Below are 125,365 nucleotides of genomic sequence, written 5' to 3' on the forward strand. Positions count from 1 at the left end.
CAGACGAATCATGTTGCAGAGTGGTGCTTTTTTGTGTTGGGGGAAAGATTCCTCGTACCTGTTTAATTCAACAATGTGCATAATGCTATGGCTTAGCAGCCTGCCCTTTCGAAGACATTTCTTCGGTCAGGAGATATTTACAGGTGCCGGAGAGGAAAAAGGTAATCCCCCTGATGTCAGATTCTGAAGATGACAAAAGAAAATCCTTTTCCAGAGATGTTGTTGCTTTCACAAGGAGTGTTTTAAATGCTGCGTAGGTGCACCCTGAAGCACTGCAATTCAGAAGGCGAGCTGCATCAAAATTGCCTGAAAATAATTACACAGATTATATATGACCTTCTATGAAGCAGTAGGAGAAGATGCACAAATCCAGAGAAACACATCTCTCCAAAGTGGATTCACATTTCTCTCTTCGCCTCCAACCCGATCAATTTTAGAGCTTCTACCTTTCAGAATGTTCTCTTCAGAACAGGTCTGCATATCTACTATGCCTGTGGGGTTTTTAAATGTACAAATGAAAAAAGTATGAAATTTATTTATTCTAATGCATCTGCTTGTGGTGAAAACTGATATTTAGGTCAGTTACTTTGGATCCTTTGGTACATTTAATGCAAAATGTTTATCTAAAAGGTTTTTCAATGTAACAAATGTAGCTCTTTAATATATTGTTCCCTGCAAAAGGGTTTATACCATTTTAGCTTTTGTGCATTTTGTCAAGCTACAAATGTATTTTAAGTTTTAGATCAACACAAAGTAGTGCATAAATTAGTGGAAGGAAAATGGTTTTCCATGGTTGTCCATTTTTACAATAAATATAAATGTGAAAAGATTGACATGGATATGTGTTCAACCCCTTTAATCTGATATCCATGAATTAAATCTAGTGCAAGCAACTGTCTCATATGTGAAAAGCTATGTCTGATCTTTCTTTTGATCACCTGTATGGATTGGCTTGTGCATGAATTTTGCTTTATAAACCAATTTGCCTAGCTTTACCTTCTTTGTGCATCTAGGGAATAAAGCATTTATACAAACTCTTTTATACAAACACCTCAGTCAAAGTCAGATTGGATGGAAAGCATCTGAGAACATTCATTGAATTTAGGTTTGGGCTTTGACTGGGCCACTAATATATGTGCTGTCTATGTTTTCAACTAAACTCTTTCATTGTTGCTCTGTATGTTTGTTATCCTGCAGGTAGGGTTCCCCGCCACCATTTTCTCAAGTCGTTTGCAGGTTTTCTTCTAGGATTACTCTGGCTTTAGTCCCAGTCATCTTCAGCAATGACTGGCTTCCCTATTCCTACTGAAGAAAAGCGTCCCCACAGCCTGATGCTGCCACCCTCAAGTTTCATTATGGGGATCGTGTGTTTAGGGTGATGAGCATTGTTAGTTTTTTCACTAAACATGGCAATATTGATGTAGGCTGAAATGCTCAATTTTGGTCTCAACTCGTCAGAGCATCTTCTGCCAGATGTTTGTTGTGCTCACTGCATGGCTTGTGGCAAACTACAGTAGGGACCTTTTAAGGATTCACATAAATAATGGCTGTATTCTTGCCATTCTTCCATAAAGGCCAGCTTTGTGGAGTGCGCAGCTATTTGTTCCCCTGTCAACATTTTTATCTATCTGAGCTGTGGACGTCTGCTGCTCCTCCTAAGTTACCATGAACCTCCTGGCTGATTCTCTGATAACCACTCTCCTTGCCAGGCCTGTCAGTGTAGATGGATGACAATGTTTGGTAGGTTTGTAGTGGAAAAGTGCTCAATGAGATGCTGTAATCCTAGGATATGGTTTTATCCTGCTGTAAAACTACTCCAAAAGTTTATCCTTGACCTTCTTGTTGTTTTTCTTGGCCTTCATGATGGTGTTTCTTCATTAATGTACTGTTACACACCTCTCTGCCTTTCACAGAGCAACTGCATTTATAGTAATACAGGGATTTGATTTTAAATGTGAAAATAATTGTATTTGAAGGAATATGCATACATTGTATTGCTCACAGACCAATGCCAGTTAGGAGCAGCGTTTTATTTTATATTAGAACAGTTCATTACCTTCCTGGACTTGTAATGGAGCTAATAAAAACTGAATAAAAGACACAACTTTCTACATGAGAAGAGACAAATGATTTGCATGCAGAGCTGCTCTCACATCTACGTATACATATTAGCCAATAATTCAGTTCCTGCAGGGAGATGAACGTGGGTTTGAGAACATTTAAATTCAACATGTAGACACCTGCAGGAAGACTACAGTATGAGTTATACTTAGGAGTGCACTGATAATATCCTAGTGATAGTTTATCATATTGTTATATTTTTACTACTTTATAACTTACATTAATGCTTAAATAATCAAGCGAAGATGTTACAAAACATTGACTGTAAAGAGCAACCTGCAAAAGAAAGCAAAGAGTCAAGACTTTCAGTCCAAGTCTAGTTTCAGTATCCCGAGATTTGCCTGTGAAACTATGGTCTCATTCGTTCTGGTTGTTAGCTGGTTTTGTGGGGATGTTTACATGAAAACATGAGGCTGAGTGCCTCTGGGCCATCACAATACATGCTAGAGAGTCTCAAGGAGGTGCTGTGGTCTTATCATTGTGAACACATTCTCACGCTTAACGACACCCGTTGTCTGCTGATAATAAATGAGAGCTGAGCGGATTCTCACTAGATTTCTTTCTTCTGATGCATGTACATCAAATCACAGTAGCAACATAACTTTTATGACCTAATTAGTTTAATCTATGATTTTCTCAGTAGTATTTAATAGTTTCTGTAAATTATAGTTGATTAAGTCCAACATAGAAGCCTTTGTTTTTAATTCACATGCACAGTCATGGCTGTAGTAAACCTACGGTTGAGCTCTACACGATGTCATTCTCAGTTGTGGAGACACTGATACCGTTGTTTTTTAATACATTTATTATTGATTTTTGTTATTGTAGATATGTATTTGGGTTGTTTGGTTGTTTGTTATCCTGTTTTATTTTAGCTGGACCTTTAGGGTGAAATAAATAAATAAATAAATATATATAAATGTTTACTACAGCTCATTGCTCAAGATTATGTTTGTTTGATTCAGTAAATTATATGACTATGACTATGACTAAGTATAAAAGCTGAAAATTTAACAACTTTCTCACACTAATAATATCTTATTACATTTTATGTTGGGGGGCTTATGAAAGCTTGAAACTAACCAGTCCCATTTAGACTTTTTATCACTTTCACAGATTTAAATCTCTTTTTTTCTATGTTTATAACAAAAAATTCACTTTAACTCTGTTTTGATTCTATCACGACAGCATGGCTTAATATTTACCATCCTTGTCCTTATCAGCAATGCTTAGGCTTTCACATTCCTTTGAGTCTTTTTCTATTTTCTGGTATGTCACCACCACAAACCTCAGTGTATTTTATTAGGTAATAGTATTTTACTGAGATTTTATGTGATGGATCAACACAGAGTTTGGCAGAATTTCGAAGTGGAAGTAAAATTATAGATGATACAAATTTTCAACTCTAAAAAGTGTGCGATATATTAGCATTTAGTTGCTCTAAGTCAATAAACTGTAAAACCACAAGTGTTGTAGCACAGGTTTTCCTTCTGAATCACCTTGTATTCAACTCCATCCATCCTCCCATCATGTCTAACCAGCTTCTCTGTTCCCTCTGAATCCCCACAGCGTGATGCTGCCACCACCATGCTCAACCACGGTGTTCAGGTTGATGTGCAATGTTAGTTTCTTGCCCAAATATTGCATGTAGGTCAAATATCTTCAATAATAAGTCAATTTTATTTAGGGGTATCGGATTAAAGAGGCTGAATACATATCTATGCCACATTTCAGGTTTTTAATTGCGAAACATTTTCTTTCCACTACACAATGCAAAACCCCAATAACATACTCTGATGTTATAATGTGGCATGTTTAAAAAAATAATTAAATAGTTTTTCTAGGTACTGTATGTGAAGTCCCTGGAACCAGAGCTCAATGAAGAGATAATAAATCCCAGCTACTTTGGAAACGGCTGGAATTACTCAGGAAAATGAATTTCCTGGAGAATGGGCAGCTAAAAGTCAGACCCTGAAACAAGCTGAGCCGTCTGCAAACAGTCTGCATCAACAATGAGCAGGTGAAAACCTCCAAGGGTCCTCTGAAGTTATATCTAGTTATGCTCAATGCTTAACTTCTGCTCTCTTTGGCAGTTTAATATATGGGAAAGACCTTAGGGATGTTTCTTTATCTTTTTTATCTGAAAATAGGAACTGAAAAAAGAAAGTAAATACAATTTTAAATCAGTTTACTCATTACTTGATATTACTGTGTAATCTCTTCTTAGCATTCCATTCACTTGGCTGACATTGCAGAGTCCTCTGGAAATAAAGCAAACTCCATCCAGCAAGTATGCATTAGCAACATTTGATTTAAAATTCAGATTCTTTAAATATTTATTAATGTTGTTTCCCATTTTTCAGCGGATCACACGGGCTTTGGCTTTTCAGTCTTGTGTTTTGTGTTATATACCTCGCTGTTGTGCCGAGCTCCTTTGATCAGGTCTTGTGAGGATGGGGCGCTTCAAATAACTTGTTCAAAGCCAACGCTGGTTAAAGCCGCCTGAGTTTATTTAAAAATCAATCCACCCTTTGCTGGGTTTTCTGAGGAAATGGATTTAATTAGAGAGTTATAAAAAGCAAGATAAAAGACAGGGCTTTCCAGCTTGGTACAGCTTGCATTCAAAGGAGCTAAAACAGCTGTCTGTTCTTTGTTTAAGTCTCTGTGCATGCTCTTGACTGAAAGACAATACTTAAAAAAACAGCTAGAAATGACAGAATTTAATTATTAACCCATGCAGTATTGGCGATTGCCCATTTAGCTAACAAAAGTATGGACTTCTAATTATTGAAATTGGTCTTGTGAGACCAAAGCCGATGCATCAGATCTGCAATCTTATGACCCGCCTGCCTGTTGGTCAGAGACCACATAGTTTGATGAAGTGGATCTGGATTACAATTAGTTCAGGATTGTGTTATATAAAAATCATATTCAGTGATACCTGATTTATCTCTCCAATGAGATCTCAGAGGAGAATGAATGTGGATCTGAATCCATGTGTGAGCTTTTCATAAGAAGGTTCCCACATGCGTTTCTTATATGTAAAAGTATGATGGTTTGCAGTATGAACATGCGAAGCCTGGGGCTTATGCCCGATTGGGCTAATATGGAAATACAGTGCCTTGTGTAAGTATTCGGCCCCCTTGAATCTTTCAACCATTTGCCACATTTCAGGCTTCAAACATAAAGATATAAAATTCAAATTTTTTGTGAAGAATCAACAAGTGGGACACAATCGTGAAGTGGAATGAAAATAATTGGATGTGTCAAACTTTTTTAACAAATAAAAAACTGAAAAGTGGGGCGTGCAATATTATTCGGCCCCTTTACTTTCAGTGCAGCAAACTCACTCCAGAAGTTCAGTGAGGAGCTCTGAATGATCCAATGTTGTCCCAAATGACTGATGATGATAAATAGAATGCACCTGTGTGTAATCAAGTCTCTATAAATGCACCTGCTCTGTGATAGTCTCAGGGTTCTGTTCAAAGCGCAGAGACCATCATGAAGACCAAGGAACACACCAGGCAGGTCTGAGATACTGTTGTGGAGAAGTTTAAAGCCGGATTTGGATACAAAAAGATTTCCCAAGCTTTAAACATCACAAGGACCACTGTGCAAGCAATCATATTGAAATGGAAGGAGTATCAGACCACTGCAAATCTACCAAGACCCGGCCGTCCCTCTAATCTTTCATCTCGAACAAGGAGAAGACTGATCAGAAATGCAGCCAAGAGGCCCATGATCGCTCTGGAGGAACTGCAGAGATCTACAGGTGAGGTCGGAGAGTCTGTCCATAGGACAACAATCAGTCGTACACTGCACAAATCTGGCCTTTATGGAAGAGTGGCAAGAAGAAAGCCATTTCTCAAAGATATCCATAAAAAGTCTCGTATAAAGTTTGCCACAAGCCACCTGGGAGACACACCAAACATGTGGAAGAAGGTGCCCTGGTCAGATGAAACCAAAATCAAACTGTTTGGCCACATTGCAAAACGATATGTTTGGTGTAAAAGCAACACAACTCATCACCCTGAACACACCATCCCCACTGTCAAACATGGTGGTGGCAGCATCATGGTTTGAGCCTGCTTTTCTTCAGGAGGGACAGGGAAGATGGTCAAAATTGATGGGAAGATGGATGGGGCCAAATACAGGACCATTCTGGAAGAAAACCTGTTGGAGTCTGCAAGAAACCTGAGACTGGGACGGAGATTTATCTTCCAACAAGACAATGATCCAAAACATAAAGCCAAATGTACAATGGAATGGTTCACAAATAAACGTATCCAGGTGTTGGAATGGCCAAGTCAAAGTCCAGACCTGAATCCAGTCGAGAATCTGTGGAAAGAGCTGAAGACTGCTGTTCACGAACGCTCTCCATCCAACCTCACTGAGCTCGAGCTGTTTTGCAAAGAAGAATGGGCAAGAATTTCAGTCTCTCGATGTGCAAAACTGATAGAGACATACCCCAAGAGACTTGCAGCTGTAATTGTAGCAAAGGGTGGTGCTACAAAGTATTAACGCAAGGGGGCCGAATAATATTGCATGCCCCACTTTTCAGTTTTTTATTTGTTAAACAAGTTTGACATATCCAATAAATTTGATTTATATCTTTATGTTTGAAGCCTGAAATGTTGCAAAAGGCTGAAAAGTTCAACGGGGCCAAATACTTTCGCGAGGCACTTTATGAGGTGAAACTAGATGCAAATGTGCTATATTCATCCCATAATAAATGAAGCACTCTCAGGTCAGGAGACCGACTCTCATATCAGCTTTTCACAACCACGTCTTGCATAATAGAGAAGCGAAGATGAATGCAAAAATATGAATTTTGGAATAAGGTCACTTGCTAAGAAAAGTAATTTCATTAATTAAACAAAGTAAAATTAAATTGCCACATACATTTGTTTCATGCATTCTGTGTAGAAACTGCAATTTTTTCTTGTGCTTGCTGAGTACTAACAGGAGAAAACGATGCATTTGACTTAATATTTAATCTTCACATGCTTTCAGTCTTGCTGAGAGTTTGAAAGGATAATCCTGCACACATGAGATCATTAAATATCGATACAGACTTTAGGAAGATAGCACAAATTGGTCTATATAAAATGCTGATGTTTTAAGTTTATGTAAAAGGACTTACAAAAATACATTTGCTAACTACAATTGGGTTGCTTTTATAAGTCCCTCATAAATAATCAAGATCTATTGTTATTAATGAGCTACCATACTGATTTAAATGACTAGTTATTTGAATCAAATAAAGGTGTAGGAATGAGTCACATATGTGTTTCAGACCAGAGCTTTAACGCATTTCTGAAATGGGGGATTCAATGATTTGGGTACTTAGCCCTTGCACAACGTCCAGAACCCCCTTTGGAGGAAAGTAGACTCTAAGGTTTGAATGGGAGTAAATGCATCGTCTAGGGTTTCTGCAATAACAGCATAAAAACAACAAACAAATGTGCTTTGTGAGCTTTGGCTGAATGTGGTGGCAGACAAGTTAAACAACACTGGCTCTATCTGAGGATTTTATGTGGCATTAGATGCAAAAACATTATAAATGGTCCTCTACTGCAATGGTGAAGAATCCTTTAACTTGTTAACAGGCCACCACCTGCAGGCAGGTTAAATGGCCAGCAGATGGGATGAGGTGCATTATTTTGACATCAGAGTGTCACAATTTATGTTTAACATATTATTTTTTTACCCTACTGAGCCAAAATGGCTGCCAGCTTCTCTTCTTTCGATTGACACCTCTTTCAAAGATTCTGTCCACCTAGGGTCTCTCCAAACCCAATCACACCAGTGGTAATTGTAAGTGATATTTGAGATATTGATAGAGAAAACACCTGGACATATCCACAGAAAAACCTCTCCAGAATGTTACTTTTGTGTGTGTGTGTGTTATTGTTATCATATTTGGACTTGCAGTAGGTAACATTTGTATTTACAGCTTAATTTAACTTATAAGTCCCTGTCTTTAGCCATACATGGTTACAGGAAAAGAAACCAAAAAAGAAAATCCAGGCGAGTTTAAAAATTTGACATTGATATGTGTACCAACTTCAAAAGTAGTAGTAGAAGTAGTTACTGTTGCAATATGTTTGACTGCTCGGATTAAAAATTCAGTGTTTTACCTTTACAATGAGACGAGGCTTTTGCAAGTGCTCCAACTGGCTAAAGAAGAGCATCTAAATACATTTTCTTTTGGGTGTGCATTTTACAGACGTTTTTAGACATTCTGAGGTGAAACCATGTTAACAGGTAAAAAAAAAATCCTGAATCTGGATCGTCATCCAGATTACCACCAGGATTTAATGGATTCTTCCTTGGGCTAAGACATGCCTCTGTTAAAAAACAAACAAAAAACAAGAGAATAAGAATAAGAATTGGACAGCTTAATGACACATGACATTTTTCAGTAGCTCTGACCTTTTTTGAACATCCTGTGACCAAGTCTCAGTAGCTACCAGCACCTCAGCATGAGTTCACTCCAAGCACAACAACAGGTGAAAGTTCTGTTACAGGCACTGCAGAAAGCCACTCGGGCTGAGAAAAGCTGACATGAAAATTTATAGCAAAAGATTGAAGTAGTTACTACTAAGATACAGAAGTCAAACTGTGATGAAATGCTGTGATGTCTTCTTTGTGCCTGAAGGTAATTAAATCCTTTACACCAGTTATCTTCTGTGTGGGTCACTGCATGTGATTAAGTTTCAATTGTACTTATTTTACTCAGCACAGCAGGATATACTGCATTAGATCTTTTTACAAAGGCAGCGCCTGTCAGGAAGAACAGAAGAAGCTGGAGAAGTAAAAAGACATTTTTAATGAGGTGCTGAACTCCTTAGTCAGGAAGATTTATATTTTTTGAACCTGAACGTAGAATAGGGTAGAGTAGCCAAACATTGTCCTCAGGTAGGAATAGCACTACTTTAGGAGTAAAAGGGAGTCACCCAAAATAATTACTCAAGTGAAATAGAAACTGAAACTGTATTTGGTAGAAAGGCTACACATTCAGTAAAGCAACTCAAGGTTGGTAGAGTAGCCAGAAATTGTTCTCAAGTAAAGGAAAAAACAGTATGGTGCAATACAACTGCTCCTAGAAGTGTTTGTTTTTAAGTTATTCAGGTAAATCTAACTTAGTAAATGTAACTAGTTACTACCCAGCTCTGGGTGAACCTACATAATTTACATGTTTATGAATATTTCCATAATGTTATCTGAACTGGGTAAGTGATTAGGGTTAATTAATTTAACCAGATCAAAGACATGTAAATAGATATTTCAACATATTTACCGTGCCTGCCACATTTACTGGAGCCTATGTGCAAAAAGACTAATGACATTCTTGCATTATTGCTGAACGCAAATCTCACACTGAAATAAGAAAAAAAAACGTTCCTTTTGTACTAGTTTGTTTGACCGTTTGTGCCATCATTTTTTTTTTTTGTATACCGTTTATATATTGATTTGGTTATATGTTTTAGATCACTTCCCTGCTAAAAGTTCCAATGGGAACCTATTTTCAGTTTTTTGGCATCAGCCACTATATTTTTATTTAAAATGTTCTGGTATTTCAGAGTCCATGATTTCATGCACTTTTACAAGGTTGAAATTTATTGCATAAAACTATGAGAATTTCTAAATAGCAAAAACTTCCAAACCTTAAATGTGTCCTTCTTCTCTCTAGGTATGCAATTGTACAGTTGGATCATATTGGATGGGTATAATTTCAAAGGTCTGCATCAGTTTTAATGAACAATTACAATTCAACAAGATTCCCAGGGCCTTTGAAATTAAAATAGGCCCATATCATGACAGATCCTCCTCCGTGTTTAACAGTGGGAGTGAGACCCTTCTGGAGAGATTCAAAGGACACAGTTCCCGTTAACGTTTTGGATACTTTGTGTCTCCAAGATGTAGCGTTTTGCTCAAAGTATGCTTTAAAAGTTTGCTACTTTGCTTACCATTTTCCTAACTGTGCTTGGTGGAAAACGTTACCTATATCCTTTTACCTCATAACTCTACCTAGGAATTATTTGTTGCCATTTCAGCTGTTTTAAACATTTCAGTTATCGCTCTCTCTGTAGATGTGGAATTTATGCAATTTTAGGTATTCTGCAATACTTGAAGGACATATTCTCTTGACTTTCTCATTCTGAAGATTGGCAAGGAGAAATGTGTCTGTCATATTTATACTGGAAGGATACAGTAATTAACGACTACTAAATTCCTAGACACTCTGAGCAACTTAAAAAATTAAAGCATAAATTAAAAATGATGTTGATGACATTTTTGTGTAAGAATTTTTTAGGATTGCCAATAATTGTGACACTAGTGATTTTGTTAAATAACATTTCTTAACACAGCATTATATAATTTTGTTTTAAGGCTTTGTACACATTCTGACTGGTGTGATAATTTGTTTCAAAGGGCGCTATTATTAAAGAAAATTATGTAGAATTTCTGATAAAACAAGAGGAGCCCAATGTGACTGAATTAACCCTTTAAACAGAACCAGGTCTGAGTTTTTTTGCGCTTGTGGTCACTTGTGGTCATAAATATTTGAAAATAAACACTCTTAACTCCTAATAATATTTCTATCTTTACTATACTCACCCTCATTCAACTGTTGGCATCAACTTTATTTCTAAATATATGTTCTAGTGTATAAACAGATGTCTCTTTAACATTTGCCTCTCAGGTTTCAACTACACTTTATTGCTGCAGGAAAATAGCTTCAGTTTGTGGTAAACTATTAAACTTAACATCCATTAACAGCAAGCCCCCTAACAGCCTATTTGCTTGGAGAGCTTGAGAGGCCATTTACAAGAACGAATTACATGGCATGGTGAACGACCTCCGTCCTCCTTGCCTATAATAAGATAATGCATGAAGGCAATACCACGTCTTTCCTCGTGTGCTGTTAGGTAAAGATTTAGGAGCTGGGGAATGAGATTTAGAACATTTCTGAAAGAATATGATAAATGAAGATGTATTTAAAAGCACGTGATCCTCCCTGCCCCACACTCACCTTCAACTATATATTGATTAGATGTGCAAGCAGCCATACGTGCAAGTCTGAGGGATAAACCTGTGTCTTCACAGTCGGGTGAAAAATGTTTGAAGGTTGATAAAAGGCTCTGCTCGAATGTTTTATAGAGTATTAAGTGTTTCATGATAATGACCTCACGTTTCTAAAAGCAGAAGTGTTGTGACTTTTCTCACCCACTTTGTGGAAAGCTTTTAATGAGTCTAACAACCTCTTTTCTTGTTGTAACCTTAGCTAAAAGGTTAGTGTGACTAAAGAAATGTCAATGATGAAGGAAAAAACATGCACTGCAGCAGATAAAACATTTATTTTCTTTTTGTAGGTGTGCTTTTTGATATGTTAGAGTTTGGGGATTTTCTTTTAAATTGTTTTCAGCTTAAGTACCTTGCCTTTGTCTCAACCAATTAGTGTGTTACCTTTGTACAAAACGCCATCCATATACCCCAAATTTGAGATTCCTCCCTACTACATCTTTGAAATCAAAAGAGGTAGTGCTTAAAATATTTAACTACAGAATACGGCATTCCTTCAAGGAGCTGCACCACCTTCAATTTTCACAGATTCCGTTCACGTAAACCAGTGGGGTCACATCTAAGTTGCTTCTGATGCAACATAAGAAGCTGCTGTGTATTCTCAGTGTATAAGTCGTCAATGGTTGGATAGTTACAACCTAAACAATTCTTTTTGTGTCTCTGCTCTGTTCTCTCAAACCCCCAATCGGTCATGACAGATGGCGTTCACACTGAGCCAGGTTCTGCTGGAGGTTTCTTCTTGATAAAAGGGAGTTTTCTTCTCCACTGTCGCTACATACAGGGGTTGGACAATGAAACTGAAACACCTGGTTTTAGACCACAATAATTCATTAGTATGGTGTAGGGCCTCCTTTTGCGGCCAATACAGCGTCAATTCGTCTTGGGAATGACATATACAAGTCCTGCACAGTGGTTAGAGGGATTTTAAGCCATTCTTCTTGCAGGATAGTGGCCAGGTCACTACGTGATACTGGTGGAGGAAAACGTTTCCTGACTCGCTCCTCCAAAACACCCCAAAGTGGCTCAATAATATTTAGATCTGGTGACTGTGCAGGCCATGGGAGATGTTCAACTTCACTTTCATGTTCATCAAACCAATCTTTCACCAGTCTTGCTGTGTGTATTGGTGCATTGTCATCCTGATACATGGCACCACCTTCAGGATACAATGTTTGAACCATTGGATGCACATGGTCCTCAAGAATGGTTCGGTAGTCCTTGGCAGTGATGCCCCCATCTAGCACAAGTATTGGGCCAAGGGAATGCCATGATATGGCAGCCCAAACCATCACTGATCCACCCCATGCTTCACTCTGGGCATGCAACAGTCTGGGTGGTACGCTTCTTTGGGGCTTCTCCACACCGTAACTCTCCCGGATGTGGGGAAAACAGTAAAGGTGGACTCATCAGAGAACAATACATGTTTCACATTGTCCACAGCTCAAGATATGCACTCCTTGCACCATTGAAACCAACGTTTGGCATTGGCATGAGTGACCAAAGGTTTGGCTATAGCAGCCCGGCCGTGTATATTGACCCTGAGGAGCTCCCAACGGACAGTTCTGGTGGAAACAGGAGAGTTGAGGTGCACATTTAATTCTGCCGTGATTTGGGCAGCCGTGGTTTAATGTTTTTTGGATACAATCCGGGTTAGCACCTGAACATCCCTTTCAGACCGCTTCCTCTTGCGTCCACAGTTAATCCTGTTGGATGTGGTTCGTCCTTCTTGGTGGTATGCTGACATCACCCTGGATACCATGGCTCTTGATACATCACAAAGACTTGCTGTCTTGGTCACAGATGCACCAGCAAGACGTGCACCAACAATTTGTCCTCTTTTCAACTCTGGTATGTCACCTATAATGTTGTGTGCATTTCAGTATTTTGAGCAAAACTGTGCTCTTACCCTGCTAATTGAACCTTCACACTCTGCTCTTACTGGTGCAATGTGCAATCAATGAAGACTGGCTACCAGACTGGTCCAATTTAGCCATGAAACCTCCCACACTAAAATGACAGGTGTTTCAGTTTCATTGTCCAACCCCTGTACATGCATGCTTAGTATAAGAGATTGCTGCAAAGTCAATGCAAGCAACTGCCCACTGTTGCTACATGCTCACCAGGAGGAGTGAATGCTGCAAGTCACTGACTCGAAGCAATCTGCTGGGTTTCCTTAGACAGAAAAACCTTTTTAACCACTTTGATTAATAAACTGAAAGTGTCTGCACTGTTTGATAAGTAGAATCAATTGGAATGTAAGTACCTGACTTGTAATCTGTATGATTCGATTGAACTGACTTTGTAAAGTGCCTTGAGACGACATGTGTTGGGAATTTGGCACTATATAAATAAACTGAATTCAACTGAAATAATTGGAATTTATGCAAAATAGTTCCAACAACTAATGTCAGTCTCTTCAAACATTTTGGTCAGCTTAACTGAATCAAATGTCATCAGCGTAGACTGATAATCTGCAAAGCACAAACTGTGACTCAGTAACTTTATTTCCAGTCCTTACCACCACATTTGAATAACATTATGCAAATTTCATAGCAGTAGTGGTAACTGGCTGTGAGGTATCCATTTGGTCAGTAAGTTGCAACGTCTTTACCACAGAAGTTTTTGCCCTCGTGCAAAATACCTGTGACAGCTTGACTTAGCTAGAGAAAACATTGTGTATTTTGCAGTATCACATACATAGAAAGATACTTTTTCCACTGGTTGGTCAGAGGTGTAATATCACGACAGGAACTTCCACCCTATGCTGCTTTGGTCCATTTTGTAATAGGTGGCCAAATGTAAGGCTCCAATAATCCTGGGGCAGGCACAGCAATTCTAAAAGCCGAGACAGAATTTCAGTTTTATCTAGGTATGACTCAACTAGAAATTTAAATTTAAAGAAAAGATGCTTATTAGAATGTTTTGAAAGCCTAATAGGTTTTAAGTTCATGTTTTCAAGTACCACAAATCTGACAGTTTAATATGTTAAAACTGGATTTTTTTTTTACTTTGTTGAAATTTTATTTCTATGATTTTAAAATATTACGATGCTGCAAATGTTATCCTTATATCATTTGAAGGTAAGCCAGGAGTGTGTGACAGACATTTAGAAAGGAGCACTTTAAAGAAAGAAAAAAACATAGGAATATCGACATGTGCCCTTTTCCCTCCTAAATTCATGCCAAGAAAATCTAAATATGTTTATGCATATGAGACAGTGTGGCCATGGAGGGCAGTAAAGTCATCAGGGTGGCTATTGCTCCCTTACCCTCTTGGTGGCGCCACTGGTGGGTCGTAACACAAATCTCACCAAGGCAGAAAATAGGGGGTCTTAAGCTTAGTTTTTGGGTGTTTCATGAAAAGCTCTGAAGTCTGCTCTAAAGAGTAGATCAGATTCATAAAATGACAACAGTGACTTTCTTTGCTGTAAAATCAATATAAAATGATACAAAAACTCAAAAATAAGTTTTTAAGAATACTCAGGCCATCAAAAATATAAAAAACTGCCAGGCCCATGTACAAAGTTCAAGGAAATATCAAAAACAGTGGAATCTTATATAGCAGTCGTACCATTGCAAAACACTGGGCCAAAACAAGTAAAAACATTAATGCACTTTTTTTTCCACCTTAAAATTTGTATAATTTATTTGCAAGCAGCTGGCTGTTTGTATCTGTGAACTGTGCAAAGCAAATCAGGCTTATAGCTAAAAAATATAACTATAGCCAAATGTCTGGCATAACAAAGGCATTTCATTTCACTGGTGATTTGTCATCTTGCAGAGAGGAAGCAATATATTTATATAAATAAAGGGAAGACTTTGCCAATCCTAATGTTGTGTGATAAATTTAATACATACTTTAATACATTATAATGAGCAGCTGTCAGACATAATCATGTCTCCAGTATTAAAATGTGAATACAGAAAATGCCTGAAAACCTTACAGATGACCTTTTAGTTTTCACTGTTATTCAGTCATTAGCAAACACTAAAAGGCAGCACGCCAGCCAGAAAACATTCCTCCATACTAATCATTGTCATTTATCCATTAGAGGCACACTTGTTCACTTACAGATAACACAGCCTTGGGGTTTGGAGAAGCACAAACAGATTAAATGTCCCACCTAAAGGGAAGCAGGAGCTGTAAGGAATGTGGAAAAGACTCACTTTCCTCAAACCAGATGCTCAATTCCTGAGAGAGTTCTAATAAATGTGAATTAGGATTCAGACCATCCAGCCCACTTCCTCTGCCTTTAACCTTCAGATTGCAATTCAAACAAACATAAAAAAAGACATACATCAAATGTCTCAGGTTTTCTTTTTGCATTTAGGGGGACACGTAAGAGCAACGTTTAATTTTCAGAAGTACCAGCATCCAGAGACAGATATGATTCATGTCTTATTAGAGTTATAAATTGTCCGGCACACCTTAGTGTGATAGAGACTCCAGGACCAGAGTGTGTGTACACTGATTGTATATACAAATACAGCATAAGGCAAAAAACAGACAAAGAAATAAGAAAGAAGGAGATATTTAAACACATCCAGGAGAGGTCAGTTTCAAGACTCAGCCATTTTCAATGCCCACACACACACACCCACATACTGAACATCATTAAAAACAAAAGGGCAACACATGCAGCAATCAGTGATAATGTTGAGTGAGCCAGATCTGTTGTTGTAAGGCTGCACTGCAAGAACCTCCTAAGAGCTCCATTTTCATGCAGTTCTTCAGCAATGTAGGGTTTGATTGCAGCTGTCTGTTTCTGTTCGATCCTTTTAGTTCCTGTGTTTGAACACTACAACTCTTTATTCAACAGAAGGTCTAAATAGATGAACACAATAAGGATGTATTCATTTTTAGCAGGCATTCAGTAAATTGAAAATGTTTTCATACATTTTTACAACCACAGGATAGACCAAATCCATTTTGTAATTAATAGAAAAACGGCACGAGGTTTTCAAATCTTCACCAATAAAAATCAGAAAAAAAGCTAAAAATTTGTATTTAGACCCCTTTACAATAACACCCCTAAATAAAATTCAGGGTAACCAATTCCTCCCAGAAGTAATCTAATCAGTAAAAAACACTGACCGATGTGTTGTTTGATCTCAGTATTAATACAGCTGTTCTGTGTAGGCCTCAGGGATATTTTAGGAGAACATTAATGACCAAAAAGCAACCTTAAACACTATAACCAAGCAGCATCATACTGTGGGGATTATTTTTTTCAGCAAGAATAATGCTGGTCAGAGTGGATAGAAGATGGATGGAGCTAAAACAGGGCAATACTGGCAAAAAACCTGCTACAGGCTGCAAAAAACTCAGACTGGGTTGCAGACTCACCTTCCCTAGGCAACAATCCCATACATACAGCCAGAGCTACAATGGACTGGCTTAAATCAAAGCAAATTCTTCTTTTAGAAGATTGGAATATGTTTAATCGAGAATTTGTGCCAGGTCTTGAAAACAAATGTTCATAGACACTTCCAGTCAGGCTGAGCTGAAACTATTTCGCAAAGGATGGGCAAAAGTATCAGTCTCTAGATGTGCAACTGCGCCAGAGACAAATCACAAAAGACTTGTACAAAATGCACATTACACTTTTTAGATTTTTAACTGTAAAATAATTAGAACAGAATGTATTCTATTTTATTCACTTCGCAACGATGCTCTTTTGCATTTTGTATATCACATAATGCCAATAAAATACATTTAATTTTTATCAAAATGTAAAACAGTTTGAAGACTTTTGCAAAGGTACTGTAAACTGATTCATGGCGGCCATCTTGAGGGCCCTAGAGAATTGAAAAAGTTTGGAAATTAAGAAAAGATGCTAGGAAAACACTGCAATGTTTATCCGTATTTATTTATTTATTTAAAATACAACCAAAAGGATTATAGGTAAATTAGTTACTTTTTTGTATTTTCTTGTTGAACCATTTATTGTAATCTGACACCAAGCTGACTGTCAGTTAAAGATGAAATTTGCAGATTTTTGAGCGTCTTTGGGAGATCACAGGTCACCTCCTCCTCAAAGAGAACATTTTGGCGATGGTTGGTGAGCCACTTCATCAGGTACTCCATTTTACCATTACATTCCCAGGGGTTCCCTGTCAGGATTATCTGCAAAGAGGGATTTATCCCATCCAGAAGGCCTGTGGGGAGGTGGCGAAGCCGATTCTGATTTAGCAGCAGAAGCTCAAGGTGTTGGAGTCTATGGAGGAGGTTCGCTGGCAGATCCTGGAGCTGATTCTCCTGCAGGTACAAGTATTTTAGTTTGAGATTGTGAGCAAATATTTGAGGTCTTAGGGTAATTAATTTGTTCCCAGCCAGATTTAATGTCTCCAGTTGATGAAGGCTCCTGAACAGGTCAGCTTGTAGCTCTTGCAGATTGTTACTGTCCAAGTCTAGTGTCTGCAGAAGGGGCAGCTTGTGAAGCAGATCAGCTGAAATGCGGGTTAGACGGTTACCAGAAAAATCCAGATAGAGGAGACTGCTGTTGTTAGAAAACCAGGCTGGGTCTGCTTCCTTTAGCTGGTTATTTTTCACCACCAGGCTACGAAGTGAGCTGTGACTGAAGAGGTTTGCAGGCAGTTCAACTAGCTTGTTTCCTGTGAGATCCAAAGTGTCCAAGTGAGGTACGAAGACCAGCATGTCTGAGGAAAGGTTTGCAAGATTGGTGTGATACAGCTGCAGGTTGTTTAGGAACTGCACAGCATTCAGATCACCGGCAGTAATATTGCCAAGGTTTGTGTTTTGGATGGACAATGAGGTGGTGTTGGACGGTAAACCACTTCTGGGGAAAACTGTGAGGCCACCTTTGCTGCACACCACCTCCACAGATGAAGGCTCAAAAGAGCAGCAGCACCGATCTGGACATGATTGTGCACTTCTTCTTTTGTAGTCAAGTTCAGCTAGTGCAACAAAAGTGACAAGAAGCAACAACTTCATCTTTGCAGTAAAACACTGAAGAAAAAAAAATCACTTTAAGTATAAAGCAACATATTACGATAAAAATGGTTCTTTGTAATGTATTCCTACCTGAAAAGAGCAGCAGGAACCCTTCTGCTTTGAACTCTGTACTGTTTTCCACACAAGGCTGAGCATATTTCAACAAATCAGGATGAAATGTTGCAAAAAGGACAAACAGAATAGAGCAAACAAGGTGGTTACCATTTTCCTGTACTTTGTAACGGTAAAAACATTGCTACGCAATCAATATGTTCTGCTTTCTATATTGGAAAAACCTTCTATGCATGTGTTAATGCACAACATTTCTTTAAGCATCCATAAAACTGAAAACAAAAACCATCAACTCACCCAAGGAAGTGATTCACAAATATGTTTATTATAAAAGGGATATGTAGGGAGAGGTGATGATGACAACATGACACTTAAAGCCTTACTACTATTTTTATATGTAATCCAAGGTTAAAATTCAACAACAACAAGGCCAAATCGGTAGTATTCTCACATGTATATGTTGACATGTTAAATGTTTAAGTGAAGAACATCTGCATTAAATTTCAGAACTACAGTCAAGCCCCTATCATTGATATGAACCATTTTAATGTTATAATTGTTGAAAAGATTAAAAGAAAGAATATCTCATAAAATAAGGTTTCATGTAGGACCAATTGACACCTAGCTATGGCAGAATGGAAATAATTGCTCCAAATCTTGATAAAAAAAAAAGGAACATAACTTCAGTAAAACTACAGCAAACTCTGCTTAATGTTTCCTAAATCTTCATTGCAAATTTCAGACTAATCCAGTAAAGCTTTACTTAGCAGAAGAACATAAACAATTATCTGGAGAAGAGGTTTTACACTAAAATAATGCTTGTAAATGATCAATAAGGTGAACCGAGGAACATAACTGTCATACAAATAATTCGATTTTTCATTTTTTCATACCAGTGACACATCAGTGGTGGCTATGCATAACACAGCTAGTGTTTCTTAGTAGTTAAAATGTTATATGTTGTATAATACACATGCACATATGTATCTCAGAAATATTACTTTGAATAACATAATTATGCCTTTGAAACCTAAACGTAGGACTTTGAAACTTACAATCATGAAATCAAATGTGTATTTTTTTTCCCAAGTGGCAGAAATAGGCTTAGTTTCCCTTTGACAAAAACTGACTTTACAAATTATATTAAAATGACTGCCAGCCTGCAGTCTTCAGTGAAATCAGCACCAAAACACCTCTGCTCTATCTTTTAAATGACTGATGAAAAGTGGCTTTCTTGGATATATACGTATAACTTTATCAAGGTTAGTCTTAGCTTGGCATATCCACACATACATGCATGCATACATGCAGGCATATAATGCATACATTTATGTCAAACTGTGACAAACCTTCGTAAGATTGTTGATCCTCTATCATCACATCTAAATGTTCAGAATACATGATTGTAGTAACCAAAAAGGAGTAAACAGAGATTCCCAAACCTTTAGTTTGTATCATATTTAATCAGGTACTTATTAATATAGAAATATGCTTAAAGGGTAGTTAGAGTAAGGTTTTACTGAAATGGAGCAGATTACTTTTCATGTCCAGATTATGTGGTCCCACTGGCTGAAGCCAACAGCGAGTCTGAGAGGAAACAAGACCAAACCAGAGTTCTTCTGTGTTTAAAGAAGCCCATCTCAAAATTGTAGTAGAAATTTTAATTTAGCAGCCTTTAAATAATTAGGTTTGCATTTTACAGTAATTTACACTGAATCCAATGGTTGTTTACACAGGAAAAGTGTTAGAGGTAGTGTGGCACTAATGATTGTCCTGTGTAGAAACATATACTATGAACAAACATGTAAAGTGTTCCCTGTCAGAGTAACCATCTAAAAATTTAGCTAGAGTGTAAAAATCAGGAAAAACGTGTTCACTTAAACAACTGTAAAGGTTTTGCTTTTTACACTTGTATACTTTTGTATTACACAGTTTAACTGGAAATGCTTTACATATTGCATTGTCATACATGTTTCCTACAGAAAGACCATGAGTGGAGCACAGCCTACCTAACAATTGATTTATTTGTATATAGCCAACCAATCAAACATGATGGTGTATAGGTTCAACTACTGCAGGCGAAAAATTAACAGTTTGTAAAGTTTAATAGGACCTCAGGACCTTACAAATCCTGAATTACCCCTTTCAAACATTTAATGACAGCCAGCATCAGAAAGGTTGAGACCCGATGTTCAGATCGTTTTCTGTGAGGGAAATTACTGAGCGCCCTGCGAGAGACTCAGGCAATGCACAGGTGATGTTGTCTGCCAACAAAACCTTCTTCTTTTTCTTCTGAAGCCACCTCCACAGGTACTCTACTTCCCTGTCACAAAGCAGGGGGTTTACAGTCAGGTCCAGTCCATCATCCTCAAGGGAGCTTAGTGGGTCGAGCAAACCTTTAGGGATGTGGCTGAGCTGGTTGTTGTCCAGACTGAGATGTGTGAGTCTGGTAAGTCCCTGGAAAAGGTTCTGTGGGAGTTTGGTGAGCTTGTTTCGAGTAAGAAACAGAGATGTGAGGTTATGTGTGTACTGGAAAACAGATTCATTCAAAGTGTCAAGCTTGTTGTCTTGCAGGTTTAGCCTTTCTAGTTTGGTCAGAGGGTCTAGAGAGTTCACCGATATCTTCTCCAGTCCGTTGTTGGACAAGTCAAGATTCTCTAGTTGAGGAAGCCTCTGAAACAAACCTACTGAGATCTCTGTCAGATGATTTCCAGACAAGTCCAACCAGGTCAAGCTGCTGTTTTTAGGAAACCACTTTGCATCTGCTCGCTTAATTTGATTGTTCTTCAGAACCAAGTTTTGAAGTGGGGCATCGCTGAAGGCATCTACAGGCAGATCACTCAGCTTGTTTCCAGTCAGATCCAATGTATGCAGCTGAGGAACGCCTCTGAGGAGATGAGAAGAAAGGCTCTCAAGGTGATTCCCATACATATGGAGCTCTTGCAGAAATGGTGTTGCTTTGAGATGGTGTTCTGAGATGGAGGTGATGTTTGTGAGCTGAATTGTCAGCATGGTGGTGTTCTCCGCAAGACCCTCTGTTGGGTACTCTGTCAGGGGAACCTCATTACAAACTACCTCCATTCTTCTGGGGGAGCATTTGCACAAAGCCGGACAGGAAACAATGCTGTGGCAGAAGAATGCCAGAAGGAGAAAAACGGCAACACAACAGAACTTCATTGCTAAAATAAAGCAGAATGAGAACACAGAGGTTTATATATCTAAAGTATTGCAAAATGACTTATTACAAACAAAATTGGAAACAAATCTGTTTCAGTTTTACCAAGTATTGCTCAGACACATAAAAAAGACCTACCGCTGTGTTCCAGTTAAGGATCAACCAAACTGATCCGTATGTCTGTTCCAGTAACGGTCACTTGCAAATTACTGTCATTTAAGGGGATAAATCTTGTGATCTAATCATTACTTATTGTGTAAATAACGACCCGTCCCTGGACACTCACTTTTCAAGGACATGCAGTTGCAACAGACTGACTCGAGCCTGCAGGGAAAGTCCAAAACCTTGAATCTAAGTTCTACTGAAAAGTACAAAATTTGAGTTTTATTGATGCCCGCAAATAATGATATGGCTGCTGTAAACAAATAGATAAAACCTCTATTTACTGCACGTATTTAAATGTTCCCAGTTTAGAGATCTGGATGATTTGATCAGAACTGGGGGAAAATGCAGGCTAGAAACTAACTCATAAACAAATTGCTTGCTCTGCAAATAGAAGTATTCACACCTAAACAGCAGAAATACATGCACAGTTGAAAAACAGTGACAGCACAAACAAAACTCAAGTACCAGACAGAATCGTGCAACATTTCCACAGAACAAAAACAAACCTGCACTGTACTTTTTCATGTTTTGTTTTTCTGAAATGTCATTTTGTTTTTTCCTATGTTATGAAATTCTATTTTCATTTTCTTAAAATAAAATTATATCTTTGAAATTTCAGTTTTTTCCTTTGTTAAAATTTGTGAAACCATCTTTTTACGTCATCTATTTTGAAAAATGAATTTGAAGAAACCTGTTGTTCTTTTGAATAGCTTTGCAATCGAAATTTATTGGCACCGCCAAGTAATTCCCTTAAAATAAAAGTAACAAAAGCTTTCTTGAAAATTATTTCAGTAAATGAGAGCCTACGATCTTTTACTTAGTTATCTACCAACCCCTTTATCCTGAAGTATAAACATGACAGAAGTGAGGCTGGACAAGGCTAAATGAAGTATAGTAAGAGAGTTAAAATATCTCCAAATCTCACTGTTGGAGAATATCAAAATATTTCAGAATATCAACAAGTCTCCATAATAACTATTAGATGCTAAGTACATTCCCACAGTTTGATTGGAAAGCATACAGGGAAAAAGCCTTTTCCATCCATCATAAACAAACATACAGGTCCTTCTCAAAATATTAGCATATTGTGATAAAGCTAATTATTTTCCATAATGTAATGATGAAAATTTAACATTCATATATTTTAGATTCATTGCACACTAACTGAAATATTTCAGGTCTTTTATTGTCTTAAAACGGATGATTTTGGCATACAGCTCATGAAAACCCAAAATTCCTATTTCACAAAATTAGCATATCATTAAAAGGGTCTCTAAACGAGCTATGAACCTAATCATCTGAATCAACGAGTTAACTCTAAACACCTGCAAAAGATTCCTGAGGCCTTTAAAACTCCCAGCCTGGTTCATCACTCAAAACCCCAATCATGGGTAAGACTGCCGACCTGACTGCTGTCCAGAAGGCCACTATTGACACCCTCAAGCAAGAGGGTAAGACACAGAAACAAATTTCTGAACGAATAGGCTGTTCCCAGAGTGCTGTATCAAGGCACCTCAGTGGGAAGTCTGTGGGAAGGAAAAAGTGTGGCAGAAAACGCTGCACAACGAGAAGAGGTGACCAGACCCTGAGGAAGATTGTGGAGATGGGCCGATTCCAGACCTTGGGGGACCTGCGGAAGCAGTGGACTGAGTCTGGAGTAGAAACATCCAGAGCCACCGTGCACAGGCGTGTGCAGGAAATGGGCTACAGGTGCCGCATTCCCCAGGTCAAGCCACTTTTGAACCAGAAACAGCAGCAGAAGCGCCTAACTTGGGCTACAGAGAAGCAGCACTGGACTGTTGCTCAGTGGTCCAAAGTACTTTTTTCGGATGAAAGCAAATTCTGCATGTCATTCGGAAATCAAGGTGCCAGAGTCTGGAGGAAGACTGGGTAGAAGGAAATGCCAAAATGCCAGAAGTCCAGTGTCAAGTACCCACAGTCAGTGATGGTCTGGGGTGCCGTGTCAGCTGCTGGTGTTGGTCCACTGTGTTTTATCAAGGGCAGGGTCAATGCAGCTAGCTATCAGGAGATTTTGGAGCACTTCATGCTTCCATCTGCTGAAAAGCTTTATGGAGATGAAGATTTCATTTTTCAGCACGACCTGACACCTGCTCACAGTGCCAAAACCACTGGTAAATGGTTTACTGACCATGGTATCACTGTGCTCAATTGGCCTGCCAACTCTCCTGACCTGAACCCCATAGAGAATCTGTGGGATATTGTGAAGAGATCGTTGAGAGACTCAAGACCCAACACTCTGGATGAGCTAAAGGCCGCTATCGAAGCATCCTGGGCCTCCATAAGACCTCAGCAGTGCCACAGGCTGATTGCCTCCATGCCACGCCGCATTGAAGCAGTCATTTCTGCCAAAGGATTCCCGACCAAGTATTGAGTGCATAACTGTACATGATTATTTGAAGGTTGACGTTTTTTGTATTAAAAACACTTTTCTTTTATTGGTCGGATGAAATATGCTAATTTTGTGAGATAGGAATTTTGGGTTTTCATGAGCTGTATGCCAAAATCATCCGTTTTAAGACAATACAAAACCTGAAATATTTCAGTTAGTGTGCAATGAATCTAAAATATATGAATGTTAAATTTTCATCATTACATTATGGAAAATAATGAGCTTTGTCACAATATGCTAATATTTTGAGAAGGACCTGTATTGAGCCTGTTGAATCCTACTGGGCCTTTAATTGGAACCTAATGCCTTGGTCAGATGAGACTAATATTTATCTTTTATCCAAACAACAAGAACAACAAAAAAACACTCCATTTGGGTCTGGAGTGAAACACAGGCTGAAAATGTGGATAAGCGCCTCAAGGCCACTTTCCAATATATTGCATAATCTGTGTTACTATGGGCCCTGGGGCCTTTTTCATGGCAAAGTACTCAATGCAAGCATTCCTTGAAATACCAAGTAATTTAAGCAAAAATGACAATTTCTGCCAGAAAGCTGAAAACTGGCCATAACTGGGTCTTTTGGCAGAATAATGATCCTAAAATGTGGTCAAATCAAAACAGAAATGATTAATCAGAATCAAAGTCCAGCTTCTAAATTCCAAGAAATAAATCCTAGAGAAAACCTGTTGGAAGACAGCATGAGGGAAACAACTTAAAGCATTTTGACACAGGACTCTGGACGATATACAGAGACTGTGTAAAGAGAAATGGCCAAAGGTCACTTTGTCTATTGTAACATATTGTGAAATGTAATAGGAGAAGAATAACTGGTATCATAATGGGACAAGGTGGATGTACAAAGTATTGTAAAGTGGCAGGGCCCAAAACGTCCAACAGTTGTGACTTTGGTAAAACAATGATTTCTTAAAGTGGTTTTTTTTTGCCTTTTGAATAAGTGCTCAAATTAAGGGCTGTATCTTTCTAAAATAAAACAGTAATTAATTTTAATTATTTTATATGCAGTACAAAAACCATATCACAAACTTTTTCTGCAGCTTTTCACATTTTCTGCACATCCATTTTACTTTATACTTTTAAGTGCAACATCTGTCCAACATAATTGTTGTTCGGCTTTTAGATGAGACATTTGAAATAATAATGGCTTAAAGATTTGTAGTGCTAATGGGAAAACAGTTCACTTGTTGCTCGGTTAGGCAATCATGTCCCGCTCTGCAGGTTTCAGGCAAAAACGTGTCCTGCTACTAGTAAGGATGCACCGATAAGAAATGCAGAACTCAGCTCAGCTGAATACAGAAAACTGTTCTAAAAATGTAAATTAAGATAATTCACGATGAAGGCACAGAAGACAGGTCGAGCAGGTTTCATCTGCTGGTAAATTATCCGAAATATGGAGTCACACTAATATTGGATTAAAACCTGTGATATGGGATAGGACTTTAGCTTCTGCACAGCATGATGAACCATTACATTATGGATAGTGGGAGCCAGTTGACTTTAGGGTGTTCTGAAAGATTTATTTCAGACCAGCCCACTCAGTCCTCATGCACTTGGGAGATACAGATAGTATTCTAGTAAATTTTAAAATTCAAACATTCGCTCTAAAATACACTGCCTTCAGACTGTCAGGAAACATCAGAGCAGAGTTGATACAACATTTTATCCATCAGTAATACCAATTAGTGGTCTCATTTGTTTGTTTTTGCTTTTGGAGTAATTGGATGTAAAGCACAAGAGGTACTGTACAAAATGTCTTGACATAATAAGAAAAACCTTCTTGCAGTCTTTTAAAGTATCTACAGTAGATGAACACAAATGCCATGTCTTTACAAAATCTAAAAATGTATTCAGTAAAAAACTGACACAAAAAACCAAAAAGATGCATCATCCTTCAGATGATCATCAACTGTCTGCCAAGTTATCAGCTAATGGCTCTTTGGAGTGACCTTGTTGGTGCTAACATAAAGTTTTTCTGTCTGTGAAAGCTCAATATTTTATTTTTATAGATTCAGCTACAGAAAATAAAGCAGGCTGGTAACAACGTGTCTAAAGAACCAGTTTAAACTGATAATAATTAAATAATTCTGACGAAATATTTAAACGCTCTTCTTATCAGAAATGTTAGAGCTCATTTAAACTGGCATGAGCCCCAGTGTTTTTAACAAAGTCTACCATGTTAGCCCTTCCTTGTCCCTTCCAAAACCAGTTTTCATGTGTGCTTGGGATCATTGTCCTGTCAGAACATCCCTGTCTAAGTTAAAACCATCTATGCTGAACTGCCACCTGCTGAGGAAAAGATATTGGTTAGAATGATCAGGACCCAAGGAACCATGAGGCACATCATGAAGGCATCGGAACACCAGTGTCAGTTCTTTTAGTTTTTAAATAAAAAAAGCACATTGTGTTGGTCTCTGCATAAAATGTGCTATATAAGTAACCTTTGTCTCAACGCAGTGAGGCCAGTTTAGCATCAGCGTGAAGAAGCCCCTGCTCCAAACCTGACACATTCAAGACTGATTAAAATTTGGGTCCTCCCACATGGATAATCTAAATGACCCTGGGGAAATCTCTGTCCTACTGTCAAGCATGGTGATGGCATAATCATGCTGAGGGTCCAATTTAAATGAGTGTTCAAATATAAAAACATAATTTCTCATGAAAGATGTTGATGGCAACCTGATAAGAAGCATTTATAAATATGTCAGGATGTAAACACAATTTTTACCCTGTGTGGATTAGGGAAAATCACAATACTTTCTAACTTGTGCATCCAGTTCTTGTTCAAAAATCATTGAAGTTGTTTGTTGTATAATCTTTCCTCTCTAGAAAATAAACATAGCAAATGAGTCTTTAAAATTAAAAAACTCCATATTTTTCTGCTAGTTGTTTATCTTTACTGGCTCTTTATCTCTTGCAGTCCCCATGAGAGCCTCGAATGTGAGTAAGCAGACTTTGAAGTAGGATATGAATACACAAAATGCATCACTGTAATGTTTTGTATGTTTTTTTTAATGTCCCAAATAATGAACTGCAAGAAGAAATACATTTCACATTATCCTGTAATGCTGTGATGGCTATATTTATAGTGACAAAACTAGTCCAAAACATCAAGGCTCAAAAAGGGTAAACTCTCTCTCTCTAAAACTCTATTCACACATTTACAGGACACCCTGTATAATGTGGCGATATAATACGCATAAAAATATAATATCAGCTGTGCTTTTAGTGTTCACAACGAAGTGGACCGTTTCACAAATGATTCTGAATGAGTCCAATCCTGAATATAAAAAGTCTCATTATGAAGATATGGTTGAGTTTCCTCTTGTGAAAAATGACAAAAACCATCTCAGTTCTCATGACAACAGCCAGTTTTTCAGAATCTCTGTCATGTATTTTGCTTTTCTTTTTCCTTTTTTTTGTGCTTTTTACGTGCAGGCAACTGGGTCCAGACAATCCACTTGGATGAAAACACAGCCGGGGTTAACTGGAAAAGAGAGAGAAGGGAAAAAAAAAAAAGAATGATGTGAGAAAAACTTGGGATGCAACTAGCAGAGTGGCAAGAAATCAAAGGCAACGCCCACACAAAATCCACACATACTAAAACAAGGAAGCTACTCTGCATTCAAACACATCAAGGCTGAAAAATGCACAAAAAAGCAGACAAATCCAGGGATAAGCTCTGTCTGCATGTTTGCAAGAGGCCATGTCTTATCATGGGGCTTATATCCTTTGGTGAAGACCTGAAACATGCAGAAAGAAACTGCCTACAAGGTTTGTAAAAACTCTCTAAAATCAACATTATACATTCTAGTGCTTGTTTTGCCTTCAATTCTTTAATTTGGGAATCACACAAAAACATGCTCCAGGCATACGCCTCCTCCACAATATTCACACGGTTCTCATGCAGAGGTGGAGTTACCCTATGAGTCTCCTCTTTCAGAAGAAAATATCATCACCATCATCATCATTCGACCAACTCCAGTCTTTCAGGTCAAAATCAAGCGGACTGAAACAAGGAAGTTCAAGGAATGACATCAAATCTGTTGATGGCAACACCTGCCACAGTCACCAGGGGGCAGTGTGGAGTAAGGACTAGCTCCTGGGTTGCTATGCATATACATGCTGCCCTGAATGAGGAAAGGGGTAATTGGCACTGCAGTACAGCCACAAAACATGCAGTTAAGGCTCACCGACCCCCCTCCTACTTACAGTGTCCAAGTGTAAGAAATTTTAGAAATGTAGGGTCAGAGGTGAAGAGTTCAGGGGTCAGTGGAGGATGATACGGAGCATAGGGCCAGGACTGCAGGATAAAAGCCAGTTAGGGTGTAGCTGAGACTATCAAGCGTCATTACAGTGACAAACAAATGTGATTAGTGACTACTCAATTAGGCTTTGCATGTGAAAATTACTCAGGGAGTCTGCTGAAAGCAAAAACACTCATTACCAAAAGCAACTTTTTATGATACAATAAAAGTAAGAAAAAAACCCAAGCTGCCACATTATTATTATACAAAAGGAATATTTGGGGATACAACTATATTTGCAAACGAAGATATCCATTGTTCTTACTAAGTGAGGAATTTAATTTGAGTATTTTGGATATTTGGACAACAAGTGTGGAAAATATTTGTATTTCTACACTGGCTTCACTATCTCATTGTCTCATTTTTGTTTTGCTAAAGCTGAGTCCCGAAAAGCATGGCATTTTTACATGAAAAATGTGTAGGAACCCTGAACATCCATTGACAGAGATCAAATTACAACCAGGTGGTTTCTATTTATTAGAAATTATTGACTGATACAAATACTTATGAGAAAGCCATAGAGTAATTGAATCAGTTAAACGCTAATACAGCACACATTTTCCTGTGCCCCTCACCTGGACTTCTCTGACGACTGCTGCAGTCTGGTGGACTGGATCTTGATGGCACGACGGTGGGACAGGCGAGGAGAGGTCCTGGGGGAAGGCAGTGGAGACACACGTGGAGAAGAATGTGGTGGAGAGTCGTTGGGGCTGTTTGGTGCTACAGGTGGAGGACTTAGTGTTGGGTTTTTTCTCGGGATACGCTTGAGGAGGTGACTGACCCAACGCTGCTGTTCTGTCTGGGAGCCGGTCAGCAGGAGCAGCTCTTTGGCGGTGGACATATCGTAGTTCACTGGGGAAGATTCACGATAAAAAAGATTAGAATCAGGATTAAGATGAGAGCTTTTCATTGTTTTTCATCAAAAGTCTGTTTAGTCTAAGATTTGAAGTAAATAAAATAAAAATAACGCAACTATGAAATGAAACAACTAAGTTGTACAACATTTGATTAGTTTTGGGATTGTATTCCCCCATCATTCCAAATATAAACTCACATTCAAGTATGCCTTCAGTCATCACCTAAATAAAGTCCACCTGTCTCTAATCTAAATACAGCTGTTAGGCTGTGAAGGCTTAAGAGACTTCTTAGAGAACATCATTAAACAAACAACCTCATGATGACCAAGGAACACAGCAGATAGGTCAGGGAGACAGTTATGGAGAGATTTAAAGCAGGGTTACATTATAAAGCAATATTCCAAGCTCATAATATCTCATGGAGCACTTGTCTGTCCACCATCTGAAAATGGGAAGAATAGGAGACAACTGCAAACCTACCAAGACATGGCTGTCCACCTAGGTCAGCAACCGTTATAACCCTAAGAGCTATTTTTTGCCTTCTTCCCAGCTAAGCCAAATATGTTTAGAGCCACAAAAGCAACATGACTCTTTGAAAACAAAATAGCCTTTTTTATTTGAAACCTACTACAACAAATATGTTTAGATTCAGAGGGCTAGAGAAAGTTTGGAAAAGCTGCAGAAAGGCCCAGGTCAGTTGAGAGACTTTCAATATGACAATTATTAAACTCTACAAATCTGGCTGTTATGGAAGAGCGTTTAGAAAAAAATCCATTGTTGAATGAAAGCTAAAAGAAATCCTGTTTTCAGTCACTTCAAGTCATACAGGGGACAACAAACATGTGAAAGTAAGCACTACGGTCAGAGTAAACCAAAACGGGACTTTTTTGGCCTGTTTGCAAAGTGCTGTGTGAGAAACCTGCTGTTGAACATCACCCAATCACTAGAGTCCATCCACCAGTTTATATGATGGCTTACTTTATACTTTGTGTTGGAGAAGTTGTATTGTGTAAAAATGTAAAAAAGTTGTAGGGGGATACCTAGTTTTGTAAGCCGCTGTAGCGTGCCATAAGTGAATAAATGAGAAGACTTGCCTTTATTTATTATATAAAAATAATAATAGTTAGAGCCCTACGGCTCTAATCGAATTCAGCTTCAGCTTTCTAAAGAAAATATGTAAGAACAGGTTTCCTCTTCCAATTTTGCTGCATTTCTTGTTCAGAACACAAACACCTACTATTTTAACGAGCTCCAAAAGAACTTGTTAAAAGAAAAGGATCATACCTTTGCAGGGTGCAATAATTTCCTCTTTCTTGTCCAGGTGGTCTTTGTGGTACTTGGTATGGCAGCAGCGGCATTCAAGGGCCGTCGGAGGCTTGAAGACATTCCACAGGGGCCGCGTGCAGACCTCACAGCTGGAGGGGAAGTGGTACAGGGTGATGATGAGCTCGTGGCCCTTGTGGCTGATGTAAGAGGGGCGTTCGTTGGGCGCGGACTCCACCACGGCCTCCTGGTCACGTTTGCTCTCGCCCTCATTGGCATACAAGATCTGAAGGAAAAGGGGAAAGCTATGAAATGTGGTGCAATAAAGGATTTACTTGGTGAGGATATTATGCACAAGCATAGAAAGTTAAGGAATCAGAATAGGTCATTACCTGGAATATTCTAGGGATTTCTTTGACATCTGCTCGGTAACAATCAGTTTGAGTGATGGGTCGGACATGGAACAGCTTTCTAAATGGGGATAACATTTGAACAGTTTAAGAAAAAATTGTCTGTCTTAATAATCTGGCATTTAGCCAACAAAAATTGTTTTGGGAGCCCTAACTGACCCAAAATAGGTACAGTTTAGTCTGATTTAATGTCAGAGTGAAGAAAAAAAATTTCAATCAACTTGTTAATGAGCACTTTCATACAGTTCGCCCAGGTCTGCTCAATGTTTTGTTACAACGTTACACACTTTTGTGTGTGTTGGTCTTTCCCCAAGTAATCACAAGTCACAATTTCTACAGCTATGTGAAAAATTAGGACCACCCCCTATGCATTCTATCAATGTATATGATTAGATTCTGATGTCTAATCCTTAATTATAATTGTGTGAAAAAAAACATTTAATTATAAGTGAACCCCTAACATTAACCCTGCTTTACTCAGTAAACAAAAGATATCAACCAAAGTTTGTATTCTAACTAAAAGCAGAAGTAAGGACACCATACCGCCTAATAGATAGTTTCACTACTAAGAGCTGCAATGATTTCAGTGAGGCACTGCTTGTAGCCATCTACCTTTATTGGTGGTGATAATTTCTGCATCATCTTCTTGCAGGGTTCAGTTCTGCTTCAGCTTTAATTTTGTTTACATATTGTCTTACATTTTCCCTAAGCGCTCTCTGATACAAGGTAGATTTGATGGTAGACTCGATGATAGGGAGCTGGCAAGGTCCTGGTGCAGCTATGCCTTTCCAAATCATGACACTTCCACCTCCATGCTTCACATTTGGAGCAGGTATTTTTTCCTTGAATGCTGTATTCGGTTTATGCCAAACTTGTCCTCTGTTCTGGTGTGCAAATTTTGACACACCTGTCCAAAGAACATAATTCCAGAAGTCCTTGTTTTAGTCTCTCTGTCTAACGTTAACATGCCCTTCATGTTTCTCTTAGAGTGAAAAGGTTTCTTCCTTGCATACCTTCCATGAAGGTTAAACTTGTCCAGTCTCTAATCTATGAGAATGAACTTTCACATCAACAACTGATGGAGCCTACTCTTCTTTTAGAGTCTTGCGGTGTGCTTTCCGGGTGAGCTTGCTTGGAGAGCCAAACCTGGTTATGATGGCAGCTGTTTTGATCGTCTTCCATAAGTAGACTATTTTCCGTACATTGTAATGCCAGATTTTAAGTTCTTTTGAGACCTCTTTGAATCCCCTAATGGACTCATGAGATGCTGCAATCTTCTCTTTCAAGGCCTCCAATCGCTCAATGAATCTCACCATTGGTGTCCTGACTTTAACAGTCAGGAGCACACCAAACTCATTGTCTGAGGAATAAACAGGGCAAACCTTGTCAAAAATGCTGACTGAAGAGATTCTAATCATGTGCACATGATGCCTAGTTTTACAATTTTTTTTAAATAATTTTTTTTGCGGCAATAGTGGCCTTTAGGTTTTTGACAGTATTTAGGCAGGAAATGAGGACGGAGAGAGAGGGGAAGACATGTAGCAAATATTGTGGGGGCCGGGACTCGAACCTGGGACAGCCGCATCAAGGTCTGAATCCTCTGTATATGGGTCGTCTGCTTAACCCCCTACACCAGCGCTGCACTCTGGTTTAACAATTGTAAGCAGTTATGAATGTGGGGGTATCCCAATTTTAAGGTTATCATTTTTTTCTAATGCATTTCAAAAGATTTAAAAGGTTAGTTTTCATAGTTTATATTACTTGAATTTCTCAGTATTGGTAAATTTTATATTAAAAATCAATATGTTAAAAAGACAAACAGCCTGCCAGAGTGTGTGCTAGTTTTTTTATGATTTTGTCCAGTGTTTTACTGCCTTTCCTAAGTGTGAGTTAGATGTTTAGCTTTCAAAAACTCACTCGATGTCCAGGGTCATGAACGGGTTGGCTTGTTCTCTGTCCATCTCACTGTTGTAAAACAGGATTTTCTTACTGCTTACAACCACGTACTGCAAAGGAAAAGGAAACGAGGATCAAAGCAGGTAAAACAAGGATGTGACTCTGCAGATAACTAAGAAAACACAACTCTTAGAACCAAGAAACACTGTTAGACTTACTTTTTTGTCCCAGCCAAATCGCTTTGTGTTCTTGGAAGGAAGTGAGATCCAGCCTTCCAGTCTGGGATCTAGTGAGCAGAGAGAGAAAAAAACAGGAAGATGCTGGCATTAGAAGGAGGGCAGCCTTTAATCTTATGAATCACTTAAAAGGACACCTTCACATTTTCAAGCGTTTGTGGCATGTTCTTCAAGCAAGGCTCTTGTCACTCTGGGAGGAAATGATTCATTGCTAAAACAAAGGATCAGGAGACAGGAAATCCTGCTTGATAAGTAGAGACAGCAACATTTACAAAGAAATTTATGTACAAAGCAGTGACAGGATTTTAGCAGAGAAACAGGAGATTAAACTATGAGTCTAGAAAAATCTCAAAATTAATTCAAATCTGTCTTTGTCTTCTATAGCAGAATACATTTCAGCACAGCTCAGCAATACCATGCTGTGAGTTTTAACGCGTACAGTAAACATTTAAAGTCAAAAGAGGGAGAGGATTAGCTGCATTAATGGAGGACTAAGCCAGAAGAAAAAAAAATAGCTAAAAATATATTGGCTTGCAGTTCAAACTTCCACGACATGCAGGGTCACCTCCAGGTTCAAGCTCAGAGGACTGCGGATAGGTCAGAGCCAGAGGGCGCTGGCTCTGCTCCTCAGGCTGGTCGTCTTCTTCCTCATCCTCAGACTCTGAGTCAAACAGAGCCCTCGCTGAGCGAAGGTTGGGCCGAGTATCAATGCGGAAAGATTTCTGCGTGCGCTTGTAGGTGAAGGACATTGACTCAGAGGTGCGAGAGTGAGTAATGCGCACTGAACAGGAGCGTGAAAGCAAGGTTGTGGTGAAGAAAAAGAGAAGTATTAAGAAAGAAGTGGAAATAAATAATAAAAAGAAGAGGAATCCATGCAACAGTGTTTTTAAGTGTTCAATAATAGCCTAAAATCTGAAAGATGTTGTGAGGAGCTGAGTTCAAGGGCCTACCTGGGAATCCATCAGCAATTTCCAAATCGTTGGCACTGTTGATGCTGGTGGTGTCCAGGGAGTGAACACTAAGGGAGGTGAGCTGACACCGAAGCTGCTCGATGTCGCTGTCTTTACTGTCAAGAGCCATCTGCAGCTCCTGACGCAGGTGATTCTCCTCAACCATCATCTGCACACACAAAAACACAAAATACCTTCCAATGAATACATTTTTCAAGACAGGTAATAAGTTTACATACAGTGTATTTTCCCCTTTAAAATGTAAGTTTTTAAGTAACTATTAAGACTAACCCAGGCCTGTCTAAAAAAAACAATTGTCCTCAGAACCTAATAAATGTTCTGGGCCACCCTTGGTAGCAAAAGCTGCAAAAACTGTCAACAGGACATTCCAAAAGCCTTCGTTTGATTTTGTTTGAGCGATTCAGAGGTGGACTTGTTGTTGCTCTGGTGACATCATCCTGCTGCATAACCCACGTGCTCTGTTAGAAAGTACAATTCACGGAACCATGTATTATGGCAGGCTGTTCAGGTCCAAAGCAGTTGCAGTCTCAGACCATCATAGTACCACCACCATGTTTGGACTGTGAGCCAAACATGCTCTTCCTCTGAATGTTAGTTTTATGCCAGACGTAGCTCTTTGTACACCCTCAAAAAAAGCTACACTTTAGTGTTATCAGTCCACAGAATGTTTTCAAATGTTTTGGGGATCATCATGATTTCTTTTTGACAAATATAAGATGGGCATTTGTGTTCTCTTTGGTCAGCCGTAGATTTCCCTTTAGAACTCTCCCAGTAATGCTATTTTTGTTCAGTCTTTTTCTTATTGTTGAATCACTAAGACTGCAATGCGTTCGATGTTGTTCTGGGTTTATTTTAGACCTGCTGTATGAGTCATCCATGCGCTCTTGAAATAACTCTTTGTGAGCTTTCTCTAAAGAAATTCATGACGCGATGCATTGTAAGAATTTTTTGCCTGCTTCATGTTATTAGATAGGCTCTATTTAAATGATTTCTTAATTTCACAGATCTGGCAGTAATTAGGCCTGGGTGTGGTTAATAAGGAGCGTGATAACATTTTTCTCATGAGGTCAGGCGAGTTTCGAAAGCTAATTTTTTTAATAAATAAAGTCATTGTTTGAAAACTACTTTTTTTTTGTATTTACTCATATATTTCCTGATATAAAATGATCTAAAACATTTAAGTGTGACAAAAAATGCAAAAACAGGCACAGTAATTTTGGGTTAGATATTGTTGACTTTGTCTATCTTTTTCAGGGTAAGCTGATAAATAAAATAAGTAACTTCAGAATTTCTTTAAAAACAAGAACTGGGTGAGGAAGGTTGAATTTATTTTCTCTAAGCCACACAGGTTCAAATGTTAACAGCATACAGGCTCAGACCTATTCATATACCCCCGATATTCAGAGGGGCTGCAAACATTTTGTAGCCAATGTTTTGCCATAATTCAGAATAGACCTAAGCTATTTCTTATCTGAATTTATAAAATTCATTTAAATTGGTTGGTTTTATGGCACAAAAGCAGCTTTCAGACATTCCCCACACATTTTCAACAAGTCAGCATCTGGGCCATACAGTTGCTCAATTTTATGTTTGGATGTTTAGATGTGTGACTGGGATCATTATCCTGATGAAACACTTAATTGCATCCAGGTTTTAGCCATTTAGCTGTTGATTTGAGGTGAAAGTGAAAAATTTAGAGGAAGTCGTCCTTCAATATCTCGTCCTCTATGAGCAAAGCAACTGACACTGATGGCAAAAGAGTGCCTTACCATGATGATGCCATCACTATACTTGACAGTTATTAGTGTTTTTATGTTTGGAAGGTTACCTTAACTCATCCAAAACAATTTTCTTGTCATTATGGCCAATTAGAAAAAATCTTTCTATTCTCACCATAAAGCCTTTATTCAAAAGTCAGTTTGCCCTTTTTATTCTTTTCAATTTCCTTTTTGCTTGTATGTGTACATTTCAAAGCAGAACTTCTTTCTTGCTGCTAACCTCTCAATCCATGGTGATGTAGAAAACAATTGTTTCATTATTTTAAAATCTTGGTGGTTCCAGGGTTGTTATGGGACATCCAAACCAATCTCCTTTCATCTAACGGAGAATTTGGGTCAGATGGTTGAAACTTGGACACAGTTGGGTGTTTCAAAAAGGTAATGATTCCAAACACACATTAAAACTGGTATTGAATTGGTAAATAGACAACCATTAGGCTTCGTGAATACCAAAAAGCTCAACCCTATTTAAATGTTATGGGCTGACCAACTCTGAGCCAGGAAATCAACCATTCTAAGCAGGGACGTGCACAGATAGACACGAGGTGGTGCTAGAGCACCTGCCCTTTTATCCTATGGACAAAATGTGCCCTCCTGAAATCTTTTTTTTTTTTTTTACAGTGTATAGTGTGGGGCCCAAGGTAAAATTTCTGAATTTAAAGACCTATAATACCAGTGCCCCACGTTTTGAAATTTTGATTGACAACTACCCCCCTTCCAACCAACACACATATGTGTCCCACTTCGTGTGTCTCTCAACGGAGACGGGCTGCGAGCAGAGCAGAGAGGTGGACCTGCACTGGTCCAGCTTACCTCTTCTCTCCTCCCCTCCGCCGTCAGATAGAGCTCTGCCCTGCCGGCTAACCATCCAGGAAACAAACAAAACGAATATACTTGCTTCCAAAACTTCAGATGAAAAAGTTAATACTTCACTTGCCACCATTTCATCTAAACAGAACAGGCCAATGAATGGCATACCTTTACCTGCTATGTCTTCTATGGCCGCCACCAGGCGCCAGGAGAATGTTAATAATTTAACTCTTAGATTAAATTAGAAGAAAAAAATCAATTCAAATCTATCTCATAGATGTCGATATTACATTTGCTATTATGGTCCATGATGACTTCTGTTTGACTCATGTCACGGTGGCGCAGTTGGTAGCACTGTTGCCTTGCAGCAAGAAGGTCCTGGGTTCGATTCCCGGCCTGGGGTCTTTCTGCATGGAGTTTGCATGTTCTCCCCGTGCATGCGTGGGTTCTCACCGGGTACTCCGGCTTCCTCCCACAGTCCAAAGACATGCCTGTTAGGTTAATTGGTCACTCTAAAATTGACCTTAGGTGTGTGAACGAGTGTGTGCATGGTTGTTTGTGTGTTGCCCTGCGATGGACTGGCGACCTGTCCAGGGTGTACCCCGCCTCTCGCCCATAGACTGCTGGAGATAGGCACCAGCTCCCCCGCGACCCACTATGGAATAAGCGGTAGAAAATGACTGACTGACGGCCAAATGAGCTGGTTAACATTACAATTCATACACTACTAAAATACCTTTAATAAAGTTCAGTAAATGTGGGGCATGTAGGCTAAGTTGTATTTTCTACTTCTGTGTGTGTAAAAATGATGATGTGATCAGAGTATTTTATTTTCTAAATAGCAGACCTCTTACAGTTCTCAGGACTTGTAATCTCATTAATTTTTATTCTCTAAGAATAATTTCTGTCATATATTACACTGGCTACATGCGGAAGTATAGATGATTCTTCTCAGAATCAGAATCAGAATCAGAAAAGCTTTATTGCCAAGTACGTTTTTGGACATACAAGGAATTTGTTTTGGCATAGTCGGTGCAATACAGTACAAATTAAACAGTATAAACATATCTACAATATAATATAAATATATGTGCACAGTTTTAAGTGTGTGAGAGTAAATGTAGAGCAGTATTGGGTGCGAGAGCAGTACAACAGTGCAGGTGATCATTGTGCAAGTAAAGCAGGAGTCCAAGCTGAGCGTTAATGTAACGCATAGAGTTGCAGGTTACAGGTGTCCTGTCAGCAAAAAAGGGGAGGTGTGGGGGAAAGGGAGAGTTCTTATGATCATATTCACTGATGTTGGTTTCATTTTGACAATAAAGATTTTATAACTCATTTTCTGGGTATAGTTGATTTACACTGTAGAATGGTCACTGGTTACTCACATTTCTGAAGGTAACTCATTTAGTGTGACCTACCTGGTAAATTTGACAGTGTAACCTGCTTTGCTACAACATAAGGTTATTTGGTGCAGAAGAAATTTTGTGATAAAAGTACAGAATGATATAATCAAGACAAACACGTTGTGCTCAGTGTGTAAAAAGAAAAAAAATGAAGGATAACGTAAGTTTCAAGTTTGACTCAGGAAGTTGTGAATCAGTAATCTAACTTTAAATCAGTCTATGATAATTTTATTGCCTTATTAATCTTAAGAATTTTGTCAAATGCATTCTTATTTTGAGTTTTTTTTCCTGGGTGGTCATTTCCCTACATCCCACAGGACAGTTTGTTTTGCGGGTACTTAGTAATACATACAAATTATGTTCATGCTGTGCCTGTAATAAATCTCACACTACAAAGGCAACCGACAGCTCCATGTGCCGCACAAGGTGCCCTTTTTTTCCACTTGAGCACCTGCCCCCCAAAATGTCTGTGCACGCCACTGATTCTAAGTAAGTTCTACAATTTCTGATGAGAAGAATGGTCAAACATTCATCTACAATTACGTAAGGACCTAGCTGATGGCTACAAAAAGTGTGAGGTTTCTCTGCAACTTGCCAAGGAACATTTAACCAAATATCAGCAGGGATTTATGTAGATATTTGAGCATGAATATACACATTTTGAGAAAGTCCACTTCTAGTTTTGATGAATCACTCAAGCTGCATTGTAAATATATCCCAGAAAAAAACTGTTGAAATGCATGACCAAAAGCTCAAAATTAATGTAAGCCATGTCTATGATGTGTGTTTTTAAGCTTCTGATGTAACCTGTACATATAATCACGGGTCATGCAAACCTAATTTATGCTTCTCGTCTGTATTACATACTATGCTTGCAAACAAAGTAATGTCAGTCTACATCCTGTTATGCAGAAAGAATCTGGGCAGTAAAAAGAAAATGCATCTCTTTTCAGTGTGTCAAAACAGCAGATGTTTTCTGGTAACAAGTATATATTCTGGGTATATTTTGGGCATCGTGGGTGCACTGACCGCCTGCATGTCATCCAGTTCCTTCTGGTATTTGATGATGATGCTGTTAAGGTTTTGCCTCTCTGCTTTCAGCTCCAGCTGCAGCTTCCTGTTCTCCTTCTCCTTCTTGTGCACCTCGGAGTCGACACCCCGGACGACCCCTCGCCCCATCTCCTTCTTCTTGTTCATCACCTCGGCCAGCTTGTTTATAGCCTGGGAGCAAAAACAAGCTACAATAAAACAAAGCTCTTTTTTATGGTAAATATAAACTCGGGAAATAAGCGGGGTGGCTTGCAGGAATCGATGCTGCTGTGAGAAAAGGCATTTTTATGCTTCTTTACAGATGTCCAGAGTTCAATACAAGCCTGTAGCGATGAGATATTCTTGACAAAAGATGGCATAACATAGATGTTATCTGTTTTTAAGTCAAAAGTAGAGAAAGTATGCAGAACTTTTCAGACTTGTGTAGGTGAACTCACCTGAATCTTCAAAGTCTTTTCAGTTTGTACTTGCTTTTCATACAATGCTTGTAGACTTTTCATCTCCTTCTCTAGCTCTTTGACTTTTTGGAGTTCTACAAAAGGCAACATATGTATCATTTTAATAGTTATAAACATGCATTTTTATTCATTACCTACAAAGTACCTTTAAAACTAGAGATACACTGAAAAATCCGCTGGTGGCCAAATTAGGGGGGGGGGGGGGGGGGGGGGGGGGGGGGGGTTATGTTCTTGGCCTGCCCTAAACATGGAATGGCCAGTCGGAAACTTTAAAACCAACCTTTTCCGATCACTGATCGCACCATACCTTGGCGCTGCATGCTATATTAGAACATTTTAAAAGGTCTATTTAAGGGGAGTTCACACCAGGATTGTCAAGGGGATTCAGTTCAACTGTACAAGAAAGGCCCAAAAATTTCACACCTTAATTTGGTTTGTCTTACTGTCACACTGGACCCAACTGCCTTTACTGACAGCACAGTTATAGTTGCTGCTCATAGGGGTGCGGTCACATAATAGCTGCACAGTATTAGCAGCAAGTGTGTATGGCAAGCTGTTTTGAACATTTAATCAAAACCTCTCCCAAGATAATAAATGTTAAAACCTCTTGTCACAAGTGGAGTATCAAGCCATCAGCCTGCTGCATTGTAAATGAAACAAATTAAGCAATACAGAAAAATAAAAGGGGATACAGAAACTGCGACATGTTTCTATGGTTACACGGATGCAGAGCGAGGATTTAAACAAGGTTCACTTCGTTTTGGTTCACTTCGTCTCTTTGAATTGCTGGATAGCCCGTTTACTTTCCCACTACAAGCAAACAGCACCAGGGTTACTTCCAAGTGAACCAAGATCCATGTATTCAGGCATGCCAGAGTTTGATTGTTTGGTCTTTACCAAAGTTCAGATCAGTTTTTACACCTGCTCAAACAAAGTGGACTGAACTCTGGTTCGGTTCAATAGGACCAAACAGCTTTGGTATAAACGCACCCTTACCCGACAGGATATAAACCCACTAAGATTGACGTTTATCATTATAATAAAAGACTAAAGTCAGCCTAAATTGTCGATTTTTTTTAAATCATGTTTTGCAGGTGTTCTCTTTTGTCATCTGTAGTCTCAATGAAAAATAATTAATCATCAATCATAACAGAAAAGCCTCTGAAGGCTCCCATATAGTTTTCATAAATCAATGAATGATGTAACGATCTAATGTACAACAGTAAACCAGCTTTTTTCTCTCTGATAAGATTCATGCAACTGTTATTTTGAACAGATCTGCCCATTACTTTTTCTTGTGTGCAAAACAAAAATGAAGAAAGAAAAGTCATGGAACTGAAATCTGTCTTGACACAATTAGTTTTATTTTATTAATAATAGATACATCGGTCCCATAACCTGGAGGACTTTACTGTATTTGTAGATTTGCAGAATAATCTGGGCTGTTTTTGAGAAACTGTTAACTTTACCATGTCAGCTCTATTTTACCATGGTTTTGCTTAGACAGTTAAACATTCAGTTAATATAGAAAGTACAAAGAAGTATTATGTTGTTATTTGTAGTTTTAAAATAGAAATGTTAACTGATCAGTGCCCGTCTATTTAAAATCTATACTCTGTTGTTTCCGTGAGTGTAACCTGAAACAAACATTGCTGGCTATTTTTGACCCCATGTAATTACACCAAGACATCTTTTAAACATGTTTTCAGGGATCAGCTGAAATTGTAATTTCTGTCGACGTCTGTTCTCCATCTGGTGCTCATTAAACACATCGCGAGTCTCACCTTGCTGCAGCTCTTTCAGCTGGTTGTTGAGCTCTTCTTTCTCACTGGCCAGGTTGGCAACGTCCACTGTCAGTGTGCGGTTGGACTCCTCCAGCTGTGAAGGAAGACAGGGCAGAAGTGAGCTCATGTCAGCCACAGATAACTAATTTGCAGAAGTTATTTTAAAACAGAAGCCATGCTATGTCTTATAGGAAGCAGCAGGTGTGAAGTTGAAAAATACATCGTGGTGCTCGCGGTTGATCATATTGTCTGAAAAAGTTAAGATTGGAGCCCCAGACTAAATATTTTTTATGACCATCTTAATTCACAATGTGTAAGTGCAACTATTTAGCATCTTTTCCTTTCATGCCATCACTTTTTTACTTTCAGTACTTTGTAGTTATTTGCAAATAAATGTAGGATTTTGCATGTAAACAAGAGACGTGAGGCATGAATGCAAACATTAGTCAGATACAAACCTCTTTTATCTGAGGGTTGCAGATACCAGAGTGTTAAACTGAAAATGTAAATGTTTTTGGTCAAAAACAGAATGTAACTAAATAAAAACAATGCCTTTGTGTATAAATCTTTCAAAAATCTTCAAACTAAATAATCTCTAACAAAAATTTTGAAAAAAAAACATGAAACCCCCGTAGGTGGCAATAAGGTTGACTTTAATAGAATCAAAATAAAAAGGTGCATCTAGACAATGATTCTCCAAAACCTGCCATAACTTTTTTGTTGTATATCTTTTGAGAAACTGTTTAAATTAAATAATTTACTAGCTTCTTTTACAAATTCAACCAGGTAAAAAACAACTCCTGTATTTTAAATTGTGCATAAATAAAAAAATGAATGTAAGCAGGATCCCTACCAGAGTTTAGCACAAACCAATGAACTATAACCAGTCGTTGCAAGGAACAAATCAGCTTTGTGCACACTTTGTGCACACAAACAATAACACTATTTTTGATTCCACTTTGCTGTCAATGAAGAAATTTAAAATATCAATATATAAAAGGGAAATAACAATAAAAGCTTATTTTTTGTAAATATGCATATATAGTGTTTGTACAAAAAGAGTAAGACAAGGTTGAATTAGTGCAAATTTGCCTGTTGTCGATCTGGGCACGCTGACTGTTAAATGTTCATCAGAGAGACAACCTGAAAAAAGTAGCTGTCTCTGTTGTGGCTGCTTTTTGGAAATAGTGCTCTGTAGGGGTGACCTGGAGGTAAAAGTTTCAAGTCTAAAGGCTGTGCCTTTTATTTCTAATTTCGACACCCTCAACTTTAGGACTGTATAATCTGTCTTTCTCTGCTATGTTTTCTGTGATCCAAATTTACATTTCTTCAAATGCAATGCAGTTTGTCTTTTATTTTGTTCAATTAGTCTACCTGATTATGGCCAAACTGCACGCCATGTGAACACATCTCACCGAGCCGATGGTGGCCTCCTTATCACTGAGCTCCTGTTTGTGTCTCGCCATCATGTCCTTTATCTCCAGCTCCTTAATGATCTTCTCCTTCTCCAGAAGCGAGTACTGCTCTTCGGCGATAGAGCGAGCCAGTTCCTCAGAATCCGCTTTGGTTAAACTGCTTTCCAGCTGCGCTGCCAGAGAATCCCTGAGCAGCAGGGAGAAAAAGATGAATCCTTACTAAGCTGCTGGAGCTGAACAGAACTGAATCCTTGACATTATTATGCCAGTTAGAAATCCTCTGCCTCTAGCGTGTCTGAACATAATTAATCAATGACATTTCTGTCATTGACATTATCTGAAGAATGCAGAGCTAGCTTCTTTAACAATAACGTTTTTACATTTGGGACAACAGCATTCATAATTGTGTAAAAGTCACGATTAGCTTCTTGGCTGCAGGAATAATTCACATGAGAGCAATAACACTAGTATGGAAAGTCTGTTCTATTCTTAAAAGCTTAGATAATATAAATTTTGTAGTTTTGAGCTATAAGAAGTAACCACAACACTTACAGTGCAAGACAAATATTCAGGCCCCCTGAAACCTTTCACAATTTGTCACATTGCAACCACAAGTGAAGTGGTGGGAAAGTTAAACATTAGTTTTTAAAAATGTTTAAAACTGTTTACATAAAAATATACTAATCTGAAAAGCATGGCATCCAGACTGCATGAACTCAACTACCTGTGAATCAATACTTTGTACAACCTCCTTTCAATGCAATCAGAGCTGCAAGCCCCTTTGGGGTATGTCTCTACCAGCTTTGCACACTTGAAGTACAATAGATTGGAAAGTTATGTTTATCGCAATATCACTGTAAGCAAAATGCATATCACAAGCACCTCTTTAGACTGCAATAAATGATAACTAATCATTTAAGCAGCATAAAAATATCTCAGAAGATAAAGACATGGAGAGGTTGTAAATCATTAGGAAAGGACAGCTAAGTTGTTTCATTGCCCAAACAGCTGATGTTGTCCATAAGGATTTTTTTCAATTAAACCTTGTAGCTGAGATGTAAATAATACATTTTGTTTTTTACCCAGTAGCTGGGTAAACAACTCATTATTATGTTTGCTTTGAAACCAGAAATATATTATTACTGTTAAATTATTTATTTATAAAAAGTCAGTTCTCTAAATTCTTCCAGCTTCTTTTTGCAAAACCTGAGCTCAGTCAGATTGGATGGAGAGCATCTCTGAACATCCATTTTGTTTTAATACAGGATTTTCCTTTATTTAGCTCCATCCATCTTATTTGATAAAAGGAGCTTATCCATTCCTCCAGTGGAAAAGCATCTCCACAGCATGATCCCAGTACCACCTAGTTTCACAGCCTGAATCAGTAAGTTCAGGGTGATTTGGAGGGCTACTTTTACTCCACACACAGATATCTGCATGTAAAGCATCTGACCAGAGGACCTTCCACATGTTTGCTGTTTTCCATACATGGCCTTTTGGCCAACAACTTTAAAATAAACTTATTATGGCTTTCTTTCAACAATGTCTTTCTTTGTGCCACTTTTCCATAAAGGCCGGCCTTGTAAAGTGCCCCCCCCTCACAGATCTCAGGAGCCCGCCAGAGTTACCACTGACGCTTTGACTACAATTCTGGGTTATGCTGTCCTTGGCCATGTCTTGGTAGGTTTGCAGTTGTAAAATGGTGTTTCCATTTCAACATGAAATATTGAGATGCTAAAAGCTTGGGATATTACATGAGAACCTAACGCTGCTGTACAATTCTCCACAACTTAGTCCCTGAGAGTCTTGGGTTGTTCCTCGCTATGCATGATGCTGTTTGTTCACTTATATTCTCTAACAAACCTCTGGTGCATTCACAGAACAACTGTAGTTCTACTAAAACCAAAAGACACTCTAGTGAACCGTATTTACTAATTAAGTGATTTCTAAAGGAAACTGCTTGCACAGGATTTTATTTAGGAGTATCACATTAATGTCAGATGTTTTATAAGATGTTGTTGTTCTTAAAAGATAAAAACACAATATAATTTTCTTACCTATTCACACTTATAGACCACTTTGTTTTGGTATGTCACATAAATCCCAATAAAATACATTGACGTTTGTGTCTGCTAAGTGATAAAATCTGACACATTTGCAGGGGACTGTTATTATTAGTTATTTGTTGTTGTTGTTTTTCATCCTCTTTCCAGACATCTCAATGTGTCTCGCTGAATACCATAATTTCTTTCTGTTGGAACAGCTGGATTATTATGTAAATGTTGCAAGCAGCCGAATCTTGAGAGCCACAATTACCTTTCCTCCTGGTATTCTGCCAGTCGCTCCTGTGCCTCTTTTAACATCTTATTCTTCTCATCAGTTTCAACCTTCAGCTCCTGGATCTGTGTCTTGTAAAGGGTCTTTGGGAAAAACCAAACGAGTTACAGTTTTTACCTTGCACATTAGTGTTTAATGATGCAGATTTATAATATTTTTCACTAGGCGGAACACTCATGCTGTCAGAGCTGTTGCTGACTGTAAAATCTCCCTACTGTTTGACAGATGCACTAAAAATGGGAGAGTTACTGTGAAATACTGCTCTGCCTCCAGCTGGTCCATCAGTTCCTTCAGCTGGCCATCAGCCTCTTGCTTTTCCCTGAAATGGAACCAAAAATCTGTCAATCACAGCTGAAGGCCAAGCTGAACATAAAAGCCAAAGCAGACAAAAAACACGACAGACATCAAAGCGGCAGCACTGAGGGCTGTTGTAAATTGGGCTCATTTTGAAATGCATGGCAGTATGACCTGCTTAGCTCCTGGTTCTGCTTCTCCAGGCTCTGCTTCATGTCCAGCAGTTGGTTGAGTTCCTGTTTGAGCTGTTTCTCTGAGGAGGCGAGCGCAGACACCTGCTGTTTCTGTGCTTTCAGATCGGTCTGGCTCAAACTTCGCTTTTGGATCTCCTGTTCCAGGCGTAGCGTGAGGTCCATCACCTGGACACACAAGCAAACATAACAGGCTGTTAGGTAGTGAGCCTTTTAAGGAGAAATTTGGCTGCAGAGTGAAAAGTTTAGTTTGATTAACCTGAAAACATTTGTTGTCAATAAATTGGCCAGAAAAAGTCCAACTCTCAGGATAAGATTCAGTGAGGGTTATTTTATACAGGTTTACTTAACTCCAACTGTTTCAGCATCAGGAAAAATGCAAGGCCAAATGTGCCACAATAAATTATTAAAAAAATATATTATAATTTAATATTATTATAAGAAAAGAATATTACATTAAATTCCTTAATACAATTTTTTATTCATCATTCAGTTAAAATAATTTATTAAAAGTATGTTTAAATAAAAACTATCTTACAAATAATTTCAGGATTTCAGGATTACTGCATTGCTGTAATGTGAAATTTAATGTAATCTGTCACTGGCTCGTCAAAAAAAATACACTTTGGATCAAACTTTTTGACTGTAGCACTGCTGACTGTAAAAAGTAAAGAAGAGTAAAGAAATTCGGGATTTGCTGCTATCTATTTATATTTGTTATTTGATTATTTTCTTATTTAACAGATTTTGACACATTTGGCCTTTTAAAAGAATCTTTATAAGCAACTCTTATGGTCGCAATGATACAGAACCGCTCACGCTTTTCTACTTTTGAGAAAAGTCACCTCTTCAGAAAGTTTCTCCTTTTGTGTCTGCAACTCGTTCAGCTTTTGCTGCGCTTGCTTGTGATTGCAGTCTACCATGAAGAACTCCTTCTTTAGTTGCAGTAGCTTATCTTCCACCTGCAGCTTCAGGCTGTGCTCCTCCTGCAGAGTGCTTTCCATCTCTGGACCAAACGAAACAGCACGGAAATAAAATCTTGATAGGATCAGTTACAGTTGTGTACCTTTGCAACAAACTTGCATGGAGCAACAGAGGTTTATGATCAACAAAGTACTAGAAGATCAAGTTACATTTTATGTCAAAATGTAGATAGTTTACTCACTAAATATATGTTTATTTTAACTTATTAGTCTTTACTGATGCATGGTCTGCATACATTAGCTAAGTAACTTCAACTATAGCAGTAACTCAAATTTACAGATGCAGACAAATTTAAAAGGTCTAAAAAGTTCTAAAATAAATTCATCTTTTATTGCAGCAGCATATTTAAACCCTAAAACATAAAAAAAACCTCAAATGTTTAAGTTGAATATATTCATTTAGTCTAGGAATAATCCCATGTTAAGAAATATTTGGTACCCTTAAGAATCCCTTTAAAATCACTGTAATTGAAACATTTCTTTAACTTTGATTGGAACATTGGGTTTTGGTCCAACCTTTTAGGGCCTCGGATTTGGCCTCCTCAATAGACTGGTAGATTTTGTTTTTATCTGCGATCTTTGCTTTGGTGGCCTTGTGCTCTGCCTCCTCCTGCTCCAGACTCTGCTGGAGTGACTTGAGCTGGAATGTTAGGTCAATCTCTTGGTTGTTCTTTTCCTGCAGCCAAAGCATTTATGTTATGTGCCTTATCTTTCATACAATTAAGTCTTTAAAGGATGAATATCTTACACTCAAATATATTAGAAGTGCTAAGGAATTAAATAAATACCTTTCCAAGATTATTTAGCTTTGTCTGCAGCTCGTTCTTTTCACTTTTGACCTTGGAAAGAGACAACTTCACCTCCTTCACTTCGTCCTCTAGGACTGAAACGGTTCCTAAAGTGGAGGAATGTAAATACAAGTTAAAAATAAAATTAGAGGGAGTGCAAGGAAATTGGTAATATCCATCTGTATAGTGATGCAACTACACTGCTCAGAGAAATTAAAGGAACATGTTAAAATCTTTAAATAAAAAGAGAATGGTACTCAGTAGTTTGTATGACCCCCAATGTGCTTGTATGCAGGCCTGACAATGTTGGGGCATGCTCCTCATGAGAGGAAGGTTGGTTTCTCCTTCCAGATTCTGACCAGGGCATCACTGAGCTCCTTGACAGTCTGAGGTACATCCTGGTGGTGTGGGATGGACCTAAATATGATGCTGCAGAGATGTTCTAATGGATGCAGGTCAGGGGATAGAGGACGGTCGGTCAGTGCTATCAATCCCTTCATCCTCCAGCAAATGCCTGCATACTCACGCCACATGAGGCCGGGCATTATCATGCACCAGGAGGAACCTGGACCCTCTCCACCTTTAAAGGGTCTAACAATGGGTCTATAACTTTCATCCTGATACCTAATGGCAGCCAGGGTACCATCATTTACCCTGTACAAGTCCATGACATGAATGGAGACATTCATGCCAGTGGCCCACTGGAGGTCACTTTATAGAGCTCTGGCAGTTTTCATTCTATTCGCCCTTGCACAAAGTAGCAGATACCGGTCCTGCTATTGGGTTAAGGACCTCAGAAGGCCCCGTATAGCTCTTCCAGAGCAACTGCCTGTCTCCTGGAATCTCCTCCATGCTCTTGAGACTGTGCTGGGAGACAACAAACCTGCAGGCAATGGCAGCCTGGTGGAGCTGGACTGCCTGTGCAACCTCTGTAGGGTCCAGGTATCGCCTCATGCTACCGGTAGTGACACTGACCCTGGTCAAATGCAAAACCCCTGAAAAGTAGTCAAAAAACTGAGGAGGGAGAAAAAGTATGTGGCCTCCACAAGGAAAACCATTCCTGTGTTTGGGGTCGTCTCATTGTTGCCCCTTTAGTTCACACGTTGTTAATTTTGTTAATGCCAAAACAACTGACATGTATTGGACATGCATGCTCAGTATGAGGGATTGCTGCAAAGTAAACGCCAGTGACTGTCCACTGTCGCTACATGCTCATCCAGGAGAAGTGAATGCTACAAATCTCTGACTCGATGCAATCTGCTGGGTTTCCTTAGATAGAAAAACGTTTTATGCAATTTGAATAAATACAGGTCCTTCTCAAAACATTTGCATATTGTGATAAAGTTCATTGTTTTCTATAATGTAATGATGAAAATTTAACATTCATATATTTTAGATTCATTGCACACTAACTGAAATATTTCAGGTCTTTTATTGTCTTAATACGGATGATTTTGGCATACAGCTCATGAAAACCCAAAATTCCTATCTCACAAAATTAGCATATTTCATCCGACCAATAAAAGAAAAGTGTTTTTAATACAAAAAACGTCAACCTTCAAATAATCATGTACAGTTATGCACTCAATACTTGGTCGGGAATCCTTTTGCAGAAATGACTGCTTCAATGCGGCGTGGCATGGAGGCAATCAGCCTGTGGCACTGCTGAGGTCTTATGGAGGCCCAGGATGCTTCGATAGCGGCCTTTAGCTCATCCAGAGTGTTGGGTCTTGAGTCTCTCAACGTTCTCTTCACAATATCCCACAGATTCTCTATGGGGTTCAGGTCAGGAGAGTTGGCAGGCCAATTGAGCACAGTGATACCATGGTCAGTAAACCATTTACCAGTGGTTTTGGCACTGTGAGCAGGTGCCAGGTCGTGCTGAAAAATGAAATCTTCATCTCCATAAAGCTTTTCAGCAGATGGAAGCATGAAGTGCTCCAAAATCTCCTGATAGCTAGCTGCATTGACCCTGCCCTTGATAAAACACAGTGGACCAACACCAGCAGCTGACACGGCACCCCGGACAATCACTGACCGTGGGTACTTGACACTGGACTTCTGGCATTTTGGCATTTCCTTCTCCCCAGTCTTCCTCCAGACTCTGGCACCTTGATTTCCGAATGACATGCAGAATTTGCTTTCATCCGAAAAAAGTACTTTGGACCACTGAGCAACAGTCCAGTGCTGCTTCTCTGTAGCCCAGGTCTGGGGAATGCGGCACCTGTAGCCCATTTCCTGCACACGCCTGTGCACGGTGGCTCTGGATGTTTCTACTCCAGACTCAGTCCACTGCTTCCGCAGGTCCCCCAAGGTCTGGAATCGGCCCTTCTCCACAATCTTCCTCAGGGTCCGGTCACCTCTTCTCGTTGTGCAGCGTTTTCTGCCACACTTTTTCCTTCCCACAGACTTCCCACTGAGGTGCCTTGATACAGCACTCTGGGAAAAGCCTATTTGTTCAGAAATGTTTTTCTGTGTCTTACCCTCTTGCTTGAGGGTGTCAATAGTGGCCTTCTGGACAGCAGTCAGGTCGGCAGTCTTACCCATGATTGGGGTTTTGAGTGATGAACCAGGCTGGGAGTTTTAAAGGCCTCAGGAATCTTTTGCAGGTGTTTAGAGTTAACTCGTTGATTCAGATGATTAGGTTCATAGCTTGTTTAGAGACCCTTTTAATAATATGCTAATTTTGTGAGATAGGAATTTTGGGTTTTCATGAGCTGTATGCCAAAATCATCCGTATTAAGACAATAAAAGACCTGAAATATTTCAGTTAGTGTGCAATGAATCTAAAATATATGAATGTTAAATTTTCATCATGACATTATGGAAAATAATGAACTTTATCACAATATGCTAATTTTTTGAGAAGGACCTGTAACTGAATCTGACTGTACTGTTCAATGGTTAGGATTAATTGGAATGTATGTACCTGACTTTTGTGAAGTGCCTTGAGACAACATGTGTTGTGAATTGGTGCTATACAGTACAGATCAAAAGTTTGGACACACCTTCTCATTCAAAGAGTTTTCTTTATTTTCATGACTATGAATATTGTAGCTTCACACTGAAGGCATCAAAACTATGAATTAAAACATGTGGAATTATATACTGAACAAAAAAGTGTGAAACAACTGAAAATATGTCTTATATTCTAGGTTCTTCAAAGTAGCCACCTTTTGCTTTGATTACTGCTCCACACACTCTTGGCATTCTGTTGATGAGCTTCAAGAGGTAGTCACCTGAAATGGTTTTCACTTCACAGGTGTGCCCTGTCAGGTTTAATAAGTGGGATTTTAAGCCTTATAAATGGGGTTGGGACAATCATTTGTGTTGTGCAGGAGGTGGATACAGTACACAGCTGATAGTCCTACAGTATAGACTGTTAGAATTTGTATTATGGCAAGAAAAAAGCAGCTAAGTAAAGAAAAACAAGTGGCCATCATTACTTTAAGAAATGAAGGTCAGTCAGTCCGAACAATTGGGAAAACTTTGAAAGTGTCCCCAAGTGCAGTCGCAAAAACCATCAAGCGCTACAAAGAAACTGGCTCACATGAGGACCGCCCCAGGAAAGGAAGACCAAGAGTCACCTCTGCTGCGGACGATAAGTTCATCCGAGTCACCAGCCTCAGAAATCGCAGGTTAACCGCAGCTCAGATTAGAGAACAGGTCAATGCCACACAGAGTTCTAGCAGCAGACACATCTCTAGAACAACTGTTAAGAGGAGACTGTGTGAATCAGGCCTTCATGGTAAAATAGCTGCTAGGAAACCACTGCTGAGGACAGGCAACAAGCAGAAGAGACTTGTTTGGGCTAAAGAACACAGGGAATAGACATTAGACCAGTGGAAATCTGTGCTTTGGTCTGATGAGTCCAAGTTTGAGATCTTTGGTTCCAACCACCGTGTCTTTGTGCGGCGCAGAAGAGGTGAACGGATGGACTCTACATGCCTGGTTCCCACCGTGAAGCATGGAGGAGGAGGTGTGATGGTGTGGGGGTGCTTTGCTGGTGACACTGTTGGGGATTTATTCAAAATTGAAGGCATACTGAACCAGCATGGCTACCACAGCATCTTGCAGCGGCATGCTATTCCATCCGGTTTGCGTTTAGTTGGACCATCATTTATTTTTCAACAGGACAATGACCCCAAACACACCTCCAGGCTGTGTAAGCGCTATTTGACCAGGAAGGAGAGTGATGGGGTGCTGCGCCAGATGACCTGGCCACCACAGTCACTGGACCTGAACCCAATCAAGATGGTTTGGGGTGAGCTGGACCGCAGAGTGAAGGCAAAAGGGCCAACAAGTGCTAAGCATCTCTGGGAACTCCTTCAAGACTGTTGGAAAACCATTTCAGGTGACTACCTCTTGAAGCTCATCAACAGAATGCCAAGAGTGTGTGGAGCAGTAATCAAAGCAAAAAGTGGCTACTTTGAAGAACCTAGAATATAAGACATATTTTCAGTTGTTTTACACTTTTTTGTTCAGTATATAATTCCACATGTGTTAATTCATAGTTTTGATGCCTTCAGTGTGAAGCTACAATATTCATAGTCATGAAAATAAAGAAAACTCTTTGAACGAGAAGAGTCCAAACTTTTGGTCTGTACTGTATATATAAACTGAATTGAATGGATTAACAACCCCTTCCATTCACTAAATGATCAGATCAATATTCCAGACGTTTAACTGACTTGATATACTGAATCAAAAATGCTCTTTTAATTTTTTAAGCAGTGTATTTTGACACAAACACACAATGAGTAACATCTGGTCCGCCTATGTTTGGACATTCCCTATGTCGCACCTCATGTTTGTCCTAAAACACACAAAAACATGACACTTGAAATTTATTTTTCTTTTCCAAAAATCTACCTAAAAGGAGACATTGACCAATAGGGGAAAATATCATGAGGCATCACAGGAAATATGTAATATTTTGTCCCAACATATTCCCCTCTGACCTCAGAGGAAGGCCTCTCTGTATGGACAGAGAACATAAAGTTTAAAGCCACCTCTGAAGAAAAAAAAGTAAGGTTCTGGCATCTTGCTTCACTCTCCGCTCCTTCAGCAGATGTTTCCACCCATGATCCGATATTTCCCGAGGCTGATTCCAAAAAACAATTCACATCTAATCCTCAGTTCAGCTGCAAACTCCAAGTTATGTAACTTTTCCACAACTCAGGAGACGTTTACTTCGGGAACACACGAATATCAGATTACGTTCAAATTTCTAGATCTTAATTAATGAGATGAAAGACGAGGTAAACTATTGAATTGTTTTTATGTCTCACCCTGCAGGTCAGCGAGGGTCTCTGTCTTGAGGTTGCATTCTCTTCTCTCCTCCTCCAGCTTGACTTGCAGCCCCCTCATCTGCTTCTCCTGCTCCGCCTTGCTCACTTCCAGTCCGCTGCACTTTTTCTCCATCTCCCTTAGGCTGACTTCGAGGCTCTGGGCTTGTTTTTGCGCCTCCGCCTGGCTTTTCTTCAGCCGAGCCGTTGCCTGCTGCTCGGCCTGCAGAGCACTGTTGGCCTCCTCAAGCTACAAGTAAAAAACAGAAGAGGTTCATTTTCATTTAACATAAAGGTAATATTTTTTTTTATTACAACAGTAGATTTTGAAACATAGCAAGGGGGAGAAATCTGTTGTATTAGAATAGAATGGAAATATCCTTTATTGTCTCAGTGGGGATATTCAGGTGTACCAGGCAAAATAGAAACATGCTGATTCACACAAAGGCAAAAACATAAAAACAAAAAATAACAATAGGAGGCTACAGTGTTTTAGTATTTTGAATCAAAAGGTACCTAAATAATAATTTTAGGTCTTATGCAAATCTTGAATACCTCAAGAATACCTCCATTACGTTCCTTAATTAAATGAATAACTTCATGCACTCTAGCAGTGTTCCCATAGCTTTTACAAGGGAAAGAGGCCCACAGCATCACAGATCTTCTATCATACTTGAAAGTAGTCATGAGGCGCTTCTCCACATATATATCCTTTATTTTAGATCTGCTGGCAGTGTTTTTTGTCAAAAAGTTCAGTCTTATTCTCATCTGACCAACACATAGTTCCATTTAAGAGGCTTTTTCCTGATGTGCTTCCTGACATGCAGATTTAATGGTTGTTATAGAGACTTAGATACCCCAAGATGCCATTCTTTGCTGTAGTTCTCCAACTGTGAACTTAAAAGTTTTTCTTTACTTTTCCTAATATCCTCACTGTGATTGACGGTAGGAAAAACCTAGATCCTCATCCAGCTTTGTGTTTCAGAGTTCCAGTTGTTTTAAACATTTCAATTATTGATCTGGCTGTGGTAATGAGCAAGGTATGGTGAGTTTTTCTTTTAGCCATTTCCTGACTTTCGAAGATCTACCTTACTAAGATGGAATGTTCTCCTGTCTTTCCCATTTTAAAGAGCGGCTAAGAAAAATATGTAATTTCCAATTTTTAAACCAGAGGAGAACAGTCATGCAGAAAGGAGAAATTGTTCCACAAATTTTGTATTAAAGGTTTTTTGTTGTATTCTAATTACACAGCTTACAAACACAGACAAAACATTTGATAGCAAGGGCTCATATTTCTGCAAGAAAAGGAGATCGTGCTATGATGAGTGACAATAAAAAGCTCCTTCCTCACTTGTTTTTGCAGCTGGATGTTCTTCTCATTAGATAGTTGTGAGTGTTGGTTCCTCTTCTTCAGGTCTTCCAGCTGGTCCCTTAAGTTGTTCACTGTAATCAAACACATAGTAAAGAAGAACATTATTCAGATTTTGCAGTAATCAAGAAAAACCCAGTGGCAGGTAAATGCTACTAGGTGCTTACATTCGTTTTCCAGGACGCGCTTCCTGTCTGCTTCCATCTCTACCTTGCGGAGGTTCTCTGCACTTTGGTGCTGCAGCAGAGCTTGCTCTCGTTCCAGCTGCCTCAGTGAGGCTTCAACGGTCAGTCGACTGTTCATCTGTCAAAACAGGGATGCAAACGCAAAATTGGGCCTACCTTATCATATTAGACTGAGTTAAAACACATGCAACCATCCTTGAATCCATTTTTACCTCCTTATCCAATTCTTTGACCAGCTTGTCTAAACGAATGGTGGCACTTCTAGGGAACAAAAAAAAAGCTTGATTACAGATTCCCATTAAATTAGAGATAAGAGATTTAAACATATTTTCTTTACATGTAGTCACTTGTTAAAAAAACAAAACACTAACTTTTAAAATTTTTTCTTTACTTCTCGAAAAGACCGTACTGGTATTACAGTATTGTTTATAAAAGAATAAAAATGAAGCCATCCCATTTACTTTCAATTTACACTTCAATTTATTTTCCCTTTTACCTACTGTAACTACCGCTATTTGGATGTTAATTTTTTTAACTGATCACACAAATTTTCCAACATATATACACCGCAACATTCATCCAAAATGAATTCTGTTTATTCTTAAAGAACAAATTTCACTTAAGGAAAACCATATATCAAAACGTTGATACGGATATACAGGTCCTTCTCAAAAAATTAGCATATTGTGATAAAGTTCATTATTTTCCATAATGTCATGATGAAAATTTAACATTCATATATTTTAGATTCATTGCACACTAACTGAAATATTTCAGGTCTTTTATTGTCTTAATAAGGATGATTGTGGCATACAGCTCATGAAAACCCAAAATTCCTATCTCACAAAATTAGCATATCATTAAAAGGGTCTCTAAACGAGCTATGAACCTAATCATCTGAATCAACGAGTTAACTCTAAACACCTGCAAAAGATTCCTGAGGCCTTTAAAACTCCCAGCCTGGTTCATCACTCAAAACCCCAATCATGGGTAAGACTGCCGACCTGACTGCTGTCCAGAAGGCCACTATTGACACCCTCAAGCAAGAGGGTAAGACACAGAAAGAAATTTCTGAACGAATAGGCTGTTCCCAGAGTGCTGTATCAAGGCACCTCAGTGGGAAGTCTGTGGGAAGGAAAAAGTGTGGCAGAAAACGCTGCACAACGAGAAGAGGTGACCGGACCCTGAGGAAGATTGTGGAGAAGGGCCGATTCCAGATCTTGGGGGACCTGCGGAAGCAGTGGACTGAGTCTGGAGTAGAAACATCCAGAGCCACCGTGCACAGGCGTGTGCAGGAAATGGGCTACAGGTGCCGCATTCCTCAGACCTGGGCTACAGAGAAGCAGCACTGCACTGTTGCTCAGTGGTCCAAAGTACTTTTTTTGGATGAAAGCAAATTCTGCATGTCATTCGGAAATCAAGGTGCCAGAGTCTGGAGGAAGACTGGGGAGAAGGAAATGCCAAAATGCCAGAAGTCCAGTGTCAAGTACCCACAGTCAGTGATGGTCTGGGGTGCCGTGTCAGCCGCTGGTGTTGGTCCACTGTGTTTTATCAAGGGCAGGGTCAATGCAGCTAGCTATCAGGAGATTTTGGAGCACTTCATGCTTCCATCTGCTGAAAAGCTTTATGGAGATGAAGATTTCATTTTTCAGCACGACCTGGCACCTGCTCACGGTGCCAAAACCACTGGTAAATGGTTTACTGACCATGGTATCACTGTGCTCAATTGGCCTGCCAACTCTCCTGACCTGAACCCCATAGAGAATCTGTGGGATATTGTGAAGAGAACGTTGAGAGACTCAAGAACCAACACTCTGGATGAGCTAAAGGCCGCTATCGAAGCATCCTGGGCCTCCATAAGACCTCAGCAGTGCCACAGGCTGATTGCCTCCATGCCACGCCGCATTGAAGCAGTCATTTCTGCAAAAGGATTCCCGACCAAGTATTGAGTGCATAACTGTACATGATTATTTGAAGGTTGACGTTTTTTGTGTTAAAAACACTTTTCTTTTATTGGTCGGATGAAATATGCTAATTTTGTGAAATAGGAATTTTGGGTTTTCATGAGCTGTATGCCAAAATCATCCGTATTAAGACAATAAAATACCTGAAATATTTCAGTTAGTGTGCAATGAATCTAAAATATATGAATATTACATTTTCATCATTACATTATAGAAAATAATGAACTTTATCACAATATGCTAATTTTTTGAGAAGGACCTGTAGTTTCAAATTATACAAGGAGGGGTATAATCCATTGTGATGATGTTCAACTTTATGTGTGTGTCTCCACTCATACTTGCACTTTTGCTCCATTTCATCTTTGGCCTGCATCTCATGATTGAGCTGCTCCTCCAGCTGGTTAACCTTTCTCAGCAGCTGCTCAGAGCAAAAAGAAGGAAAAATGTATTCTGTCCAGCCTCTCTTATAGGATTGGGGACTTACACACAAAGACACACACCTCTTTCTTGATGCTAAGAGACTTTTCTTTATCCTTACAATTTTCGTCTGATTCCTCCTCAGCTCTGCCACTTGTTCTGCTCAGCAGCCTAGAACAAGAGAAGAGAAAAGCAACACATGTTTGCAAGTGCTTTAATTGACAGTAACACACAAGTCCAAACTTCAGGAATCATGTAAAGTTCAAAGATTAGCCATAACATTATGACGCTGACAGTTTATGTTTGTAAAACCCTTAATTTGTTCTAAGACAATGTGCTGCTAGGAAACGCTACATCCTGGCCAACAACCTGACATAACGTTACGCTCTGCAAAAATATTGTGTTGAACTTTTCTTTTCAATTTTCCAAATTACAACCACACATTTCAATGTGTTTTAATAGAGAAGTAGAACAAAATTAGGAAATATAAAAAAAAAAAAAAAGGATTTAAGGCTTTGAATGTTTTCTTTTAACAACAATGTAAAAATGTTTGGGACATACTTGTACTCAGAGCTTGGGTCAATACTTTGTAGAAACACCTTTTGCAGCAATTAGAACTGCAAGTGTTTTGGGGTTTGTTCCTGTTTCTTATTTGCAAAATACCTCAAGCTCAGTCAGATTGGAGAACATATTTGAACAATGAATTTCAGTTCTTGCAACAGATTGCCATCTCAGTTTAGATCCGGATTTTGACTGGACCATTCTATTACATAAATATTATTTATCTTAATTATTTCATTGTAGCTCTGGCTGCATTTTGAGTCGTTGTCCTGCTGAAACTGCAGAGGGTAAGGTCTTAAGCTGTGGCTTGAGGACCTTGTTCTCCAAATGAGATATGAGAATCACAAGTTAGTGGTCCTTGAGCTTTGACAGGCTTGTATTGTAGAGGACATGAACCAGGCAGGATGTCTTCCACAGGATTAGTATTTTCTCTGTGCTTAGGGTTGTTAAGATGTTGTAGAGCTAATTATGTTTACATGATTGTTCAAAACTGACTTACAAGCTGGGAACTTAAAACTCAATATCTGAAAATAGTATTTAGGCGCTTAGGATCAATTTGTTCCAGATGACCAAGAATCTACACCAGCAAAGGACAATGATCCTAACCATGTTCCTGGATTATGGATAAAACAGGCTAACATCAAGCTTCTAGAATGGTGTTTTCAAAGACCTGACTTCCAACTTATTGAAAATGTTCAGTCTGTTTCACAATACCGACAACATTAACTGAGCTGTACCACTTCTGCTAAGAGCAGTATTGCTAAAAGTATTTGGCCACTTGTCTTAACACATAAACTTTATTAACATTCAATTTTTAATACAAAGACTTCTACATGACATTGACCCACACTAACCAGTTTTAAATCTTCTGGGAAGGTTGTCTACAAGGTTTAGGATTATGTTTTTTCAAATATCTGATCATTCTTGAAGAAAAGCATTTGTGGGGTTAGACACTGAGAAGACCTAGCTCACAGTTTCTGTTCTAATAAATCCAAAAGGCATTCTGTCAGGGCTTGTTCTAGATAAGTCAAGTTCGGCCGAAATTTGGTGACCACTGCACGCAATACATCTTGGCATCTACTGACCCCAGAATCTCTTCCACTTGCTTATAACTCCACTAAAAGTTGACTGTGAAATATATAGTAGAGAGGAAATTTCGCCACTGGACAGGTGGCAGGCTAGCACAGTACCACACTGGAATTCAGTGAGATTCTCAGACGGACTCATTCTTTAACAAATGTTTCTTGAAGCAGCCTGAGTGCCTAAATGAAGGACAATACATACCTATATTTAATGCCTATTTGAGCCTGTGTACATAATGTGAGGTTTTATATTATATATCTATTATACATCTATTTTTGAAATTATTTCAAGATATTTATAACTAATAAAAGCTCCCAATCAATATGAAATTCATCAATAAAGAATATGTACAAATTTCTCACTGGAGCTTAGATGCAGAATTGCTGCGTCGGGCATTTGGTGAGTCTCAATACTGTTTACTGTTTTGACAAATAAGTCCAAAAGAATTTGGTTACATACGAACAGCTTTATATGTTTTTAAGCAACAAGTTTGCAGAATCAAACACTTCGCCAACATAAATTCAACAAATACATGTCTTATTCTCAATTTTAGGCTAGGCTAAAGTGAGGCAGGAAACTATGATAAATCAAAAACAAGAGGGCGTTTAAAGACTGTCAGAACAAGGCGGCAGTATGGGTCTAAAACAGGGATACAGTGTCTGGCTGCTGTTGAGTTACTGAGTGTGAAGCTGTTTTTTCCCTTCAATTTTAAGCACAATGTTGAGTTTAGTACTTCATCAATGCAAGGAACATATTTGTTTCTCTACATATAACATAACATTACAAGCAAATCAAAAATAAAAACTGAACAATCATGTATACATATAAAACACAAGGGAAATAAAAGTGAAATAAAAAAACACAAGATTAAAAGACTTACTGGTCCTCCTTGAAATAAGTGAAGCCAATAAATGGTAGATGGTTGCCCGCAAATGATCTGGGAGGAGGAAACGTCTCTGCATTTCCCTTTTCCACCTCTATATCATCAAAGTTACTGGTGTCTATGTCACTGTGCAGCTCTGGAACCACTGGGGCTACAGCTGGAATACAAAAACAGAGGGCGAGTCGTTGAAACTAACAGGTCAAGGAGGAGGAGGTGCCAACCAAGGGGGTTAGAGCAGAAATAAAGGTTCAGTTGAGTATAAAGTTGTTGGACTGCCTCAGAGTTATTTACTGTGCCTTGCAAAAGTATTTATACCCCTTGAACTATTCTGCATTTTGTCATGTTACAACAACTAAGTTACAATTATTAAAACGTAACGTTACAGACCAGTGTAAAGTAGTGAATAAATCAGAGGTGGAATAGAAACGATGCAGGGTTCTTTACAAATAAGAATTTGAAAAGTGTGGTGAGTCAATGTTTTGTGGATCCACCTTTTTCTGCAATTATGGCAATTATTTTGCTCAATCCATATTCCTGTCAACTTTGACCAGCTTCCCTGTCCCGGCTAAAGAAAAGCACCCCAGAGCCATATGCTGCCATCACCATGTTTCACATAGGGGGTAGTAAGTTCAGGCTGATGTTGAGTGTTAGTTTTCCTCAACACATACATTTTTCATCTGACTTGAGCATCTTCTTTCACATGTCTGCTGTGTTCCTTACAAACTTTAAAATACCTTCTTGATGATGTTTCTTCACCAATATTCTCTAACAAACCTTTGAGGTATTCACAGAACAGCCGTACCACACTAACAAATTAGGTGACTACTACAGGTATTTGATTGTATTGGTTTTTATTTAAAGGGATCAGAATAAAGTGGGCTGAATACAAATGCACACCACTGTTTTTAGATTTTAATTGTAAAAAAATAACTGCTCAAAAATATTAAATCATTCTCTTTCCTCCTTACTGTTATAAGCTCCTTTGTATTGATTCATCACATAAAATGCCAGTACAATGCACTGAGGTTAGAGGCTGCAATGGGACAAAAATGTGAAGAAGTTCCAGGAGCAAATGAACATCTAAAAACCCTTCTTTAAAAACTTTTTAGCACTAAATATGTTTTACACCTCCTTAAACTAACCCTGTGTGTCAACTTTGGCACGGTCTGTGGTAGGAGTACGTTTTCTGCAAGCTTGCGTGAGCTTGACACCCCTCCTTTTCCCCATACAGTGCTTGCTTTGTGCCCCACACACACAGCTACCTTTCACAAACGAAACCTGACCACGGCAGCAGCAAAAAAAATATGGCACCCTCTGCTCTCCTTTTAGAGGAGCAAGCACACTTTTGAACACTGCATGGCATGCAGATGCAAATCTATCCAGGGCCAATCAGATAAAGATGAAGCTGCTCCTTTAATCTATAAAAAGATCCTAGTTTTAAAAAAACCCAAGCAGGTTTAGACCAGAGTAATTCTGGCTCTATGCAAAGAGCTCATTACTGTTAGGTCGAGACTTGACAATGAACATGATGAATGGGACTCAAAGATGGCAGAAAAAAATACACAGGACTGAAATCAACGCAGGGGGTGATATAAAACAAGAAATTTGGAAAAAAAAAAGTCAAAGCTGTGGTGAGACAGAAAGAGACATGGATGGCCTTGTGGCAAGACTTCCCAGAATGCTCTCTGATAGTGGGAGCCTAATGACAGGCAGCCGCGGCCACAGTGAGAGTGAAAGAGAGAGCCGAAACCCTTCGAAACGGGGCTCCCCTTTCATTAGATGAGGCCACACAATCGGCCCTGCCCGCTGCCACAGAGGATGCGCCTTTCTCAGCTTCAGTATCTACTCGTCCATGCTTTCATTGCACTCATGCATCCATTCATCGCTGTAAACAAGCAAACTGAAAGTAGATAAAGTCGGAGCACAGAGCGAGGGCCACACGTACCAGAGTCATGTCACTCTTAAACATCGAAAAAGGGTACATAGACTTCTGCAGGAAATAAGAAATAGAGCTGGGTCATGTTTCCAGTGCATGTTTGAGCCTGTGTGTATGTGTGTGTGTGTGTGAAACAGGACATGCATGTGCAGCGCAGAAGTGGTTTCATGTTCCAGACTGCAAGGCTCTGATCAGAACTTCAGTCTGTCCTTATAATCAGAGCCAGGTGCAGTGGAGAAATGGAGAGGCGAAAGGAAAAGAGTCTGAATGTAATCACCCACAGACACAAAGGTGCTCTTCATAACCCTAATGTAGAAATTCAAATTTTCTTCCCCCCCTCAAATACTAAGGTTTCAGCAATGTACAAAGAGCTTCTTGCAAAGAAGCTCATGTCTCACACTTGACCTGTTTTTATTTTTTTATGTCAAATGTACATAAAACCTTCCAGAATACAAAATTAAACTTACAGAATCACAATCAAATAATAAATCATAAAACATTTTATAAGTTTAGAAAATATGTTATCCATGTGAAATAATTTTACATGAAGTTAAATGTATCATTAAATATGTTTTAAATATAACAGTTCAGGTAATATTAGCTGCAGTAGCTTAAAACGCTTTGGGAAAAAAAGCAAAAAACATAAAAAGGTGCAGCTAAATTATGTGTAAAAAGCATTTAATAATTAATTAAATATTGAAACAATATTACATTACTGTGCTCGACCAATATCTTCTGAATCTTAAAAACAAAACGTGTTCCAAATAAACCTAGCAGCATAGGATTAATATGAAGAAATGGGCTGGATTCAGTACGAAGGTTTGAAAAAGTGTTAAAAGTTTCAATTTCAAAACTTTTATGTCATACCTTTCCTACGGTATAAAATCCTTTCAAAGAGATTCTCAAGAAGCCAAAGTGACAAAACATTACTTCCCTTAACATACCTTTTGCGTCATACTGCCGGTCAGCTCAGTCTTAAGGTAATGCTCCTGTTAAGCAGCTGACTGCAGGCTAGCTACCACTTAAGCAAGATGGCTAATTAATTAGCCAATATACATCTGTGTTACTCTATATAGACCAGAATAAGCAAAAGGTTTAATACAGAAAAATCACTACTAAATGGTGTGTGTGTGTATTCTATAATTTTATTTAAGTATATGTATTACAATAAAAAAAATAATAAAATGTTATAGAAAATGTTAGTAAAACTACAATATATATTTTTTTTTTACCAAGGTGCAATTGATCTCATGCCAGCCCATGCTTAGTATGTTGTTTTTAAATTTTTAAATATCTAAAGTCTTTAGAACATTTAAAGAAATTTTTATTGTTTAAGAAGCAAGGCATCATATTTTGGAAAAAAAAAAAAAAAAAAGTTTGTTTTGATTTTGTCCCTCACTGCAAGTTTCCTAAAATTGTATGCTGCTGACATTGGCATCTTTATGTTCTTGATGCAAACTGCAATTTTTATTTCTCTCGGTTTTATGGCTCCACTATTTATTTTATTTTGAACATAGTTTTTGATACAACCTTTCCCTATGCGCCTTATGTGGATCAGTAGACCAATTTTATTGCATACTGTATATTGGTACAATGACATAAAAGATAAAGATTATCTAAACTTCACATCAATCCTAAACTGTTAAAGACATGCAAGCTACCCAGTATAGCTGGGAAACTGTTGTGAAAATTGCTTGGCAGTTGTCTATAAAGCATTTTTTGAAGATTTACTCAATATGAGCTGACTTCCAGAAGGATTTGAGGAATAACATGATGTCCTGTTCCACAAAGCATCCTATCATATGATGCCAGAATGAGAAGGGAAACATATGGAGAGTATGTGTACCATAAGTGAAGGCTTACTGGTGCAGGAGCTGGAAATAAACTAAAATAACAGGCTAAAGTGGATCTGGAAAGGGAATGGAATGAGCTGGAGGTGATAAGACAGAAATCGCAACAAGAGTAAGTCACACATTACCAGAGACAGGAAAAACAGAGGAAACCCACACCTGCAGAGGCTTAGAGACTTGCACATGTGCTCACTTACTGTCACGGATGTTGTCAAAGGTCCACTGGTCGTTCTTGAAGAAGGGGTGACGTTTGATCTCATCCACTCCGGTGCGGCCTAGTCGAACCTTCCTGCACACAGCAACAAGGAGGAGGCATGAGGAGGCAGAGAGACCCTGAGAGGCGAGTTGGCTTAGTGAGAATGCAAAACACTCCCTACCCCGCCCCTCCACCCACCATCACTAACATGTCATCCCAAGAACACAGAGCCCAGTGGAATGACTGCTCTGACCAAACTGACCATAATGGAGAACCACATAACCACTGGTGCAGAGAACCTCCTGTGTTCAGCCAGAACCAAGATAATATAGTTCCAGAATGGTAGAAAGTTAGCAGAAGGAACCACCAGTAACCCCTTTCAACTCCTCTCTGTGCCCCCATCACTTACTTCCACCACCTCTGGGTGCATGACTGCAGAGGGGTGCGGCAGTTTGGGCTTGCCACGTGCGGGACATTCTAGATCAAGCCAGAAGGGGAGAGACGGCAGTGGTGAGGAGGAAGAAAGAGAAAAAGCAGAGTTTTCTGATGCCTGCATAAAACAAACCAAACATGCAACTGAGCCATGTTTGAAAGCTGCGCCCCTGTGCTCAGAACACTGAACACGGGGGCAAGTTATTGATGAAGAGGGAAAATGGAGAAATGGAAACTGGCACACAGAAAGTAGAAAATGTTGCACATTATGGATTGAAAACAAAGGAGAAAGGAAATAATTCAAAACAAGAAAGGAGGTGTGATCCACCAAAATGGGAAGAAAATGACAGAGTGAGGCTGCCTCATACACACGTGTGATTCTGTCCGTGGTGAGAGAATAATGAGTGAGAAGGTAAATATACTGAGTGAGGAGAAAAAAATGAAAGGCTGCTCTGTAGAGAAGCAGAAAGGACCTGTGTTTGAAGCCTTCTCTCGAGAGGGCTCAGTAATATAAGCAGGAAGTGGTCTCTTCCACTGGAAATGGTCCCAAAGCAAGACCACTACCTATTTATCCATTCATTGAACTTTAAATAGTGATTCTACAAACAGAGAAGACCTTTGTATTCAGTCAGCTATTTTTGGCAATTAGACTCAACAAAATAATTATAAGTCTAATGGAGGAAGACCTTTTAAGTCTTTGATTGTTTTATCTAACACTTTGTCAGACTAATCACACCCATTATCATAAACTAGTTACACAAAGTATAGATTGATGGTTTACGAGGTTTAGAATCTGGCAATTGTTCACCAAACTAAACATTTATCGTACCAACTTAAGCGTGAAAAAAACATATTGACTAATATTCCATTAGAACAAGGAAAACAAGGAGAATATTTAGCTTTCCTGCATAAACTGCTGTTCCTATAGAAACCCGGGAAGAATATACCAAAACATTTTTAAGGTATAATACTAGGCACACATTGGATTGTGTTGTTTTTTTGTTGATGCCTTAGCTAGGTTTCTAATTTACAACAACTTGCCTGATGTTATCTTTTAGTCCCAGAGGGCCGATCAGTTTGCAGGTCTATGACTGGGTAATCCAGAGAAACATATGAAACTCCCATTCTCAGATCCTCTAGAGTTAACTTAAGTACAGTGATATTTCTCTGTTGCAGAGAGAAAACCCAAAAAGACCCGAGCTAATCAGTATGTTTAGACACAGAACCTTTCCATCGTAAAGATGCTGCCAGCCTATTAAATACAATTCTGCATATCTATACAAAGCTTTACTATTGTTTGGTAGTGGGACAGATTTTGCATTGCCCTGGCCTATTCTAGCATTTTCTGGTTAAACAAAAATATCAAATTCTTCACCATAGATTGAACACTCCTTGACCCAAACTACGCTTGCTGTTCATATAAAATATAAGCTTGTATCGGGTGCCCTTTCAAAAAGTAAAACATGAATTGAATTCTGATAAGAAAAATGTCTAAGAATTTTTAATTTTGATAAGCAAACCTGTCAGTGAGAAAGTCACTGATGAGATCTTTGGCATCCTGAGACATCTCCATATCGTCCGGAAAGACGAGAGAGTTATGGTAGTTCATGATCTTCCCATAGGTTCCAATGAGAGACTCGGCATAAAACGGAGTTTCACCTATGACAGAAAGGAGAGAATAAACTTCTAGATGGTGACAGATAAGCAGGAAAATAAATACTTCTGCTTTTCAATGTAACTCACCAACTAGCAACTCATAGAGAAAAACTCCAACAGACCACCAGTCACATTCTCGACCGTAGGTTCCATCGCCACCCTGAGACTGCAGCACCTCGGGGGAAATGTAGTCTGGTGTGCCTACAGCTGTCTCACAGTGCACCATACCGCTCTGCAGACAGACAAACACACAAAATAATACCCTTAGAAAATAATAACGTAGTCAGTGATAGTTACAGACCGAGTTTAGGCTAAGGGGGTTTCAGATCTTATCACAAGTATCAGATTCTTTAGTATTGGATCCTGGGGTACCTGGGAGCATTGCATTATGAAATGATCAGTGTCAGAGTCTCTGACCAAACTCAACCTCTAATAACTGTTGGTGGTGTTACTTTTGCATAACCCTTTTTAAAGAAAACATCATGGTCAGTTTTCATGACTCACAAAACCATTTTAAAAGCTGTGCTCATTAATTTGTTGATCTAAAAAATTGTGGGTTTTCCTTGACTTTCGAAGCGTTTTCACTGCAATGGCATATCGATTAAAATAAGAACTTTATTAGCTGCTAAAGCTCCCTGTCAGTGTGTTGTCACTTGTCAGTGTGCCAAAATCTCATCCAGATCAGATGAAAATATGCTTTGAGTTGAATTATCAATGATTCGTGTTAAAACAAGATTAGCCTAGTACTTCAGCAAACTGCTTTGCATGAAACCAGGAGCAATACATGGATTACTATAGACTGTAGCCGTATGCATTGAGTCAGACACATGTTTAGAAATAAGGTTTGTCATGAAGAAAATCCGGCTGGGATAAAATATATGTTGCATTCAAAAAACAGACATTGTAATGTCTTCTCAAGTCACTGGTGAATGAGTTAAGTTGTATACAATCATGCAGTAATATTACCAGCAAGTTTTATCTGTGCTTCTACATTGAGTTATATATATGTTACAAACACTACTGTTTTTTGAGATTTAATTTAAATGTTTAATTGATGGTTTTTTGTAATTTATTACTTGCTTCTGGCATCTATTTTATTTGCTTGCAATGGTTTTACTTTTTCTCTTCTCAATTGTCTTTGTAACTTCTGTTTTCAAAGGTGCTATATAAATAAAGTTTACTTATTTATTCATTCATTCATTACCAGACAACTCTGTAAACATATTTGCACAACAAAACAAATGGTAAGACACCATAATATGTTTTGTAGCGTTTTAAAGAGTTTAGAGGATTTTCTCAAAGGCACAAATGTGTTAGACTAGTTATTATGAAAAGCTCTGGTAAAAAGGCTGAGAAACACTTCCTGCTTCACATCAGAGGCAGAACCATGGTGACATTTTGGTGTGCTAGTTGAGCACAGAGTCTTATCAAAACAGCCTCATGAGTGCAGCTCTGAGTGCCACTTCCACTGTCTGAACACCTGATAGTGCCCTAGAGCTCTAGGTAAAAAAAATAGAGAATCTGTCCATGAGACAGAAACCTAAATACATTTTCACTTCAGTGATTACAGAAGGTATTTTCCACAACATTGAAATACTAAAATATCTCATTCCCTCTAATTTGAAAACAAAGCCGTAAAATCAGCCCACCGAGTCCATCCTCATGCACGTGCCGAAGTCGGCTAGTTTGAGGTGTCCGTGCTGGTCCAGTAGCATGTTGTCCGGTTTAACGTCGCGGTGGATGAAGCCCATGGAGTGGATGGCATCCAGTGCCAGCACCACCTCGGCCGTGTAGAAGCGAGCCCACTTTTCAGGGATGTCGTAGTTTATGGTGAGCGTGACCAAATCTCCTCCAGGCATGAATTCCATCACCATGTAGAGGTGCTGATCATCTTGGAAAGCGCAGCAAAGCTGGAATGAGATGAATTCAGCACTTTATTGTCATTTCCAAGCATTTAAAGATATTATTCGGATAAAGGTATGACAACATCTGCTTATCTCTAAGCAATCTGAGTTCATTGTTTAACATCCAACAGTGAAAGTCATAAATCATCGCTGACAGAGAGTTATGTCAGCTCTAGCTGGGAAAGGGACAATACATAGGCTCCATTTATTTATCTAAAAAATGAAGTTAATTTAGTTTAATTTAATTTATGACGTTTACATTTAAAATGCTTAGATCATCATATTTAACATTTTATTTACTTTAATATCTAAATAGTTAAGTTATTACAAAAAAGCATCAATAAAACAGCAAACATATAAATTAAATTTCAAATTAAACAACAGTAGTGTTTGTAACAACTCAAAGTAGAAGCAGAGATAAACCTTGTTGATGAAAACATTGAAGCCCTGACAGAAAAAACCTTAATCACCCTTAGTCCACAGTCAAGAAAGTAGGTAAAAGTTAAAAACAGGTTTTACCTTTAATTATTTTTTAAGAATAATATTTATAATAACAAGAAGTACTCATTATTAAGAATAGGCATTTGCCAACTCAATACTTCATTAAAACCAATGCCATGCACATGCTTGAAAACTCAGTAGTTTTAAAGTGCAGTAAAATGCCACACTACTGTATATAATATGATTGTGTACAACTTAACTCACTCACCAGTGACATAACAAGCCAATAAAAACAAGATTGGCTGCCAGATAACGTTTTTATTGCTAGTTTGGTTACATTGGAAAATATTATTTTAAACCTGGATTCCTGTTCACTGGCTTAAATTTTACAAAATAGGAAGGTGGAAAATGTGTCCAAAACTGGGCAAAAACATGAGGATCAGCACCATATCCTCATAGCTGCAAGATTATCTAAAGAGGCGTTGCCAATACAAAAGTGAAAATGCTTTTTGATTGTTTTTTTTTCCATGTGCGATCATATTACAGATGGGATTCCTAGAGTTAAAGGTGTGCCCTACAAATAGCAAAAATCTCAAAGTGAAATCTTGTGGGCGGTTCTTTGCTGCAGGAAGACAAATGGTGTAAACATGAGTAAGGCCAGAGTGAACCATCTAGAGAAGGCTGCAGTAACATTACAGCAAAATTAAACTTTCAGATTTCCCAGTCTATTTTGGGCCCATTTTTAATAATGGAAAACTGGAAATAACACCAAATGCAAGGATGGATGGATGAATAGATAAATGGATGGATGGATAGATGCAGCACTGTCAATTTGCTCTCTGAATAACTTCACCCTTGTTGATGCATTTTTTAGCCACTTCAGCATTGTCTTTCAGTTAAGCTATGATGGGTGTTTTAGCCAGTATGCATCTGATGTTCATCAGTAGGAATGCAAAAAGTGAAAGCCTGTCGAATACACAAGTAATACTTGTCCTGTCAACAGATTCTCCAACCTGCACTGTAGATCTCTACAGCTACGATAAAGCATTGGCCTATTCACTGCTTCACAAATGAATGCTCTCCCTGTCAGGCCTCTTAGTTTAGGTGGACATGCATGCCTTGGTAGGTTTACAGTTGTAACATGAATGATGGATTGAACAGTACTCTATGGGAAGTTAAATAATCAGGTTATTTTGTTATAACCTAATCTTGCTTTGAACTTCTCTAAAATGTTCTCCCTGACCTGCCTGCTGTGTTCCTTGGTCTTCATGATGCTTTTTGTTTATTAATGCTCCCTACAAAACTGTTGAAATCTCCACAGAACAGCCGGATTTAAACTGAGATTAAATTACATTTATGTTGGACTGCATTTACTTTTAAGATGACATAGCACTGTATGTGTTGGGGTAAAATACACATCCACACCTGAACAATCCAAGGACTGTTGGAAAACGCCATAATGTGTCTCTCCTCCCAGAAGAAGGCTGACTCCGACCTTTTGATCATCTCAAACTTGCTGAGCTGCTTCATGGCGTAAACCTTCCTCGAGGCCTTGTGACGGACCTGTATATGAGGGCACGGGGATCGGCAGGCGGATAAACAGAGAAGATGGCGCTGGAATGTAAACAGTAACAACTCCACAAGTGCAATGAGAAAAAAAAAAACATTTAGAATGTCCCAAAGACTGAGATAACAGTAGTGACTCAGGCATGAAACTGGAAGCAGTGAGTGTTGTACACACCCATAAAAAGACATGTTTACACAAGTACTGAACACAAACACAGACGAGTACCCCTTCACATCCCATCACCAGACTTCATACCCCACACACAGAGCCTGTCCAGACTTGTTCCTACAGCCAAACATCTTATCAGATACTTCATTCTTCCAGCACGCGAGGAAGGCAGTTAAGAGACGAGGGCCAGATCAGAGCCAGGCATTACTGCCAGTTTTAAAATGTAGGATTCGTTAAGTAGGACACAAAAAATTAACAATTCTGTGTTTAAAACATTGTGCTATTTATTTTTGTCTTGATGGTTGCTCCCTCTAGTGGTTCAGAAGCAAACTGTTAAATTCAGGAAAGACAGTTGCACCACCACATACAAAAATGAACATCAAAGATTAAATCACATTTTTTTTCTTTTTTACAGGCCATCAACAAAGAGACACCTCACCAGCTGCACTTCGCCGTAGGCTCCTCTCCCGATCAACTTCACTTTTTCAAAGTCGTCAATCTTTACCTGGAGCTCTCGCAGCTCATTCACCAGCTTCTCATCTGGAGGTAAGAGACACAATACAAAACTTTAGTAACACAAAACCTCAATCTGCTACCACTTACATTAAAGCATTTTGGGGAATGTTTATGTGAGGGTCAAGAAACAGTTTTTTGGCAACACTTTGTGCATATGGACTATTATCTACATACAAAAAAAAAAAGATTAAAAAAGGTAATAAAAATGTCAACAAATTCATTGATTGACTTGTATGCAGTCCTTTTTATATTAACCTTTTTGGTGCCTTAGCTGACCACTGAACAAGATGTTGAATAAAGCAAATGCTAGTAGGACAAGCATAGGAATCTTTGTGGCCAGATGTATTATAAAATAAAAATACTGCATAATCATGTGAATTAAATAAAGGTTTATTCCTTCAGCAATTTTATGTGGGGGTTATGTTGCCAAAATACAAACAAGATATATATAATAAATGTTTTCACAAGCTATCAAGATGCTTAAATTGATCATTTTAAAATTTTATTTCAAAAACACCAACATGGCAAAATAATCTGGCAGTAATAATTACTTACACCTGCATTAAATTCATAGGTTTAATTAAAATAATACACAGGCAACACATCAATATGAGCTGAAAGTGAGAAGGAGAATTTGATCCCAGCAACAAGTTTCAGAAGTGTTGGATGAGTAGCACATACTGTAAGAGCCACAAACGTTCAGCACATGAATTAATAAGCGGCACAATGTTGTAGATTACATGTGTGAACATAATCAGCCTCTACAAAAGAAAAAGTCTAAAGGTAAAAGGTAAAAACACCCCCACCCAGTTTGGACCTCGGCATTTAAGATTGTTTAAAGGTGAGTAACTATGAGCCGGTTATCTGTTTCAAGGTTCACTGAGAAGTCAAAGCTGCTATAACTTTCTGTCATACCTTTCTTATGGTTTAAAATACATTCACTGTGATCCCAGAGAAAGCGTTAGAGTGACCAGAGCAAAGAGGAAGCACAGAGTCACCCCTCCCCAACCTGTTGCTGCTTGTTACCAGACAACTCACTTAAAAAAGGCTATTAGATTTTCTGTCTTACAAGACAAATTTGGCTGTTTGGAAACAATACTGAAAAATAGAAGTAATTATGTGGAAACTAAAGAAGCGCCACCCACCCAGTTGTCAAGCTAACTTTAATAAAAACAAACAGTTGGAGAGCAACAAGTGGCAGCAAGAATACTTGTTGATTTTTTGTTAGATCATGCAATTTATTTTTTGTTTTAGAATTTTTTGTAAACACCATAAAACTGTGGTGTTTTTACTTACATCAAGGGAACTTTTGTCAGCCTATGTCTATAGTGAACTGTTCTGTGGTCAGTCAAACATAAAAGGTTAAAGGTCAGTTAAAGGTTATTCTGCAGGTGGATTATAACTTTAATGGGTAATTAAAGCAGAACATAAATCAATCTAAAATCCCATTATCTGTTGTCCTAATGGTAGTTTAAGTTTTAATAAATTTTAGTTCACATCCACAAGGCTTTCAGTTTGTGCTTAATTCACATTCCCCAATAAACCTTATAAAGCAAAATGAAAACTGTTTGCATAATCATGAACTTATCATTCACTTTAGCAACCACCGCCCAGCCCTCTGGGTAGCTTTCACCTACAAGTTTTAACAACATTAATTCATGCATGCACCTAGATGAACATGATGTCGGTTACATGACATCCCTTGCTTATTCAGGCTTGACTTTGCCAAGCTGAATTTTCATGACATGAAGGAATCATGTTACTGAAATGCTCTGTCTGAGGCACTGACCTGTCAGACCCCCCCCCCCCCCCGGCCTGAAAAAATTATATTTGACCAATTTGAAAGTGAGAAAAAACAATAAACACACGAATTTGGCCAATAAGTGCAAAGAAACTATAACGATGACTTTCGACTTCCTGTTAAAAAAATTGGATATGGGATGCCACACTTACAGCTGTATTGAAACATGTTTGTTGGCATTAAATAACAACAGGAGGAAGGAAAATGAGAAGGCAAAAGCACTAAAACACGGAAAAGAAGTTCGACCAATCACGAAGAAGCTCTTACATCTGTTCAGAAATGCCTCAATGTTCTTGTTCTTTCGCAGGATAGGGTAATTTAGATCATGAGCCAATGCATTCATGGAATCCTGTAAGACAAAACAAATAAACATTTTTAATTTCTTAAAAAAGGAGAAGAAAGACAGAAAACAGAAATGCTAAAATTAATCTTAAATTATCTAATTTTTATGTGTAGGGCTCCTAATACAGTCAAAGTTCTAATTCAGAAATGGCATGATCTTACAATTTCTGATATTAATTTATATTATATTATATTCTGATACTAAAGATATGTGTATTCATTTATAAGATACATGTTAACAGAAGAAATAGTCTTGAGCATATCAAGACTAGATCACAACAAACTTACGTATCCATTTGTAATCAACTAATCAGGTCTTCATTCCCACAATTATCTCACAATTAGAGGCCAGTTTTACAAAAACTGATGCAAAACTATAGTATAGGTTTTCCCACTAGCATAAAATAAACCAAGGAACAGGGTTAAGACAGTCATTGTCAACTGGAGACGATATGGTGCAACCGCAGCATTAATGAAATGATTAGAAGAAAACTCATCAGGGTGGCTGCCAAGAGGCCTACAGTAACACTGAAGGAGCTGCAGGAAGTTCTGGCTTTATAATATGTCTGGGCTTTGGGGTCAGGTGGCAAGATAAAAGCCTGTTCTGATTAAAAGTACATTTGAAGTCACTCAAAATTATGTAGGTTTTGTAAGATGTCAAGTTCAACTTTTAATCTTTAATTCCAAATAGTAAGTTTAACACAGACACGACACTCTACATCACCAAATGTTTTATTATTATTCTATATTTTATTACTTTTTTAATGTTATTTGAGTACCTCTTCCCCTACATGTGCTAATACAACAAAAGCTGTATAGTGTTTTGTTGATTTTATTGTGCTAAATAAACTAAACTAAACTGTCTTAAATCTAGGATTTTTTTTTAAAATTATTATTCTGCCTAAAATAAAATTGCACCAGTTGAGTAACACTGACCTTCATTTGCCTGATAGCAGCTATCAGGACCACATAAATGGACAAAACAGTAAAACCCAGAAGAAACAGCTTTGTTAACCAAATTCCCCAAAGTGCAATATAAATAGGAGAGAAACTAAAGAAAATAAATGCAGCAGTACAAGGTATTCTGAATCCACAGACAAAAACACCTAACACACAGACCATTTCTATGTCTCAACACAGAGAGTTAGTGGGAGCATCTGACTAACAGCCGAGGTCTCTGTGGTGTCATCAGAGCTTAAATTAGGGGTTTCAGGTTGCGTGTAAATCCAAAATGTCTTTGTGATCCAAAACCTCCCTCACCCAACTGCCCCGGCAGGGCAGGTGGGTGAGGGAGGGGGGATAGAATGCAGAGTGACCCTCTGTTCATCCAACCAGGGGTCAAGTTGAGTCATCCAACATGCATGTGTGTGTCTAGGGAAGTTGAGCCATCGGTCTTTTTGTTCAGGGATTTGTGGATGGGATCGGGGGTGGGGAGATGGGGTGATCAGGGACGTGTGGAACAATTCTTCACCTTTAAATAGCACCAGTGAGGGGAGATCTCCCCCACCGCAGATGGATGAAAATAGACCTGAAGGCTCAGAAGCTATTGTGGGACAAGCAGCTTAGAGGTTTGGATTCAGCTTAAGTGATCTAGGATCTGTGATCATTTTCCACAGTGGGTATATGTTCAGATTTTTATGACTGTGGCATTTTGCTGCAGGGGAGAGTGAGGTCTGCTTAAAAGATGTAATGACATATTCAACAGAACCAGAAAAAGTATAGCGTCGACTGTGTGTGGTTATGATTGACAAAACCTTTAAACTGCAGTAATATTCTTCTTTATTAACTACGCACAGATAACATTTAAAACTGTTTCAAATGAATTTCATGCTTCATCTTGTCAAAAGCGCATGCTTTGATTGCAAACCCTGAGCTCAGACTTTCATTAAACATTGTTAAAGTCTAGCATAGCAACTCTTATTAATGGTTTCCCCCAAAAAGTAGATAATTTCTCTGTTTCAACATGAATAAATATAATTCGATCTGAACTGTTTCCATGAACATTCCCTGTAGCCCAAGGCATTGAAATGACCTCTCAACTTTCCAAATTCCAATCTGATGGAACATTTACAGAAAGAGTCCTTCCCAGGAAAGGATCCATCCAACAAAAAGCTGTAAGCAAATAGTGCAAAACGACCATGCCCTGATTGGATTTGGCAATATCAGGCAGATAGTTCTTTAGTTTTACTTGCCTTCTTACAGGGAGAGTTAGTCAATCTAATCAGACGTTTTGTTAAATCCATCAAATGTCTCCTAAATGTTTATTAAAGTGAAATTTAAACACTTTTGCACCAAGAAACGGGAATGTAAAGAAATTTCACAAGAGAGGGGGGGAGAATATCTAATATACAGAACTAAAAGGAACCAGGAAGAAGCTTGTTAATCACAGCTAAACTGTAACCAGCTAAATCATCTCATGATTCCCAGCTTGGAGAATTAGTTTCCATCAAGAAGTTAGAAAGTAATAAAATTATTGAGACCAAACTCAAAAGAATTTTTTTAATATAAGAAATTTAAAAAAATGGATAAAATGTGAAACAATATAGTTGTTAATCATGTCCACAATAGCTTGATTTTTAGGATAACCCTTTAGAAGACAATGTAATTGTTTTACATATAACTAAATGCAAAAACATGAAGAGGAAAGACAATTATTTACAATGTGATGCCAATGTCCAACACACTTTGGGTTTTATAAAGAATTTAGGTCTGAAGACTGAGATGGCGACAGAAGATGGTTAATTTTGTGACTGGTGAGACATTTCGTTTGATTTGTTCATACGTTTTGGATCATCACCCTCATCCAATGTAAACCCTTTTTCCAACGTTTTGCCACAGGCCATCAGATTTTAAAGATCTCATAATGTCATGCTCTTTAAACAAAGGTCCCGCTGCCTTTTAAAGAGAAATACGCCCACAGCATCACAGATCCCTCACTGTGCTTAACACTCCCCACAAGGTTCTTTTCCATTCAATTCTTCTTTGTTTTACATCAGTACCACTGGGAATGTTTGCTGTGAAAAAGCTCAGTCTTGTCTGACCTGACCTAATTACATGGTTCCCATGAAACCCAACCAACATTAAACAGACTTCACACATTTCCGTCTTTGGCAATATGACAGAAGAGGCTTTTTACTGGCATACGTCCCAAAGAAATGGTTGGTAGACAGATCGGATGCCCTTTGTGACACCTAGATGCCACTCTATTCTGCAGTTCTGTAACAGCGAGGTTTCTTTTGACCTCTTTTATCATCCTGCTGATTTGATGGATAAATATGGGGTCTCTTCCAGTAGTGTTTGTCACAGTTCCAGTCACATTAAACATTTTAAATGTTGCTCTGACTGTAGATAGGGGAACATTTAGGCGAGTATCTATTTTCTTACAGCAAATTCATTCAATTTATGTCACATGAAGTTAAACATCTGCCTTGCTTGCATGGCATGTTCTCTTGTCCTTCCCATTTTGAAGAGAAAAGGGTGTGACACATCATATTTATAACCAATGGAACTAGATACTCTGATCAACTTTTCTACTTTTTTTCTACTTGTCCAATTCACCATCCCACATTGATAACTGAAAAAATTCAGATAAAAGTAAGATTTTCTTTTATATCCAATTATAAAATTTGTCACCAAGAGTAAATAAAAGTCTCACAACTATGAGACAGTGACAGCGAAGCAACCCCACTGCAATAAAAAGCTCACGCAACAAGGATTTTCAAAAAATGCACCACATTTGGCAGCTTTGAAAGAACCTGTCACATCTGCTTAAAAGATTAACAACATGGTCCACAACAGATTTTTAGATGTCAAACCCTGAAACATGTAAACACATGAAGCTTTAAGCAAAGCAGGAAAATTTAATTCAGGGGATATTAACCCCATTATTTGCATTTGTGCCGTTCTCATCAACACACATTAAACATTTTCTTTCACTATTGAAGAGTTTTATCAATCACTAGAAAGAAATTATAAAAATATTTAAGGTAGGGTGCAGTACATTAACTGTGCAATCATCCTCATAAGGAAGGAAAAATGTTTCTGCGTCAAAGTATTTTTTAAAAGGTATTAGATTAAAACGTCTTCCAATTAAGAACTGCAAACAAATAGATCTAACTTGTTTAGTTTTCAGGAATTTGGACAAATCCGAACATGATCCAGCTGATACGGACTGCGAGTCATAATCTAGGTAATCTAGGTAAACTATTCCTGTGTTGTGACATAAGGCACTGCAAAGTGATACCATCAGCCATGTATTTGATAACAAAGCCTTGATTATAAAGATCAGATCAAAAAACGGCAATCTTCTACTTTCAAAAACCATTCAGTTCATTCTAAAGGATTTGAGGTGGACAGCAATTCCTTTTTCTTTGCCCTCTTAGAAACAGAGTGGCCACAGTTGTCAGAACACCATGAATATTGCTGATAACAAAGAAAGCCTCTGCTGTCTTTTAATTATCAACATGCACACTAAACCAATGAGTACACAGAAATATGGCTTACAGGAAGAAATTAAATGGCACTAGCAATGTATTTATCATGGCTTATCTTGAGTAAAGACATAGACATGCTTACTCAAAAGTAAGAACCTCACCTGATAATATTACCACTTCATGACCCATTCTTTTTAAGCATACGTTGTAAAGGCTACATGTAATCATAGCATGAAGGTTACTTCATCTGACCTGCACATGTTTATCATTTTTAGTTTCTGTACCAATGAAAATTAAACTTTTTTTTATCTTTTCATTCATTTTCCAAGGCTTTCTTGCATAAAAATATACAATAGTCCATCCTTGCACCAGTTCGCACTATACTTCAGTATTACCCCTTATCTACACAATCATCCATTTTAATCTAGAGGCTAAGTAGTTAAACAACATTTAGTCATACCCTTTAATTCTGAATCTGGCACAAGTATTCTGAAAACTACCAATAAACAAGAGAACCAAACATATTAGACATTTAGCAAAAATACACTTCCCCAAAATAAACCTCAGCTCTATGAAGGGAAAATAATATTACCATAATTAAGCATATATAATAAAATAAAAATGACCAGCAATAAAAATATGGAAAATAATAAACAGAAGAAAAAACAACAAAAAGAAAAACAACTGAGTAGGTATACAGAAGTGTCAGGGTTTCATCATAAATCTAGCTATTGGTTTCCATTTAGCTTCAAAAGTCACCATCTTAAGTTATACTCTTGCTGTTGTTTTTTCCATAATCGAGAGCTTTTTAATTCTATCTCTCCATTGCATGATACTGGGAAAATGTGGTCTCAACCTTGCAGATAATACATTTCTTCTCAATCAGTAGTACAACTCCCAATAAATATCTTTGTCTTTGTCCACCATATCCCTGGGAAGTATTTCCAAAAAATACACGGATGGGTCCAAGTACACATCAATCCCTAGAATACTCTTTAAATCTATTTGTACATATTTCCAAAAATCACTCCAGGGCAATCCCAAAATATAAGTCATCCACTTCTCCATAATTCCTCCAACAAACCTGAGATGTCTTATGAAATTTTAAAGTGATGAATGGCGTGTTGAAAAATCGCATCTTCACTTTCCAATCAAACTCCCTCCATGTCGGGCTATTTGTTAATTTATGCCCTGATCTAAATATTTCTTCCCAATCATCTCTTTTTATTTTAACATTTGCCTCTAGTTCCCATTTCTCCTTAACATCCCTGTTATTAATATTGGATTCATATTGTAGAGTTCCATACAGTTTTTGAAATCAGGCTTGTTTTTTTAAGTTACCCTTTGATAATAAAAGCTGTTCAATCTTCGTCATATGCTTAGACATTTTCCTCCATTAACTATGATTCTGAAGGTAATGCCTGACTTGCAGATACCTATAAAAATTAGTTTTTGGTAAACTGAATTCCCGTTGGATTTATTCAAATGATTTCTTTATTGGCCATTTAAAAAGTTGTGCTACAAATACTAACCCCAAAAGTAGTTAATCTGTCAAACCCTGCATCCAAAGTAGCTGGAATGAAATATGGGTTCTTAGCCATTTTTGCAACTTTAGATACAGAGTCCAGCAAATTGAATTGACCATATATTAATAGTTTCCTTAATCCAGCAATTTTCAATCTTGAGATTTTTTTGAGCAGTCTTTCTTGTAAAAGGTTATGTATCTAGGGAGATGTTTGGGCAAGCCTTTTGCCCCATTCTACCCATATCTATATTTTTAGTAATCCATAGGGCTAGGGATCTAAGTTGAGCTGAACAAAAATAGTTCTTTAAAGCCCCCCACTGTTCTTTGGGGATTTTAGTGTTTTGAGTTTAATAAAAAAATTAACCCTTTAAACAAACCAAAAACACAGATCCTCATGTCTTCTAAAAAAATATTTAAAATCTTCTTTACATATGCTTTATACTGCCAAAACAAAAACAAATTGCAGGCACACAAAAAACGGTAAGGTGAGGTCAGGACTAATTATCTCCGACTCAATTCCAGGAAATGACTCCAGCTTCCTGTTTGGTATTTCCCAGCATCAGGAAGCATGATGGCCATTGTTACGTCGACCCACAGAACCACCTACAAAGGAAGGGCCAGTGCTGGCTGGAGATATTAAGAAAGGCAACATTTTAAAGGATGAGCAGCACAGATGTGGACGTATTTAAACATCATTTAAGTCATATGTTTACGCAGCAACATGAGACCAGCTGGAGTTGTCAGCTATTAGCAGTGGCTTCCACAGGACTTTACTTGTGAGTCATCAACCCCCGAGAATAGACACAATTCTGTCATTTAACAAGCAGAGTGGTTACATATTCTCCTTAAACTCCCATATTTACCAGTCATGTTTTCCTACTGATAACTGTCTAGGTTTAACTTTTTCCCATATACAGACCCTTGAAAAAGTATTAATAGCCTTTTGTCATGCTCAACGACAAACGTAAATGTATTTTTATAAAAGAGTATGTGACAGACCAGCACAAATTAGATCGTGATTGCAAGGTGGAAGGAAAAGTTTCCAGCATATGTTTTTCATTGTACCTATATTTGTTTTCACCCAGTTGACTGAGCAATTCCAGCACATGAACAGTCTTGGATTTAAACTACTGCATTATAGCTCTGGCTGTATGTTTAAAGTTGTTGTCCTGGTGTCCAGCATGATGCTCACACCTCTATGCCTATCCGCCAGGACAGGATGCTCTGGGTTAAGTATGGAGTCAGTTTTCCTACACACATAGGTCAAAACGTTCTATTTTGGTCTCGTTTGAGCAACATACCTTCTCCCATGTGTTTGCTGCTGTTTGTTCACTAAGGTTCCCTAACACACCTCTTTGTGCTTCACAGAACAGTTTTTATACTGAGAACAAATAATACGTGAATAGTTTTTATTAACTAATTGGGTGACTTCTGAAGGCATATGGCTGCACTACATTTTATTTAGGATTTTTAAAGGTAAAGGAGGGGGCTAAATACAAATGTCAACCCCAAATTTTAGATTTTTACTGGTAAAACATTTAAAAAAAAATAAAAAACATTTTCCTTCCACTTCATAGACTACTTTGTGCTTCTAACTTCAATAACATCCTAGTAAAATACATAGAACGTTAGAAAAAGGTCTTGAATATTAAAACACACTAACAGGCGATCCCGTATGTTGAAAACGTCAGGATTTATCAACGGAATAATCAAAATAACGTGTTTTACACTTTAACACTTTTATGTCTTTGGTAAAAGTGTGGTTCCAGATAGATTGAAATGCATGTATAAGACATGTTGATCCACACTCATAGTGCTGCAAGGTAAGAAACAGAGTTTCAGGCTTCGGTCAGGAATGAAAAAACCTGTCAACAGTTACAACAGCTAGTTTGTCTAAATGCATGTTCAGTGTGGATTTATTACGTAGAAAATATAACGAATTGATTGAGCTGCTGCCAGCCGCCTGGTTTTTAGTGGATTGGTTTACTTGACTGACTTTCAGTTTCAGTTAGTTTATTGCCCCCCGTTGAAATGAATCACATTTAATCCTCCTTCCACTCAGATAATTCTGCTGTAGTGTGTAAACAGGGAGTGTTGCATTCCACGCAGGAAAACATTGAGTTTAGGTGGGGCTCCTTCTGCTTCATTCTTCACCTCAACTTGATGATAATAAGGCTCACTTAACGTGCTAAACTGAATATTAGAACAATCAGATGTTGTTATTATTCCAAGGCTGTACTTTTCCGCATGTGTTTTTATCAGCTGTGTTTATGCGGGTGGTCTGTCTTTTATGGGAGGATAATTGTTGCTCACTCACCAGCAGAGCTGAAAAATTAAGCGCCGACTGTGGATTCCTGACCATGGACTCCAGCTTCTTCAGCCGGCTTTCCACTCTGCTTTCCGCTCCCAGCATGATTACTGTGGAGTTTGTCCAAGTCAAATGTCACAAAATTATTAAAGACAAGCTAAAACAAAACACCTACAGGTCAGTTTTTTTGTTTTTTTTTTAAAGTTTCTCCAGCCGTGGTGGAGGCGCACTCCTCGCCTTGGCTCAGCTCCTCATATCATTGCTGCTCTGTACACAAGGGCTTGAGTTGTCAGGTTAATTATTCATCCACTGAAAAATAAAAACCTCCCGACTTCCTTTTTTCTCATTAATAAATCACAAAAAAGGGAAAACCGATGTCTGGAAGTCAAGAGACGGACACTTTGGTGCCACATGCGCCTCGTCAGATTTAAGCCAGGTAGTTGCACCAAAATCACAAGGCACCACCAGGGTATTGTGATATCCAACCTGTATTGCACGGTGGTTGATGGTGAAAACACAGCCGTTCAACTTCCGGTGAAGATTGCTTTACCAAAGTAAAAGTCAGAAAGAAAGAAAGAAAAAAAGATTATAATGCAAATTATATATAACTAATTAGTATATTTAAATTTCACAGTTGCAATATTGAAAGGCTGAGTCCAAGAAGCCATTGCAGTGGGCTACGTTGGACATAAAAGTGCAATTTAAATTAAAATTACCTGGAAAACATAAAACTGTTTCTATTACTTTAATTCTAAAACGTCTTTATAACAAAGTCCAATTTTAATGGGAAATATTATTTAACAATATTTTTGATGAATAATAGGTATATAAATTAACTATCCATCCATCTATTTGCTATACCTGCTTCTTCTATACAGGGTTGCAGGGGAGCTGGTGCCTATCTCCAGCGGTCTACGGGAGATAGGCGGGGTACACCCTGCAGGTCACCAGTCCTTCCAGTACTGCAGCTTCTTCCCACAGTCCAAAAACAAGAATGTTAAGTTATGATTACTGATGTTATGGTTACTCTAAATTGCCTCCAGGTATGGCTGTCTACGTGCATGGTTGTGTGTTTGTGCTGTCTTGTGATGGAATGGCGACCTGTCCAGGGTGTGTCCTGCCTCTCGCCCAATGACCCCCACCCCATCCCCGCGACCCTGCAAGGACAAGCGGGTGTAGACAATGGATGGATAAATTAAAATTTAAACAACCAAATGCTTTTATTTTGAAAAGAAAATAATTTACATCCGGGTTTCCTATGGAAGAGGTTTGTGACTTGATGCAAAGAAATCTTCACAAGTCCCGACTTCCTTTCGCAAATTCCGTTTTTTACTTTTTTACTTTTCAACGCATGAGGTCAAACAGACCGATCTATGACTTTCTTCTCCGTAATAATAATAGTAATAATAATAATGAAAAGTCTTCTCTTCGACAGAAATTCCTGCTGTCTTATCTCATCTGCCGATTTTACCACCACAGCACATAGGCTGGAGCAACGTTCAGCATTTTAGGAATGTTGACTCGCTGCCTTTCAGACATGCTGGCACTAAGAATAGGTATTTACAGCGTCCACGGTGCGTCAGTTTCACAATCTGGTTTGGTGTTGTATGTGCGTGTTCAATGATTTCATAATGCAAGTCAAAGAGGGCTTTGCACTAAGACGTAAAAGCACCAGAATGAAGCACAGAAAACTAAAGAAAAAACAATAAAGAAAAACAACGCGAGAAACATCTCCTTGCTCATAGAATAACTTTTATTTATTGTACTTTACAAAGAGACCTCAATCAAAGATCTTGGATACATAATATATATATTCAAATACAAACAATCTGACAGATTTATTCCAGACTGAAGGCTAAATGTGTGACAAGTGGAGATCAGACAGGACCTATAGACCAGGCAACAAAGCAACAAACTTTTTTTTTCTTTTCTGCCAAATTTAAATAATAAAAATAAAAGCTCTTCAATAGCATAATTTCAGTTGCGATAGTAGATGTTTTGGCCATCACATTGGGGAAGCGGTTGTTGACAGTGCCGCTGTTTGTTAGAAATGATGTTACCACTGACTCGCGAAGGGTGTTGACAAAGTTTCCTTACAGGCAGAGGATGACTCCGCCATAATGGCATGACCTGCAGGGTGGAAGTGGCATTGGATGAATGGAAAAACAGATAAAAGTGTTGCAACTGTTGGCACGCATAAGCACACACTGAATTTTAGCATTGAAGGCCACAAAATCTTTAAGGCGCACCTTCACCCCAGTCTTCAGTTTTTTTTTTTGTTTTTTTTTTTGCAGCTTCTAAGTGGTTTTCTTCCAATATTGACCTGTATTTAGCTCCATCTATCTTCCCATCATTTCCAACCAACTTCCTTTTCTCTGCTTAAGAAAGGAATCCCCACAACATGACCCTGCCACCACCATGCTTCACTGCGTGAATGGTGAGTTTGAGGTGATGAGTAGTGCACATTTTCTACCACATTTGTACTTGTAAAAGATTTTAAAAACCATGTAATATTTTCCTTCCACTTTTTGCAAAGAAGAATTGGTAAAAATGTCAATGTCTACGTATACAAAGCTGACAGCAACATACTCCAAAAGACGTACAGCAGCCATTACAGCAAAAGGTGGTTATTTTTCTTCCAATCACATACAAGTCTAACTAACTATACTATGGTTCGTGTTTGTACCATAACAAAATGTGGAGAAGTTCAAAGGGGGTGACTTGTCCGATGTTCCTTATGAGAAAGAATAGAAAGGATGCTGATGGCAGTATTTGGTATCAAAGAGAAAATAATGGCAAACTGTACGTATTTAGCATTGGATATCAGTAAAGCAATGAGTGCATTTTTGTAACTATTGGAAACTATTGTAACTCTCCAGACTGCATGAGAAACTATCGGTGCGCAGGTGCAAAGATAAAATGGTAAACACTGCCCTCTAGTGGGGATTTATAATCATGATAACATTAAAGGGCACAAAAGGGTTTCAGCACTCACTAAATATATTCAAATAAAAATACAAATACAGAAAAAATGCATTGAATGAAAATGTACTTATGCATCTTCAATAACTTATTATAACATCAAATTGTACCTGTGCAGAGTTTACCAAAATGAAGTGTTGACAAGCCCCAAAGCGATCTGTCAGAATCAATGTGTCCCCAATGTGGCAATTGTAATACTGTTCACTGTTTTGCTGCAGCATTTGATGCTTTCGAGTGTAATACCTCATCTGGTAATATTACAAGGCTGATCCTTCTTTACAGAATTGTCAGATAAGAGCAAGAAAACTGAAATCAGTTACCCTGTCAAGAGATAGCAAGGATGCATGGCACTCAGTGCTACAAGTTGTTCTGATTTTGTAGATCAGGGAAATAGTACCAGCATCATCATCACGAATCTCATATTATCAAAGCTACTGTGCACTGGTAAGTGCATCCTCATACTTTAACTTTCCACAGTAATTCTACAGCCCGAATCTCCGAACACTTCGAGAAACTTGCCTGAGGATAAAGTTTTCATCTCTGCAGATTTCTCTCTCAAAAGAGTGACAGGCTGGCAAATTTCAGGCAACCACTTGTAAGGAGATAAAATCTCAGAAACGAGTGAGTGTAGCATGTCCTGTATTTATGTTGGGCGGATAGGCGGAATAGAAAATGCTATACTATATTTCTAGCTTTTGCTCAAAAAAATAGAAAGGAAAAAAAAAAGCCCGCTCCTGAAGTTTGAGCCCTGATCGGCCAGGTAACTCAAAACCTGGAGTGGGGAGTCAGCGTGGGATATGAGAAGAGAAACAATGTGGCTCTTTGTGCAAGCTAGGCAGAGAAAACAAACCGTTTCCCCTGGAAAGAGATCATGTTCAGGCTCCATCTGAGAAGACCACACAAGGCTGATCAGAGCGCTGTCTGCTGAGTGGAGTAAGGAGAGGAGGAGGAGCGCATCTGGCCAGCCACACTAACTTGTGCCCACATAAACGCTTGAGGCCAATGTCAGACAGGATGAGGATCTGAGGACCTCCCTTTCAAATCCTCAGTCAGTTCATGCAACACACAAGCCAGTGATACTTTTTGGTCCAAAAAAAAATATGCGTGACTGAGTTGTGTGTTGTTCCACGTTGTTGACTTGTGATGACTCGGCCATCTGGACTGCTTCCTGGGCTGGCAGCCTGCTGGTCTGACGAGCTGAGCGACATGCAGGCAGACAGGCAGGCAGGAAAGTGTTCGCTCTGGTGTTGTCCGCACAACAGCGTGGCGCTGAATCTGGCACTGAAGGACAACGTCACACAGGGAGTCTGTTCATTTAGTCGAGAGGATGGAGGTTAAAGAAACAGGAGAAAGAGAAAAACACCAGAGCGATGTTAAATTTCATTTCTACCATATCTTACAACAAAGTCTACTGCCCTGGACACTCATTCCCTAATCCACCCATTCCACATAAACACTTAGAATGAGGCTTTTAGTCATGTCAACACTGTTGCATAGAGTACAATAAAACCAAAAACATCTGGCCTCTTTTTTTCTTTTGGACACTTTTAATTCAAACACACATATCAAAGCCAAACACACACATACATGTAAGGACCAAACCAAGGCTCCGTACTCCCTCTGTCGCTTTGCGTTTTAGTTTCAAATGCTCAGTGAATACCCATGTGGTGGGATCAGGTTACACGGAGCTATAAAATATCCCAAATAAAGGCAAGGAAAAATGAGACGAAAAAAAAAAATTTTTGGCTTTCTCCTGAGGCAAAATCCTCCAGTCAGCTGCTGACTTTGTCAGAGTGGGTGTTTGTTTAAAACGACTTTTTACAGTTGGAACAATAGAGCAGGGCAGCAATGCTCAGCTCAGAGGACAGAGGCGGCAAGCTAAAGTCGTCCACAGACAGCAGCCAGATCCCATTACAGACAACAAAAGAACATAAATCTGTTTAAACAAAATTAGCAGGAAATTGTTATTTCAAAAATATTACTTAGTAAACAATGCCCTGCAAAAGTATGTATATACCTTGAACCTTTTCACATTATAACTACAAATTGTATGGTGAATTTTATTGCATTTTTATGAGATAGACCAAAACAAAGTACATAACTGTATGGAGGGGAAATAATATATGGTTTGATTTCTTTTCTTCCAGGATTCCCTTGTATTAATCTTCAACCATCTTGCCATCAATTCTGACCAGATTTCTACTCCCTGTTAAAGGAATGCCTTCACACAGCATGATGCTGCCACCACCATGGTTCACCGTAGAAATGATGTGTTTAGGGTGATGTGCAGTGTTAGTTTTTATCCCCATATAGCGTTTTGTATGTAGGCCAAAAAGGTTAGCCATTTTCCATCCCCACAACATGCTGCTGCCACTACCATGTCTGTTGATGGTAATAGTGTTTTTGTGCTGATATCATTGTTAGTTTTCCAGCATATTTTTATTTGTAAATTTGTAAATGAAAACCACGCATGCTTTCCTTTGATTTCACACTTAGATGCTAGTTTGTGTTGATCTACCACATAAAATCCCAATAAAATACACTGGAGTTTATAGTTGTAAGGAGTATAAATACCTTTGCAAGGCAGTGCATTAAAAAAGATACAAAAGGAAACTCATTCAGTGAAATAATCCTGTTGCAAAAAGTCATCCAAACATCTGAGATCTAAGATCAGGATTTATGTTTTTCTGTCTCAATTTAGTAGCTGTCACATTTAAACTCAATCACTAACTTGACCCCTGGCCTTTGGACAGGAAAAAGAAGAGAAATCTAAGCCATCTCTGTAATATCAGCAGATTAATCTCGGCACATACAGTAAACTGGAAACATGATCCTGTTATGGTGAGATACCAGCAGGTGAGAATGTTGGGTAGTGTTACAGCTTTTTTGGACTACCAGGCGAGTGAAACCAAGATGGGCCTTTGATTGGTCCAAAGTGAGAAAACTCCCCTGCTGTATTCTAACAAAACAATGTCTTCTTTGTCAGTGACTAGCAACAGTGAGAGATGATTAGCAAATAGCATCAAAAAGCAAGAGTAAGGAATAAACTTTTACATGGGGAAATATGAACCATGGCCAAACGGTGATGAAATGTGTAATTGGAGCGCTATCATTCGGCCCCTGTGTTTCCTAATGAAGCCTATGAGGTCTACCACAACTTAAGGTTGAATCTCATATTCAGAGCACTTTGCAGTCTGCCTAACAATCACCTCAGTCTATAGAGCGACCTCAGAAAGATCTCTGTATCACCGTGTAGGTCACACTTAAAGTTATAGTTCAGGACTATTGGAGAGGATTTGTTGAAAGGTTAAAAGTAGCTTCAGTCCAGATGCCCTTAGTTAGCTGTCTGAGAAGAGCCAAGATCAAAATGAACCTCAGCCTCCTAAAACAACTCTAATATAAAAAAAGTCACAGTGGTTTTTGGAAATGCTATTTTGTGACCCTTTAAACCATCATGACTTTGCATTGAGCAGTGATTTACACTGAAGTCAGTGATTATTTACATGGAAAATGCTCTATCAAAGATCTCCCTGTGAAACGTATTAAGAATGGAACATGTAAAGCATTTTCAAAAAACTGTGTAATAAAAGTATGATACGATATTGCTGTTTAAACAAATGCTAATGCTTTACATTTCTCCTTGGCAGATACTAAGAGAGTTATCTATTACAAATAAGATAGTAACTGCTTATACATTTTAATGTAACCACACTCCAAAATTCAGAACAAATTTTTTAAACAGTTTTCAAAAACTGCTTTGGCTAAGCCGTTGCAATGAACTCAAACCCGTTTGATATGTTGTAAACTGTTCCGGATGAGTGCATGGCATTTTTTTTTATTAAAGCCAGAATACTTTCTGTCTATCTTCAACAGACTCATATTCACCAGCAAATCCAAGACTATAGTGCAGGCAACCATGCAAACAAAGCATTGTGACTGTCAGGTTGTGGTGAAGTGATCACCTTTCAAAGTCACTCTCACTGCTTGTGCCTTCCACCTCCTCTCCCTGCTGTAACCTTAGCCCATCGAAAGGTACCAGGTTACCGGGATTCTCTCTGAATGGCGCCATACTGTTTAGTAACCATGTGCACACTGTGAGAACAGTCATTAATCTTGTCCCATGTATGTGTAAATCTCCATACAAATACATTTTTGCAGAACCTGGTAATATGAATTTGAAAATAACTTTTTTTTAAACCATATCTAAGAATTAAAACATCAGTTGCAGTTAATAAGGAATGCACCAATCATTGGAATCACAATCAACCATTTTTGCTTGACTGGCTCTCATCTGAATAAATTTTTCTTCTCCATTCTATGAATGGATTTAAACTAAGAATTCCTAACATCTTCAGTTTGTGAATACATCAACTAATAGCATGTACATTGAGTTTGTTAAAAAACAGATAACGGTTGGTAATATATGCATTGATGCACAAATAGGTACAATAATTCATTCTTTTTCCATTGGATCCAAAACTACTACCTCTATTAAAAACCATGTAGAGCAGTTTATCTTATCCTTAAAACTAAATCAGAAAATGTCATAATGAGAAATGGCTGGTGAGATTTAAAAATAACTGGAAATCAGTATTAAGACAACCTGTCCAGGGTGTATCCCGCCTCTCGCCCATAGACTGCTGGAGATAGGCACCAGCTCCCCCACGACCCACTATGGAATAAGCGGTAGAAAATGACTGACTGACTGACAGTATTAAGACATTGGTAAGGTAATGCTGTTAATACCTTCTGTCATATTCTAGAAAAATTACTCACCTCCATTGTCTATTTATTCTGATCTCGGATCCTTAGGCATCGCCTCTTCAGGGCTGGCTCCATCTCCACTGCGCTGGGCATATTGGCAGGACTACGTAAGCTACCCTTGTCCCTGAGTTTGGGTAGGAGTAACGGGGATGTGGTCCCCCCTGTCTTAGGTGCTGTGGGCAGAGCATAAGCGTGGTCCTCATCTGGAACATGGGAATCGTCCCCTACACCCCCACTGACTGCTAAGGGCCCTTCTAACTGACTGATTGGACCTTCAACCAGCACCGCGCTAACAACAGAACATTTGTTTTCTTTGATAGCTTCAAGTTCACTGAGTGCAGGGTCCTGGGGAGGTGCTTGTAATCTCTGGGGTAAGGAAAAGTCCATACTAGACGGTGCGGATAAAGGCGACGTACCATTTTGAGGATGGTCCTGGGTAGATAACTTGGTATTATGTGAATGGCTGCTGTCCGTGGGGCTAGATGGGCTGTTAGAAGATGAAGTGAGGGAATCAGATTGCTGGAAGTCATTTGAAGGTGGCTGTAGCAGAGTAAGGTTCGGTCTGATCATATTATAGAACCCTGATCTGTTAAATTGACCTGGTCCTGACTCTCCCAGTGCTGCTGGATCCACCATTCCGTTGGCACTGGGCTCTAACTTCACTTGAGTCCTCTGGAGAACCCTTTGGATGACTTGGCGCTCTGTCTGCTGATGTATAGTTTGATAGTCTGTCAGTACCTCAGATGTTTTGGTTGGGAAGGACAATTCATTACATTGTGCTCTGGGGGAGAGCGCTTTACTTTGAGGTGTGGATAACGGGGACAAAAACTGCCTTTCTGATTTAACCCAATCTATGTCCTTTGGGTTTGATTCATTTGTTAAACTCAGGCTTTGAGAAAAGTGTCCCCCTTGTTTGTTGACCTCCACTCTGCTTGCTTCTTCAGAGATATCTGGAGATGCTGACCTAGTAGTCCTGGATCTACCTCTTTCTACCCCTTCTGGGACTGGCTGGATTACTCCACCATGATTTGGCATTTCAAGGTCTGCTTTAGGGGGAACTGGAATGGGAATTGGAATTGGTATGGGGACAGGTAAGGGAACAATGATAGGATAGGGGACCAGGACAGTGGGTTGGGGTAAAAAGGGACTAAAAGAGGGGATACCATAGTTCATTATTGGAGGCACTGGGACAGGTCCTCTTGGCATTAAGTTTAGTGGAGGTGAATGTAAGCCAGGGAAATAGGCACCAGGGAAAGGATGCATAAGTCCTGGGGGATTCATCGAAGAAGAGGTGGGAGGCTGCAGGAGAGGAGAGTGTGGCGGTCTGTGGATAGGGCTGGAAGCGGGGCCTGTGTGTCTGGGAGGATTGGCAAGGGGACTTTTTAGACCCTGAGCATGAAGCGGGGGCCTGATGAAGGGTATAGGGATTTGAGGTAACGGCTTTTGATCCAGAGGAGGGCGAAGAGGAGGTGGAGGAAGAGGGGGAGCTGAATGAGGTGGCACATCCATAGTAGGTAAGGATGGCTGAATGGATCTCTCCAGATTCTTAAGCCCGGAAACTGAGACCTTTGAAGAGGAAGAAGAAGAAGATGCTTCTGAAGATGGCACAGACATTAATTCCACAGGTCCGTGAATTAGCGCCGACCCTTTGGGGGAGAGGTTTCGATTGCGTGCATCCCCTGTACTGCTGATGCTGCTGTTCCAAGACTCGGGAGTAAGTAGCTTTTGCCCTGGTGTGCTGCTATCCACTCTCCCATCCTGGCTGGTTCTGTTTGGACTGGAACTGGTGCTGGTGAGAGCTGCACGGGCTTCTCGGTAGAACACATCCATCTTATACTGGTTGAGACATTTAATGCTGCAGAACTGAAGGCGTTCCTCACCAGATCCAAAGTCCAGGTACTCTTTTGTATGGCGAACATGCTTGCACCAGTCACAGACCTGTGGTACAGGAGAGAGAGACTGCGGGGGGTCAATGAAGTATTACATTCTTTCTTAAAACTACAACCATACAGAAACAGCTGACATATTTGCATTTCATTTGTTTCTGTGTGATACATAGAATGCTTATCAATACTTTCCAATGAATAATAAAAAAAACACTGATAATTTCCCCTTACTCTGACATTAGTGTTTATCTTTAACACTAATCTGGGTGAGTCCTCTGGATGAGGGGGCTGAGGTGATGTCTCAACATGGAGGTCTTCGTCTCTGGCCTGACAAGGAGAAACCACAATGTGACGAACATGACGCACCACTGGAAGGAACTCTGAGCTTATCTCCAAAAGCAACACTGTAATCATTGTAGGGTCATAAAACCAAATTTAAGCGTTGTGTTTTGCCTCTTTATGAAACAGCTAGAGGTTTGTGCATGGGAACAAAATACAAAGGTCAATGAAAAAAAAGTAAAAGTTTCATACTACTTATTATGTTGGTACATTGATGCATTGTTTTTCATTATTAGTAGTAGTATTAATATAACAAAATTCCTCCTGATTCATGTAAGGTGACCTGAGGAGGATTTCAGTGCTCCCCCATCTCTGAGACCCAACGAGTCGTGTTAAGTTACGAAACATGAGGCAGCTGAAGGTAAGGTATGCACTGAAAGTGGACACCTCGCCCCAGGCCTTCTGGCCTTCCTCTCAGACAAGCAGATACAAGCCAACAGAAATGCTTTCCTCCCTTGCCTAAAAAAACTCCAAAAAACTAGACAGCTTGTTGTCTGCTCGGCTTTACTTTGTGTCTGTTGTTTTTCTCAAAAAACACAGAAGATGAAACACTTTACATTGATATGTCATCCTACATATTTAAATATCAGGTGATCTTATTGCAGTTTAAGGTAAAAACCATGGCAATGTGCACCAGAGTCTTTCTCTAAAGTGGCAGCTTTCCTGTCCTCCAGACCAAAGCCACTTAACCGCCGGCCCCTTCTGCATTAACTTGAAACTGATACTAAGTGTCCTGTACAAAGTTCACCCTCCCTCTCACCTCTCCTAAAATGGATCCTTTAAATAAACTAATCACTTTGATTTCTAAAGATCAAAAGAACTTGTTGCTGAAAGACTGTAAACTTGCAAGTAGTTAACTGATGCTTAATTGCTCAGTTTATTTATATCTTTGTATATGTACAAGGCTGTCTGTGGCTATGCTATAAATGTGTTCAATTCATTCATCATCATGTAGATCTAAAAGTTAATTATCGTACCCCTTCCCCATCACTAACCTTGTTGCGCTTGAAGTAGGCCCGTCTGCAGGCAGCAAAACACTTCTCACTGCAGAAGCTCTTGAGCTCCGAGCCCATACACAGTGAGTAGCGCTTTACACCCTCCTTCTGGCACCAAACGCATACTATTTGCACGTTCTGTACATCCTCCACTGCAGAGGGGGAAAAGCACAGAAACCAGGGCAATCATTGCATAAAATTTGTAGAGATATTTGTGCAAAATTGGGAGTTAAAATTGCATGCATCGCTTCAATTTTGCTCAGCTGAAACAATGAAAACAGTTTAATTTCTTTAGACCCTATTGAACAGCAAAACATGTTCAACATGGAGAAGAATCACAGATCATTTATTTAGAACTGGATGCGCTCCAAGATTTCCGGGCAATGTATCCTGCAATAAATTAATTGAAGGTGTTTTAGGCTTGTATTTTATCATAGTCCAGAGATCTTGTTACATCTGTGATTCGTCTTATTGTCAGCTGGGATTTATGCAGGTTTGTAGTAGTGTGGACAGTATAATTACGTTTTGACAGATTTATCTAGCAATAACTGAGTAATTCTAATCATGTCAGCTTTATCTGATGTAAAGTGAGCACTGTAACCCATATATTTGAAGAATATGAAAGAGCATGCAGATCACTGAAATAAATACATTTCCCTCATAGAACCTTTCAGATTAAAATCAAGCTTTTGCATCACATGGTTTTTTTAACGGATAAATCAAAATGTAATCACACAACAAATCAAACAATGAATATCGGCTTAGCATTCTCACACTTTAATGTTAGTAATCCACATTTAGAGTGACAAATTTTATATTGCTTTAACGAATAAACTTACTTTTGATATTCCTAGAGATGCACAGAGATATCTGCTGGTGACTGGAATTGGGATATTTTCAGCCATTGACCTCTGATTGGCCAGTCTGACATTCAAAAACCCAATATTTTACAGATCATTGAAGGCACCATACCTAAACACTACCAGATCATACTTACAACAACACCCTTCAGTGTGGAAGTTTCTATTGAAGCTAATGACTCAAAGTTAACTATTTCCAAACTAGTGAGGTCTTTAAAATGAAGTTAGAGGAAGAACAAAGATGTCAAAATCTATTTAGATGGAAACTTTTCTATGGAGGCATGCTGGCTTTTATTCAGGCTGCTACAACATATAGCTAGAAGTCAGTGGTTGCTGGTTGCAGATTTGTTGTTTTGTCTCTTACTTTTGAAGTACAAAAGGGAGCCATCCACTGCAAGACGTCAGTCTGTACCTGCCCTGGGGTTGTTTCATTGAATTAGGGAAGAAACAAACTGACCCAGTGTTAAATGCAGTAGTTTCCAGGCAGGCTATGCTACAGCAGAGTTGTTCTGTTTAAGTCTTTTAAGTTGCTGTTAGTAAACATACTAGATTTTCATCAGCAAAACGGCAAACTCCTTCAGATTACAGGCAAGCTCAGTGGGAGCAAAAAAAAAAAAATGACATATTGAGCATCTAATTGTGATCATACCCACCAAATATCAACTTAAGTTTCTCTGACTTTAAATGTATTACTACACATTTGCATATATATAGTGTATAAACATTATGTTACTACAATAAAAACTGTTCAATTCAAAAGTAACTTCTGATAAATCTGAAGATCCGTAGAGAAATCGACTGCTGAATTGCAGCATTTTGGGGAATGCTTAAATTGAGCATTTTGACCAGGTAGTCAGAAACAAAAAAATCTGAATTTTTGTACACCCCCCTCTCTCCAGCATTAATATTGTGCGCTAATAGCAACACTCTTCGGTCTAAATGTCGTAACTGATGGAAGAACACTAAAAGTTAGCTATTTTGAGCATCAGGGAGGTGTTAAAAAATGAGTTTAGAGGATGCACAAATGCTCTATTTAAAAAAGCTATTTAAAAGAAAACTATTTTTTCTTCAGAGGCAAGTCAGCAGTTCATTCAGGCTGCTACCACAGAGAGCTAGACTTTAGTGGGTGCTTGTCAATTTTCTCATTCATCATTTGCCCTTTTTCAGGTTTTCTAGCTCAAAAAGGAGCTCTCTGCAACAGGATGTCAATTCCTACCTGCTCTGGGGACGTTTTGGTAAATTGGTGAAAGGCAACATTACTGCAAAGTGGTTTTTTTTTGTTTACTTTCCCCTTCTCTGTAATTGGAACATGCTGGATTCAGAAATGTTGACAGAAATTAGGATATGTCATACTTAATGTAAAAGTTTGCATTCTCTATGGATTTCACACAGAGACTGTTGTTTGTTGTTAGTAAAGCTAACTCATGCTGATATGAGATATAAGATGGTAAAATGCATCTGAAAATGTCAACTCAAAATATTTCTGTCCTCGTTTTAAATTGGTAAACCCCTCTTTTAGAGTACTTTGTCACACACACAGTGTGACGTCACTTCTGCTTCTAATACAAATTATTCACAAATCCTCACATCAAGAAGGCTAAAAAAGTCTTCACAGAGAAATCGGAATCAGCTAACATCAGTATTGGAAATCAGCTGAGATTTCTGATTGGTGCATCTCTAAATATTCTCTAAGTTTTGTTAATATTTTACTAAAAAATATCTAGTTAGTGTTTAGGACCCTACACCCAGTGATAAGCCTGGTGTAAGTAAAGGATAAACACACATGTCATGTAACTGCAGTAGCTTCTCACTTTCTACTGAGCTTCAGTTACTGCTCAGGAAAGAACTGAAACTAATGCCTGTTCCATCGCTTGCAGCTGATCTTACACTGTGGCCTCTCAGCACATAGAGTTAATATCATGGATTATCAGTTCTTGTGTGCTATGCTTGTAAACCAAAAGCATATTTTAATGTGTGGGCTTAACAGGGCACACTTGGTTCTTGAGTGAAGCAGAAGACCTCTCTTACCTGCTGACGGCTTGATGAGAGGGACGATGACAGGGGCATTCTTGTGCTCCTTCGGGGTGGTCAGAATCGAGCTTGTTGAAGAAGAGGATTGCGAGGACGAAGGGACGCTGGAGGAGTCCCTCTCTCCACTCTTTATGGCCAGGACTGAGTGGCTGACTTTGGCATCCAGGCTTTTGGGTTTTGGCAATGAGTTTTCTGTAAGACAAATAGAATGATAAAGCAAATGTAACAGTGATCCATCTATGCAAGACAATACAACAACATAAAACCACAGTGTGCTTTATGGGACACCATAATAACTTCTGCACAAACAACAGTCACATCTGGCTGAATGTAACTTGAGGACTTACAGCCACAGGAGATGATGTCTTGCAGTGTCTCAAGGTCTGCATTAAAACCTGCTAAACCTGTTAGTGTAATGCTGCTCTAAACAGTGACCTGTTGCCACCTGCCCCCCTTTACCTTTTAGCACAGACACATGCTGCCGCCTTTCCCTGTAGTTTCTGATCTCATTGGCCTCAGACTCTCGGAGTTCCACCTTGTCGTATCCGTACCACCCCAGGAGCTCATTCATGGTGCTTTCTGCAAACGTCTGCCAGAAATAAAGAGAAACAGTAGTCAGAACTCCAAGTTATGTCAAATAAAGCAATAGGAAATTGTGAATGTGCATCTTAGGGTTATTACTGGAAGTTTTGATCCTATGGTAAACATAATCAGAGCTACCTAGTCTGAAAGAAAGTGAGCGATTCTTTCTCAGCCTTGGCCCTGTTTTGAGAAATGAATAGGGGCACAGTGGAGTACAGTGTGACACTTTTTCCATGATGTATTCAAGTTGTTTAAAAAAAGGTTTAACCCAACACCAGTGTGAAATCTATGAATCATCCTTTGTTTATCCCTTTTAATTAGAAAAAAAAGAAGGAGACAGGAATATTGCTCTGCAAAAATTAGATGTGTGATCTCAGCTTATTTTTGATTATTGCTACCAGATGAAAAAATATTTTTTAAAAACCACAAAGGTCTCTCTCTTTGTCCACCCACCTCTCTGTGGCTTTAGAGGAACCGGATTGGAGGAGAAACCTGATCCGGAATGGACAGAAATCAGGGCGGGACACCCAACACCATGGTGAGGTCCCACGGTTCTCGGAAATGCCCCGCTTCTCTCTTCACTCCTCTTTTCTTTCTAACGTCCACAACTCCTCTCCTCTTGAAGCTTTCCCCTACCTCTCGTCTTGCCTCTGTTCATTTTTTCTTCCTCCCATCTTTTCCCCCCCTGCCCTGTCCTCCCCTCCACATCCCGGCACCTTCCAGGCCTGACACTCGACACGGCGCTGGTCTCGAGTTTCACCCTCTTTTCCAGCACAGTATGCTGTGGTGTTGCAGCGCTTGTAGTACTGACTGCACATTCTTTCCCCGCTCCGACCTCTGCTCCGCAACCCAGGGCCTCCGACAGAAATGGATCTCTCCCTATTTGCTTGCTCACTTTCCTGCTCTGTCTGTTCTGGGAGAGAGTGCGTGTGGGTGGGTGAGTGAGTGGAAGCAGCCGTATCAAATATGCCTAACGATGATTAAAGTCAAGGATCCGGTGTCTGGGGCCTGTGAATCTGGCTCTGACGTGGAGGGAGTGAGGTCCGAATGTGGTGCTGAAACAGATGCGTTACAAAGAAAACATTGGAACGGACCTCAGTTGAACTAGAAATCAGTTTCTCTCACTGTTTGGCCCTTCTTCCATCTGCACATATCACAGTGTCACTTTCTCTGTATTCCTGCTTTTAAAGACAGATTTTTCTTTTCCTCCTCCTCATCCACCCCCTCCACATCCCACAATGTTGTTTTTGTTTCTTTTTGGCAGTTTGGACAAACATCTGCTTTATGAGAGTGACAAGCCATATCCCAAACCATGGAGCGAGAGAGAGAGAGCTGCAAGCCAAAGGCAACAAACTGGGCCGACCCAGAGATCCAGGCAGGCTTACATCAGGCCGGAGGGATAGTGTTTCAACTGTTTTGATTAAAATTAGTTAAGATGAAACAATACACCTCCTGTGGATATCAAACGCTGCAATCCAAACCACATACACACGAAAACATCAGAATTTCTCTCTAAAGAAAGCCCCTTTCTCCCTCATCCTCCCCAGGAAGACGTCTCATCTTGTTAGATTCCTTGCTCCGGCTTCAAAGATCCTCAAATATCATTTTAACAGCAGAGTCAAGAGTCTCAAATAGCCAGTGACCAAACCCAGACAAAACAGACAATCCAGGGATTGGTTACCATGCACTGGACTTATAATGGAGGAAGGGAATTCTGTCTGTTACTGTGATTTAACAAATGACCCTGATGAGAGATCCCTAACACTTTGAGTTTTTGTTTTTGTTTTTTTTTTGTTACCATGCATGCTTGCATTCTTTATAGTTGTGTGACATATCTGCAGAGTTTTCCCATTATAAGGCTGAAGAAGGCTATTTAAGGACTGTAAATACCCTCCCCTTTCCCTCTCTTTCTCATAAGTCTCTATGGTGAGGGGGATATGTTGCATCGCAGGGAGCGGGGAAGAAGTGACGCACATCTGGATCTCTTCTGGACATTGGAGAGCGTGCGCGTCCGTCCACAGCTGGCCCACCACGTCTAGAAGCCCAAGTGTCAGCCAATAGTTTCCTTCAACTACCAAAATATTTAATCAAACAGCCAGATTTTTATGATATATATATATATATATATATATATATATATATATATATGTGTGTGTGTGTGTGTGTGTGTGTGTGTCATTGTTGTACTGTAAGCATTTTAAGCTACATGCTTTTTCTAAAGTTGCAGAAACAATCTAAAATCTGATTTATTGGTTTATTCATTGGTTATTAAAAAAAGAGTGTAGATTATTCCAAACACTGATTTGTGCGCACTTTGCGCTCTGTGTGAGTAAATAATTGTTCAAATCTATCCCTCACTCCTACCTTCATCTCCTGGTTGATCTCCCTCTTCACTGGGTGCGCTGGTTTCCTGCTGCGTTTATTTTCCGGAGGTCTGCCTTTCTCCATCTCTGGCATACTGTAGTCCGGCTCTGCCTGGATCCCACCCGGATCGGTGACTCGACTGTCAGATTAGGAAAAGTTTTAGCGGAATCCCGCAGAGTCAGATGGGGAATTCGTCAGTCCCGGTGACAGTGGCTGTCATTCCCCGGACGTCTGAGTCTCTCGTTTAGGGCTCCGCTCCATTCGAGTCGCACTGAACATGCGTGTGTAGCCCCCTCTTTGGAGGCTCCGCCGTTTAACAATCCCCTCACTCTCTCCTCTCTCCACCGCTATCAAGCTCTAACTGATGCACAACATGCGTCTTCCTGTTAAAACTTTCAAAATAGACTCCTTTTTGCAAATGACAGGTGAATGCAGAGCGCGCAAACCAAAGATTTCCAGAAGATTTCCATTTTATTTTACAAATAAAAATCTGAAAAGTGTATTTAGTCTCCCTGATTGATTTAGTTGGCTTCACCTCTTTTAACAGGAACAAGAGCACACAACTCCTGTTTTAGCCTTAGCATTTTCATTTTAGGGTTCATTATAAGATTTTTTGTTTTTGTCAGTATGCCAGAGATTATTTTATTTGTTCGAGTTACTTTATATATACTGTATGATATCTGTTGGGGACTTTGGTCAGCTGTGCTATTTGTAAAGTGCTAATAAATAAAGTTGCCATGGCTTGGTACCCTGAGTCAATACTTCCTGCTGCAATTACAGCTGTAAGTCTTTTACGGTATGTCTCTACCAGCTTTGCACATTTACAGATTGTAATTTGTGCCAAATCTTTGCAAAATACCTTAACCTCAGTCAGGCTGGATGGAGAACTTCTCTGAACTTCAGTTTTCAAATCCTGCCACAGGTTCCCAATCAGATTAAGGTCTGGACTTTGACCCGTTCATTGCAATAAATGAATAAGCTTTGATCTGAATCGTTCAATTGTAGCTTTAGCTTCTTTCAAGACGTAATCTTGCTGGAAGGCAAACCTCTGGCCCAGTCTTCTGTAACCCCTAATCCATTTTCTTCCAGGATTTCCTTGTATTTAACTCCATTTATTCTTTCGGGTTGTGTGTTCAGGATAAAGCACAGGGTGTTAGTTTATTAATACACAAAGTGCTTGGCACACAGGCCAATTTTGCCCTTATCTGATCAGAGCACCATCCTCCACATTATATTTATCTTTCCTAAAAAGCACACTGCAAAAATAACTGTACTGTACTGCAGTTGCTTTTTCTTGCCACTCTTTCAAAATAGTCAAATGTGTGCAGTACACAATACATATAATTTTTCAGCAGACCTGGCACTTCAGCTATGAATTTCTGCAGCTCCTCCCAAGTTTCCATGGGAATCTTCTAAGCTGCTTATCCAGCCTGTTGGTTTAGGTTAATGGCCATGTGTTGGTAGGATATTTTTTTATAATATCTAACTGCTTTTAACTTAGCAACAACTAAATCCCTGACCAGTCTGATATGTTATTTTACTTTCATTATGCTGCTTCTTCACTAGTGTTCTATAACAAACTTGTGAGGCCTTTACACAATATTAATACTGAAATTAAATTACACACAGGTGCGTTTGTTTAATATAATCTTGGTGTTTACTTTACTGTTTACTAATTAGGTGAACCTTGACGGCAAATGGCATTGGATTTATTTAGGGTTATTACAGTAAAGGGGAATAAATAAACACAGTATGGAGGCATCACTTTTCCGAATTTTATTTTTGAACATATTCAAAAGCCATATCTCAATGTACCTTCCACTTCACAATTATGAACTGCATTCGGTTCATCTATCATAACATTCCTCAAATAAACTGAAGTATCCGATTGTAACGTGACAAAATGTAGAAAAGTTTAAGGGATATAAATTATTTCACAAGGCAAGGTTTTTTGTTGTTGGGCTACTAAGAAAACTCAGAGGTGTGTTTTATTATGCATTCTATTGCATAGTCCAAGAAATATCTCCAGCGCTTTACAGTTTTTTTGTTGCCAAGCAGAAGCAGCAGAGCAATAATATCAATGAACCACTTGGAGAATAGAAGGTGCTGTCTTCTTGTTAAAGCTTCTCTAAAAACGAACACAAGGATAGCAATATTAGTGGCTTCAAAAACAGAATTTGTAGTCCAACATGTACACAAGCCACTGATGCCATGTGAGGCAGGGCACCTCGTCACCATCACAGGCAGCTTTAAAACTGTGTGTTTTGTGCTCATGTAGCCTTTGCAATATGTTGTAACTTTCTCTGGGTTTTCAACTTAGAGAACGTTACACGATTTAGCATCTTGTCAGTGTTTCTGTATCTGTTTTGCACTGACACCTGCATGTAAACGCACTGATAACCTGTTCACTGATTATCATGTAGTAATCTTTCAAACTGTAATGCCTATAAGGAGTTTTCTCTTGTCATGTTAACTTCAAAGCTTACGTTTTGCGTGTTGCAAAGATTTGTGCTCCATATGTTTAATGTGTGTGTATGTCTTTCACTAAGATGCCTAACCCATCCTGCGCTTTTATTGTGAAAGGCGGGTCATTTGACTGCCGGCTCCATCAGTGCAGAGCCCTCTGATTTTATGTAACCCAACACCTGGCGCCCACCCCTCCCAAATCACAACAGATACATTTCATAAGGAATGCAAAGACTGTGTTTTATCTGAGGGTACACAGTGCAAACACTGCTGGTCTGTCCGCTCTTGTCTTAAAATAAAGAGATGAAAAGGGGTCTGCGAGTTAAATGATATCCATATCACAGGGTTCGGAGTTTTCTCAAATGGCATTTGTTTGATCAGGGCCCTGTGTGTGGAGCCAGTGTGTACACACTAGACTAAATACACCTGAAAGGCCCACAACAGGCTCAGGTCCTGCAGCCTTGCTTGAGGACAAATGCCTGAGGGCAGGGTTACTGTTTCATGTTCAAACATTGCAGATGACACTCTGGGGACATTGCAATGGTTTAGAATAAGTTTAACTGTTAAATCAAAAGTCCTCATCTTGCAAGACTTCCGTCAGATCACCAAAACTCATGCACAGAAACAGACAGGTAAACAATCACAGGACAGCAGGCCTTTTTTCTCCCTCCCTCCCTCCTGCCTCTCTCTCTCTGCTCTGCTTGGAGAAGTCCAGAGACCACGCTCATGTAAACAGAAACCCGATCCACTGCACAGGGCTTGGGTTTCGCCCCCTCGTAGACCCGTTGGTGATACCTGATCCGACCCGGCTTTGGGAACAGGGCTTATCTGATGCCTCACAAAAGGCCCCTCTCTCCATGCTCTCCATAACAGCGCACATCTGGTGCCTCTGCAGGGAGCGCTGTCCCCTCAGCTTCCTCTGGGGCTCAAGGCTGAAAAGAAAGACGTCTCACTGTTTCTTCAGCAATCTACTGGGGTAACACAGATGACAGGGGACAGGAGACAGTTGTCAGCTCTTAGGTTACAATTTTCAACATCTGGGGCGAATTATGAAACTCAGCCGCTTTGTGTGTGATTGCATGCTTTTACTGTAAACGGGCACGTGATTACAGCAAACATGCCCTACAGTTTAAAAGACGGAAATGTGGCCATCTCTTTTAGGATTAATCATGGAATAGTCTGTGTGGTTTATGTTGGGATAATGTCACCAATAGAGGGCGATGTTTACTCATAATTAGTGAACAGACCTTTTAATCTGATATTTTTCCTGCATAAATTTACAGTGACTTGAGAAAGTATTCATACCCTTCAACTTTTTAAATTTTTTCCTTTTATAACCAAAAACGTCAATGTATTTTATTCTTAATGTATTTGTCATACCAACACAAGTGCACTAATGTAAAGTGGAAAAATTTCAACCATTTGCACCTAGTTACTAAACATAGTCCACCGCTATGTAATTTAACCTCAGTATAAATACAGCTGTTCTGTGGGGGCAAGCTGCATCTTAAACACCAAGGAGCACAGCAGACAGGCAATTTTGAAAAGGTTTAAAGCAAGAATGAGTTATTAAACAATGTCAGTAGCTTTCATGATCTCACACAACACTGTTCAGTCTGTCATCTGAAAACAGAAAAGGCTGTCCACCTAAACTGACAAACTGGGGAAGGAGAGCATTACTCAGAGATGGAAACAAGAGGGTCCTTGGTAACCCTGGAGGAGCTACAGAAATCCACAGCTGAAGTTGGAGAATTTTGTGACCAGATAACTATTAGTCATGCTCTCCACAAAACTTGTCGAAGAGGGGCAAGAAGAAAGCCGTTATTGAAAGAAAGCCATTAAGAAGTCTCATTTGCAGTTTGCCACAAGCTTTGCCGGGGACAAAGCAAACATGTAGAAGAAGGTGCTCTAGACAGATTAGACAAAAACGTAAGGGTCAATCCTGCAGGTCAATCCTGCAAGAAAACCAGTTAGAGGCTGAAAAGGCCCTAAAGCAGAGACTGAGGTTTACTTTACAGCAATACAGTGACCTTAACCATTAACCCATAACCAAAATGGGATTTTTTTAGATAATCTATCAAAACATATTGTTGTGTTGAACTGCCCCAGTCAAAGTCCAGAAATCCAGACAAGACCTGAAAACTGTTGTTCAGAGATGCCCTCCATTCTATCTGACTGAGGCTGAGCTATTTTCAGTTGAAATTCAATTACTACAAATTCAAATACTTTGTCAATCATCAAAAGGGAAATTAAATGTTGTTGTAGCTCATTTAATAAAGGTTTCTTCAATGAGCCGTTGTAGAAGAATGGGCAACACTTTCAGTGTCTAGATGTGCAAATCTGGTAGAGACATACTCCAAAAGACATGAGGCTGTCATTGTAGCAAAATTATGTTCTTCAATATTTTGACTCAGGGAGGCAGAATGCAAATGCACAACCCACTTTTTGTTTGTGAAAAAGAGATAGAATCCTTTTGCTTTTACTACCCAATTATATGCTATTTTGTGTTGGTCTGTTGCATAAAATCCCAATAAAATACTTTAAAGTTAGTGGCGTTAACATGAAAAAATGTAAAAAGCTTGAAGGGACGTTTTTTAAGGAGACAAGTTTTAATCTTATCTGCCTTTAATTGTTTCTAATTCATTAATAATGCTGCCCATTCTGCCACTGACTTTATTAAATAGAGTTTATAACGCAGTTAATTAATCATATTTACCCTAGAAATTACTGATACTAAAAGGATTGCTTGAGGCAACCAAAGTACCACCAGGGGTTCTTATTCCACAGTTTGTGAATCCCGTTCTTAGATATTATTGTATACCTGTGAAAAAGACTAATAAATTGTTTAGTTATTGCATACAAACTATATTTTGAGTCATGGAAAAACAAAACAAAACAAAACAAAACCAAAAAAAATATTTTCAGCATCTCAGGAGTGCAACGCTAGGAGTCAGTGTTGCTGCATTTTGCATCTGGGAGAATTCAACAGGTAACAACTCTTTAGTTGGACAATTCTTAAGCCGTTTAGTTTGGTTAAATAGCTTCCTTACTCACTAAAGTTACATAATGCAGAAATGTGTCTATCAGAGGATGTAGTCGGCATGTTAGCATCTCGGTGATCATGAAAACCTAGACTACAGCCTCCTGATGGCACCAGAATCAATCACCATGGCAACACAAAAGCAGGATGCATTTTAGGCTGGGATGGGTTCGACACAGCACATTTAATGAGAAAGGTGAACGGATTTCAAAGTGCAGGTAGTCGAAAAAGGCTGACTTTATGGGCGCAACCGAGCATGCGTTCTGGGACCAATTTGTTGAAATGGATCAAAACTGTCCAGCTTTCTTAGCCATTTGAATTCCCGTGATCAAAATGGCTGTCATTATATATATTTTTTTACAAGTTAAGAATAAAAAGCATGTATTATTTCAACAAGCATCCGGACTTTGGGCTCCTCCTACGCTACAGACCAGTTGATATAAAAGGTTTCGGTTGACGCTGCGCTCACATTACAGAGAAGCAGCGCCTGTTGGGAGTCCTCCTCCATTTGGCCAAACCACTTCAGGAAAGATTATTTATTACAAAAAATGTCCAAAATGACGATCGCTCACCTGGGGATGGTTGTGTTGGCAATATGCTTATCAACCCAGGTAAGATGACATTCATACTCTCTCTCTCTCTCTCTCTCTCTCTCTCTCTCTCTATATATATATATATATATATATATATATTGTTTTTTGCTCCACATCTGATATTAATCGTGAGTGGAAAGTATTAACCACATATTTTAAGGGCATAGAGGTTATTTGTTCTGGAAAAATTGCGTGTAATTTATTTTATTATCTTTATGAACAGGATTTAACTTGGTGTGAAATGTTGCATTATAGCAAATTAGAAATTAAGGTTCATGATTTTGTTCTCTTGTCAGTAACTTCAAAGGTGACATTGGTGACAATTTCTGTAATATAATGTATTTTCTTACATTTATTTTAAACTTGGTGGTTGTATCACACTTGATTAATGATTTAGGTACTGACTGTCTGTCTAGCTGTGGAAAGGTGGAGGAAGAATCTAAAGTTTCTTTTTGGTGCAATTTGCCAAATGTGGGTGTCAGATTTCGAAACATTAGTCTCCTGTCTTTTAACCAACCTGCAAGTCATTATCATGTTGCTACAGAGTATATTAGAACTGTTGAACTTGTCTTTTCTGCCTCCTTCAACAGGTGGTCTCTGAGGGCAGCGTGAACACCACAATATCCAGCAACTCCACCTATAACCACACCACCATGGCCACAGAGACCTTCAGTGGTTCAGCCAACTCCACCTCCCACCCAGGAGCGGCTGTCTCACTGAACGCAGGCGGCCTCTCTGTTCTGACCCCAGTCATCATGGCAGCCTTTCTCCTGCAGCAATACTGCTAGACGGCCTTTCCCCTCTCTTCTCTGCTTCAATGCTCTGCCTTGCCTCCCATTGTCTCTACCCAATCCAGCCTCTCATTCTCTCTAACAGAGACCACAAGACTCACACGGATGCACTCAACACACCTCCTTCTCAAGTAATGCTAAAATATCATATTAGGACCCCCACTTGGGTTCAGTCCCTTTGCACGGATTCAGAAAGGAATTTTAGTGCATCCAGGCCCCCTAATGGTTTGCGTTTCCACAGTCATGCCATGACATGCATTGAAGATGTTCGGGGCTGCAGTTGTCATGTCACAAGTTTTGATTCAAATGTGGACCACTTGAGTGTACAGATTCCTTTTTTTGCCACTTTGAATCTACCTGGCAATCAATACATCAGAATGGTCTTTATTTAATTAAAGTGAAGTTTGGTGCATTTAGCTGGGTTTTCTCAAACTTTGCCTCTCTGGTCTGTTAATGTATGTAGCAAATATGTTGCCACGCGATTTGTTTTAGTTTTGCCCTGTGGTTTTTAAAGGGACCAGAAGTCTTTTCACGATGAGGGTGTGGCAACTTTTCTCCCTGCATCCATGGGTCTAGGCCCAGAAAATGACTGTATGTATCACAATATGGGAAGGGTGACGTTAGATTTTTATTTCCCCCTTATAGTTTATATTTTGTATAAATTAAAATGCACATGTTTATGAGATTATGGAAAAATTACAGTCTACAATAAATGATCAAAACAGACTTGCAATTGCTTCTTGTTTGGTAAAAAAATGAATTTCATTGATTTCTTTTCCCTCTTTGCCAAATTAGCACAGGTTTTTGGTTTTTGTTCTGTACGGACTAAGAGGGTGTGGTGATATATTCATCAAGCTGCTCATCGGCCTAGACAGGCAGCTGCTACGCTGCAGGCCAGAGAGGGACTTCTGATTCTCCCTCTACAGTTCTCCTTTGGAAAGCAGCCAGAGAAGCACTAACTGCCTGAATTTTCAGCCCTGTCATTCCTGATTGTGCAGCAATTAAGAATCAGACACCTCTTTACTAGTGCAGAAGGAGTAAAGCTATTGAATCTGGCATGCTGAAACCTGTTACACTAGTCTTAGGTTTAAATGAGGCTATTTATGTATTTTTCATTACTTAAAGAAAATATTTTTATTTCTGAGGGAAACCAATGTTTTTTGGTGGGCTTTAACTTGCCAGATGCTGGACAACACAAAGTGTCATGCAAGAAATATTCAACCATTTTAAACTTTAGCACATTTTAAAAAGCTACAACCAAAAACCAGAATTTAATTTATTTAAATGTTATGTGATAAGACAACACAACATAGTGCATACTTGTAAAGCAGAAAGAAAAATGATTAATGGTATTAAAAACTATTTTCAAATAAAAATCAGAGGTGCGGCCTCTTGTTTGTACTCTTGCCCCTTAAGTCAACATATTAAGCAACAGGTCATCACCCAGTCATAACAGGTGTGAATGGGTGTGTGCATTGTTGTTTGTCCTGTGTGTCTCTGTGTTGCCCTGCGATGAATTGGCGACCTGTCCAGGGTGTACACCGCCTCTCACCTGTAGACTGCTGGAGATAGGAACCAGCTCCCCTGCGACCCTGTACAGAAGAAGCGAGTATAGAGAATGGATGGATGGTCTCTACTAACTTTGCACATCTAAATCCTGTAATATTTTCCCCACAGCATGATGCTGCCAACACCATGTTTGACAGTGTGGTGATTTGAAGTGTGAATTGTCTGCCACAAATAGTGTCAAAACGTTCAGTTTTGGTCCCATCTGACCAGAATATATTGTACCACGTGTTTGTTGTCATTTGCATTGTTAATGCAAGTTAGATTTTGTACAGCTATCCTACCACTCTTGTATAAAGGCCAGATTTGTAATGCATGAGTTGTCCTTTCACTTGATTCTCCTACCTGGGCTGTGGATCTTTGCAGACTATCCAGGGTTGCCAGAGTTTGTGGGTGTTTTATCTGATTAATGCTTAATGACACCCATTTTGAGGGCATTATTTCTTCTGAAACAAAAGTTTCTCAAATTTTGGGCCACGATATTCCATTTATGTTAACATTTTTTGTTCTATTTTCAAGTATTGTGTAAATTCATTCCTAGTTTAGCAGGCAGACAGGCCAGTTCATAGAAAAATACAAACAAAGGGGAAACACTGTACTCTGGTGGGATCTCTGATGGCAAAAAGATCAGCGTGCAGCTCGGAAATGGCTCAGCACTATTTAATCTGCCCTCATGACTCATTAAGCCTACCTATTGTCTCTGAATTCTTGCTACACTGCAAGTTCCCCTTTCCTCACAGCGTAGCTTCCCTTTCTTTCCAATAAGTTCAATCTACCTTTTGAATTTCTACCAACAATCCAAACTCTCAGTTTCAGTTTCAAAAACTTGTCTTTAAATATACAATATTAGAAAAGCCTACAACTTCTAATATTAGCAACCAAGACCTTAAGAAAAGGGAAAATTAGGCTGAGTGGGACTATGTGATGGTAGGAAAACATGTGTGGGTCATGACTTTTTGAATTGTGAATACAAAACAGGTTGAATAACATGATAAGTATATCATTAAAATAAACTCAAAGGCCATTTTTTAATAACGTTTGAGTTTAATTTAACCGAGTACTCCACACCTGAAAGAAAATTTCATTATAGTAGATTATTATCAGACAATGCTGTAACAACCTTTAAAGAATCTGTTCCACTTTTAATTTCCTCATTATCACAGAAAAACACAGTGGAGGGCAATCATTTTGTTTCTTCCCCTTCATAAATTGATTCTCTTGTTCATAGTGTTACTTCATGTCAGGATGTGACGTTTTGGACTTTGTTTGTGGTTTTGTTTTGTTAGATGTTTCTTGTTTTGAAGTTTTGTATTCATGTTCATTGCTTTCTGTTTTCTGACAGTTCTGGTTTCCTTTTGCCTCCCAGTGTGTTCTCCTCTCGCCCTTAGTTCCCTTGGTGTTTCTTTCCTATTTATGTAATTAGAAATGTATTATTATTATTATAGTCCTCTGGTTCCTTAGCTGTGCCCTTGTTTTATGTTAATGTTTTGTATTGGTTCCTTAGCACTCTCCTATTTGTTATTTTATTTTTTGTTACTCCTCTCATCATTAGTTTTCCTCTTTTAGTAATTCATTACTCAGTTTTAGTCCCCTTTACATTTATTGTCCCTCTTAGCTTTGTTTCCTCTAGTTTATCTTTATTCTCCAGTCCCTCCTTTATAGGTTAGCTTTAATTATTGTTTACTTTTATTCTTGTCCTCGTTTCCTTTGCTTCATTCTCAGTTTGTTCTATCAATGTTGGTTTAGGTTTGTTTACTTTTGTAGTCAGGGTTTCTTTTTGCTAAGTCCTTAGATCTTATGTTGTTGTGTTTCCTTTAGTTCAGTTTTGTGAAGTCTGAGTAAAGCTCTGGATCTGTTATAACGCTGCTGCCAAGCTCTTGTCTGCACTTCAGTCCACCCCAAAACCCCAATGTTACACTTCATCATTGCATGGTGCATTAGACAATGCAGCCCCCTTGAAAAAGAAGGTAATTATTTATAGGAGGCAGGCTCCCTGGTTTAATTCAGAGCTACATACTTTAAAGCACAATGTTAGAAAATTGGAGAGAAAATGGCGCTCTCACACCTAGAGGATTCCTTCTTAATCTGGAAAAATAGCCTACGGTTGTATAAAAACACACTTCGCCAAGCCAGAACAGCTTATTTCTCATCATTAATAGAAGAGAACAAGAATAATCCTAGGTTTCTCTTTAGTACAGTTGCTAAACTTACACAGAGTCATAGCTCTGTTGAGCCATCCATTCCCTTAGCTCTTAGCAGTCATGACTTTATGGGATTCTTCTTAAATAAAATTGATTCTATTAAAAATAAAATCTTTGACATGCTCCCGAGGATGATTGCTTCGTCCTCGGCGGGTGGGACGGCATTGGAAGTGGCTATGGAACTTGATCTGTGTTTGGACTGTTTTGATCCTGTGGACCTTCCTAAGTTATCAGAAATATTAGCTTAATCTAAACCTTCAACTTGTATGTTAGACCCAATCCCAACCAGATTATTTAAGGAAGTGTTCCCTCTGATTACCAGCCCCATTTTAGGTGTGATTAATCTATCCTTTGTAAATGTACCACAAGCTTTTAAGGTAGCTGTAATTAAACCTTTACTTAAGAAACCTTCGCTTGATCGAGATGACTTGAAAAATTACAGACCTATATCCAATCTTCCATTCTTATCTAAAACTCTTGAGAAAATAATAGCTAATCAAATGTGTGAGCATTTACACAGCAATGACCTGTTTGAAGAGTTTCAGTCAGGTTTCAGAGCTCATCATAGCACTGAAACAGCTCTGCTGAAAGTCACTAATGATATTCTTATGGCCTCAGATAATGGACTTGTGTCTGTACTGGTTCTGTTAGATCTCAGTGCTGCATTTGATACAGTTGACCATAATATTCTCTTAAAAAAGCCTGGACTATGCTGTAGGGATCAGGGGAACAGCGCTAGGCTGGTTTAAATCTTATTTGTCTGACAGATCCTAGTTTGTTCATGTAAATGATAAATCATCTTTAAACTCCAGGGTTAATTGTGGAGTACCTCAGGGTTCAGTACTTGGGCCAATTCTCTTTACTATATATATGCTTCCAATAGGGGAAATTATTAGGCAGCATAGGATAAATTTTCACTGTTACGCTGATGATATTCAGCTTTACTTATCCATAAATCCTGAAGCCCAACCAGTTAGATAGACTACAAGCATTTCCTGAAGACATAAAAACTTGGATGACTTTACATTTTCTGCTTCTAAATTCAGACAAGACAGAAGTTGTCGTCTTTGGACCGGAGTCTTTAAAAAAGAAACTGCTTAGTCAATCACTTAACCTGGATGGCATTAAGTTGATCTCTGGTAATAAAGTAAAAAACCTTGGTTTTACTTTTGATCAGGACATGTCATTTAAATCCCATATTAAACAGGTTTCTAGGATTTCCTTCGTTCAAAAATTAGAAATATCCTGTCCAGGAGTGACGCTGAAAAACTAGCCCATGCATTTGCTACTTCAAGGCTGGGCTATTGTGATTCTTTGCCATCAGGATGTCCATAAAATGCTGCAGCAAGAGTTCTGATGAAAATTAAAAAGAGAGATCATATTTCTCCTATTTTAGCTTCCCTTCATTGGCTCCCTGTTAAATCCAGAATTGAATTTAAAATTATCCTCCTCACATATAAAGCCCTTAATGATCAAGCTCCATCATACATAAGAGATCTGATTGTTCCATATGTTCCTAACAAGGCACTTCGTTCTCAGACTGCAGGTTTACTGGTGGTTCCTAGAGTATCTAGAGGTAGAATGGGAGGAAGATTCTTTAGTTATCAGGGTCCTCTCCTGTGGAACCAGCTCCCAGTTTTGGTCCGTGAGGCAGACACCCTGTCTACTTTTAAGGCTAGGCTTAAAACTTTCCTTTTTGATAAAGCTTATAGTTAGATTGGCTTAGGCTATCCTGAGCTATCTCTGTAGTTATGCTGCTATAGGTTTAGGCTGCTGGAGGACATAATGGCCATTTTCACTCTCTCTGCTACATTCTCACACTACTCTCCAATTTTGCATTATTTCAGCTTTTAACCTTGTTATCTCTATTCTCTTCCTAGAAGCTACACCTGGCCTGACTCTGTGTCTACCTGTGACACCTTTCTGGAGGGGGGCATTGTCCAAGCTTCTGCTGGCAACACCTTAATGCTCACCCTCTACCAATGATCCACATCGCCCTGTCTTTCAGTGTTTAACCCTTTCTCTCTCCTAGACATAGCAATTGACTGAGCTTTTACGGTAACTAGTTATATGTGCTCTCTTTCAGACTCTAACCTTGAAAACTGGCTTAGAGTTTATCTGTTCTTTCTTTCTAGATGAAACGGCTAAAGGAGCTACATCCATTAACATTTACTTTTCCTTCCCATAGAAAGGACTCCCGGATCAGTGCTTCTTTGTTCTTTTGTGTCTCTGCTCTGTTCTCTCAAACCCCCAGTCGGGGGTTTTAACAGCCTAGTTCTGTTAAAAGGGAGTTTTTCCTCTCCACTGTTGCTACATGCATGCTCAGTATGAGGGATTGCTGCAAAGTCAACACCAGTGAGTGTCCACTGTGCTCATCCGGGAGGAGGGAATGCTGCAAGTCACTGACTGGATGCAATCCGCTGGGTTTCCTTAGATAGAAAAACGTTTTATCCAATTTGAATAAATAACTGAATCGGACTGCACTATTCAGTGGTTAGGATTAATTGGAATGTATGTACCTGACGTTTGGGAAGTGCCTTGAGACAACATGTGTTGTGAATTGGCGCTATATAAATTAAACTGAATTGAATTGAATTGAATGTATATGAATATATCACATATGACACCCTTTAGTGTTTCCTTTCTGTGTCTGTGGCACAAGTCTAACTTAATGTATTCAACATATTTCCAGTTTCTTAAACAGTGCCTTAATTTAGAGTTTATAACTTTAAATATAATTGTCTTTGAGAAAAGAACAACTTTCTAGCTGTTGTTACCTTTAAATCCAGGTAATCCAGGAATGTTTAGCCCAGACAAACCAGAGGTTCTGGTATGAAATCACTTTACTTGAAAGTTCATTTTACAAAAGTCATGTGACAAGGTTAGTATTAGAGCCTCTGTATTGTATTTATTTTATTAAAGTTATCAGCCAGCCAGGATATGATAAAGAAATCAATCTCTATAATATGCTGAAAATGGGTGAGGTTGCTTATAAGACTCTTTTGCTTTGCCTCATTTCAGGTTTCCTGTCTGTGCAGACTCCTCTCAGCAAAGACGAGAAGAGCCATTAGAAATTAAAGCAGTTCCACTCCCTGAAATTGCATAATAATTAAAAACACAGCATGAAATCCTGAGGTTTATATAACTTCCAGTCAGAAGAAACATGATCAAATTTTGAGGGACTTTGTCAGCTATTCACTGTTTGCTTTATTTGTTCACTCATAGTTTTGAGAATTTGTAAGTTAGATTTTCAGTATGTAATAAGCTAATTAAACAAACAAGCAAATACACATTTAAATCGACTACTAAATGAATAAGACATGTCGGCTTGACTCATTAGAATTAGTTTTTAAATTTTGTTTTTATTTGATTGTGTTATGTTTTGTTACGCTCCATATATTTGATTTAATAGATCTGAACTCAACTCATTAATGTTGCCCAAAATACTTTGGTAAATCTCTCTAATATGTAATTCCCATAACTATCTAGTTTTGTTTGTCTTTGAATTTTAAAATAATACTTTCCTTGGGTTGGGTCGGGTGAATGAACAGAATGGCGTCACGATAAAAGCACTCTAGTGATGCATTAAAAATGATTTGTTAACTTATTCCAGCTCAGCATGACCCAGACCGGTTGTTTTTTTCTATAAAGCAAGAAAACATTGTATTATAAATTATTTTTCATCTCTTTCTTTGTTTAATCATTTCTTAAATAACATCTTTAAAAGATAAATACAACATACTGTAAATCTGAGAGACATCCCTCATTAAAATACATAATACTTAATTTTACTTACATTTTTATATAAAAATGTAACCAAATGTACTTAGCAACGGAAGGCATGCAATACATAGAAATTAAATGTGAAAATAAAAACACAAAATCTACTATGATAATACACATAAAAAATAAAACAAGTAAAAAAAGATTAAACATAATGAAACATAAAAAGCATATCAGTTACACACTAATTCATTTTATAGAACCTGTTGTTTTAATAAAAGCTCTTTCATAAAGTATTTATGATAGCTTTCATTCAGTGTTATCCACTGATAATGTACTCATTACGTGAAGCATTTCCAGTAAAAGTGTGGAGTTTTTTCCTTTCTTTCATTGAAACCGTCATTGCTTCTCTCTTTTTTTGGTGCTTCCAGTAAAATCCAGTGGCTGTAGCTGCAACATTCTGTAAGCCATATTTTCACTGTAAAGAATCTCACTCTGGCTTCTACCAGCAACAACACTGTTGTGTTAACACGATGCATTGATGTCACAATAAAAGCTAAATGTCACAGATGTAATGGTTCAGATCCTCGTCTCAACATTAAGGAGAGTTTACCACAGCTTCAACAGTTTCCTTGAGTTTCCAGTTTCCAGCCACCTCTTACGTGGTATGAGGTGTGACACCCAGCAAACGTTTAATCATTGATTGGCTTGATGAATTATTCAGTTAGGTGCCACTGTTACAGGCGCAATGTCACCTGCTCCATTTACAACCCACACCGTGTATGTTACAACAAGTGTTGATATTATTGCCAGGTCGTTATTCACACACAGTACCGTGAAATGGGAGAAAATTGTTTTGGTGTAAATCTTCGGTATGACTAAAACTGTATGATTTTCTGTTTTGGTGTGTTCGTGTTGTAATACCTGATATAATATACAGTGACGATTATGTCTATGTAGGCCAGGCCTCCCTGCCTTGTGTCAGGTTTCATGCATGTCAGATAAGACACACAACAACAGGAAGTATAGTATAGATTTTTATATGTAAGTCTAAGGTATAATATCAGTTGTAATTTGCGTGTAAAGATTTAGTTTGCTCCCTGTCTGAGAATCTGTTTTTCACCCTGACAGGTGAGGAACCCGTGTCACTCCTCTGCAGCCACAAAGCTTGTTGTCAAGAGCTCAAAACACTTCCTAAATTGAATCATAGTAGGGTTTTATTTAAGAGGAGAATATGTGGGTTAAAACAGTCAGTCAGTCAGTCAGTCATTGTCTTATTCCATAGTGGGGCGCGGGGGAGCTGGTGTGTGTGTGGGGGGTGTAAATTATTGAGAGAAACTGCTCCCATTCAAGTGTCGTGTTTTCAACAGGACAGAGTTTGTGGTTGCCACTGGTAGTTGCTTCGAAAATTGTTTTGATAGGTGAGAAGTACATCATTGTTCTGATCTGGATAATGCACGTAGTGCCTGTGAGGATTACATACCATAGTTCTGAACTCATCCCTCCGGACCAGAGGTCCACAATGGTACTTCAATTCAAATGGGAGAACTAAACTATGTACTAAGTAAAACATTAAAATAGTCAAAATTCTATTTTGACTCTTTTAATAACATCTGCTGCTTGTGTTTTAGCCAGGGTTATACTTTATGCATGCTGTAACTTTTTGTAAGCGGATTGCAGAGTGGCTGCCTTCTTTCTTTGATTGCTATACATTTAATTGGACAACTACTAGATTGTAGTCTGTATGGAAGTCGGTTCATCACAAATGACTGCTAATGACAACATAATAGTCAGAAAACTCCATGTTTATTCACTGTGGCCACTTTCTAAAACATACAGGGCCATTCCATACAATCTAGCTTTTTGTTCCGGCCCCAAAGCTTTGTGGGGGTTTACCTTCCTCAGAGCCCTAAGCGCTTATAACAAGCTTTTTGGAAAGTTGCAAATGTTTTTGCCGCCAGTTTATTTGTAGTATTATTCAGCTCATTGTACCCATTCAACATTTTATCCTTATATTCAATCTATAGAATACTGTCAAAATTATACACTACTGACAGCATCTACAATGTTTCTGACTGGACTACAAGTCAGTAACATACAGAGGCAATGTCATGGGCTTAACTTAATTGCTCTAAAATTTCTACGTGTTCAGCATTCTAGCAGTGATCTCACAGCATGACATGATTTTTAAAACTATCCAAGGATGAATAAATGTTAGTCATGCTGTTGTTATACAGGGAATAAATTGTGCAAAAAGTCAGTAGAACACACAACAGATAGGGGGCATAAGGGTTAAGCGCCTTCAATGAATATTTTCAAAGAAAAAAATCTAAATTCTGCACATCTTGATCCCCTAAAAACTATATGTGTTGAATAAAAGGAATGCATTATAAGCAAAGAAAATGCCTTCTCAGTGTACCTATTCACACTAAGCCAGAGATCATATACAAATGTTTATTTGTTTTTAAAAATCAATCCTCCTAGATTTGTAAGATCACTGTATAAAGAATAAGAATTTTAAATCATAATAAAATGAAATTAAACTGACAAAGTTACTTACGTGGTAAATGCATTGAGTGATTAAAAACGTATAATGTAAAATGTATAATGATTTATATCCATTCACACCCATTTGTGTAACCATCTTGTAATCTAATTGGTCTATTACAGCGAAATAGATTGCAGTGATTAGATCATCCTAATCCTCATTTATTTCATCACTTATGTGCTTATGAAAGTCAAATGCTCTCTTCATGCAAATCAACTGTTCCTGTTAGCATTTGACTTTCATAAGAAGAACAAGCTGATGTCCTTCCTGCTAGTGAGTAAATCTCACTCATCATAGCATTAACGAGTGAAGCTCTTTCCAGACTGTCTCAACACTGGCAATGAATTGTTTAGTTTCTAGTTAATTAAAAAGTAATTCCTTATGTTTGTAGGGAAATCATTCTCGTAAATATTATTGTGATGAATTATTTTAATACATTTCTTTTTCAAGAAAGCCACAGAGCACAGACAGTCTGGATGGTTAGTTCGAGACTGAGAACAAAAACATTTAAAATACACAAATGAAGCAATAGTTAACTAGAAAACTGAAAGATTTTACTCACGATTTTATTGCATTTATTACAGCATATCACATATTTGGTTTATTCTCAGCTGTTCAATAAAACAACAAATGCTGGTGATGATCCTTGCTAATTGATTATTAACTCCTGTTGTTTATTTCAATCAGTCTTAAATGGATGATTCATAATTTTTGAAGTGAGGCTCTGACATAAGGTTATACGCAGTTACGGTGCACTGTATTGGATTTCCTAAATTTCTGAAGAGCAGAACAAAAGAAATACCCCCTGAACTTGGAATTCCAGCTGTAAAATTTAGAGGTCACCGAACAGCCCCAAGTTCAGCACCCAATGTTGCTCATGTACATATAAAACACAGTGAAAGCTGCAGATATAAACTATTATTGCCAGTGGCAAACAAATCTATTTGTAAACATGTTTCCTTAGCGTTCAGACACACAAAAATAGAATTTTAGTAAATTATCAACTTGCATAGCATTAACTAGTTAGCAAAACGGTTAGCAAATATAACTATGTTTTTATTAGCAACCAGAATGTGCTCATCATTCCCAAATTTGACCTCCGACAAATTGAGACAAATTGAGACACATGTAACCCTTGCTAAATATCTTGCCTGCAATAGATAACTGTCATTGTGTCTTTATATACCAGAAATTCTAATTATTTGGATCTGGAAGCGTTGTCCTTGTTTGTGTTGAGTTGTTATTTATAGAGAACAGAATGATTATTTACACCGGAAAGGGAGGAGTGGTTTACCAAGAATCTTCGCGTTTTCAACAAATACTGAGAAAAGAACCCATGAAGGATTTCTGGTCAGAGGAAATGTTTGCTATAAACATAAAGAAATGTAAAAAGACAAAAAATATGATAGCATACATTTTTTGGGCCTGATAGAACACATAAAGTGTTCTCGGTCAGACAAATTGCCTTATAGAAAAGTAAAGCAGTGTAAACTCTAAAAAAGAATGATTTTAAAACATAGCTTTTACTTTTAAGTATGTGGAAGGACATAAGGACAACCACTTGCCACAACAGGAAGAACGCTGAGTGCTCTCGGGATCCATCTTTTATAGATACCCTGAATGCCTTCTATGGCCGCTTTGAATCCTCAGACCAGACCCCTCCAACCTCCCTACTCGCTCCAGGCTCAGTGTCCCAGTGGGTGAGCTGCCACTCACTTTGGTAACGGTGTGCCTGTAGATGAAGATGATGTGAGGAGGACTGCATGTCAACCTTCGCAACACAACAGGACCAGACAACATCCTGAGGTTCTGAAGAACTGCGGAAATGAGCACACAGAATTGTGGAGAGACAACTTTAACATCTCTCCCAGGCTGTGCTGACGGTGTGCCTGAAAACATTCTTGTGCCCAATAGCGTAGTACTATCAATGACTATCGGTCGATGGCCCTTACCCTAATAGTTATTAAATGTTTCAAACGCTTGGTTATGGCCTACATCAAGGAGAAGGTGGACATACATATGGCTCCAGACCAATATGGATACAAGAAGGTCTGAAGAGGATGCTATTTAATCTATCATCCACTTTGCTCTCATTCACCTGTAGAGCAGAGACACCACCTCACTAAAACCAAGAAAGTAGAGCACATCAACCCAGTTCTGAACTCCTTACACTGACTCCCTGTATGTCAGAGGGTAGACTTTCATTTCAATTAATTTGCCTTTTTTCATTTAAAACTTTAAAAACTTCTGTTAGTTTCTAAATAACTGAATGGCTTAGCACCAAATAAATTAGATTTCATGTTGTCAGTGTATCAGCCACCCAGACCTCTCAGGTCTTCTGGTTCGAGTTACTCTACATCCCCAGAATTGGAACCCAAACATGGAGAAGCAGAATTCAGTTCTTATGCTCCACTAATCTGGAACAAACTTCCAGAAAACAGCAAAAATGCTGAAACCCTGATTTATTTTAAATTAATCTTAAAAACCCATTTATCCAGAATCTCCTTTGACTGTTCTATTTAAACTATTAACTCACTTTTTTGCCAGCGGTTTAGACATTAATGGCTGTGTGTTGAGTTATTTTGAGGTGACAGCAAATTTACACTGTTTATAAGCTGTACACTGACTACTTTTCATTTTAACAAGATGTCATATCTGAATGTTAATTCCGTGTTTGAGCACACAGTCTTGGCCAATAGAAGCTGCTTCTGATTCAAACAGCTAAACCTTTGCTGAACACATTTTTTAAAGATTTGTAAAATCAGGTAGTTTGTAAAATATTGTTAAAAATGGCTGCAGGAACATGTCCATTACGATATGCGATGGGGAAAGGAAAAGGAAAAGGGAAAAGGCAGCCAAAGGGCTGAAAATGATCTCAAAAGTCCTTCCTGCCAGATGGTCTGCTGTACCTATTTTTCTGCTCTGCTCTCCCTTCAGAAGGTTTGTTGATTTTTTTTAGACACAATGAGGCTCTCATTTACTGCAGCCACAGTCATAAGAGGTGGATCAATTAGCACAAATGGAGCTGGTTTGGTTTCTTGCTCGCAATTTTTCTAATCACATGTCACTCATCAATTAGGCAGACAAATGGATGAGGGGATGCTGTAGTCACCATGGAGACCTGATAATGCAAAGTTTTCTGAACACCAGTCCTTTAATCAGAATGTACCTTTTTAGATGGAAATGTATTTGCTGGATGCCTCTTTATCTCTCATCCTAATAATTAGACAGTTGAGGTTATAATTTTGCATTTTTTGCACAATAAGATAAAACGAGTTAATGTTTGCTCTGACATCATGCAATGTGTCATCCTTTTATAAGCACTGAATAACCCATTAAACATGACAGGAGTGAGAGCCCTAAATGCTAACCTGATTTCACAGGCAAATCGGGTTGTATCCTACATTCACAACCCTGATGTCCCTGCTGCCAACAGCTACCGAACTCAGATGCTCCTCAGAGAGTGGTCTCACTAACTGCATATGTAGGACAAACCAGCCTCATCTCTGTTAACCTTTCAGAAGGACACCTGATGCCACACCATAGCACCTGCTTGCAGGGAATTACATTCGCCCACTATGCATCTAAACAAAGTCATATGAGAAGCCTCGGCCGGGAAGCAGCAATGTATACGAAATAATCTTGCACACAATGACTGCAGGAGACAGAGTGTCACTGCCATCTGGTTTGCGGGGTATCACAGAGTCTTTGCTTTTCAGTCAATCTGCTCTTGCTTGTCAGAAGCATCGTATTAATGGAAGTAATGCTAAGAATACTTGAGTGCAACTCAAGAACAGAAGATCTAACCTTTTATAAGCCCCTTTTTGAAAAAAAATCAAGCAACAGCTTTTGTGTGTTCAGGTTTATTGATTTTGTCTAAACAAACATTTTTCAATAGATCTTTATTAACTTTCTTCAAACTCACACAAGAAAGGGCATTTCTTTTAGAAATTATGGCTTACAATACCAGACATTGCAGCTCAGTGCACATCAAAAACATTTAAAATGTCACATTTCCTGTTTACCATCATAATTATCTGTCCTTAACCACGCTGCATCTCTCTGGAACAAGTCCCTAACACAGGCACACAGTTTTACAGTCTCATTCAAGCAGAGGCCACCTGGAAACTGACGCCACCTAGAAAGAGCTGCCAACTTTGCATTTGTTGGATAACATGATGACAGTAACTTCCCATAAGCCTTGTTTACTTGATATTTCAATATCTTTCAACTGTTTCTTTTCTTGCCTTATTTTTAAATTAGAGCTATACGATATCTTTTTTTTGTTAATTAAAAGTACATTTTCTAAAATAGTATCTGTCAGTCAGTTTCTACCGCTTTTTCCATAATGGGTCATGGGGGAGCTGGTGCCTATCTCCAGCAGTCAATGGGCAAGAGGCAGGGTGCACCCTGGACAGGTCACCAGTCCATCACAGGGCAACACACAAACAACCATGCACACACCCAGTCATACACCTAAGGACAATTTAGAGTTACTAATTAACCTAACAGGCATGTCCTTGGACTGTGGGAGGATGCCGGAGTACCCGGTGAGAACCCACGCATGGGGAGTACATGCAAACTCCATGAAAGACCCCTGGCCGGGAATTGAACCCAGGACTTTCTTGCTGTAAGGCAACAGTGCTACCAACTGCGCCACCGTGCAGCCCTTAAGAAAATAGGAAAATATAGGAAAATAGTATCTGTTTCAATACGAACCTATAGAACAAATCAAAATATAAATAACAAATGAGATTTAGTGTAATTAAATAAACACCAGATTTGCCTCAGAAACTGCATGACTTTATTGATTTTTGATGACACTTGACAAGTGCAAATATATCTGAGTACAACCAAAAAGCAAACGAAGTTTGCACTAAAGTTTGCAATCTCTTCTCCATCAGTGGTGACGTCACATACTGCCTGAAGGCCACTTGTCTGTTTTACTAAATTTTAGTGCTAGCCTTTTGTCTTTGTTGTTGACATTTTTTGTTTCTGGGTAAAATATTAAAATTGTTTAATTTCCCTGGACTATAAATGAGAAAAGACTCCATAGTTTCAAAAACGGGAAGTGAAGGGTTCGCATCTCTGACACTTGCTTTGTTTAAAGTTAACTTGTTTCTTTGGAAAGCAGCAACTTTCTATAGGTCATAAACTGTAAAATCATAATCTCATGGACATAGGACATGGACCATTTTACTGATAAAAAAGTAACTTTGTTTAATAGGTTTGTTCAAAAATGCACCCTAATGAAAGTAATGGTATTGATAATAATGATTTTTGTTTTTGGACTGTGTTACAATTCGTACAACGAATGTTATCAAATAAATTAACTGCAATGAAAGTACACAAGTCATTAAGTGAAAATTGTAGGCCAATACTGTTTATTAACTGTACTTGGTAAGTTCAGCTTATTTTAAAGGTGGAAAAGCAGGGAACTGCTTACTCAGAAAGGTTCAAATATCACAAATGGGATTTTCTTACATGTGTCAGAGCACTTTTAGTTTATGTTGGTCTTATGGCTCCATGCTTTTAATCTTACTTTTGAAATATTTTCTTCCTTTTTTTCACACCAGTTCTATGTTGATTGATCTTAATGTGTCATTAGTTATGTAATAAAATAGTCTGCCAGGTTCACTATCTTCTATGCTATGTATCCCCTTTGAATGATTTTAAATTAAAATTAGTTTAATAATGTCTGTTTACCTTTCATATCCATGCCTCCAGCTGGCTTAGTTCTGCAATTGGATTCTCTTTTGTCGTTAATAGATTTCCTCCCAAACCACAGAAACTAAGGACGCTAGCTTGGCAGGCTTTCTCTGTATTCATAATAGTGAGGCTAACCAACTATATTTGTTATGTCATGGAAGTAGGTTTTCATGAAATTACACTCAATATTTACATTTTTACATTAAGATGTTCACAATGAATGCTCTCAGACAGATTTTCCTGAAAATAATTCTTTTTTCAACAATAACCAAATTTTTAAGCTAGATCAATCAGGCAGGGGCTTTTTGATACTCTCCATTATACCAACTCCTGCCTTGTAAACAACCAATCCAGCTCATTTGTTAAATTGCGACTCTTGAACAGATTGAGGAGCCTTTTTCCTTGATGATGTCTCATTAGCAGACTATCAGCTCAACTTGCAGCCCCTCCACACCTCCTCCAAGGCCTCTCTTTTCTTCCCACACTCCACCAGCAGGCAGTGACATTTCTGTAATGAATGTGCCTCATTTTCAGAACGTTGCCCAATTAGGTCTGAGACACTGTGAGCTGTGGGGAACGTTTTGTTGTATTTGCGCCAGAGTGATTTTCTAATTAAAGATCCAAGTGAATTGAACTGAATTTCTAAAAAAAGACAAGGTTAATGGTTAACTTGTCCTTTGAAAGGATTTAGGCACATACAATATATAAATATGCAGATATCCTGATTCCAGCAGGCGAAAGCTCTTAAAACTTTCAATAATAAAGTAATCAGAGTCTACTAAATATTATCATTCATAACAATGTATTGATCAATGTTATCTGCAGCCATAAAAGAAACATAAATCTTAACAAAATAAACTAGTAAAACACTGCTGATTATTTCATGGAAAATGGCCGGAATATGAGCTTGCAGACTATCCATCCACATTGCACAGGCAGCCAATGGGGAGACGTCAAGGTGGGGTGATGTGTTCCTTCTTACCAACTCCACTTAGAAGCCTAGCAGCTGCCCTCTAGAACAGCTGGAGTTGTTTCAGGGAGGACTGGCTAAGACCAAGGTAGGGAGCATTACAGTAGTCAAACTGGGATGTAATGAAAGCATTACCTGACTGTTTCATGGTTTTCTTTTGAGAGAAAGGGCTTTACCTTTGCTAGCTTCCTAAGATGATAAAAACCAGACTTGACCACTGCTCCATCTTGGTGATCTAATTTAAAATCACTGTTCATTTAAAACCCAAATTAGATACTGTCTGCTTTATGACACCAAGGAGCCCAAATCAATAAGGGGAGGTTCACAGGAGCCATTAGGACCAAACACCATCTTTTCTGTTTTTTATCATTGAAATTGAGAAAGTTCAAGGGCATACAGGCTTTGATGTCTTCGAGACACAACAGAAGCGAATTCATAGAGAGGTCCTCATTTTTTAGTGACATATATATTTGACTGTCGTCAGCTTTACAATGAAAGAAGATCCCATGCTTCCTGAGTATTGAACCCAAAGGAAGCAGATAAGGGAAAACAGGCAAGGGACCTAATATTGAGCCATGTGGAACGCCATGAGATAGAAGAGCAGAGAAGATTCAGAACCATGCTGTCTGCCAAATAAGACCTGAACTAGTTTAATGCGGTACCACAAATACTCACTTGCTGCGGTAAACAAGATAATAAAATATTGTGGTCTGCTGTATCAAAAGGCAGCATTTAGGTAAATCAGAACAAGAACAACAAATATACTAGAATCATTTGCCATGAGGATGTACTTAAAAACTCTTACTAAGGCAGATTCTGTGCTGTGGTGAATTTTAAAACCAGATTAAAAAACCTTCAAGGTATTATGGTCATCTAAAAAGGGCCTAACCTGAGAAATGGTGACCTACTCTAAGATTTTAAAAATAAAAGGCAGCTTCGAGATGGGCCTAAAAACTAAACACAGTCTGGTCAAGGCCAGGTTCCTTAAGTAGTGGCTGCACCACAGCATGCTTGAAATGTACCTGACAACAAACTGCTGTTAACAAAAGAGAGGATCACCTGTTACGTGCTGGGAAAAGCCTCTGGGTTCAAATTTATCAAACACACCTGGACAAGACCTGGGCTCTTACCTATAAAACATTTCAAAAAGTTATTGCATAACTCCAAGGATGCTTCCAAGGAGACAGGTTGTGGTGCCTTAAAACAGAGTCAATCATTTTAAATAACACACATGGGTTGTTTTGATGAGACACAATAATGTTTCGTAAGTGTTCTTTTGTAGCTTATTTGGCAATGTCCTGATAATAACATCAGCAGTTTTTTAGGATGTAAAATGAAACCTGCAGCATCCTCGTCTGACAGCGAGAGATCTTTTCTTAAACCAGGGCTCAGCTTCTTTGGGTTTAGGCCACCTGATTTTCATAGCGGCTGCAGAGTGCAGGATAGTTCTGCAGCAAACATAAAACCAGTAACTCAGCTGCTCAGTATCTGAGTCAGAGGGGACACTGAGCTGTTCAAAGAAGGCAGAAAACTGATCAGCAGTGAAAGGCAAAAGTGACTGTACAGAATCTAAATGATTTTGTGCAGCCACCAAATCAGTCAGCATAAATTATGTTGAGTTTTGTGTTAACATTATACACTACAATTTCAAAAATGTTGGAAATCTTTTAATAACATGCATTCATTCAATTTCTGTACCAAGTTTGTTTAGCTTTGGGTTATTGTCAGGCTTCAGCTAATCCTGGCAGCTATTTGACCAAAAACAGAATGCACCCCACACAGGTCTCCAGCCTATTATGTTGCATCTTTCAACACTAATTAATCCAGCTTGCTTTATAAACAGAAGGTGTTAATGTAATTGCTGTACATTGTTCACATTGTAGTATAAACAGTGCACAAAACATTGAGTTGGTGAGTTTGTGCATTCACCAGGTTTTAGAAAGTGATACATAAATGCATTTATTTGCATTTTCTTCTTCCTTATGAGTAAAAAGATTTGCCTTTATTTAAACATTAATGATATATTTATCTTTATATATTTAGGCAATACAATCTAAAAAATTCTGCGGAAGCTTGTTTTACTTCTCATAGGACTAAAGTGTATACATCCAAACACAAATAAAATAATACAGTGGTAGCCACATCACACTGGGTTTTTAAAATATAACATTTTCTTAACAAAACAAAAACAAAACTGCATGTATTTTTAGACACCAATGGAAATTCCTTTGCAAAGGGAAATGTGTGTTTCATAGAGTTCCTAACAGAAAGTATCTTTGACAGCAGTACACTGTATATTTAGACCTAATCCTCTGGATAAACAGACTGGACAATGCAACATTTGTCCAATACATTCTGTACACTGAGTCTGCGTTTCCTGTTTAAGACTAGCGAAAGTCTGTATGCAGATGTGTATGTTAATAGAAAAAAATAAAATATTAAAAAGAAATATAATATTACACCCAACAAAAGCTTTTGTGCTTTCTAACATATTTGGACATATATGTATGTAATATAAATTGAAACAATACTAAGAACATAGTAAGAAGAAAGCCTAAATAGGAAAAATATAAAAGAATCCTTTTTTGTGGTGAGGAATAAAAAAGGACAGTCACATAGTTATTCCCACTTTAAATGGCTAAAATTATGATGATTAACATATCATTACTCAGTACTTTGAAAAAGTTTCCTCTGTTTAAACCTCAGACCTTCTCACTTTGGTGTGCTCCTGACTGTTGAAGTACTGGGGTCTCCCTGCAGGGAGTTTGTATGTTCTCCGCATGCATGCATGGGTTCTCTCTGGGTGTTACGACTTTCTCCCATGGTCTAAAAACATTACTTCAGTTAGGTCGATAGGTCTCTCTAAATTGCCCTTAGGTATGAATGAGTGTGCATGGTTGACTGTCCTGTGTGTCACTGTGTTGCCCCGTGATGGACTGGTGACTGTTCAGGGTGTACCCCCAATCACCACTGTCACCACCACTTGTCCTTCCTCATGAAGCCCAAAGTTGTAATTTCTTCAAGCGAACTTTGGAGCATTATCAGTCCAGACAGCAGCGTCTCTCCTCTTTGCTTCTCCTACCAGTGGAATAAGGGCAAAGAGATGACACAAATTTAACTGTCATGGAAAGTGTGCAAGGAGGAAACCTTTTCTCTCCAAGAAAAATCTGAAGACCAGACCAAAGTTTGTGGGAGTGAACGTAGAAAAAGACTAGGACTGCTGGAATAATAATTATTGGGACAGATTTGTCTAAAACAGCAATTTTTAAAGACCAGAACAGAGGACATGTTTGACATAAACCAAAAACAGGGCAAGAACTAGGGAAAATAACTTGTCACTAACTGTAAGACATAAGGTTGTAAGTGTCATGGTTGGTGGATGCTCTTCTGCGGCAGGGCCTGGCCAGCTCACCAGTATTGAATCCACCATCTCTATTGAAAAAGAGCAACTTGGACAAGCTGCTACTACAGAACTACAGGCCTATATCAAACCTCCCCTTCATCAGTAAGATAATTGAAAAAGCTGTGTTTCAGCAGTTAAACAACTTCCTAACAACGACCAACCGCTTCGATGTCTTCCAGTCAGGCTTCCGTGCTCACCACAGTACAGAGACTGCTCTTGTCAAGGTGTTCAATGACATCCGTATAAATGCAGACTGTGGAAGAACCACAGTGCTGGTATTATTGGACCTTAGTGCAGCATTCAACACTGTTGATCACTCCATTTTATTAGAGCGCCTGGAAAACTGGGTCGGCCTTTCTAGTACAGCACTCAATTGGTTTAAATCCTACTTGAAGGACAGGGACTTTTTTGTGTCACAAGGTAACTTTACATCAGCAAGCACAAAAATCACATGTGTCGTTCCCCAAGGGTCCATCTTAGGGCCCCTCCTATTCAATATCTACATGCTCCCCCTAACTCAGATTTTAATAAACAACAACGTAAGTTATCATAACTATGCAGACGACACACAGCTATACATTACAATGTCACCAGGTGACCATGAACCCATTCAAGCGCTGGGTAAATGCTTAGAAGAAATCAATGCATGGATGGGCCTAAATTTTCTTCAGCTGAATCAAAACAAAACTGAAGTAATAATCCTTGGACCAAAGGAAGAGCGTTTAAAAGTTAGCACACAGCTTCAGTTAATACAGCTAGAAACCACCAGTCAGGCTCGAAACCTGGGTGTAGTGACGGACTCAGACCTGAACCTTCAGAGGCACATAAAGACAGTAACTAGGTCGTCCTTCTATCACCCAAAGAACATCTCCAGGATTAAAGGACTAATGTCTCAGCAGGACCTTGAAAAACTAATTCATGCGTTCATCTTTAGTAGAATTGATTACTGCAACGGTGTCTTCACAGGTCTGGGTAAAAAGTCGATCAGACAGCTGCAGTTGATCCAGAACGCTGCTGCCCGCGTCCTCACTAGAACTAAGAAAGTGGAGCACATCACCCTGGTTCTAAAGTCCCTACACTGGCTCCCTGTAGCTCAGAGAATAGAGTTTGAAATACTTCCGTTAGTCTATAAATCACTGAATGGCTTAGCACCAAAATATATTACAGACTTGTTATCAGTGTATCAACCAGCCAGACCTCTCAGGTCTTCTGGTTCAAATCTACTCTGCATACCCAGAACCAGAACCAAACATGGAGAAGCAGCTTTTAGTTCTTATGCTCCACTAATTTGGAATAAACTGCCAGAAAACTGTAAAAGCGCCGAAACCCTAAGTTGCTTTAAATCAAGATTAAAAACTTATTTGTTTAGAGTGGCCTTTGACTGTGCCATCTAGGCATGATTAGTTGTGTTTTCAGTCCAATTTTCCTTTCATTTTCTTGTCCATCATTCTATTCTCTTTATTTTATTTTACTTTTTTAAATTACCTCTGTTGT

General features: G+C 38.8%; 4 protein-coding genes across 9 annotated transcripts; all 4 read right to left on the reverse strand.

Annotated features, from left to right (window-relative positions):
• Nucleotides 1-17,061: 17,061 nt before the first annotated feature.
• On the reverse strand, nucleotides 17,062-18,349 carry LOC124882221 (leucine-rich alpha-2-glycoprotein-like). Its single transcript, XM_047388473.1, has 2 exons — nucleotides 18,256-18,349; nucleotides 17,062-18,128 (listed from the first exon to the last, which is right to left on the reverse strand). Exon 2 carries the CDS (start codon nucleotides 17,866-17,868, stop codon nucleotides 17,155-17,157), a length of 714 nt encoding a protein of 237 aa, XP_047244429.1. The 5' UTR covers nucleotides 17,869-18,128; nucleotides 18,256-18,349; the 3' UTR covers nucleotides 17,062-17,154.
• A 192-nt stretch (nucleotides 18,350-18,541) lies between these two features.
• Nucleotides 18,542-21,622, reverse strand: si:dkey-90m5.4 (leucine-rich alpha-2-glycoprotein). The gene is made up of 2 exons (XM_047388595.1): nucleotides 21,551-21,622; nucleotides 18,542-21,416 (listed from the first exon to the last, which is right to left on the reverse strand). The coding sequence occupies exon 2, from the start codon at nucleotides 21,412-21,414 to the stop codon at nucleotides 20,407-20,409; it is 1,008 nt and encodes a 335-aa protein (XP_047244551.1). The 5' UTR covers nucleotides 21,415-21,416; nucleotides 21,551-21,622; the 3' UTR covers nucleotides 18,542-20,406.
• Nucleotides 21,623-26,996: 5,374 nt separating this feature from the next.
• Nucleotides 26,997-80,532, reverse strand: LOC124882189 (rho-associated protein kinase 2-like). Of its 4 annotated transcripts, none has more exons than XR_007041826.1 (34): nucleotides 80,068-80,531; nucleotides 71,718-71,799; nucleotides 69,573-69,673; nucleotides 68,824-68,961; nucleotides 66,703-66,963; nucleotides 65,141-65,285; nucleotides 64,918-65,056; nucleotides 62,967-63,058; nucleotides 58,981-59,140; nucleotides 56,540-56,627; nucleotides 56,378-56,457; nucleotides 54,288-54,336; nucleotides 54,058-54,193; nucleotides 53,873-53,964; nucleotides 52,525-52,771; nucleotides 47,234-47,340; nucleotides 46,962-47,121; nucleotides 46,308-46,468; nucleotides 45,446-45,630; nucleotides 45,227-45,296; nucleotides 44,957-45,060; nucleotides 42,641-42,827; nucleotides 41,226-41,319; nucleotides 39,421-39,515; nucleotides 38,963-39,154; nucleotides 33,922-34,090; nucleotides 33,537-33,752; nucleotides 32,954-33,021; nucleotides 32,757-32,845; nucleotides 30,822-30,900; nucleotides 30,451-30,715; nucleotides 28,885-29,161; nucleotides 28,215-28,305; nucleotides 26,997-27,489 (listed from the first exon to the last, which is right to left on the reverse strand). XR_007041826.1 is itself a non-coding variant. In XM_047388427.1 (34 exons), the coding sequence occupies exons 1-33, from the start codon at nucleotides 80,161-80,163 to the stop codon at nucleotides 27,942-27,944; spliced, it is 4,494 nt and encodes a 1,497-aa protein (XP_047244383.1). In that variant the 5' UTR covers nucleotides 80,164-80,532; the 3' UTR covers nucleotides 26,997-27,489; nucleotides 27,925-27,941. The 4 variants fall into 4 exon arrangements, 3 of the variants coding, with proteins under 3 accessions (XP_047244383.1, XP_047244385.1, XP_047244384.1); XM_047388427.1 differs by lacking the exon at nucleotides 28,215-28,305 and adding an exon at nucleotides 27,925-28,011 and having other exon boundaries at nucleotides 80,068-80,532; XM_047388429.1 differs by lacking the exons at nucleotides 28,215-28,305; nucleotides 33,537-33,752 and adding an exon at nucleotides 27,925-28,011.
• A 1,258-nt stretch (nucleotides 80,533-81,790) lies between these two features.
• Nucleotides 81,791-97,222, reverse strand: LOC124882214 (sine oculis-binding protein homolog). 3 transcript variants are annotated; one of them, XM_047388466.1, is made up of 7 exons: nucleotides 96,862-97,222; nucleotides 94,375-94,504; nucleotides 93,913-94,107; nucleotides 91,025-91,176; nucleotides 89,922-90,017; nucleotides 87,817-89,742; nucleotides 81,791-84,347 (listed from the first exon to the last, which is right to left on the reverse strand). In XM_047388466.1, the coding sequence occupies exons 1-6, from the start codon at nucleotides 96,952-96,954 to the stop codon at nucleotides 87,826-87,828; spliced, it is 2,583 nt and encodes an 860-aa protein (XP_047244422.1). In that variant the 5' UTR covers nucleotides 96,955-97,222; the 3' UTR covers nucleotides 81,791-84,347; nucleotides 87,817-87,825. The 3 variants fall into 3 exon arrangements, with proteins under 3 accessions (XP_047244422.1, XP_047244421.1, XP_047244423.1); XM_047388465.1 differs by having other exon boundaries at nucleotides 87,817-89,763; nucleotides 96,862-97,221; XM_047388467.1 differs by lacking the exon at nucleotides 96,862-97,222 and adding an exon at nucleotides 94,951-96,586 and having other exon boundaries at nucleotides 87,817-89,763.
• Between the last annotated feature and the right edge of the window lie 28,143 nt (nucleotides 97,223-125,365).

This window comes from Girardinichthys multiradiatus, chromosome 15 (assembly GCF_021462225.1).
Source record: "Girardinichthys multiradiatus isolate DD_20200921_A chromosome 15, DD_fGirMul_XY1, whole genome shotgun sequence".
In the NCBI taxonomy this organism is placed as follows: Eukaryota; Metazoa; Chordata; class Actinopteri; order Cyprinodontiformes; family Goodeidae; genus Girardinichthys; species Girardinichthys multiradiatus.

Coding starts and splice junctions, on each gene's coding strand:
- LOC124882214 (XM_047388465.1), bottom strand. CDS start 96,954: ATGCCAGAGATGGAGAAAGGCAGACCTCCGGAAAATAAACGCAGCAGG. Junction 94,108..94,374: donor GCATGTGTCTGTGCTAAAAG/GTAAAGGGGGGC, acceptor TTTGTCTTACAG/AAAACTCATTGCCAAAACCC. Junction 89,764..89,921: donor AGATAAACACTAATGTCAGA/GTAAGGGGAAAT, acceptor GACCCCCCGCAG/TCTCTCTCTCCTGTACCACA.
- si:dkey-90m5.4 (XM_047388595.1), bottom strand. CDS start 21,414: ATGAAGTTCTGTTGTGTTGCCGTTTTTCTCCTTCTGGCATTCTTCTGC.
- LOC124882189 (XM_047388427.1), bottom strand. CDS start 80,163: ATGCTGGGAGCGGAAAGCAGAGTGGAAAGCCGGCTGAAGAAGCTGGAG. Junction 33,753..33,921: donor AATTGCTGATGGATTCCCAG/GTAGGCCCTTGA, acceptor GCTCCTGTTCAG/TGCGCATTACTCACTCTCGC. Junction 33,022..33,536: donor CTCTGAGCTTGAACCTGGAG/GTGACCCTGCAT, acceptor TCTGCTCACTAG/ATCCCAGACTGGAAGGCTGG.
- LOC124882221 (XM_047388473.1), bottom strand. CDS start 17,868: ATGCTGGTCTTCGTACCTCACTTGGACACTTTGGATCTCACAGGAAAC.